The 138,986-nt window shown below is 40.9% G+C and overlaps 7 protein-coding genes across 12 annotated transcripts; 4 read left to right on the forward strand and 3 right to left on the reverse strand.

Moving 5' to 3' along the window:
- The first annotated feature begins 29,246 nt into the window (after positions 1-29,246).
- Positions 29,247-31,921, forward strand: insb (preproinsulin b). The gene is made up of 3 exons (XM_026179904.1): positions 29,247-29,528; positions 30,752-30,954; positions 31,637-31,921. The coding sequence occupies exons 2-3, from the start codon at positions 30,765-30,767 to the stop codon at positions 31,780-31,782; spliced, it is 336 nt and encodes a 111-aa protein (XP_026035689.1). The 5' UTR covers positions 29,247-29,528; positions 30,752-30,764; the 3' UTR covers positions 31,783-31,921.
- A 229-nt stretch (positions 31,922-32,150) lies between these two features.
- On the reverse strand, positions 32,151-41,996 carry hmmr (hyaluronan-mediated motility receptor (RHAMM)). Of its 4 annotated transcripts, XM_026188749.1 has the most exons (20): positions 41,628-41,995; positions 41,273-41,371; positions 41,092-41,183; positions 40,907-40,984; positions 40,568-40,756; positions 40,382-40,468; positions 40,188-40,299; positions 40,041-40,106; positions 39,816-39,889; positions 39,632-39,699; positions 39,193-39,551; positions 38,955-39,103; positions 38,615-38,829; positions 37,392-37,508; positions 37,087-37,266; positions 36,260-36,985; positions 36,098-36,170; positions 32,941-33,117; positions 32,647-32,809; positions 32,151-32,512 (listed from the first exon to the last, which is right to left on the reverse strand). In XM_026188749.1, coding segments are annotated over exons 1-20 (3,072 nt in total). In that variant the 5' UTR covers positions 41,674-41,995; the 3' UTR covers positions 32,151-32,510. The 4 variants fall into 4 exon arrangements, with proteins under 4 accessions (XP_026044534.1, XP_026044543.1, XP_026044525.1 ...); XM_026188758.1 differs by having other exon boundaries at positions 32,151-32,809; positions 41,273-41,275; positions 41,628-41,996; XM_026188740.1 differs by having other exon boundaries at positions 32,151-32,809; positions 41,628-41,996.
- Positions 41,997-47,211: 5,215 nt separating this feature from the next.
- cyfip2 (cytoplasmic FMR1 interacting protein 2) lies at positions 47,212-72,969 on the reverse strand. 2 transcript variants are annotated; one of them, XM_026188780.1, is made up of 30 exons: positions 72,774-72,969; positions 64,649-64,798; positions 64,449-64,538; positions 62,106-62,183; positions 60,710-60,811; positions 60,343-60,524; positions 60,144-60,240; positions 59,458-59,586; positions 59,240-59,344; positions 59,064-59,152; positions 58,669-58,906; positions 58,354-58,506; positions 58,017-58,156; positions 57,783-57,930; positions 56,062-56,215; positions 55,685-55,841; positions 55,507-55,603; positions 54,948-55,024; positions 54,731-54,839; positions 54,510-54,629; positions 54,218-54,417; positions 54,036-54,123; positions 53,784-53,927; positions 53,547-53,637; positions 51,473-51,603; positions 49,717-49,789; positions 49,480-49,574; positions 48,741-48,979; positions 47,876-48,023; positions 47,212-47,776 (listed from the first exon to the last, which is right to left on the reverse strand). In XM_026188780.1, the coding sequence occupies exons 2-30, from the start codon at positions 64,763-64,765 to the stop codon at positions 47,609-47,611; spliced, it is 3,759 nt and encodes a 1,252-aa protein (XP_026044565.1). In that variant the 5' UTR covers positions 64,766-64,798; positions 72,774-72,969; the 3' UTR covers positions 47,212-47,608. The 2 variants fall into 2 exon arrangements, with proteins under 2 accessions (XP_026044565.1, XP_026044567.1); XM_026188782.1 differs by lacking the exons at positions 47,212-47,776; positions 47,876-48,023; positions 48,741-48,979; positions 49,480-49,574 and having other exon boundaries at positions 49,762-51,042.
- Positions 72,970-75,930: 2,961 nt separating this feature from the next.
- On the reverse strand, positions 75,931-83,298 carry itk (IL2 inducible T cell kinase). The gene is made up of 17 exons (XM_026188796.1): positions 82,913-83,298; positions 82,718-82,822; positions 82,482-82,563; positions 82,216-82,341; positions 81,955-81,992; positions 81,128-81,279; positions 80,949-81,014; positions 80,776-80,830; positions 80,314-80,393; positions 79,881-80,023; positions 79,671-79,745; positions 79,178-79,346; positions 78,883-79,099; positions 78,732-78,796; positions 78,518-78,636; positions 76,393-76,550; positions 75,931-76,300 (listed from the first exon to the last, which is right to left on the reverse strand). Exons 1-17 carry the CDS (start codon positions 83,048-83,050, stop codon positions 76,235-76,237), a joined length of 1,854 nt encoding a protein of 617 aa, XP_026044581.1. The 5' UTR covers positions 83,051-83,298; the 3' UTR covers positions 75,931-76,234.
- A 2,233-nt stretch (positions 83,299-85,531) lies between these two features.
- Positions 85,532-88,780, forward strand: med7 (mediator complex subunit 7). Its single transcript, XM_026188807.1, has 2 exons — positions 85,532-85,773; positions 86,423-88,780. The coding sequence occupies exon 2, from the start codon at positions 86,432-86,434 to the stop codon at positions 87,191-87,193; it is 762 nt and encodes a 253-aa protein (XP_026044592.1). The 5' UTR covers positions 85,532-85,773; positions 86,423-86,431; the 3' UTR covers positions 87,194-88,780.
- A 590-nt stretch (positions 88,781-89,370) lies between these two features.
- On the forward strand, positions 89,371-100,796 carry lonrf4 (LON peptidase N-terminal domain and ring finger 4). The gene is made up of 12 exons (XM_026188816.1): positions 89,371-90,275; positions 91,744-91,862; positions 93,376-93,498; positions 94,581-94,769; positions 94,983-95,100; positions 95,330-95,411; positions 95,602-95,716; positions 96,988-97,109; positions 97,224-97,382; positions 98,276-98,438; positions 98,523-98,672; positions 99,898-100,796. The coding sequence occupies exons 1-12, from the start codon at positions 89,978-89,980 to the stop codon at positions 100,045-100,047; spliced, it is 1,788 nt and encodes a 595-aa protein (XP_026044601.1). The 5' UTR covers positions 89,371-89,977; the 3' UTR covers positions 100,048-100,796.
- An 8,817-nt stretch (positions 100,797-109,613) lies between these two features.
- On the forward strand, positions 109,614-117,744 carry LOC113034346 (uncharacterized). 2 transcript variants are annotated; one of them, XR_003274160.1, is made up of 2 exons: positions 109,614-117,430; positions 117,618-117,744. XR_003274160.1 is itself a non-coding variant. In XM_026188829.1 (2 exons), the coding sequence occupies exon 2, from the start codon at positions 110,970-110,972 to the stop codon at positions 117,006-117,008; it is 6,039 nt and encodes a 2,012-aa protein (XP_026044614.1). In that variant the 5' UTR covers positions 109,614-109,978; positions 110,166-110,969; the 3' UTR covers positions 117,009-117,744. The 2 variants fall into 2 exon arrangements, 1 of the variants encoding a protein (XP_026044614.1); XM_026188829.1 differs by having other exon boundaries at positions 109,614-109,978; positions 110,166-117,744.
- Positions 117,745-138,986: the final 21,242 nt, after the last annotated feature.

Genomic DNA, 138,986 nt, shown 5'->3' on the forward strand with positions numbered 1-138,986 from the left:
TTACATCTGCAGCTCAGTGCTTCAGCCTTTGTCCTTCTGTAATTCTGTCTGTCAGGTCTGGCGGTTTTCAGCAGCACAAAATCTGCCCGCAGGAAATAATGTGTGGCCATACGTGGAGACTCCCTAATCTGTTGCAGCAGAGCTACAGCAGAGGGGGCAGCAGAGGATATCCTTTATCAGAATGATTAGAGTGGAGGAGAGGAGCGATGGATGGGAAGGGGGGGAGACAAGAAGGACTGGATGGGGAAGGGAGTGGGGGGGATACAGCTTTCTCAGGTAAACACACCCCAGGCGCCGCTCGATTCCAGCATTTAAACACACACATGCTCAAAGCTGCAATCCAATTATTCACCACAAAATCCCACTTTCAACAAGCTCTAACCCCATTTAAAACGTCCACTCACCCAAAGGATTCTTTTTAATAAACAGTAGTAAACAAGTGTTCAACAAACCATCGCTCTGTGCTTTCACTTTTACCTACTTTAATTAATCAAGCGCCTTGGCAATAAGGACCTGAAGTCCATTCATCAAACTAACTATTTAGGAGGCAATGTGAAAAAAAAAAAATAAAACAAAAAAAGGAAAAAGAAGAAATGTGCAGATTATAAAGTATAAACCGAGATTTACTTTTATTTTATATGGGGACTTTTTTTGCCTTTATTTGATAGGACATGATCAGACATTTAGGAGACTAGACAAGAAGGGAGGGAGGGAGGGCACAAGCAGGAGGTGATCTGGGCTGCTGTGGTACCCATGGGCGCATGGGTTGACTGCTAAAAAAAAGGGTTATTTTTTGCAATAAATACACAATTAGTCCTTTGACATTGGGCCCACTCAATCTTAAATCTTCAAAATACAAGAGAAAGTCATGTATTACCTTTAAAAATGTATTCAAAGAATACAAACCACACAGGCTGTTGGCTATAAATTGCTAATGCTAGCAAGTCATATGTAAAGTGTTTAGGTGTGTGACCCAGCTGCCACTGAGACACCAACTTCAATAGAAGAGTAGTAAATTTAGGTCAGTGTAATGAATAATATCACAAACTAACCACCACATATCATACTTTTATTTATATAGCACTAAAACTGTTGCCTCAAGGCACTTTATATTATAAGTTAAGGCCCTACAATATTACAGAGAAACCCTCACAATCAGACGAACCCTCTATGACCAAACACTGGGCTCATAAACAACTATTAATCAAAATACAAGATAAAAGGATGTATTTCCTTGGAAATTTTATATTAAAAAATAAATCACAGACTGTTAGCTTGTTAGCTGCAAATCGCTAATGCCACCCAGTCAAGGCCAATGAGTGAAATAAATACATTTACATAAATATGTAACTGTACACTTGTGAGGCTAATTTCATTTATTACTGCTGTCCACCTGCAGTACCTTTGAGGCCCACGCTTTGGGAATCACTTTGATTAAGTCTGGGTAAATTCCACTAAGCTAACACCTAGCATGCTAGCACTGTACCTTAAAAAAGAAGGTTCATGTATCAAATCTGATTGAAAAACAATACTTTCTTAATCCTTTTCCTTTTGTCGAGTATATAAATAGTATCTGCTGAGGCCAGACAGAGGCAGAGTTGCGAGTCGGCTCTCATTTACATAAACACTTACTGTTCAATACACAGAGCAGGCAGGCGCAAGTAGATTGACTCTCATGTACCCATCCAATTAAACATTTATTAAACATAGTTAAAAGGGAGATGGGTTCATCGTGGGAAAGCAGAGTTAAAAAAGCCATACAGAGAAACTAGAACAGGCGCAAAAAAAGAAAAAGAAAAAAAAATGAATGTGAGTCTATTTTTCGAAAAGTGGAGAGAATTGAATTTCATCAACCTCTACTTGCATCACACTTGCTGATATGTTGACAAGTAGTAAATAGCAGACCTCTCCAATTTCTCTCGTCTTTTTTTTTTTCTTCCTTTTTATGCCCTTTGCTTGCCAACAGCTCTCCTGTAAACTATGGCATTGTCAAGCCAGGGCCAGAGGCCAGTCATCATCTTGTCATTATCTGATGGGAGCAACGATAACTTCCTTACTGCTTCCTTGTTGGGGTGAGGAGGGTCAAGAAGTCGGCCTGTGTCAGAAATGGAAGAGGAAACTGTAGAGCTCCAGCTGTGAGATACTGAAGGCACCGACATATGTAGCAGACTGTGATTTGAATTCACAAATCCTCATTATAGCCCGAGCCTGTCTGAGGACAGCATTATTAACATAGAGAGAGACACACGAGCCCCCATGAATACTAAAGTCCTGTTTGCCTTCAGTGGAGGATTTTCTCCCAAATCGATTAGGAAAATATGTACTCTGCATCAGTATGAGTTTGAGAACTTGACAGCAGTGTTTTTCACCTACTCAGCACATTAGCAAAAACGCTAAACTCAAGGTTAACATATTCATATAGGCGATCCTTTTACTTAGTCAATGATTTATCACCTTAATTTTTTATTTTTTATTTTTTTGATCAGTCTATTCTGACTTGAGGTCCATCAAAGATCATGATATTTTACACCAAATGATAATCCAAGAGTGACTTTGAGTCAGCAAAGTTTCACTCATCACTGTCTAATTTAGATTGATGTCATTATGCATGCGCACGCACCCGTTCACAGACACACTCAACCCTGTGATCTCCTGCTTTGGATTGCCCTTGCTTCTCTCAGTGTTTGCAAACAGAGCTGCCCTAGAAGCCTCTGGCTGGCCTCTCCACTGCTAATCAGAGCTCCCACACACTGGCCTCTCTAATTCTGCAGCTGCTGCAAACACGAGTGCAGTATCCGGTATTAAAACAGACAACAACCTTTCCAAAAAGCTTTTGTTTGTTGTTGTTTTTGGTCAGTTGTGCCATGTCCCGTCATTTCATATTGCATAGATGGCTGTTTTAATCAGTGCTGGAATATGTGTGCCTCATAGAGTAAAGGAATAGTGGGGGTTTTTCTTCTTATTTTGTCTAGAAGACATAAACCACCATGTGTACATATATATTAGGGGTGCAACGATACTCGTATCGGTATTGAACCGTTCAATACAGTGCTTTCGGTTTGGTACACATATGTATCGAACAATACAAATTTTTTTATTTATTTTATCAGCTTTTCTTCTGACGATGCTGTCTGTGTTGAGCACTCAGTGGATCTGCGTTCGACTACTCCGACTAGGCTGCACTGTCGAGCGCAGATCCACTGAGCGCAGCGCAAGCTAGCAAGACAGAAGCTAAGCTCGTTGCAACATGGCAACCCTCATTCAGATCTGGTGTTTGGAACTATCTTGGTTTTCATGTGAAGCATGACCCTGATGATAAGTGCGTCATGGACAAAAGTAAAACAGTATGTCGGATGTGCCACGCAATGCTCAATTGTTGGGAACTAGTGCGTTAGCGCAGTTTGCTCGTTAACGTGTTGACGCTGTCCAGCCCCACGCGCAGGGCGATTTGCGGTAACTCGTTAACGGAGATTTGCCGCGTTATGGTGTTAATGTCATTTTAACGAGATATATATACACTGAACAAAAATATAAACGCAACACTTTTGTTTTTGCTCCCATTCCCCATGGGATGGACGTAGAGACCTAAAATTCATTCCAGATACACAATATAACCATCCCTCCCAAACAGTGGTCACAAATCAGTCCAAATGTGTGGTAGTGGGCACATCTGCTATATTGAGATAATCCATCCCACCTCACAGGTGTGCCACATCAGGATGCTGATCTGACATCATGAGTAGTGCACAGGTGTACCTCAGACTGCCCACAACAAAAGGCCACCCTGGAATGTGCAGTTTTTTGCGCTATTGGGGATCTGGGGACCCAGAACCGGTCAGTATCTGGTGTGACCACCATTTGCCTCATGCAGTGCAACACATCGTCGCATCTAGTCTATCAGATTGTCAATTGTGGCCTGTGGAATGTTGGTCCACTCCACTTCAATGGCTGTGCGAGGTTGTTGGATATTCGTGGGAACTGGTACACGCTGTCGTATACGCCGGTCAAGCACATCCCGAACATGCTCAATGGGTGACATGTCCGGTGAGTATGCTGGCCATGCAAGAACTGGGACATTCTCAGCTGCCATCTGCCCTGAACAATGTGAACCATGATTCATCCGTGAAGCGCACACCTCTCCAACGTGCCAGACGCCATCAAATGTGAGCATTTTCCCACACAAGTCTGTTACGGCGAAGAGCTGGAGTCAGGTCAAGACCCCGATGAGGACGACGGGCATGCAGTTGAGCGTCCCTGAGACGGTTTCTGACAGTTTGTGCAGAAATTGTTTGGTTGTGCAAACCAATTGTTCCAGCAGCTGTCTGGGTGGCTGGTCTCAGACGATCTTGGAGGTGAACCTGCTGGATGTGGAGGTCCTGGGCTGGTGTGGTTACACGAGGTCTGCGGTTGTGAGGCCAGTTGGATGTGCTGCCATATTCTCTGAAACGCCTGTGGAGACGGCTTATGGTTGAGAAATGAACATTCAATGCATGGGCGACAGATCTGGTTGACATTCCTGCTGTCAGCATGCCAATTGCACGCTCCCTCATTGCTTGTGGCATCTGTGGCATTTTGCTGTGAGACAAAACTGCACATTCCAGGGTGGCCTTTTGTTGTGGGCAGTCTGAGGTACACCTGTGCACTACTCATGATGTCAGATCAGCATCCTGATGTGGCACACCTGTGAGGTGGGATGGATTATCTCAATATAGCAGATGTGCCCACTACCACACATTTGGACTGATTTGTGACCACTGTTTGGGAGGGATGGTTATATTGTGTATCTGGAATGAATTTTAGGTCTCTATGTCCATCCCATGGGGAATGGGAGCAAAAACAAAAGTGTTGCGTTTATATTTTTGTTCAGTGTATATATCTCGTTATATGATATATAAAATCAAAAATGAAGAAACTGTCCAGGCTCTGTCCAAAGGTCATGCACATCACCTGCAGAAAACCCAACCAAATCACACAGAAAGGCCACAGCAGACCCGTCGTGCTGGCCCACTGCCATCTTGGTGTGAGGCAACAGTGCTAGCCGCTGCACCATTTTGACACCCCCAAAGGTAATCCAAGGATACAATTTCCCTTTGTGCACGTGTGTTTTGCGAGTGTGTACACTTGCAGGTCTCTGTATGATCTGTTGCCCTCTGGGCTGTAATTAATTAGAGCTGCAACATAGTCTGATCAGGATTCCTCTGTGATTCACAACCTCAGCGACCTTTCCATTCAGCTTGCAGAAGTGATACTGACCTGATGCAATTGCTTCTATTTTATGTATTGAATATGTGTGAAACTCAGTTAGCTGCTTGTCAAACATGCACCGTACAACCTATGGCTATACAGTTGGCACAGAGACATTACTGGGAAAGCAGACTAGATGCTATTTAAAAGAGCACGACTTTCTAAAAATAAGTATAAAAGGAAAAACATGAGCATGACTCATTCAGGAGTGTTGCTGTGGTTTAATAGGTACTAGGTTTACTAATGTGATTTAGCAAAAAGCAGTAAATCACATTTTGGCGTAAAGCTGCCACTGGGAATATCTTGAACACCACAGCCTCTTGTCTTTGGTCACTAAGGATTACCACTACTAGCCTCCCATTAAAATAGTTTCTTTTGATGTCACTTTTCCAAATTAGGATCGTAATTCAGACAATGAAAAATTAATTACTAGTTTCCAGGGTTTCAAAGAGAACTGGGCGTGACTAGATTCACACACGAGTGGTGTTAAACACGTCACGGCTTTCTTTTCATTCTTTGGGAAGGTTTTGTTGGTTGGTCAGGGGTGCTGACTGTTGCATTTGCAGCTACCCTGTCTGTGTAAAAGTCTATCAAATGCCAACCCTATACTGTTACTGTTAGCTGTGTTTCACTCGTCCAGCTAAATCTGAACAATCTGCAGACTGGCCGGTCCTGCTGTTACATTGGAGCGTGGGATTTTTTTATGTGTAAAAATGTGTGTTGTTGGCAAAGAGGGAGAACACGGTCACAGTGTCTGTCATAATATTTTTTTTTCCTCCTTAGCATTGGAAGGATACACTCAGCAGTCCATGTTACTCACGGAATCTTAACATCTTCATATCAGCCTGCTCTGACGGGGAGGAAAGAGACACTCTTTTCATACAGAAACAGACTCGGATACGGCGCGACTCCTAACATCCGGTAAAGTGATGAAGAAATTATATGACAGGCTGATTAGCATTTACAACCACATGAGCACAGTGCACCTATCTGTGAGGCCATGTCTTTCAGACAGCTGCACAAGAACATATGAATGGGCCTAATTGTACAATTTTTATCCATTATTGATGGCGCTGTTAATTTAAGTGCTCTCGTTTGATCTGAAAGACCAAAGTTTTGCTCAGCTCAAAAGCTTTGATCACAAGCATATGCCTTTACCCTTCACTGTATCCTTCAGACAACTGCTCCTATTGTTCTTGCTAATTAATGATGTTTCATTCAGCATTTCATTTATATGACAAATGAAGTGTCTTTCTGTCTGGACTGATTGCCAAGTCTTTAACTTCTTTGTCTATTTCAATAAGCGATATTTAGGTATGTAATTAATTTCTTTTGCTGGAAACACAATTGATTCATTAAAAAGAGAGGATTCTCCTTATCATTTTCCCAGAAGGTTTGCACACGCAATTTCCTGTTTCATTTCAAGCATATAAACTGTTCAGTCGAGGCCAATCCCAATCAGGACACATTTAATGATAATGGTGGACTCTGGCTAAGCTATTCAAAGTTAGCTGACCTTACGAAATTGAAATGAAAGGAAATTAATTTTCATTGAAATTAACAATATGCTTAACCAATGGCAATTTAGCAAAGCTTGAAAGATTTTCCATCACCTTATGTATGAATATTTTGACACAATGGACTTATTCACACTGAGGTGTATATTCCTTGATTAATGCAGCCAGCGAAGAAGCCTGCATTTGATTGTGGGGTGTTTCAGTACACAGAACCTTATTATTTTAGATATGCAAGTGAATAAACATGCTTTGTCCTAGAAATGATCCATTGCTTGTTGTGTCAGAGTATGATAGCTTGAGGTTTTGAGGTTGGAGGGTTTGAAATAAAGGGAAAGAGAGAGATTCTTGTCTCTTTTCTGCAGCCATTACTGGACAATAGATATTGATCCCCGCTGCATCATTGGTGATCCATTTATCTGTTAATCTGTCTGCGACCAGAGGTGGAGAGCCAAAACGGACGAGAGCCAATACACCAAAGTCTACACAACATTTTATAAACTAATTAATCAACGTTGGGCCTCGGCAGAGGCCAGGAAACCCACAGGAGAACTGCAGAAGAGCAACACTGCCACCTACTGTGGCTCTGCTCCAGTTTATCAAAAAAAAAAGAAGTATGAGATCTCTGGCACCCACAGTGGCATTAAGATGAGGACGCGGGCTTTGCCAAATACTGTCATATTGTGTTTTCTGGTTAAAAGAGACGACCACTGATTCAGCTGCTGTGAAGCCTAGGGAGATGAGCATATGGCCGTATTAACGAATACAGGACTTGTCGGCAATGTTAATTATAATTTACAGATTTAATAGAGATGAAATGTTTGGCTCGAGCAACATTCAAGGTTAGAGCATGATTTATGCAGGAATGCATGGATTAAGTCCTGTGGACGGTAAGGCTGGAATCAATTGCCAGCAGCCTTTGCAGCAATCTGTTAGTAGAATTACTACAAGAGTTAGACATATTCTTTTTCCCAGGGGAAAAAAAAGACATTAAGCCAATTTAAACATATGGATATGCAACATATTGGACGGAGCTCATTAGTCAGTTTTCAGGTACAATTTTTAAAAGATCTCATTGTGTTGTTTTCTCTATGTAATTTCTATTAAGCTGCCATTATTTTGAGGTGCTTTTCTAATCTGCTGAAGCAGTTTCTGAATATTTTCCATTTGCCCTGGTTGGGCTCCCGGTGCACCGCACCTAGAATAAAAAGGGCTGAACTTTAAAGAAAAGTTTTCTTTTTACTGAAGCATTCCATTAAAGTTTTATTCAGTCCTCGTCTTGATCAAATTAAAACCGAGTTCCACCATTATCAAACAAAAGCTCGCTTTTAACAATGTGGTAACTACTCAGTATTCCCCGACATATTTCAGAGACTATACGCCAGGAAATCCCAATGAAGGAATCATTCAAAGAGGTCCATCTCCAAAGGTAAATATGTCAGACATTAAAAGCTTCTTTTGAAGTGAAATGAAAGTGAATTATAATGCAGCGCCATCCTCCACCTATTTCTGCGCCTTATTGCAGGATAAATTGATTAAAGATCAGTGGGAACTTTATGTGTACTTCATGTGCCTCTCGAGGCTCGAGGGAACTTCAGTAAAATGTCACACATCTTTATCAACAATAATGATATGATTACCCCCAAATCCTCAAAGCATTTGTTGATGTTTACAGCGGTGTGTCATCATAATACTAACAAACCAATAAAATATGTTCAGCTTATCCTCAGTCCTGGCAAAGGTTCACGTATCTCTATCATACCACCCAGGCCATTGGAAGGAGTTTATGTCCTAGAGCATCCAGCAGTGATTAAACGGTAAATCGCTCTAAATTAAAGGTCACTTAAGTTTACATATTTATGTGTAGATTAAAGATGTCTTATAAACTATAAGTTCAGGTTGTAAAGTTACTTTGCATTTCCATATGCCACACTTGCCCACACAGCCACTGTCGCTCATGCTAAATGGTGATAAAGCTGTTTATTCCAGGTTCTGGCTTTGCTTTATTCCAAACCTGTTATTATGCATGCACTGAAAGTGAATTACTTCTTTAGCACACCTTATAATGCCCACCTTTAAAAGGTACATTGGTATTCATTATTTGTAGACTGCACTAGTTCGGGGATCTGGCCACATGCTGATCCTGGAGCCTGTTGCATCTGCTGTTTTTCACATTATGGTCTCTTAAATACAAATGTATCTCCGTGTGCATTAAGTGTATATACGGAAGATGTGTTTCACATCTAGATTTAGAAAAGAATGACATTTAACAAGGTCGCTGCTTACTGCGAGAAAGCATACTTAGTGTGACTTCCCCTTATTACTTAAGACTTTCTGTGAGTTTTAATAGTTCATCCCTGATTCAATAAATCAACTTGTCTGAAGCTGGTATATACTTAAAGACTTCGCACACATAATCCACTGTGGATTTATAAGAAGCCGGTGCAACCCAATTCACGACTGGCTGGGCTACAATAACTGCCACACTTCCTGGCATAAGAGCAACTCTGGAACTTCTTCTGGCACATTTTTCTTATAGTACAGTAATGGCTTTGTTTTATAGATATCATTGTTACAATCCCCCGTAGGTGAGAAAGAAACCACACAGAATGATTCCAGACAGATCCCCGTGGCCCAGTCTACCCCGTTCATTTCCTCTGGCTTGAGGCACTAGTCTATAAGTGGTGTATAAATGTCCTGTCTAATAACTTTGCCCGGCAGAAAACTGAAGATACTGAAATGCTCACTGTGTCTTAAATGCTCTGCTTTTTGTTTTCCAATGGCTGTGGAGACGTGTGCACGGGAAGTGTCAACAAGGGTTAATTGGTTAATAGACACCTCACTTTGCTAGCTTTGCATAAGAGTGATTAATGAGTTTTTAATCATTATTTTCAAAACCAGTGGAGAGTGTTATCATAAAAAGGAAAGTAAGATATTAACGAGTTCTTGGTGGAGCTTTGTTGTGCCAGCTTAAATGAACGAAAGAACACAAATTAAACAGCTGAATATTTAAAGAGACTAAGCACTTGCTAAACTACAGAAATGGTCTCATTCTTGGGGATCAGGGAAAGGAATCAGGGGAGAAAAGGCTGATATGATATGTCAAATTAAACGAGAACAAGACTGAAATTTGATGGCAACTGGTCTTATTAAGTGCAAATCCAAAACTGAAATTTTATTGAGAAAAATCATCTGCATGGTTTGGAGTTCCATTTCAGACAGCAATGTTGGGGATTCTGACAAAAGTGGTGGAAGTATGAATGCAAAAATAGTACCAGAAGACTCTGATCCACCATGAAGTCGTATCTGGGAAGCATCTGACTGGCAACAGTTTATTTTTTCAGTCAATGCAGTAAAAGCACACCCCAATAGAAAAAACAAACACAATATAACACTATAAGTCATGGATTGGCCTCCGCAGAGCTCTGACATCAATATTATTGAAGCAGTGTGAGAGCAGGTGATCTAATAATGAGAAGGCTGATGGTTCAGTCCCTGAAGCCATTCTGCATGCTAAATATCCTTGGGAAAAGATACCCTCTGATGTATCCATTGGAGAGCAAATATGTGTGAATGTTCAACAGAAAGCACTTTAGTAGAAAAAGAATTGAAAAAAGTGCTTGTGTGAATGAGGCAAGTTGTATAAAGTGCTGTATAAGAACCAGTCCATTTTCCATTCATTAGAGGTGTACAAACTCAGCTTTCCATGCATGTTTGCAAGTTTTTTAAAAATCTCTTCGCCTATTTCACATTTTCCTAGCAAGACATAAACAAATAAGGTGTGGCTCAAGACTTTTTTTTTTTTTAACTTCATCTAAGCTTAAGGAAATAAATTATTGCAGTTTGCACCAGTCTTACACATCTGTTAACTGTGAAGCAGCTCCTCAAAGGAGGATGTAAAGTTGCTTTAAATCCCATGCCTACTTTTCAGACATTTCAGATCATCAAACAAGTTTAAATATTAGACAAAGATAACACAAAATTCAAGCCTACATGGGTCTGAGTGACAAAGTGATTGACCCCTAAACCTAATAAATGGTTGGGCCACCCTTAGCAGCATCAACTGCAATCAAGCTTTAAATGGCAATGAGTCTTTTACAGCAATGTGGAGGAATTCTGGCCCATTCATCTTTTCAGAATTGTTTAAATTCAGCCACATTGGAGGATTTTTGAGCATGAACAGCCTTTCTAAGGTCATATCACAGCATCGCAATCAGATTCAGGTCAGGACTTTGACTAGGCCACTCTAAAGTCTTAATTTTGTTTTTCTTAAGCTATATTGAGGTGGACTTGCTGGCGTGTTTTGGATCATTGTCCTGCTGTCCCAGCTTGGGATCACTAATAGATGGCTGGACCTTCTCCTTCAGCACATTTTGGCAGACAGCAGAATTCATGGTTCTATTGACCACAGCAAGTCTTCCAGGTCCTGAAAAACAGCCCCAAATGATCACACTACTACCACCATATTTTACTGTTAGTATGATATTTCTGTGTTACTTTTATGCCAGATATAATGGGACACACATGTTCCAAAAAGTTCAACTTTTGTCTCGTCAGTCCACAGAGTATTTTCCCAAAAGTCTTGGGGAATCATCAAGATGTGTTCTGGCAAAACTGAGATGAGATTTTATGTTCCTTTTGCTCAGCAGTGGTTTTCATCTTGGAACTCTGCCATGCAACCCATTTTTGCCCAGTTTCTCTTATGGTGGAGTCATGAACACTGACCTTAACTGAGGCAAGGGAGGCCTGCAGTTCTTTGGATGTTGTTCTGGGGTCTTTTGGATAAGTCGTCGCTGTGCTCTTGGGGTCATTTTTGTCAGTTGACCACTCCTGGGAAGGTTCATCACTGCATTTTTACACAGATGAGAAGTTATACACTTCTGCCCCATCCATTTTCTATTATTCTATTATTTGATCTTAGGCATTGCTTAGGCAATACTACACTGCACACGTGGTACACACTTTGACACTTTTATTTTACTTTCTATGGAGTGTTTAAAGTAAGGCTTCCCACAACTTCAAGCACATTTCATAGGAATTCTTTATTTGCACAGGGCAGGTTCTTTTTATATCCTGTCAGTGGAATTCAAACCATTTTCCACCATCACTGGACCTGTTGAAGTGAAAAATAAATGAAGCTTCTGTGTAAGTTTAAAAAGGAAGATCTGTAGTTACTCATCTGTGTACTTCCCAGGTGTTGGCGGATAATCTAAGCGTTACATCACTTCCACTTTCCCACGCTGTCAAGCTGATTGTGACATCATGCGTCTAGTCCAGTCAGCTTCTTCAGGCCAATCCGCCTTCACTCCGTGTATTTTAAATCTCCCTCCACATCTTTCATTCTTCCTTACGTTCGTCATTGTGGACTAAAGAGCCGCATCATGACCAAGCACCTACCTGCTTGCCCACTATTCAGTCCCCTCTAGGCCCCACTCCCAGTAAGTAACACTCTTGGTAGAGAGGGTTTGTCTTTTTCACTGAACAGTACTGAAACAAATGCTAACAAGAACTTTACTTCGAATGACCAGTTAACATCTGTTTTTAGTCTTTATCTGTTGAGTTCCGGGATTTATGATCAATTTTACTCATGAGCACAACTGCAACAGGAGGAACCAAATAACAAATAATCTCAGGTTATACAGACCTACTAAAGGTAAAGGCACGTTGATTTCCAGCCAGTTTACTTATCCATTTATCTGATGTCACAGGTTGGGCTTTTCTCATTTCTCAGTTGTGTGCCTTCTCTCTTTTCTGAGTCTTGAGACCCAGAAAATATGTCCGTTGGCATCTTACAGAATGTCTCTTTTCCTAAAATAAAACTGGTGGACAGAAGAGAAAGTGGTGTATGTTTCTGTTAGTAGTTTTACTTGTGCTGTATAGAAGAAAACAAAAAGTTGGAATACACAAATCATGAGGACTCAGCATTTGTAAATGTGGCAGAAATACAATGGTTACATGTATGTTGTTCAAACTGAAAAGCCCCGAGCGGCTGTAGCCGAAGAACATAAAGCCGACCTCCAGTTTCGCCCTGTTTTGGCTGAAATAGACTTCAGTTAGATGAGCTGACTTGTCTGGACTCTTAGTTATAGCAGCATCTGAAAGAATCCATGAAGTTTCAATGAATTGCCTTTGTTCCTGATTGCTCTTCCCTGTATAGGGTAAACTCCATGTACTATAGCTCAATATCATTGAATAGTAATACTATCAAGTTAATAAACTTAAATAGGATTGTGAGCAGAAGAAATATGTGCACTTTAATATTTTAAAGTGTTTTCTGTAAGCATCCACCAAATAGAATATGCTGCAGCCTGGGTACGTAGCAGCAAAAATGAAACATTAAAAGTCAGGCTGGTTGGAAAGGAAATTAAGCTTCAGATTTGGTAATGTACCAGAAACTGCTGTATGTGTGTGGGTTTGTATTCTCTCGTCTTTGTGTGGGGTGGGGTGTAATGAATCGGATGCCATTTTGAGAGATGCTGTTTATGAGTGTTGGCGGCGACAAGGGAATGCGGGGAATTAAGGAAGCAGTATGAGCTACACTTAACACAATGTGACAGGCACAAAATGACAGGTTTTGGCCCAGGAATCGGGATGCCATGTTGCTTGCGCACTCGCTCACTTACACGCATAATCCTCAAAACACACACATACACCATCCGGCATGGGAAAGTAGGTGAAGGCATGAGGGGACAATTTGATCTGTTCCACCAAACACAAATCAATGTCTGTGTGGCTCAATTTTCATCGCACACACAAATCGCTCTACTTCTATCTTTGTGAGGACCCTTGTAGCACTTTTTTCTTATATATTACAACGAAATGTAGAACACCATTTCAAGTCTAAGCCAAACCTGATGCATAAAAGATCTGTGACCAAAGGCAGGGCGGGGTGAAGGACAAAACATCGCATACTTTAAAAGTCAAACTGGTCTTCACTCAGACAGTCAAGTCATCTGAACCAGGAAAGTGACTATTTTACCCGGTTGTGACAGTGAGAATGGCTGCTATTAGACAGATTAACCTAAGATGAGTTCTGACCAGCCTCTACTACCAGGCAAGGACAAAGCTTTTTCAAGCTTTTTAATGGCACAGTGGCAGTTTAGTGTCATCACCTTTGGTCACAATAGCTATTTTTACCACGAACAAAAGAAAAAAGATGAAAAGTTTTTTCACAATAGTTTAATTTTTTTCTTATATTTGAAGTCACACATTACATTAAACATTAGATGACTGTAGAAGTCAGTAACCTCATGAACAAACACATTTAAATTGTCTTTGTTTTTGGACACCTGCTGATACCATTTCACGTGCACTATTATTAATTTTAGATACTTTTTTATATTGTTTATTTCTTCTGCTGCTGGAGCTATTTGGCTACAGTCCAAAATACTGGGAATGCCAATAAGGTCATAAGTGTCTCCCACATCTGGGGATTGGGAATACTCCCTCAGTCTGTTGGCAAGCATTGCATTAATTCAACACAACATAACTAACTGCTAGCAAGTCGTTTGTTTTGCAGTTAATACGTGTGGTAGAATCTGTGTTTTACGAAATATGTTAAGTTTTGTGTTGAGTTTGCTGCGATAGTTAGATTGTTGGTTAGTTATCAATATGAATTCACAGTGCCCTAATAATGTTGAGGTCCAGGCTCCGGGGAGGCTGATCCATGACTGAAAGTGCTCCATTGTGTGTTTTTCTATCCAGGTAAGCTTTAACTGCATTGGTAATGTGTTTGGGATCGTTTTCATGCTGAAAAATGAAAGACGTTGCCAATCAGACGCTTTTCAGATGACATTGCATGGTGGCTCAAAATCTGATGGCGCTTGTCTTGCAATCATAATTTAATAAATTTTGACAAGATCCCTGTTTTACAGATTCTTTCTTGTACCTTTTCCTGCTTTTGTCCTTCACTTTTGAAGGACACACTACACATTAAGCATGTGTGCGTGTATCTGTTTGTGTTTTACTTATAGGTCTTTGGGAATCACCTTGTTGGTGCAAAAATACTATTTTGTGCCTGTCAAACTGTGTTATCTTTGGCACTTTTTGTAGATTAAGCTCAAGAGATGGGAACAAATAAAGCTGTTTGGACAGCACATGGGTTCATTCCTTGAGTTAGGTGCCTATGAAGTGTTACCTACCAGTGTTAGAAAAAACGAAGAACTGTATAATAGCAAGGCTGTGCTGCATTAAGGGATCTGACTCACAGTTAAAAAGCACTGTATATGTAGGACAACCTAGGCCAGCCACTATTCTAATGCCAGAAGTAGAGTCATGGGTAAGATTTAAAGAACATCTCATACACAGCACCTATTTCTGGATATCTTAACAACAACCACCCGTAATCACAAAGCTAAAAATCCAGTAAAACTCGTTTCTTATATGAACACAGAAGAAAGTATTGGTTGGCACATAGCAACCACTCTGGTTCTTAAAAGAAAAAAGAGGAGATATTCATTCAGAGATAAGCCTCTGCTTCTTTCTACTGCCTGTCTGAGTCAGTCAAAATAATGGCTAGAGCTGAGTCATTTCCCACAAGCTGAACATGCCTGCTGTGACACATTGAATGTAAGGCAATGCATCTGAAGAACAGAACCAAAGGTAAGTAAATATCTCTTCACTGGGATTTTAAAAAGGGGTAAAAAGACTTGAAGAGACGAATGATGCTTCCCAACATAAATATGTAGTCGTGAATAAGTAATAAGGGTTCACAAAAAGGAGACAAGCAGAGAAAGACAAATAAGAAGAGAGGGAAAAGGTGAAGTGCAGCAGGATGACAGTGACATATGAGAGGCAGAGCTGACAGAGTGCTCAGTAATGGCAGTTTATCAGCATCTGGTCAGCGGGGTCACTTCAGCTCCTGGGCTCCAATTCTCATCTGTCTCCATCGCTCTCCTCCTGCATCTTCTCACTCTGCTTCCCCCTCCTTCCACGCTTCCTCCCTCACTTCCTCTGTCTTAAACTGACAGTTCTGACAGAAAACCAAAATGTGCAAGCAGTTTTTTCCCTTTCATACACCCACATATACAACCCAGACTGTAAGTTTTTGCACAGTTTCACATTCTGTTGTTCAGAGTCTGTCTCAGTACATTCAGTCCTAAATAAAACACAAAACTGCATTAAAGTGCCAAGTATGGTATGCAGTCAATGGAACTGGATCCCTAAACTATATCAGTTTCCTTTTCTCCATTTATGAAAGTTAATGTATCTTTCCTTCTCTGTATCTAAAGTTATGGGGCTTAATTGTGTTTTGGAACCTGACATTTAACTGACAAATTGCAAAACAAAAACAGTTACATCTTAAGAAATACCAGCCAGATTGCAAAACCCCTGAGCAGGAACGTGCCAGTGCTTTAACCTGCAGGATAAAATTGACATATACTCTGTCTACTTACTTTTGAACAATTGCAGTCAGGTCTACATGAGTAAAAAGGTCTTTATTTCACACACAGTATTTCAATATTGATGCAAGCTTACTAAATTAAAGCTGTGACTTGGCACTTTAATGCAATATCCATTATTTCATTTCAAAATGAATGTACAATTGAAGGCGTTAGTGGACTGGTTGGGACTTAACACACAGCAAGCACAGTGTCCACAAAGGCATATCCACACACCAATTAAGACAAAGAAATACCACTAACAATCTAATAATAGTTGTCAATAACCTCAGCAATAGATTAAGCAAGGACTTTATTGCTTTGGCATTAACATATTTAAAATGCCAGCCGCCTTGTGTGAGTCCAGTGGATTTATGCTGACATCCCCAGTCGGATTAAATGTGATGTTTCAGGGTAAAATACAGCCTTGGTGAAAGGAAGAGGAGAAAGTCAGGGGAGGCCAGGCTCACACTGCATGTGTACGACATCTTAATTGCATCAATGATTATCCCTCCACATTTACGCTTTCCCTACTCATATTTATAGTTGTGTCCAATTTTCATTATGCTCTTCATTATGGAGCATAAATAACCTGCGTAAATGTGCCGGCACACTACGACACACCCTATAACATTGCCAAGTGATATCCATCTTGTCCCCCAGTGATCCAACATTACCTGGCTGAATTATGTCTATTAGCTGCATGTAGCCCCTCCCACTCCATCAAGACAGCAGTCTGCAGATGACAGCATTAACTTTTAAGGCTTTATAGCATCTTCTTTACCCAACACATACCATTAATCCGCTTAATGGCCACCATGACCCCTTTCATCGTGTTTCATAAAATAAAAATATGAATAAAGCCCATTACAGTCTCTATTGTGGAGAGTTTCAGCAATAAATCATAGTGGTTCTATTAGAAGGATTGCTTCTGTGGCAAGTCAGGTTGCCATATTAAATCATCAGTGCTGTTTGCGTTATTATTTTTGCATGTTATAATGCCTAAATCGGAAAAGTGTAACTTTCTATTTAAATCTCTTTCCGGCCTTCAGTTGTTAGTCTGAGGACTAATACTGTATTTAGTGTTTTTTACCTCTCTCAACTTTCAGATTTTTTGCTTGCATAAGAAAGCTTTTTCTTTACATCCAATGAAGCAAACGATGTTAAATCTGAATTACACTGAAATTTTAATCATGTAAAAAAAAAAAAAAAAAAAAAAAACATGTTATGTGATATTTTTTTTACTACAAACTTTTGGCAAATTTCTGAATCTTCCATTAAATTTTGGATCAAATTAGGAAATTTTAAAAGCTGCTTTAATTAATTTTTTTTTACATAACAATACATGTAATGACTATGTCCTTATCAAAGAATACTTCCCAGTTCATCATTTTAAATCCATATATAACTACAGTGCATAACGCATTCATTAGACCACCACCCACTGTAAGCTGCACTAAATTAGCACGAGTAATTACCAGAATCTATTTCTGAATCAGTTTCTCTAATGGTTAATCCATCAGTATGTTTACGCTCTTTAACTGAAATTATTTTTAATGCTAAAGTACATTATTTCTGATATTTAGAAACAAATCATAAAGGACTTTAAAATTACACTTATTACACTTCTGACTTCTCAGGGAAGTCCAGTGTGCTGGCTCAAACTCTAGGTATAAATATGTGGACTGCGTCACTCCATGTGAAATGTAGAGAACTCAGTGAAAAGGAAAGAGTCTGCAATAAAGCACTTTGTGATGATGGATGATCTTTGAGACAATCTGGGCAAGACTAAAAGTGTTCTCACAGTGTGGTCATGCTTTGGAGTCAATTGCTGAGACTGGTACTTATAAAAAGTGCCAAGGAAGAGGCAGAATATGAAAGCTGATCACAAACACTGAGCTGTAGATAACTGGAAGACGGTACTCTGGGCAGACAAGTACAGATTTCAACTCTTCAGTCAGCAATATTGTGTTATGTCCACAGAAAAGCTGGAGAATGTTAGATGGATTGCAAAGACAGTGAAAAAGGGGCAAGATTCCATTATGGTATAGTTATTATAGAAGCAGCATGGACACATTAGTGAAGAAGAAGGTCTACTACAACATCTTGGATCCACCAAAACTTGGAATCCCTCTTGAACCACCCATCCGACCCCTCCATCCATCCATCTTCTTCCACTTATCCGGGGCCGGGTCAGCCTTAGTAGAGAAGCCCAAGTGGCTAGGGACCTCTCTAGCCACCTTTTCTGGGGGAACACCGAAGCATTCCCAGGGCAACAAAGATATGTAATTTCTCCAGCTTGTCCTGGGTCTGCCCGGGGTCTCCGTCCAGTGGGATATGCCCAGAACACCTCACCCAGGAGGTGCATGGACAAGTAGCGGCCCTACTCGGAGCCCTTCATGAACACCTCACCCTATCTCAAAGGAAGCGGCCAGCTATCCTCTTGCACTGAAACCGCTCTGACCAAAGTGTTCAATGACATATGTCTGAATACAGACAGTGGAAAAATGTCAGTCTTAGTTTTACTGGATCTCAGTGCAGCATTTGATACAGTTGACCACAACATATTACTCAAACGACTGGAGAACTGGACAGGTCTTTCAGGAACTGTACTAAACTGGTTCAAAACATACGTAGAAAACAGGAAATACTTTGTATCAATAGGTAACTTCACATCTGAGCAGACAAGTATCACATGTGGAGTTCCCCAAGGTTCCATCTTGGGACCCCTTCTGTTTAACATCTACATGCTCCCACTGGCACAGATTATAAACAACAACAAAATAAACTATCACAGCTATGCAGATGACACACAAATATATATCACAATGTCACCAGGAGACCGAGGCCCTGTACAGGCTCTTGGTAAATGCATTGAGGAAATCAATGACTGGTTGTGCCACAATTTTCTCCAGCTAAACAAAAACAAAACTGAGGTAATAGTCTTTGGCGCCAAAGAAAAACGATTACAGGTCACCAGAGAACTTCAATCTATACATCTAAAAACCACAAACCAGGCGAGAAATTTGGGTGTAGTGATGGATGCAGACCTAAACTTAGAAAAACACATTAAGACAATAACAAAGTCAGCTTACTATCACCTCAAGAATATATCAAGGATAGAAGATCTGATGTCTCAACAGGACCTAGAAAAACTAGTCCATGCATTCATCTTTAGTAGGCTTGATTACTGTAACAGCATCTTTACAGGTCTACCTAAAAAATCAGTCAGACAACTACAGCTCATTCAGAACTCTGCTGCTCGAGTCCTCACTAAGACCAAAAAAGTGGACCACATCAGTCCAGCTCTGAGGTCCTTACACTGGCTGCCTGTCCGTCAGAGGATAGACTTTAAAGTTCTGATGCTGGCCTATAAAGCTCTGAATAGGACCAAAATACATCAATGACCTCCTGACCCAGTATGAACCATCCAGATCCCTCAGGTCATCTGGATCCGGTCTTTTATCAGTTCCCAGAGTCAGAACCAGACACGGAGAAGCTGCATTCAGCTTTTATGCTCCTTATATCTGGAACAAACTCCCAGAAAGCCTCAGATCAGCTGAAACACTCAGTTTATTTAAATCCAGGTTGAAGACTCACCTGTTCTCAGCTGCATTTGAATAAAGCACCAAATCCACACTTTAAGCTTAAATTTCAAAACTTACATTTAACTACTGATTTTATCTACTGTTCTGATTTTATCTGTTTTGATTTTATATACTGTTGTTTGTTTGTTTGTTTGTTTGTTTGTTTGTTTGTTTGTTTGTTTGTTTGTTTGTTTGTTTGTTTGTTTGTTTGTTTGTTTGTTTGTTTGTTTGTTTGTTTGTTTGTTTGTTTGTTAATTAGTTAGTTAGTTAGTTTATTTGCTTGTTTTAATCAATTTTAAATCATGCTTTTTATTTGTTCTTGTTTCTAATGTCTCTGTAAAGCACTTTGAATCACCTTGTTGTTGAATTGTGCTATACAAATAAACTTGCCTTGCCTTGCCTTGCCTTGCCTTGAGGAAGCTCCTTTCCGTCACTTGTATCTGCAATCTTGTTCTTTCTTCACTTCACCCTTTTCAGCTGCGAACCATGGCCTCAGACTTGGAGGTGCTGATTCTCATTCCTGTCACTTCCCACTCACCTGCAAACCGCTCCAGTACAAACTGGAGGCCATCGTTTAATGAAGCCAACTGAACCACATCATTTGCGAAAAGCAGACATGAGATTCTGAGACTACCGAAGTGCAAGCCTCTACCACTTGGCTACACCTAGAAACTCTGTCCATAAAAACTATGAACATTCTGAAGTAAAACTGATTAATTGTGGGTTTAACAAGACAATGACCCCAAGCAAATTTCAACGCTGTGCAGAGACTGTTTGACCGAGAAAAGGGAATGTGGAGTACTAGAACTGATGGACTGGCCATGTCTGGGCTTAAATCAAAGTGATTTGGGATTTAGTGAAATCAAAGGCACAAGAATTTAATTCCAATCAGCTCTCTGGGAACAGCTAGAAGAGCATTAGTTATGCAGCCTAACTTTATATTTCAGTGGTGGTTTACGTGCTACAGAGAATACTGTGAAAAACTGTTGCTTTCCCCGTGGTGCACCTGAATGAAAGTTCCCTCTATAAATGCATTACCTCAAGTAACTGCCCCCTACAATCCAAATGTCTAAAAGTACAAACAAAAGGAGTAGATGTCTCTCCACCCACTTACTGTTAAAATAACAACTCTGACAAAAATAACAAGTAGTGAACATGTAGGTGGGTTGTTGTTTTTTTTGGGGTTTTTTGCTGTTCACTCACAAAGACTTTCAGAAGTGTTTCTGGAACTCTCTTTACTTTTACTAGACAATCTTGGCTGCTTTAAAGAAGTGCAGAGTGGGGGCCCTAAGGTTCAGTAATTGGTTTTTGATCTTGTCAATCACACAGAGGGAATTCTCTGATAGTGTATGTAACATTGCATTGTTGAATTATTTCTACAAAGTAGCACATTTCTTTGAAGTTAACCAATCAGTTTACAGACCTGTCGCTAGCTAATTACGCAGCCATCAATCATCCATTATCTTCTGCTTATCCAAAATTGTCTTCCAGTGGCAGTAGGCTAAGCAGGGCACTCCAGATGTCCTCCTCCCCAGCAGCAATTTCCAGCTGCTCCTGGAAGAAGCCCAAGGCATGCCCAAACCAGATAAGATATATAATCTCTCCAGTAGCTTCTGGAGATACCCGGAGGTCTCTTCCAAGTTGGACTTGCCTGGTAAACCTCCATAGGGAAGCGCCCAGGAGGCATCTTATCCAGATGCCCGAAACGCCTCAACTGGCTCCTTTCAACACAAAGGAGCAGCAGGTCTACTCCCAGCTCTCTCCAGATGTCACCCTATCTCTGTGGAAGAAAGTCATCTCAGCCACTTTGCAATCGAGGCTACAACACCCACATCACTGCTGACACCTCACCAACGAAGCAAGTTACTTAATTAGCTCATATATTACACCATGTATTTATGTTCACCCAATAAAAAGCTGCAATTAAAGAACCATACATTTTAGGCGATAGAGGACCTTAAAAAACAAAACAGAAAAACGGGCCTGCTATATCATTGGTTTTTTGTTATTTTACACCGGTGATGTGTTTTTATCTTTTAATCACATAGCCACAAAATGTGTTTAAAATTACATCAATAAAAAATAAAGTGTCAGCATTTAAGGTGTTCTGTGAAGTTTTTCTGTAGATAAAAGCTGTTTTGATTGTGTGTAGCACTCAGTGCATTTCTTTCCTCGTGAAACATTTCCAAAGCTAATTTCTCTTAAAGTTGAATCCCACTTTTTTTTCTTTATCACTTTGCTCTTTGGCTTGGTTTTCACATTACTGTGCAGCTGCTGTGCAATAGTGTGAAACCACTTGGTGTACTTTTCATCAGAATTCCACTGTATATTTATGTGCATGCATAAGACAAAAAAAGAAACACAAAGTAAATATTTGAGACTAAAACTGCTCTACAGCTCAACTGGAGATCAAACACTCTTTGAAGATCTTTCTGTTTGCATGTTTTTGGTTTTGGTTCTTGTTTTTGTAAATGTAACAATAGGTAAAATGATCATTTCATTTTCGCACTGGCTGAAAAGTTCTGCTTCTTGAAATTCGTACAATTAACTCTTGGTTTAATCACCAGAGACCCTTCAAATGTAGCGCTGAGTTAAAAAGGAAGCCCTTTAACCTCATCCAAAGGCATAACTGCCAGACTCTATTAGCAATGTCTATATTTTATTATATTTGCGGTCCAGCATGCAGAATCTGCATTCAGAACGGCTCACATCTCGAGGCAACCATCTTCTGAGCCAGGGCAAAGGCCAAGAAAGGTGATCATGCTTGTGCGTGTGTGTATAGTGGAAATATTGAGTGGATGAGAAACTAAGGTCCAGATAGTGTTGAATTTATGAGCAACCCCTGCCTGGATAAAATTAAGTATGCTTGTGTGCTTTCAACAAAACTAAAAACAGAGTCTTCTGCTTCACCTTTCTCCATTCCCACCCTGCCTTCTGTTTCTTGAAATTCTTCTTTGTGGAGACCTCTGCTTCCACTTCAAAGAATTATCTGTTTTCTTTCTTCTTCTTTAACCCTGGCTTTAAGAAGGGGAAAAAAAACAACTTCCATTAATGAGTAACAACCCTTGTGATTGAGCGTCACATATAATTTGTTGTTTGGGTAATACAAACCAGTTTGTGGTAGGACACAGTAATGATAAATGGAATTATCCTTAACAAAAACGCTATCACTGGCGGTGGTACAAAGGCCTTTCAGTAAATTCTCAATTTGAGGATCTAACACTGCCCTTGAATTGTTTAGGCACAACTGGGACTGGTGGAGGAATTAATTTCAGATATTACCAAACAGCAGGGTACACAGCTCCCAGGGCACCGCAGACAAAATCTTTCATCCCTGTTAAGAAAAAAAAATTGAATGGGGATTTAAGGAGAACACAGATAATTCAATCTTTATCAGCGGCAAGCCACAATGAAATGTTAAGTTTCCATGGGATCCTCTTACCTCAAAGGAGGACTCCGGAATGAAAGTACAACACATCTGAAGCATCTCCCTCCTGCTCTTGAGCAAAAGAGTAAAACACATGCACAGACACACACACACACACATTCTCTCTGAGACACAAACACAGAACATAAAAGGTTCTCATCAACATATCAAAGCTCGTACTTCCTGTTCAACATGCTATATGCGAACCCAGTGGATGCCAACGAGTCAACGTAGCAACACATCATTTTATATATATATAATATATATGTGTGTGTTGCACTGACAGCTCCTGCAAAAGCAGACAGTAACAGATCGAGATAACTCTCAAGTGTCAGATATACATGCACATACACACAAACGTGGACATGTTTGGCATTCTGCTATGTAAGCAACCACCTCTCTATCTCTTTCTCCCTCTCTTTCTTCCTATCTCTCTCAGCCACATATGTGAGAGAAGGTTTTAAAGGAAGAGATAGAGAAAGGAGTGAAACGAACAACTCTGGCTTAGTAATGTCAACTCAAACTCCACGAGATACCCAATAACGGCACATAGATACTCTTGCAGAAAAGCTCCACTCCAGCATTAAAGTTGTCAACACATACTAATCCACCAGTTTGGAGACTGTTACAATGGGTCAATATGCAATTTGAGGCAGGTTGACAGAGAACATTGGATTGATTGATTTTGACCTTTTCCTTGACAGTACCTGCTGTACACATTCTCTACAAAATAATGAAAAGTGTTGAAATCCTTATATCTTTAGCTTTTGCCTCTTTTCTTCTCCCAAATAAGCGCCTGTTGTTAATCCCACTCATACATCTGGCTGGAGGTCTGCTCTCTCTGCTTTATCTTTAAGAGCAGGGGGAGACAGACTCAGGGGGGTGATACCAACCGTATCGATTTGTGCAAACGTGCAGACACACATACACACTCTTAAACATTTTTTTAGAATCTGTGCACAACATGGCTATAATCAAAAAGCTATTCCTCCATCTAGTCTACTCCGCATAGTGATATTACTCTCAGCTACATACTAGTTCTAAACTTGGTCATTGTAAAGATTCAACAGACTCCAATGAATTTTAGTTAAAATGTGGTTAAAAGTGGAGTCCCACATGATGGACTCTACTGACTTTTGTTGATCTTTTTACTTCAAACTTGTGGCTTTGCTTCAAAACAACTCTCAAAACAGCTGTTTAATGGAACACCATGAAATCTGATGCAGACTTTTATGTTTGATCCTGACAGACGTTCTGTGAAGGCTTTATGGGATCGCTAAGCTAAAGGGTAGCACAAACAAGAGGAGCCACCTTACAGGATGTTCCCTGTCTTTTTGATATTGGTTGTAATGACACTAGATAATGGGCATTATATGGGGCTAATCAGCAAGCTAAACTGCAAAAGACAGACATATGCTAATGTCACTAGCCTCACACTAACATGGCCGTAAACATAAGACAGATGCGACCTCAAAACTGGTTCCGAATGCTGTATGCACCAAAAACATAGAAACTGCACCCCGCCAATCCCTAGCTGAAGTGACCCCCCTGTTTTGTTGAGAAATGTGAGAGATCAAACACATTTCAAGCTGATGCTACCTCTTATTGGGGCATTGAAGGGTATAATACCCGTTTGGGAGGGTCACAATTCAAAAAGTCACAACATCCTTTTCCCTTCAGATTGGATGAGGGGAGAAAAAATCCCTTCAGAGAAGAAGCAGAAGCTCCCATATCAATCCATCAAACCAAAAAGTAGTAAAATGGCACTCCTAAATGAAATTCTCTTGTCTTGCGCTGAGCTCAACTTGAAAAGGCCAGTCACATGAGGGTTTAAATAGATATCTATTTTCTGGGCTGAAAATCAAACTGGCCATCATTCTGTCCTGCATCACCTATCTCTTGGGGGCTTGTCACATTTATAACATGTAGCCATTTTCTCAGCTGTCAAACCATGCTCTTACCAAGCTCGGTCCCCCAACCCATGCTGTCAGCTCCTAAATCTAATCGACTCAAACGTCTGTGTGCGCACAAGTATAGTTTTTGAGAAATGTCTTTGGAATTAGAAGGGGATTCATTTCTTTTTTAAATTTTTTAATATTCCGTGTGAGTGTGTGCACTTAAATGTGTGTAATATAAGGATCTGGACAAAGGTGGCATAGCAAAGTAGGTCATGACAGAGGTTAGTACTGCATTAGCAACTGTCACCGGCACGACATGAGAGTTCAGACACCAGGGCAGCCCTCACCCTCTCACTCACAGTATAGACACACACACACACTCTAACCAAGGATTTTTGAAACTCTGTGGCGTTCTGTCATGGATCTGAGCCAGCAGGCCGTGACACACATGGAGGGCAGTGTCTGGAACAGGAGGACGTGTCCAGTCTGTCTTTTGTGTGTCTGCACACACATGCATGACACAGTGTTTGGATATGATGGGGGCTTTTGACCTGCCAGAATCCAAACTCTTTGCCCTTGCCAAACTATTTTTTTTTGGACACTTATTTGATGTTTTCCTTATTTGGCCTGGAGTCGTTTTAAATAGAAGTTGCTCAATATTCAAAGATTTGCTCCATTAAAGCACAGATGAATCCTCGCGAAAGGCTTTGCATCAGTATCTGCTTCTCAGGGTTGACTTATGGAAATCTCTCTCATTACTTCTGCCTTATATGGTTCAAAATCTCACATAAAAATATAATGATCCGAGCTGTTTCTGTTGTCTGCTGTGTCAGTCAACGATTTTTTAATGTTCTAAGTCTCTTCAGTTTCCATCCTCAGAAAGTCTGGGATAATTATGGGAGTAAAAAGGCTCCCTATCAGAGCAGATTAACAACATCTCACTAGCCTGAACTCCTCACTCCCTTTTATCTCCTCAAACACAGTAGAAGAGAAGAGGAGTTACGTAATTCCCACCTTAGGGACCCAGCCGACTTTCCACCCAACTTTTGTCTGTCTCTGCATGTCTAGGGCATCTGCTAGTTCTAAGCTGTTTGATGTGCATGTTTGAAGCAGCCATGCGATCGGGGAGGAAAGGATGTGTCTGTTGTTCGCAGCTCTTGCCGCTTTGCTCTGATCCCTCAAGGAACGAGTTTCAAAGCATGGCAAAGTTGGACCTTTCCTGGTTCTGCATTTAACACCTTCTCGATTCGCAGAGCTAAGGTGCTGTATAGCTTCCCTCCTTACCCACTGTTTAAGGATTCCTCAAAAGACCCTCCCTTGTCATTTAGTTATAACGTCTCTTTTGTCAAAATCTGTTTCAAATTATTTCTGAGGTCCCTAAAAGCCATGTTAGCACACAGAGCCCTTAATGTGAGGTTATTTTACTGATTAAAAGAATATTAGATCATGTCAGCCATGAAAAAAAATTAATTACATATTCAAAATGGTAAAAACCGACAAGATTTTTTCTGTCTACTCATTAGAAACAGCTTTCATTCCCCTTGTGGAAAATAAATGAACAACAAGTTGAACTTTGGGTTAATTAGTCTCTGGCAGTTGGTGAAAAACATGTAGAAGAATTTCAAGGCTGTAGCTGTCTTGCTTGTTTCTATTAAAACAAGTATAGGCCATATGAATCAGCGGTCAAATGTGAGCATAACCTGTGTTTGTGCAGTGTAAATTAAATTATAACATTTCTACCGCGCAAACAATTCTTAATCTTGCTTTTCCCTTGTTTGACAGTACAATAGCTAATAAGAGATCATTCCTGTTTTTATAATTTCCTTAAGGAGCTCCCGCTCCTTCTGCTATTCATAAGGGAAAAGCAGCACAGAACTCCTTTAAATAAAAATAACCAAAGCAAAAACGAAATCTTTGATTGAACACGTGTGCTTTCAGGATAAAAACTAATTACCAGCATCAGATTTACCTAACATGAATCAATTAGATATACACAGAGAAGAAATACTAAGACTTATGGATGCTCTCTTGAGTGAAATGAGAAATCACTGCACATTAAATAACATGATTAAGCATCTTTTGCAGGATTGATCTATGGAGAAACATTAATAGAGGACAAATTCTGCTTCGGTTGTCACTGTTGTATTTGTTGTGTTTGTGTATGCTTTTGGACTATAGCATTAATAACATAAGCATAAATGCCCATGGCCCATTAGAGCTGGAAACATAGTCTATAAATCTGTCTTTGGAACTGAAAAAGAATAGTTACAAAAGGCTTAAATAAGTAACAATGTTACAAAGAAAAATTGTACAGATATTGCTGTTAAGAATATTTATTTATTTTAACAAGACAAGACGTGAATGAAACAGTGTCGGAAGTGCTACCAGGTATCTTTTATTCATAAATCCCATTTTACATTGTACATTTAGGCACTTTGTTGCTAGCAGCCTATCACAAAAATACATAAATTGTTCCCATTTCTTTAAAATAAAAAAGGTATCGCGTAAAGCAGGCAAAGTGATTCCTAAAACTCGGCAATGCCAAGACTCTCAGTCATGGATTGGCTGCCCCAGAACCTGGACATCAACATAATTGAAGCAGTGTGGCTTCCTCTTGACAGAAAACGGAACAAAAGACAGCCAACATCCAAAGAAGAGCTTTGAATGTCCTTCAAGAAGCCTGGAGAACTATTCCCAAAGACTAATTAAAGAAATTATAATGTTTCCCTAAGAGTGTTCCGGCTGTGTTGAAGAATAAGGGTGGTCATACTAAATATTGACTCAATTTTTTTGTATAACCTCCTTTTCTATTTAAAAGTGTTAGATAAAAATATGAAACTACATTGTTGAAGAATGGGAGACCCCATTTTTAGATTCCTCCATTTCCAGATGCTTGTTAAAGTCCCCCACTGCTTACGCAATTGTTTCGTCAAGTTCAAAAAACACACGAAGCTTTGAAGCTGGCAGATTCCTCGGCTGCACAGAATAATTTCTGAAGGTTAATGCTCAAATAATGCTAATTCTTGAATAGAATCGGAAAACTGTATTTTAAATGTTAGGTTAACTGCAAGATAAGTAATGTAATAAAAAAAAGAAAAGATTTACATTTCACATCGCACATAGAAGAGTTCATATGATAGCATAGAAAAGCTATAAAAGAATGTAACTACCATGAATTGTAAATTGTAAATAGATTAACAGAACTAATGATGAATATATTTACTGGTTGCATGCAGTGAATGGTCAACATTTTACATTATGAGAATTATTTGTCTTTTTATGGGTCCAAGCAGTAAAGCTGTAGTAACACAAATGTAATTTGTTCATTTTGTGTTATCATTATTATTCTTCAATAAAAGCACAACAACACTGCAAAGACCTGGAAAGATAAAAGTTTGTGACATTGTGCCAAATTCCCTCCTCAACCTAGAAACCGTAACCATAGCAGGTACTATAATAACCAGGTTCATGCTTTTAGCAGTCATCTTATTAACATCTGCATCTCTTTGCAAGTTTTTCTAGTGTCCTTTTAAAAATACATTTTCTGAGTCCACATCATCTACAGCATTTGCTGAGTGTAAGTTGTTTAAGAAAATGTCAGCAAGCTATTAATCCACATGTCCACAACATCTAGAAATGTGACTACATTTCTAATTCATAATTAGTTTCAAAAAATAAATTTGTACAAAATTTGATAGGAGTATTTTATCATTTAGAGTATATATATATATATTATTATAAATGTCATACATTTATATTTGTAGTCAGTGTATATACACATGTATATGCATATATATATATATATATATATATATATATATATATATATATATATATATGTACACATAGAATTCAGTCATTTTTAGTTTTTAAGAGATTTCTATATTATTTGTGCGTGTGTGTGTCTTTTGTATTGTGATATGGGGATAAAGGCACGAATATAATACAATATAACTTTTTTCTCGACTAAATAAAAACGCCCATGTGAACTTGCATATGTACATCTGTAACTTGGACTTGAATGACGCAAACATTATTCACATGAGTCCTATGTGACAGTACCTAAAAACACCAGCAGTGGTCACTGGCAAACTTGGAAGTCCATGGCGCTTGTGATCAGAACATGGCATATGGTGTTTGTCAGTCATCCTGTTACCAGAGCAAGTCAGGACAACACACAGCAGGGGTTGAGTTGGGCATCGCTGGATGTCTGCCTTCTCAACTACATCCCGTTATTGCAGGTCCACACTCCGTTAAATGACGTAGTGCGACTGAAGAGCAGATCAGCATGCTTAGATCAGGGTTTTAATGAGAGGACCTTAGGGTTTTCCGCTGAGGCTGACAAAAGCCAGGTGGAGAGTTATTAAGGGGCAAAGGTAGCCAAGTAGAGATGTTCTCTACCAGTATAGCCCTATATGCCTAGGCCCTTTTCATCTTTAACCACCAGCTGCTCTGCTGCACTCAGGCCTCAAACACAGGTAAGGAAGTTTCTCTGTATTCCCTCAAGATTTTCACTGTTAAAATTTATGTGTATAATAACCAGGATGAAAATAAAGTGTGGGCAGAATCTATAATTCAACCCATCTACTGTGCCAAGGAGCCTGGCACAAGGCCGAGAGGGATAGAGGAGTGGCGGACCCGATAGAGTGTTCTGCCAATGCTGTAATGTCTGGCACAGGTGCATTGTTAAAGACACTGTTAAAATGATTTATTTTCAATCCAATAATCTGCAGTACATTATATGATGTCCACAAAAGGTCTATATAGTTTCTAAATGACTGCTAAATATGTTTTTCACCTTGAAACAGAAGCTGAACTTCAAACGTGCAAGAATATCCATCACAAATAGGATTTAACTAATATCACTTCTGTAATACTGGACAAATCATCTCCACTCTTGAGCACTGTAACTGCTAAGCTGGACAGCAAGGTGTGGGCTGACCTTGAGGATACACTGACAGTATCCACATTGGTGATTCTGGGGCATATTCTTTCTAGCTTTGATGGGGCCCATCATAAAATCTGGCTCAACTGGGGATAAAAGTAAAGCAAACGGACTGAGAACAAAATCAATTTTCAATCTACTTCAACAGAGGCTGTGCAGAAATAACATTAGGCTCAACTTTGGGTGACTGAAATCTAAAAAAAACTAAAAAGGAAAAAAAAATATACCTATGAAACTTAGAACATTACAAAAATATTACATTTTTGGGGATGATTTTCTATTTAGAAAAAGATTATCACTATATGTTGCATTAGCCTTGTGAAAAACAGAGTGAAGACCAAGTGCGTCATCAAGATGTAACATTTCAAATGATCCTCTTTTCTCAAACACTGAAAATTTGGAGAATACGACAACTCTTCCACAGATCTTGTTTTTCAAATGGCATTTCCATCAAAGAATGCAGTATTAGCTTTCCCCCCCCTCTCCCTCCTTTCTAAATTTTGAGTTGGGGTATTGCCACGTGCCTCATCTTTGCAGCTATTAGGTAGAATCTCACAAGAAGTTATTAACAGAAAATGCCAGGAAAAGTCATCATTCGGCATCACTTCATGCTCTTTCACTCCTCCAAACCTTCAGGCATTATGTATTAATAACTGAATTCACTTTTACACTTTTCTTTGAAACCCAACACAATAAAAATCTGAATAGCTTTCAAATGTTTGTGTATGAAGTCCTCTTTTTTGTCCTTTGTTCAAGCGGTCTCCCTCGTATGGCCAGGGTATCATGGGCAGTGTCCATGCTGTTACTGCTGATGCTCTGCTCTCCAGGGGGGTCTTCGGTCCCCCTCAAGCATCTGTGTGGTTCCCACCTGGTGGACGCCCTCTACTTTGTGTGTGGAGAAAGGGGCTTTTTCTACAATCCGAGCCGGACCCACAAGCGTGATGTGGAACATCTGCTCGGTAAGACCACCGTTCTGCTTCTCTTTTTTTTTGACTTGTGTAAAATAAGCTCTAATTGTCCCCTTGATGGTGGGAGTTCAGAAAGGAACAGCATGACATCACCCCAAGACCCCAGTGGTGCTTTGTGTGTCTAGTCTCTGAACACAGTGTTCAAAGTTCAGACTCAGTCTAATGAAAATGCCAAATTGGATGCTAGCTGGAAGAAAAATGTTTAGGGACAACATGCTGAAAACTTTACAGAACTATATCAATGTATTGAGTCATCATTAGTGTGCAAAGCCTAACTCCAGGCTCCTCTGAGTTCAGTGGTGTAGCCAGGCTTGTGGTTTGTAGCTTTCAACATCTATGCTGTGACAAAACCAGTTGATCAAAATTGTGAAATCGCTAAATTATTCATTATGTTATTTCTAGAAACTTTTTTGGATCTTCCGCATCAAACGCTCTATTGATGTTTCGACGTTAACATTAGGGGTGTAAGCTATGATATGCCTCCGTTAGCGCTCCATCATATCTCCTCTTGAAGTACAGACTAACAAGACTAAATGGATTGGGGAGATCAGATTAACTAGCCATTAAGTCTCCATTAAAGTGTGAACAGTAAATGGTATTTTGCGGAACTGGAGATTTGCACAGCAGCATCAGGACTTAACACAGGGCTGTGGAAACTTTCTCCACTTCAAAGGGTTCCTGTCTAAAAGGGCCAGACAGGACCAGCGACTGTGGAGGGCTTTGTCGGGCCGCGACGAGCCCAAAGTGAAGAGAGGGATCGTGGAACAGTGCTGCCACAAGCCGTGCAGCATTTACCACCTGGAGGGCTACTGCGACTGACTCGCCACTTCAGGAGCACCACTCATAGCCTGTAAAAAGGTCCCGAAGTCAATTTCTGGCCTGATACTTGCTGGCTATGTCTTATCAACTGAAGGAAATAAAGCTTCCTGACCCATAACCCAAGGCTCTTCTCTGCAAAGATGTGAATTTGTGTTTTTTTTGTCGCTCATATATAGTGCAGCTGAAACATGGGCTGTGGTAGCCTTTTGCTGTACTCCAACCTGTGGCTGCAGTCCTAGAGTGCTCTCTTCTGGCTAAGGATAGACATGGCCAAAATGATCCAAATGAGAGAAAAGAAAAAAGCTCCTTATAAAGCATTTCTACACCTAGCATGTGAATAGGTCTCAAGAACGATTGGGCACAAGAAGAGTATTAAAATTTGTCTTTATTTACAGAATAAGACAGAGCTTTTCCCCATGAGATAATTACTACAACCCTAAGATTAATGAAAAAGATTAAAATTCAGTTAGCAAAATGCACCTTGGATTTTTAGCCAGTTATACTTTTGATCTCCAATTGTTAGCATCTAAGACTTTATTCCATCTTTTACCTCATTAAGTTTAAACAGTTTTTGTTAAAAAAAAAAAAAAAAAAAATCCAAACAAAATGTACACACTAAAACAAAAGGCTGTAAAACCTCAGTTTACACTCTCATAACCCACAGATACTAGATCTCAGAAAAGTCTCTTGGCAGCACTGCTAGCAGAGTCCTAAAGCCCATAATGGTTTCCTAACAAAACAAACAGAGAATCAGAGTTTTAAAAACACTTTAGGAGTTACATAAAAATGAGACTCATCCACAAAAAAAATGTCATAGTTCATCTCATCATTCCTTCAAGGTTCTGGCCAGATGAAAGTGCTTACAGTCTTTAAGCGGCTCAGACGTTTCAGTTTGCCTGTTCTCCTTATCATGTTGGAAAGCTTTGCTGGGGTCAAACCTGCGGCGAGGCGCACCGGGGAGCTTTGACTTCACTTGCTCCAGATCAGTCTTTAGCCAGCTCACCTGAGAGCGAAGCTTAGACACCTCCTACACACACACGAAAAAAAAAGGGAAAATAAATAAATAAAAAGAAGGTGGGGAGGGTGTAGTGTAGAGGCATGTTAGCTTGAAATGATGTCTGCGTTTTGGAAGGCAGGCAATTCTGCATCACGTTTTACCTGTTTCAGAGAGATGTTCTCATCCTTCAGCTTCACCACGTGTTTGATCTTCTGCTTCTGGTTCTGGTGTCCCAAGAGGCGAGCGTAAGCGTCAGCCAGTTTGTTTAATTCCTCCTGGTTTGCCCCGTTCTCATTAAGTAGTGCATTTCGCTCTGCTGCAAAGGCATTGAGCTGTTCCTGCAGACACACATTAATTAGTTTTCACTATTATTCTGATAACTGTGTGTTCACAGAAATGTTATGACATCAACATTCATTTTGATTTGACCACTTGATGAATACACATCTCCACTCTTCAAATCTTCACCAACTTCTGGGGAAAAAAAAAAAAAAAGTCTTGCCTTTTAGTTGCTTAAAAGCACTTCAATCGGTAAGACTAGAAAAGTACTGTGCAAGTACTGCTCCATTCACTGCTAAAAACCTCCACTTTTTTCCTCTCAATCACCTTCTTCACCAACTGTGTCTGTGAGCCATTTGATGCTGGGTGAATAGAGTAAATTGGGATTATTAGAACTCTGGAGCTCCAAAGAGAGTGTGTAGAAGTACTGAAGCTGTTAATTGAGCTGAAGACAACTAAAAGACAGCCTGAACAGCAGAGGTGGGTGAGAAATATCTGCGGGTTCATATGTGGCAGTTTTATTTTGCTGGTAAGATAAACATAAAGTGCATGCACCCTGTCAACTAAACCAATTAAACAAGGAGGGGTTTTGCTGTTATTAGAGCTGGGCGATATGAGATTTTTTCATATCACGATATGTTTTTTTCATTTCAGGCGATAACGATATCTATCACGATATAAGCCAAATAACTATATTTGTAAGATTTAAATGTGCCGTTGCTCACAAGTAAAATGTGAAATAATCAGCAGCTTGTTTTGATTTAAATATTTATTTCTCATAATAAGTTCAACAGGGTAGATGTACCGTAATTGTCGGGCTATAAGCCGCTACTTTTTGCACAAGCTTTGAACCCTGCGGCTTTTAGTCAGGTGCGGCTTTTCTATGGATTTTCCATGATTTTTGTGATATCGTAAGACGATTTGTTTTGTTTGTTCCGCTGTTGTACGGCACTACGTTGCCTGGCGGAAGGATCGGGGTTCAAGAGTGGTATGTTAGTCACATGTCCGTCCGCCAGGCAACGTAGTGCCGTACGAAGTAGCGCGAAAAACAAACTTCAAAGTAGCGCTACGCATTCAGCGGGAGTCGTGGATGACGAGCGGCGATAAACTTGCGAAAAGCAAGTTATGCCCAACTCCACCGGTGGATTCTGACAGCGTGGAAAAGTGCGAAAACATCCACGATCACCAACGGATTTTGAAGGGCTGGACTGCTGCATGATGGAGAGGAGTACACCGCCACGGCCCTTCTGAGGGTGTTCGACTCTGACACTGACAACGAGGATTTCTTTGGTTTTGAAAGTGACAACGAAGGAGAGAAGCGGAGAGTGGATGACGAAGCCATCCTGAGCCTGTTCGTTTCCGACATTGGAGAAGAGGACTTTGGTGGTTTTAGAGCGCAGGAAGAAGAGAAAGATGGTGAATGACTGACTTTTCTTCTTGTTAAAGCCGTGTCACTGCACCTGAGCCTAAAAGGTAGTCCGAATCTATTTTCCTGGTGTGCTGTAGGTTACTGTTATGTACTACATGTGCAAATATGTACCCATAACTTGTTTTTCAAAATATTAATAAAAGGGGTGTGTCTCCAAACAGCCATCTCTTTCCTGACAATTCCCTTTGTGCATATTCTCTTACATATGATAAGTCAACATTGAAACACCTGCGGCTTTTAGTCAGGTGCGGCTAATGTATGTACAAAACAGGATTTTCCCCTGATTTTAGCTTGTGCGGCTAATATTCAGGTGCGCTTTGTAGTCCGGGAAATACGGTACTTAAGGAACATGAGACTTTTTCAGATAAATAAAGGCAAATATTGCAAACTACACAAAAGGCAGCCGCTAAAGCGTTTAAGTTTCAAAATAGAACAAACAAAACAGACTAAATTGTCAATTCCACTTAGAAACAAAATATTAATTCTAAAAATAAATCTTAGTTTGTTTTACAGAAGAACAGACAAAACTGACTAACTTTTGTCAATATCAAATAAACTGAGAACTAAAAGGAAATTCTCAATCTCTCCTTGTTGTATAGCTGAGCTTTTCAAACAGTTTTAACAGTTACTTTAGTCTGACAAAAGCCGAATGACGAATTAGCGCTTCCAGTCAGAGACTGAGGCTACGTCCACACGTACACGGGTATTTTTGAAAACGGAGATTTCCCGTTTTCGTTTTAAAAAATAATCCCGTCCACACATAAAGGCAGAAATGAAGGAAAACGCTGCTATGAACATGCCAAAGCAGCAGGTGGCGCTAGATTCCTAACCGTGCAGAAATGTTGGCCAATCAGAAGTCTAGAAGGTGGGAAAAAGTAAACAAAGCTGGGGCATAGAAGCAGAACAGAGTCGTATGTGTGGAGGGACAGTAACTGTGTGTATATGTAAGCATTTAAACACTGCAGAGAGTAGAATTAACAGTATTGTAGAAATTCATTTCACCGAAACAATAACGTGGCGCACAGTGTGACGCATGCTCCAGTTTATTGTATTTCCAGACTTGCTTTCGGCACAATTTACAGTGCACGCTACTCTGTTTTTTGTCAGACTTGAAATAGCCGAAACAGCTTCACACTACGGAACTTCTTTGGCTCTTCCGTTCGACAATCTCTCCGGCATTGGAACCATCATCTGTTTTCTCTTCGGTCACGCTCGGTTGATTTTTCTAGTCGGCACACTCATTTCCTCCATTACGCGCTGGCTCCATTACCCGCTGGCTGCTTCCCAAACAAACACACGTGCGTGCGGCTTGGCACTTGTGCTGTACGTAACAAGCCACGCGACGTGACGCTGCGGCTGTGATTGGTTCGGCTCTGCGCTACTTAATTTGGATTGGCTGACCTTTTTTTTTTTTTTCTTTGAGGACAAGAGCGGCGAGGTCTATCGCGATAGCTTAATTTCTCTATCGAGTAAAAGTTATATCGTGATACATATCGTTATCGTTCTATCGCCCAGCTCTAGCTGTTATTAATCTAAAAATACTAATTAGTCCAACTTTAATGAAAACGTGTGTGGGTTTCTATGAGTTGTCATAAAAATAAATCACAGACCTGGAAGGGCTTGACTTTGGCAAACAGCTCCTCATATTGTTTCTTCCAGTGCTCGGTCTCTGAACTTGAAGAACTTAAAAGAAAGTATATGATGAGTTAAAAAATGCACAAATTGTAACAGCAAAAACCTCCGGAGGACACACAAAGATCAACCTCTCTCACCTCTTCTCTTGTGCTTCAGTTATTTGTCTTTGCAGTTCCTGCCGCTGCTCCTCCAACTCCCACTGCAGCGTAACCTTCTCCTGAGTCAGTACTTTTACCTGCTCTCTTATAGCTCGTCCGTCTTGTCGCACCTCATCCAACACGAGCTGCAGAGCTTGTGTTTTCTCTTCTGCGAGGCCTAATTGGGCCCGGAAGCTCTCGGTTTCTTGTTCAACCTCATCCAGGTGAGACTGAAGCAGATTTCTGGCCTGCTCGGCCGTGCTAAGTTGATTTTCAAGATCCACCTTAGATTGGTCTCTGAGCTCTACCTGAGACAGTAGACCTTTCCTTTCCTCCTTTAATCTCTCGAGCTCAGTCTGTAGTATGATCACCTCTGACCTTAGCTGCTGGTGGTCTTTCCTTTCAACCTCACATGCTTCCTTCTCCTCCTGAAGGGCGATCTGAATTTTAACCTTCTCCTCTCTTTCTTGTTTGAGCTGTGTCGTCATTTCCTCCTTTTCCCCACTGATTTCCTCCAGCAGTTTCTGGGCTTTTTCCCTCTCTTTTTGGAACTGAGCTACACTCTGACCTCTCTCTTCCCCCAGTTGTCCCAGTGCGTCTTCTTTCTCCTTTTTCTGCAGCTGTACCTCCTGCTGTAGCTGACTGATCTGAACAGCGTGGCTCGCCTCCGCGGCCTTCATCTCATCATCTTTTTGTGCAAGGCAAGCCTGCACCTCCAGCAACATTCTACAAAGTCAAAGAGAAAGGTAGAAAAGTGACAACTTTAGCAAAGGTAGAAATTTTGTTTAAAAAAAAAAAAAAATAAAAAAATTTTTTTTTTAGGATACCTCAAAATCTGCTCGCTGGCTTTCACTCCAGCTAACTGTATCGCCTGCTGCTCTTTTAACCATTCCCTGACTCTCTTGATCTCCTCCTCCTTCTGTTGAAACCCTGTGAGGATCACCTCCTTAATTTCAAGTTCTAGCTCTCTCTGCCTTTCCTTTGCTTCCTTTAAAGCCTCTCTGGTACTGAAAATTAAAACGAGCATCCCGTGAAGCCCACGCTCTGGCAGAAATTCACATTTAAAGCAAGCACAAATCAAACTGGCTTTTCAAGAGACACATCCAAGAACTACAGACGCTTGAGCGCTCACCTTTCCAGCTCCGTGACAGTTTCTGCCATCTTGCTCAGGGACTTTGTGTGCGCCTCTTCAAGCACTCTCACAGCAGCTAAATGCTCCTCTTTCACAGCTGCCATGTCATTGCTTTTACTTAAAAAAAAAATAATAATAATAATAATAATAATAATAAGACACATTGTCAGTTTACGTTCCTAAAACACCCAATTCACTATAACAATTGACAGAAGTATCAAAAAATATACAAAATCAAATAGCAGTGGTCACATAATGCATCAAGTAACACTGCATTTAGAAAAACAGATGAGACAGTTTTTCAAACTTTTTCTTCCTCAACTTCCTAAAAACATTAATAAATTACTGTATCTTTGGGTTTGGATTTTTTTTAAAAACACATAAATAAATAAATAATAATATTGGAAGATATAGTGGAATAACTGTGCTCGCAACAACAGCAGGGGTTGTTGCGAGCACACATCTACGGTCTACGTAACGAGGTGATCTGGGGTGAATACTTCAACTTTCATAAACTATTCGCTTCATGTTGCCTTGTGAAAACCCGTCCACTGGGATTTCCTCCTGATGCCACTGACTATCACAACTGGAGGAAGAGCTTACTGATGCTATTTGAAGAAAACTGGAGCTCTATGGTTTAACTTCACTTTTATGTAGTGTTAACGGAGTGAACTTGTACAAATGTAAGTGGAATAATAGGACTTTCTGTTTTCTCATGAAACTGCTCCCTTAATTTCATTCCAATTACCTTGTCGGCTGCAGCGAATATTCTCGTGTTGCCAAACTTTTATTTGTGTTTGGTGCGAACAAACCATAAGAGAATTAGTCTATGGTATGGAATAACCTTGAGTCGTAATAAAATCTTCGCTTGCAGCCCTAGCTACAAGGTGCACATCATCAATATTAAAGTGACGTGGCCCTCCAAACCTCTTACATTTACCAGACTCTCAAAAAGAGAAAAGAAAGAAAACATGGTCACCAAGTGCCCTCCTTTCTTTATACACCAAGGATGAAGTCAGTACATTTGGAAACTTTAAATTGGTCTAAAACAGAGACAGTGACCCACTGACTCCGTCATGCTTGTGATGGACTGATGCACAGCAATTATTTTCTCCCCGCTTTATTTACAGTGCATGCCAGGACATGCTGCCAGTCTAGTGGGTCAAAAATAGTAACACATGGGCAGTGACACCCATCAGTTTGCTTGCCCTTTGGTTGCTCACCTCTCCAAAAGTGCTTCTGTATCACTCAGCTGTCTCTCCAGCTGCCTTTGGAGGGTCTCCCGACTCTCTGTCATTTCCTGATTATTCTGCTCCTGTTCTTCCATAAGGGCAAGCTCTCCCAGGACCTCCTCCATCTCTTCCTTTAGCTGTCTGAACCGATTCTCAGAATCCTCTCGCACCTGCTCCACTAGCACAGATAGGGAGTCCACTAATGACTGCAGGGAGAGGTGAAAAGACAAAAAAAAAGAAACAATAAGTTACATCTTAAAAGTTATTGCACTGAGTTTTGGTTAACAAAAAACAACAGCAAACCCAACAGACAAGAAAAAGTTTGTCTCACCCTTTCCTTTGCCAGTTCCTCAGTAAGCTTGGCATGTTCTTCCTGGAGCTCAGTGCATCTCTTTGTCTCCTCTTTTTTAGCCTCCTTTAGCAAGCCCAGCTCCTTCTTCAACTCTTCCACCCTCCTTAGTCCCTCCTCCTGAGTCTTGCCTAAGATATATAAAAACAAGAACTTCACAAACCTGGAATTATTTTCTGTACCTTGAATAGCCAAAGCCACTGGCTCAGGATGAACATACTTCTCTCTTCCTCAGAAAACAGACACCTCTGTTCAAGATGCGCCACTCGCTCATCCAGCTCCTTCTCCGTTCTCCGGAGCACCTCCCTCAGTCTAGAAAGCTCTGCTTCCTGCTGGCCTACTGTCACTTGAGATTCTTGAACATCTTGGTTGGCTAACTTTATTTGTTCCTCCATGGCACTCATAGAAGACTTCAGCTCCTGCTCTTGTTCCTCCAACTTCTTTTCCATTTCCCATAAAGCATCCTTTGTTGACTGCAGCTCTTGCTGGAGTTTGCGTACCACCTCCTCTTTTTGCCGCAGCGCATCTTGAGTGGTTTCAAGCTCAGAAACACACCGCTCTAGTTCGGACTCCAGCTGCCTGTGGAAAAATGACAAATGAACATATAAGACACGCAGGAAGGATAAATTTAATTAGATATACATTAAGCGTTTGCTCACTTTAGTTTCTCCACTTGGGAACCAGCAACAGTGTTCTGTGTCTTCTCTTGAATCTTCAAGCGGAGCTCCTATGGCCACAAAGATGGATTAAACATGACTTTCACAATTTATGAATAAAAGATGGGGGAAGACAAATTAATAAATACATATTTGCAGCATGTGGTAATGTAAATCTAGTTTATACCTGGTTTTCATCATTGGTTGCATCCAGGTATCCCTGCACTACACGGATCTCCTCCCTGAGCTCCCGTATCACAGCTGGCAGAGAATGCAACCATTAAAAAGAAACACAGTAAAGGTGATGCTACTTGCTTACTAATGTTATTCCCAAGTCAAAGATGGTGAAAATGTTCATTTGCCTTCCAGTTCAACTCAACAGACTTTGTGAAAAATCCAAAAGAAAACTCACCATGTAATCGAGCATTTTCGTTTTCCAGATCTTCATTCTGACTTTTTGTCACCTGATGGAGGTCCTCTAGAGAAAGATAGCATCCCTAATTAGTTCACCTACACATTCTGCATATGTAATAGATAGATATATAGTCTTAAATCTTACCCAAGTCTTTATTCCTGTCCTTTAAAGCTGCGAGTGTAGCCCTTGCAGCTTGTAGGTCAGTTTCTAAAACTTTTATTTGGCCTTCAGTGTTAATCTGAAGTACACTAAATTCCTGAATAAAAAAAAAAAAGACAATTTATTACTGCACATGGGTTAATATTAAGGTAGGATTTAACAAACTGAATGAATCATACCTGGTTTTTCACATCCAAAGTGTTCCTAGCTTCCATCAACTCCATGGTAAGGGAATTGATTCTCTTTTTTGTTGTATCAGCAGACACCTTGAAAAAAAATAAAAAATAAAAAACACCCACCATTCAAGTCCAAACACACTCATGACGGTATTTCTAAATACAAGTAGAGCCTAGATATCATCATACCTTGTTTTTTAGGAACTCGTTGACTTTCTTGAGTTCAGCTCGCTGTCTCTCAAGTGTGGTAACACTGGCAGTGAGCCCGGTCCTTTCCCTGATTGCAGCCAACAGCTTGGCCTCTACCTTCTTTAGCTCTTCTTCCAGGGCGAGTACCCGACGATCCTGCTCCCCACGCTGTTGCACCAGGGACCGGATCTGGGAAGAATCAAAGCTCAAACTATCTTTCTGGTACAGGCACCAACAGGATGAACAGCAGCTTGAACACTTACTGGTGCACCAGTTCCACAGTAATAACTAAGGACACAAGCTACTGATTACAGAGGACTATCAATCTTTGAGGTGTACCTCCTTCTCCAGTAGTTTCTGCTGCTTCCTCTCCGCAGTCATGCCATTCCTGTCTTTCTTTGCACTTGACCCTTCAGGCTAGTTTTTGACAAGGGAAAGACAAAGGAAACAAATATTGTATATCTCAAGCAACTCTATGATCAGCAGGCTCTGCAGAGTGGCGTTAACAATAACATTAAACTCACAAGGACATCAAGCGACAGAGTCCTGCGGACAGGAGAAACTAAGGGATTTCTGGAAGGCGATGGTGGTGGCGGCAGCATAGCAGCTCCATCAGCTGAAGACACAAAAGAAAAACAGTGGTACTAACGTTGTGTTACCAGTTACACCATTTCCTGTAGCATTACATGTAGCAGAGCCACTCACCCGCTTTAGGAGGTTTGAATCGATCAGATTTGTCAAAGGATGCCACTCCTCTCAGGTCCCCAGGTTTAACCTCATAGGACCCCGGAGGAGGGGCGCAACCTTCGAACAACAAGAAGACGTTAGCTGTAATGTCGATCACCGCAATCAACAGTGGTATCATAAACACCATCAGGCCTTTGTTATGTAAACAAATAACCACCCGTGGCTATGTTTTATTAATTTATATACGTTAAACAAGAAACCCCGCTAACCAAATGTGCCTTAACGCTTGCTTAGCTTTAGCCAGCGAACATAAGCCATTTAACGTTAAGTGGTTGAATTTGGCAGCATGCTACAGCCGTTAGCTTTTACTTACCTACGTGTTCGTTGAATCTCCTCAAAGGAGCTCGTGAAAAAGACATTTTATCCCACTGTATGTGACTAACTTTGAATTTCTAGAAGTGTCGCAAAGGCTGTAGTGCAACTCTCACTGACAAGCAACGCTTCGCCGCTGAAATTTCAAAATAACGTCATGCGTAGATTTATCTGCCCGTAGCCAATAGGAATCCAGTCCCCATGACGCAGTTCCGGATATCGCGAGCGTCTTCTTTTCACAACAAATTCAAATAGCCCTCAAGTTTACTTAGAAAGTGTAGTTTCGTATTTTGTTTAAATCCGTAACTGTAGAAATTATATATTTTACTTATTTTATACACCCATTGATGTACACCTGTACAGACTTAACATACTCGTTTTCGATTTGATTTGTTTTTTGGGGGAGGGGCTTCCCCAGGTCTTTTTAAATGGCTTACCATGGACGCTTTCTCCCATTGAAAAATAAAATACCATCCATAGCTCGATTTTTTTAAATAACTAAAAATCCAAAAATAATTAAAAACAGTTTAATTGGCATAAATTGCTAAGTAAAATAATTCTGTTTAATAGAATAGCAAAAGTCTACAAAGTCCAGTTTGGTCTTTGGTCGCTAACCCAGTTAATTTTTAAATACAATGCATTCAGAAAGCATTCCAACCTTTGTTATATTGCAGTTTATCTCAAAATGATTTTTTCCCTTTAATATGTACAGATGTGCTCCACAGTGAGACAAAAAATTTTTTAAATGCTTGGTATCTATTTTTACTATAGTTCTGCAATATGATAATAGTATTAGGCAAGGCAAGGCAAGTTTATTTGTATAGCACAATTCAACAACAAGGTGATTCAAAGTGCTTTACAGAGACATTAGAAACAAGAACAAATAAAAAGCATGATTTAAAATTGATTAAAACAAGCAAATAAACTAACTAACTAATTAACAAACAAACAACAAACAACAGTATATAAAATCAAAACAGATAAAATCAGAACAGTAGATAAAATCAGTAGTTAAATGTAAGTTTTGAAATTTAAGCTTAAAGTGTGGATTTGGTGCTTTATTCAAATGCAGCTGAGAACAGGTGAGTCTTCAACCTGGATTTAAATAAACTGAGTGTTTCAGCTGATCTGAGGCTTTCTGGGAGTTTGTTCCAGATATAAGGAGCATAAAAGCTGAATGCAGCTTCTCCGTGTCTGGTTCTGACTCTGGGAACTGATAAAAGACCGGATCCAGATGACCTGAGGGATCTGGATGGTTCATACTGGGTCAGGAGGTCATTGATGTATTTTGGTCCTAAACCATTCAGAGCTTTATAGGCCAGCATCAGAACTTTAAAGTCTATCCTCTGACGGACAGGCAGCCAGTGTAAGGACCTCAGAGCTGGACTGATGTGGTCTACTTTTTTGGTCTTAGTGAGGACTCGAGCAGCAGAGTTCTGAATGAGCTGTAGTTGTCTGACTGATTTTTTAGGTAGACCTGTAAAGATGCTGTTACAGTAATCAAGCCTACTAAAGATGAATGCATGGACTAGTTTTTCCAGGTCCTGTTGAGACATCAGATCTTTTATCCTTGATATATTCTTGATGTGATAGTAAGCTGACTTTGTTATTGTCTTAATGTGTTTTTCTAAGTTTAGGTCTGCATCCATCACTACACCCAAATTTCTCGCCTGGTTTGTGGTTTTTAGACGTATAGATTGAAGTTCTCTGGTGACCTGTAATCGTTTTTCTTTGGCGCCAAAGACTATTACCTCAGTTTTGTTTTTGTTTAGCTGGAGAAAATTGTGGCACAACCAGTCATTGATTTCCTCAATGCATTTACCAAGAGCCTGTACAGGGCCTCGGTCTCCTGGTGACATTGTGATATATATTTGTGTGTCATCTGCATAGCTGTGATAGTTTATTTTGTTGTTGTTTATAATCTGTGCCAGTGGGAGCATGTAGATGTTAAACAGAAGGGGTCCCAAGATGGAACCTTGGGGAACTCCACATGTGATACTTGTCTGCTCAGATGTGAAGTTACCTATTGATACAAAGTATTTCCTGTTTTCTACGTATGTTTTGAACCAGTTTAGTACAGTTCCTGAAAGACCTGTCCAGTTCTCCAGTCGTTTGAGTAATATGTTGTGGTCAACTGTATCAAATGCTGCACTGAGATCCAGTAAAACTAAGACTGACATTTTTCCACTGTCTGTATTCAGACATATGTCATTAAACACTTTGGTCAGAGCGGTTTCAGTGCTGTGATTCTGTCTAAAACCTGACTGGAAGGCATCGTAGCAATTATTCTGTTTTAAGAAGTAACTGAGCTGTTGAGAAACTGCTTTTTCAATGATCTTACTTAAAAACGGGAGATTTGAGATCGGCCTGTAGTTGTTCATTTGTGTCTTGTCAAGATTGTCCTTTTTCAGTATAGGTTTGATTACAGCAGTTTTTAGTGATTCTGGAAACACACCTGATAATAAAGAAAAGTTGACGATCTGTAACAGGTCTGACTCTAAAGTCTTTGAGACCTTTTTGAAAAAACTTGTTGGCAGGACATCTAAACAGCAGGAGGAGGAGTTCAGTTGACCTAAGATGTCCTCCAGGTCTTTGCTGTTAATAGGTTGAAACTGTTTCATGGTGTTTAAACAGTTTTTTGGTGGACACAGTAGACCTGGATCTGCTGTTGATGTACCAATTGCTTGTCTAATTTTTTGGATTTTTTCAGTGAAGAATTTGGCAAAGTCATTGCAGGCCATGGTCGAATGAAGTTCAGCTGCCACTGACACAGGAGGGTTTGTTAGCCTGTCAACTGTAGAAAATAAGACCCGAGCATTATGGCTGTTTTTAGTGATGATGTCAGAGAAGTAGGAACTCCTTGCATTCCTCAGTTGTAAATTATAATTGTGAAGTTTCTCTTTATAAATGTCATAATGAACCTGGAGGTTTGTTTTTCTCCATCTGCGCTCAGCTTTCCTACACTCTCTTTTTTCATTTTTCACCAGTGTGGAGTTTCTCCATGGAGACTTTTTCCTTCCAGAGATAACCTTCACCTTAATGGGAGCAATAGTGTCCATTACATTTAACATGTTAGCATTGAAGCTATTGACGAGCTCATTGACTGACCCTCTGGGCAGGTCAGGTGTTAATGGGAAGACCTGGTTAAAAATTGCACTACTGTGTTCAGTTATACACCGTTTTGTGATCACTGTTGTTGATATATTTATGTGGGCTGAGATTTTACTTTCAAAGAAAACACAGTAATGATCAGACAGGCCCACATCAGACACAGTAACCTTTGAAATGCTCAGGCCTTTGGAGATCAGTAGGTCAAGAGTGTGTCCTCTATTATGTGTGGCCTCTGTTACATGCTGAGTCAGCCCAAAGTTGCCCAGAGTGTTACTCAGGTCTTTAGTCCCTTTGTCCTGAGGGTTGTCCACATAAATGTTAAAATCCCCAGCAATAATTACACAGTCAAAATCAACACAGATCACAGACAGCAGTTCACTAAGGTCATTATTACATAAGTATTCAGAACCATTTACTTAATATTTTGTTCAATCGTCTTGTCTTATGCAGGGGTCTCGAACGCCAGGCATCCAGGGCCGGTGTCCTGCAGGTTTTAGATCTCACCCTGGGTCAACACACCTGAATCAAATGATTAGTTCATTACCAGGCCTCTGGAGAACTTCAAGTCATGTTGAGGAGGTAACTTAGCCATTTAAATCAGCTGTGTTGGATCAAGGACACATCTAAAACCTGCAGGACAGCGGCCCTCGAGGCCTGGAGTTCAAGACCCCTTATAGGTTATGGTCCTACAATATTGACAACATATTATTTTTTTAATTTTCTACCATTCTTGACAGAATCCAACCCAGATAGGGTTGGATGAGAAGAATGGGTGCAAAGACAATTTTTGTTTCATTTTTTTCCAAGATACATTAGGATAAATTCTGGCTAAGGCAGTGCAGCACATTTAATTTTTCAAGTCGCAAAGGTATGATATAACAACATGATTGAGATGCTACATTGATCCAGGTACAACACCAACACGAGGATATGAGAGACCCTTCCTATAGGCCACCTGGCATATGTAACAGATGTAGTATGTACACAAGCTTCATTCTACAAGATTCTCAAAACAAACAAATTTGGAAAACTAAAACCTGAAAACATCCTCAGGTGTAGGTTCAGGTGTAATACGGCATGCTGCAAGTAAATGGTAGAACCCATTGAAAAGCAAACATGCTAAATACAACTTCTTTTTTTTCAGTTAAACATTTTTTATTTCATGGAAATACAACATAATTTCAAATCCTTTGCAGGAACATTGTTGTACATTTTATATTCTTTTTCTCCACTTTTTTTTTTTGTACTTCAAAACATGGTCACTTGTACAACAATATCATAAACAAAGCCTCATGTCACAAATGGAGCCATTGATGACAATAAATTACATTTGCCATGCTAAGGTTTCGAGATGACACGCCGGTACCCTTCATTTTGACGAGATCAACCTTTAAATGAACCGCAAGTCAGACTTGAATAAATACGCTAAAAAGACACCGGAGTTACAAAAGAAACTTTCTTCATTCAAAACGGAGCAGAAAAAAGAAGGCTGCTTTGAAGAGGGTTACTTCATTTGTCTTTCTTCATAAGAAAAAAATAGGGACAAAGTTTTTGCATATTTTGATAACACTGCTAAATCTAAAGCAAAGAGTCCCACAATAGTAAATACTGACTATATTTAGGAAACTGCCCTTTAATCATAACTGACATTTTAGTTTATTACTTCTTCTTTTTTTAATTATTTGTTCCTTCGCTGTATGAGGAGAATATTTCATCTTCACCCATTCATACTCAAAACAGGTTAATCTAGTACAGCACTGTCTTTATACAACCTAGAGGTATTTTCTAATCTTTTTGTTCCTTTTTAACTCTTGAAAAAGCAAACACATTTACTCAGATGACTGTGTGTCTTTTTGCAAACTGTAAATAATATCACTGTATTCATATACAGAATATAAAAATCTTTCCAACAGGCAAAAGAGGAGGAGGGGACAAAACAAAATAAAAAATAAATAAATAAAAAAAAAACTACTGATGAGGTTTTCCAGTCAATAGAAGAGAGGCAAGTATGCAAAGGATGGTTAAATTAAAATATTAATAATTAAAAACAAAGAACAATTACGACACTCAACACTTCACTTTGTTCAACGGTGAAATTTACAGTGGAACTGGTTACCGAGTAAAAGCGTGTCAGGAGGCCGACGAAAAACCAGGTAAACTGAAGGCAAATCAAAGATGCAGTGTACCTCCGCTCCTCTGAAAAGCAGGCCGTGTGTGAGAGTAATGAAAAGTATATAAACGCGTCATGACAGACGCCTTGTATCATGGACAGTGGGTAGATTATTATACAGATGCATCACGATAAACAAGTTTGGGTCTTAATAGAGGACACGCGTAGAGATCGCACAGGTGTACTGGTGCCTGTGCGAGTACTGTTGGGAGACGTCGGATCACGTAAGAGCACCATGTTGGACTTAAATATATTTATATATATCTATATCTATATAATTTGGAAAATTTGTTATTTGTTGCGCCGTTTCATATCACATTTTTTAAAATCAGATAGTCTAATTTTTGTCTCTTTTGGCATTTGTATCAGTGGTCCAGCGAACAGGTAAGCAACTGAAGGAGTAAGAGAAGGCATGCACGAGTCTTGAGTGGAAGCCACACAAACGAGGAAATAAAAAGAAGAGACGTGACTATACACTTCTACCTCTGGGGTGCTCCGCTTCTCGTAAGAACCCAAAGACACTCATTTGTATTAAATAGAGGAACAGTTTGAGGAGACGTGTCTTTGGATTCTTACAGCCAATGGGGAGCTATTGTGGTACCTTACACCTCACAAAGAGCAGTAAGAGGCAGAAATTAGCATCACAGCTAAGGGGAATGTGTCTTCACTTGTGTGTGTGTGTACAATTTTCAAAGGTCTTTTCAGCAAGTGGTAGCCAGGGATTGGTGTATAGGAGGCTGGAAACAGCGAACATGCTCCACAGTGGAACTGTCCGTCTCCACTGCCTTCATGTACTTGTTCAGGATGGCAAATATCTCATTGTTGAGGATCTGGTACTTCCTGATGCGATCTGCCATCTTCTTCAGCGGCTACGGAAGAAAAGAAGGGATGTATTTTTTGGACTTATAATTGCAAGTCTTCAGCAACAAGGCAAAATTGAGGATACGCAGCAGATAACGTGTACCCACCACATTTTTGATGATCTCGTCCTTGCCATCCTGCCTTTGGACTTTGAGCAGGTGGTAGCAGAAGTCGAAGAGGTCAAAGCGACGCTGCTGTCCCAGCAGCACGATGATGGCACAGCCGGCCCAGTTCAGCCCATCCCCAAAGCACTGCCTGTAAGGACGAGCACAAACAACACGGGGAGGGGGCGGAGGGGTGCGCTTTCATTATGTGATGCACAACTCGAGATGTGACAAGTCTGCAAAACAATGATGCAACTCTGATGCAACAACGCTCTAATGTTTCCAGCTGCTCTGGCGACACAAGGGAGCAACGCGCCATGGAAAAATCCTCCCTCTGTCTGGGTCCAAACTGCTGTCACATATACACAGCCCGCCCCTTTCAACTTATTTTCAGCAATCTTATTCAAGGAGGGTGATGTAAAGGGTGTGTAGCACAGTGATAGAAAAAAAAGTTAATTAAGGGGAAGAAACTAAAGAAGTCACATAGTGTGTATTGAAAAAGTTTCTCCCAAAACTTTTCCACCCCTTTAACTTCTCTTCTGATTTGCCAACTTTAACCTTTTTATCAGAAGAGAAAAATACTGCTGGACCTGTCATATCAACATCTGCACCAAAATGGACCCAAAGAATAAAACAAAGCAGGTCAAATTTAGCTTAAAAAAGGAAAATACATCAACAGCCATCAGAAGCCATCAACACATGGCTGTGGGGAATTTAATTTTCACCATAAAGCAGCCGAGGTCAACAGACACTCTTGGAATCTACCATTAGTTTGCTGATAACTGCAGACTTCCCTTGAATGACTTTTCTACTGTCGCTTGCTGCTGTGCTTTGCAAGTAATGACTTTCTTTGCCAGGTGTCACTTACTCTGCCGTGAACTCGTGCGTGCCCACGGGGATGCAGTAGACGAACTGCATGGCGCTCCACAGGCGGTGGAACTCCATACATTCGTCGACATGCATCACACCGTTGGTGGGCGGAGGACCGCGCCACACCGGATCCTGCAGGAAGCTGCGGATTCGCGTTAGGATGACCTCGAACATGGAAAGGCCACAGCACAGGCGCTCTTTGGTCAGCAGGTCTCCCTCCCGCGCAATGGCAATTTGCTGGTAAAAAAGAAAACAGGCAGAATGCTCAAGGATGAAAATCTAAAAGAGAAATCAGACCATTCACTTCCTAGAGAATTTGCCAGGGGATTTTTGCCACTGCTATCCTCCTCTGTCGCTTGCTGCTAGAAACTTAAAGCTGATTACTCAGCTTTTTCTTTCCTCCTCTGAAAATCCGCAGGCTTCTAGTGTAAGTCAGTCAGCTTAAAGGATAATGCTAGGAGAGAGAAGAGAAACTTTCCCTCCAAAAGTCTAAAAAGTCTTTAGAGAATTTAGAAAATTGTGGGAAAGATTGGCAGCTTAAAGAGAAAATTTTTTGAAGACCAGCTATGAAAATTGTGCAAATTCCCTTGAATTATTTATTTATAATCAATAAATAGTTAACAATGAAACACGCCTGAGAAAAGCAGGAGGAAGGGGTCGCATGATTAAGCTGCAAGACTATAAATATGTCCTTTCAGGTCTGCTTTCATGCCCATCAGAGCGGATGTTGAACTCACTTGCGGGGTTCCCAGCCTCTCAATTAGAGGCACGAGGTGGAGAGGGGCGTACTTCGCCTCCAGCCGCTTCATCCTCACCTCCAGACGCTCTCCCTCTGTGCGGCACACAAATACCAACAGTTGCGGACGTATTTCAAAAGAAAAATGCTTCTCAGATCATCCCAAACTTCAAACTGTGAGTAATGTAATTTGCACCCGTCTGCTTTTTAATTCACCGCTTCCAAACTTGTTGTATACCTTTGATGTAGACTCTGGGAAGAATGTTCTGGAAGGGAGCGGCGTGAAGCAGGTCACACACTTCCTCCTGGGACTGAGATTTAAGCACAACACAGACAAACAGCTCATTTTAATCCAGGAAGTCGCCCGCTGTTATTCTCTACGGATGCCCTGACAAAGCATGCAGACAGCCATGAGGCGGCTTTTTGCTGAACTTCTTAATTTAAGTGTTTTAAAGACATATTTTTGAATGCCTAACACGAGCTCCGAACCACAGGTGTGTGCTGACAGATTAGTCAACACAATGTCAGGCTTAGGGAGAGTGGGGAGATAAGATAACTGAATTAGAGTTTGGCTGTGTGGATAATGATGCTACGATTATCAAGCAATGATGACAGGCCAATTTTAAAAGGATTATAATTTGTAACACTTTAAGCACAAAATCCCATCTAGTCGGGTTTAGCGGCTCGAGGTCAAGTTTACAAACATCTTAATGAATCGAAAATGTCACGTGGCTCAGTGCGTGGTTTTTTGTTTGTTTTTTTGCCATTAGAGACTAAGGAGCAATTTCAAGCGGTCAGAGCGATCGTGGTGGTGACTGTTTGTCAAGACGACAAGGTACAAATCAAAGAAAGAGCAGAGGAGCAGCACCTCGAGACCTCGGCTAAAAAAAACAAAAGAAAGAAAAGGGACCGGCTAGAAGAAAAAGCCATGCAACACGCACTCGAATGAACGCACACTTAAGAGACAAACAACACACAACTAGGCTTTTAGTAGACGCACAAGCAAGTGCAGCCAGACAGAAATGGTAAAAAAAAAAAAGAAGAAGAAAAAAAAAAAGAGTGAGATCTGGGCAGCGTACAGGCATTACAAGTGCCCAGAAGTAAAAGACAGTCATGGAGGCAAAAGTGCAGAGTTTAGCACAAGAATGTGCGATCACCTTCTAAAATAGTTATGATTCAATGTAAAAAACATTTCCTGTGACAAATGCAGCTTGATTGTCTGTCTCACTGATTTCCTGCAAGATTACTGAAAGCTTGCAATGTGAATATCGTGAAACGTGTCGGAGAGGTGAAGCAGAAGCAACAAATTGTTGCATACGTCTTAGGTGCACTCTTCAAACACTCTTTTAGTTTCACCTCATTCTTTTTAAAAAAATGAAAGATGTCTCAGTGCTTTTGCTTCCATGGCTAATTGAAGGTAAACTGCGTGTGTGTCAAACTAACACGGAAAAAAAGAGAAACAACAGAAAACAGCAGCCCAAACCAACAAGAGATAAAAGAGCAAACATATTTGGTCATGCTGTCATTTTCTGGTAGCCAATAGGAAGACCTGAATCCTTACCACCTGTGGTAGTTGCCAGCGTGTAATGAAAAACAGAATTGTATTTCAGAAACGTAAAAAACCCTCACACACAATCAGAGATTAAACACTTTGGGGCGTGTGGACTGGGAGCCTGATGGCTTCTGACCGTGGTGTTTGATTTAGCGAGTGAATCAACACCACAAATTGGGTGGAAACCTTCAGGCACCCAGGTTTGTTGGTCACCCACATTAAAACAAGGCAGTCAAGAGAACTTCATTTCAGTGGTCCTGTTTACTGAGCGTGCTCGGAGACCACAGACAGAGCTATCAGAGGAATCTTTGAGAAAGCAGTAGTAACAAAACAAAAAAAAAAAAAAAAAAGAGAGAGAGAGGGGGGGGGGGGGGGGGGGGGTGTGCAATAATCACATTAAAGCATTATGGGATTTTGACACTTGTAAAGAGAAAAGTCCTACCAGAGCTTGCTCGATGAGCAGGCAGAAGAGGATGGCGTTTCCCACCTCCCTTAAGCTCTGGAAGACATCCGTCTTTAGCTCAGCATACTCAATGATATCCTTAAGCTGGTGGTGGAAGAACTCCAGGATGCCTGGAATGGCAGATGGAGAAAAAGACAGGTGTGATACGGCGCTCCATCTGCATTTTTAAAGATACGCTGATAACATCTATACTCTCCTACAGTCTAGGAAGCAAGCGCCTGCTAATATCTCGTTATGTCATTGATAATCTCTTGCTAGCGGGATGAAATGCGGTGATGTCAGCGGGTCCACGCGGCCTCTCTGACCCACATTTGGTCTGAGCATCGGAGCCTCGCAGCAGAGGACAAGAGGATCATTAACTGCTGTCAGTGAGATCACAGGCAGTAAGCCAGGTACAGACCTCAGGGTACAGAACATCAGTAATCTACAGATTACTAAGCCCTCCTCTTAGGGATATTCCATCTGACTGCCTCTAATCTGCAACCACAGCTCTAGTCAAAATGCATTAAGGCAGGTCACGGAGTGCACAAAGACGTAAAAGAATTAGGCAGGTAGAGGATTTTTTGTGGTTTAATTGGACATTGTGCACAACCCAAATGGCTGAGAACAGTCGTGTTCCTAACTGTATTTTGTAGTGGTTCATATGTTGTTATCTAGAATTGTACTGCTTTCTCCAACTTATGGCTGAATATTATTCCAGTACTGTTGAATGTTTCCAAGATCTGACTGAAGCCAGAGAGGCAGTCTGTGCAGGACTTTCTCCAATAGTGAGCGGCGATATCTGAACCTGGAGGAAAATGTGACTTAAACTGCTGTGCTATGCATCAAATAAATAAAATATCTGTACCTATAACCAGCTATAAATAGTTAGTGCACATTTGTTACAGCACTTTTGTTTCATATTTCTTCATTATGTAAAGAATACTGTGCAAAAGCCTTGAGCCATGCATTGTTTATTTATATTTTGCTCGAAAAATAGGAAAATAAGTGCAGTGATTAACTGAAACATGTAAAAACATAAATGAAAATTTACTATGTGAGGCAAAAACACAGTGTATAGAACTCTAACAAGCTTGAAAGCCAATTTTTGGTTTGACCACCTTCTTCAACAGTAGATGACTCAACTGAAAGGCCAGACGCATGCTCTCAGCTGCAGTGTCAGGTCTGGTTGCTGGATTTTTCTCCACTTTTCTAGTTTCCTCATTTTTTTAACCACACACCATGTTAAGATATAACAAGTTTTTGGATAAGAGCTCTTTGGAAATCAGTTAATTTGTGCAAAAAACACTATTTTATGCCTGTCAAACTGTGTTCTCTTTGGCAACTTTCACAGACTCAGCTATGAAAGTGTCTTTTTGCCTTTTTGTGACAGGCAGGTAACAAAGCACCTAAAGATACAGTTTAAAATTGGTTCTCTGCTAAGTTCTCTGTTTTGCGCCTTTTATATTGTTGAAAGTGGCTCAAAAAACAAACAAAACATGTCCAACGTTCAAAGCAAAACTCTGATGCATCCTCAAAAAGCGTGCAGAACAATTGCTCAAGAAAGTAAAGCAAAGCATTTTTTTTTAAATGAGGGGCTTTTGCACAGTACTGTAAGTGCATTAAAGTAGTGTGAAGTTATTCTGACGCTGTGGTTTTCAGGCTAAATGATCTGCGATGATAAAAATCTCATATTGAATGTGCTAATCCGCAGCCCGTTTATCATACTTGACATATAAACTCGTGCTTGGTACACAGCTTGATGAGAATGACATTAATTTTGCAGATATATTTCAACTAAAATTGTGGTATGCTGGTGGTACAAAATTTCACAGCAATCAATCAGGTATTGCTCAAATTTCAAGTTTATGTCGGTCAAAGCACCAACCAATATGCAGACCATTTAGTTTCTTTTTCTCTGATTGCCCCCTTATTCAAAAACGGCTTAATTTGACTTACCTGAAGTCAAATAAAGAATCATATTTAAGCAAAGCGAACAAAGACAGCTCATGTGGAAATGTTAACGCAACAAAATGTGCTCCATTCATTGTAATTTTGGGGATTATAAACTCACCTGGGGAGCCGTACTCGTGGCGCGGTAGGCGGCAGATCTTGGGCATGACTTCTATCAGGGTTTTTACATACTGCAGTATGGTGCCCTGTAACTGTAAAGTGACAGAGAAGATGGATAGTTCACAGCAGGCGAAGGGAAGAGAGGGCACAAAAAGGAAGGAGAATAATAACTGTGAGGATCCAGCACACTGAGGGGGAGGACAGCATGCTTTTCAGGATGGAAAATGAAGATAAATACCAGGCTCTTGACAATCTTAAGCAGCTCCTCCATCACCACAGCGATGCCTTGGTAACCAAGGAGGTGGCAGATGGTCTTGAAGTGAGGCGGGCCAACAAAGTTTCTGTAGGAGCTGTATATGTGGGAGTATGCAATGTTGAGAGGCTGAGAGGGAAAGAAGAAACAGACACAATGTTATTCTGAAGCAAGAGGAAGTTTGCTTTACACAAAAAATTACAAGTCTTTACTATAATATCACAGATGGTACCGCACCTTAGACCCATACAGGTAGTAAGGCTGTACGTTGGCTGGCTTGTCTCTTTGAGGCTCCTGGGTGAAGGGAATAGCAGTCCGTACAAAGCTGAACAGAGGGAGGCGAAAAAAAGGTAAAGAAAAAACACAAAAGGTAAAAGCAAATAAAATATATTCCTGCAAAACAACAGCGTGAAACTGACCGGTTCGTGGACCCGTTGTAGCAGTAGTTGGGGAGGAAATCAAAGTTGAGTTCCCAGAAGACGTGGAGAGTGATTCGTCCATAGGGGGCGGAGACATTGTGGTTAGCCTCGCGGAACATGGCGTCAAAGCTGTCCAGCGTCATGTGCTTGGACAGGAGGCGGTGGGTTAGCCTGTTAACCTCCAGCAGCCATTCCAACTCCTGTCCAGACATGCAGTGTGAGAAGGATGATGCGCACAGGACACAAAAATAGATTGACGATTTTCACTAGTTTCCCTGATGTTTGAGCTCACCACTATAGAGGTAAGATCCTCGCTCTCAAAGCGGCTGATGGCGTGGTCCAGGGACTTGTACATTGCTGCAGAGATCCTCTGGGTAATCAGACGGTTCAGGTCAATCGAGCGACCCAACAGCTGCGTGAGACAACAGGGATTGATGAAAAATACAGTGTGAAAGTCAGACTGGTGGTTAAATAAATACAGATACAGCAGATGTGTTTTCATGTTTCTGCTACCTGCACGTGTCTCTGTTTGAGCAGCGTCTCGTAGCGGTTTGATGGAGGATACGGGATGATTACGCCGTAATTTTTACACTCAGCTCTGAAGCGCTTGTCTAGGAGGACACTGAAGAACACATGGCATATGAGTTTGTAAAGTCTGCAAAGAGCGCTTCAATATCTGCCAATAACTCTAAAATACTTTTTTTTTTAAAGTCACATTTTCTTTTTTTACCTTCCAGCCATTGCTTTGTAGTAGGCAAATATCTGATCTGCTAGCTTGTAGACAAACTGATCAAAGCAGAGGTTTACCTGAGAACAAAGCAAAGAAAATGGTTATTAGATTCAATTCAAAGTATTTATTGTCATGTGTCACGAGAGAAAAAGGCATTTCTCTGTGCAATGAACACCCACAGATGCTGATAAATATATACGATAGAAATAGAACATATAAATACAAATAATACAAATAAATGGAGACAGAAAAGGAGACAGAATATGGAGATTTGAAACAGAGATGTGTGCAAAAGAGCTATAGCTTAATATGCTGGCTTAATATGCAAGATGGCCTGATGTGCAAAAAAATATACATATTATTACTGTTCAAAAATGGGTCAGCAGTTCAAGAGTCTGATGGTAGTGGGGAAGGAGTTGTTGAGTCTGGATGTTCTGGATTTCACATTTCTGAACACAGTCCGTGTTGGGGGTGTGTGGGGTCTTTGAGGATTATTAGATTAGATTTATCCCTTTAAATTTCCATGGGAATACTCCTAATGGTGGCTATTAGAACTTACCTCAGCCTCGATTTCATCATAAAGGAACTGTTTCTTGAACTTGGTGAGAGCGTAGTAGCCACTGTCATTATACAAATCTAGAGGGTACAGCACATACCTGAGAAGAGATAGTGGGAGTTAAAATACTGCTCTTTTTTAAAGTCATAATCAATGAGTGTTTAACTGATCTACTTCTTACTCCATCATGGAAGGCTCCTTGGTCTCCAGGATGTGGTCAGTGAGGATCCACGGCATGGACATCTCAATGGGGAACTGGATTCTGCGGCCCATGGTGAGCTCCAGGAAGAATTCTCTGAACCAGAGCTGGGACAAGTCACAGCACTGCTGCAGGGCCTCTGTGTGACAGGACAGTGGCAGGAAGAAGGAAAGAAATGGCAGAAAAGATTGGCAAGCATTAGCAATGTTTGCTCTCATTGCTCTTCCTCTGCCTCACAAAGGAAGCAAGAGTAAAAGCTGTTAATAATGTTAGCTGATGCTGTGGAGTATTCATTCACTTCTCTTCTGGTTTTTCCTTTGACAACTTGGTCTGTTTGAACTTTCAGAATTCCAGCTTACCACTAAAGTTGAGCAAATGTGTGAAGAAGAAGGACTGCTTGTGGAAGTCTTCTATGGCTGTGACTATGGGTCCATCAAGGCTGCTCCGCAGAGTCTTCTTGGATCCACTCTTGTCTGCTATTAGGGATTCCAGCATGGTGCGTACCATGTACAGCTGTGGAGGAGAGAGACAAAGGTTAAAATATAAAAAAGTGGAAACCTCCTTTTTACCAAGCAGCAACCTGGGTGAAAAATGAAGCCAGTATAGAAGTGTAAAAAGGAGCCACTTCCACAGGCACTAATGTACAAACAGATGAAACAGAGATGCAGGCTTTAGAGCCGAGCGCTGATAACAAGCCAGATGGTGTCTCTCCTCTTTAGTCTGGAGGACGCGGTGTGCGTGTTTTCCAAAAAGAATTAAAAACTTCGATTAATCTGACCACAAAACCTTTATTCGGTGATTATGAATGACTTTTGGCCTAGAGAACATGCTTCTGGATCGTGCTCTTTTTTGCATGATTGCACTCTAACCTGCAGATAGCAGGTTGCAGATAGTAACTGTGCTCACAGACAGTCATTTCTGGAAGTGTTCCTGAGCCCATACGGTGATTTCCATGACAGAATCATTCCTGTTTTTAATGCAGTGCCACTCAGGGGCCCAAAGATCATGGGCACCCAAGAGCAGATGGTCTGCCATTTTTGAGACTGGTGATGGCATCACATTCAAAATATGCTAAATTTTTTTATGAAATAATAAAATGTTTCCATTTAAACAACTGATATGCTTAAACAGTAGTGTATATAACTTTTACACTCATTGCATCAGACGAATATGAGTGGACAAAAGCTCATGTGACAGACCATTATTACTCATTTGAAACCTTTATGAAACACGACTGTCAGCTGCAAGAGAATTCAATATTAATGAATCAATGGTACGGAAGTAGAGGAAGCAAGAAGAATGAGTTGAGTAAAGTTTGACTTATCTGACTGTCTTGTTTCACTTAATGCGCCTTATAATCCAAAAAATACAGTTACTTCTACCTTCCTTTAGCATGTCCAGAAGTATAACGTTTTGTGCGATGGTTAGCATCTTCCACTGCCTTTGACGTTGCAAAATGGTTTGTCAACATTTTTGCGTTTGTTGGGGATAAACTTACAAACATACAGTGCAGCACTTCAGAGTCACACTGCTAGCGATCAAAGATTTATGTAAATTTGACAAGCTGAACGCATTCTGTACTGTACAGGAGAGACGGCACGGAGGAGACTGATTGACAGTAGTCTAGAGCCAATCGGGAAACAGAACACAATGCACTGTTAAAAAAAAAAAAAGCATGCAAAATTGCACAAAGAAATTCCCGAAACAGCAAGGCCGCGAAAGGTGAACCTCGTTATAGCGAGGGACCACTGTAACTTGAGAGAAAGCTTCATTTCTAATTTAAAGATAACACCTTTACTCAAACCCACACCCCAAATCTATGTATTTTAAAAAGTCATAACCTTCATGAAAATGTATCAGACTCCAAACAGTGTCAGTTTCTTTTAAATGGGAACACCGTGCAGCATAACTCACGCAACTCTCACACCACATGTACATTTTCAGGTTTTGCAACTGCTAATAGGAAGTTAAGCTACTTTAAAAATCTCAGTAGTTTCAAAGATAATACATGCAGATCTAAATGCTTTCACTACAGACTGAACACCATTCTTTAAGCACCCTGGTCCGTTTCACGTCTCACCTGTGTGCTGGAGGGTCCGACGGCTCTACGAGGCACCTTGATATCAAAACCGCCTTTCGGGTCCTTCTCACCCCTCAGACAGGGGTCATTTGGAGGTTCCCTGGCTCCTTCCCAGTCACAGACAGTTTTTCGAATGGCCTGGAGAACGCTGCAGAAAAATGTAAAAATACTTCGTCTGTTGTTTAGTCTGAAACAAAAGAAACGGATGCATTTGTGATTGCATCATTTTTGTACCTGATGAGAACGTTCTTCTTTTTGCGTACAGCCTGGCGCAGAGGTTCTCTAAGGGTCATTTGGGCAAAATCCTGCAGAGCTGCGTAGATGGTATTCCTAATGGCCTGGTTAAACACAGACTCCATTCGGCCCATCAGAACCTTTGGGACACATAACATCGTTTATTGCATCACCTAATTTTAATGCCGCTTTAATGTCAATTGTGCAAGTTGCATTTTTGGAAATAAACTAGTGAAAACTATGCTTGTGTCAAACCATGCACTCAGCTGAAGTGCAAAAAAATATCCAGATAGTGAACATCAGTGAGAGTGCTACTCATATTTCAATAATCTTTTACCTGCAGCCCTTTGATCATGGCAATGACCTCCACCAGGGCAAACTTCTCTTCACTGGTGTAGTTGTAACGTGTGGCTCGCTCATACTCCTCCGCCGTGCCTGGACAGTCCTTATTACAGAATTTATCCGTGGGATGTACCAGTTTCCATGAGTACTGAAACAAAGGAGAGCTATAATTAGATCAAAGCCAGAACAATAAATAGCAAAAAAACAACCCACATCATACGTCCAAAACCCACTCATATTCACACTGACGGCCCCACAAAGCATTTTCCCTACCCACACAGGGATGCAATCAATCCCACGCTTTACTCACAACTTCCATGACATGCGTGCTCCACTTAGACAGCAGCTGCAGACCCCTCAGAGCCAGGTCGAACAGCTCCCTGTACTCCTCGTCTGACTTCTGGCTGTCCAGGCCCGAGCCGGTCACCACTTCGCTGTTGCTGTAGCGCGCTAGCTCGGAGATGAAACGGATGTGGTCATCCCTGATCTGCACCATCTGCTCGCACAGGTTGTACTGCGGAGAGATGCTGCTCTGAGTGCACGTCCACCTGGGCACAGATGGGAAAAGAGGGTTGGGAGGGAGTGTGTGGGAGTTTGGTCATCAAGGAATTTTACTTCGGCCTGTAGTTGTAGTGGTGGAAAAAAAAAAAAAGAAGAGTAACATCCAGATTTCTGTAAATTACACCGGTGGATGGGTTTGCTCACTTGGACTTGTTTTCTTCATAGTGTGCGCTCGTCTCAATGTAGCGTGACAACTCGATCTGCATGTCTCCAAACAGCGGCACCACTTGCAGCTGAGAAACAAGAGTGAATGCCTCACTTCGTGGGATAAACACAACAAAGCGTGTAATGGGAAAAAGAAAACGCTTAAAAGCCCTTACTTTGAAGAACTTGTCGATCTTGCTCAGGTTGATCCTCTTTTTGGCATCTAGTTTATAGATATTACTCACATTCCCATCCATCAGGTACAGACCAAAGCCCATAACCTGTCAAAAAGAAACGGAAGGGGAAAAGACAAATTGGCAAAAAGACGCCAGAAAGAGATAGTTTCGAAATGTTGCGAGCTGGCGGCAGATAACGATGTCAAACGCGCGCTTACCTTAAGCAGCATGTGTTTCTCGCTAGGCGTCAAATACATTTTGTTCTCATAATAGTCTACACAGATGTTGACAATGTCTGCCAAAAGCTCCTCGTAGCCGGGAATCACCTCCAACTGTTGATGCAGGCACTGCACGGAAAAAGCGCGACACAACAAGTCACCTTTAGATAAACAGTAATGCACTGACAACACAAGAAAGGAGGACTCACTGTACCCTGTGCGTACGTGGGATTAAGCATCAACAACAACACAAATAAAATAAGATCGAACACAATTCAAGAGGACCAAAAACCAGCAATACACTGAGCCGTAACCCCGGCAGCTGTTAAATCTTAATAAGCAGACTTTCAATGAGAAACTTCCTGTTGGGTCAGCGTTCAGCAAGTTAAAGGCTGATTTAGGTGAGAACAGCCACACTAATTACATAACAGCTCCTCTGCTCTGACTAACATTCAGGCAGCAGCTCTGTGACACCTTGAGTACAGCTGTGAGTCATTCATTCGCTCAAGTCATTATCCTGGAGCAATCCAAGTCACCTGCTGTACTATCACCAGGATATTTAATTGTATTTGCAATAAACCCCCAATTAAAATGTCTATTTTCACAAAGATGCACTAAAAAAAACAAAAGAAAGATGGAACCTAAGTCATAGTCTTTTATTAGCCACGCATAATCCCCGCACTGACCTGAGTGATCCTGTTGTGGTTCGCTAAAAACATGGAGAGATTCTGAGACTCCTGGATGGACTGGGGATCAGCCATCTTCCTCAAGAACTGAGCTGCCCTAGAGGTAGGAGAGGAGAGGAAAGTTAGTTTGGCTCTGCAGCGTGAGAAAAAAACAAAACAAAAAACGTACATTTGAATCTCTTTACTTAGGGTTCACTACCGTTTGTAGGCAGAGTGATCGTTTTTGACGCTACACTTCATATTCTTCAGTTCGTCCAGCACTGCGAACATGTTGATGAATTTGCCCAGAGTGAGCAGATAGGCCTCAGACACGAAGTCTTTCCTCCTCTCGGCGTGGCACAGACGCTTCACTTCGCTGCAGAAGCGTTCTATGGCTTTCCTCTGATAAAAAACAAACACAAAACCAACTGATTATCAACAGCTCTATTAATAATGAATACATATGCATAAAAAATGTTTAAAAACCCTCCTTTGTCTCTATAGACATAAACATACGTTGGTCTGTTTAGTGCTTTATCATAGAGTTTCATTGATCTAGTTTATGTAATCTTAAAGTAGGATCTTACCTGGAAGTACATGAACTTCATGAGCTTGGTCACTTCGGGCTCTAGCACTTCCACCGTTTTCTCGTAGATCTCCACTCGGTTGGGCTGCTCGTTGCATTTCACCTAGCAGACACAAGATGGTGCCATCACACAGCCTGATCTCACAGCAACAATGCACCACATATACTTTCCCCCAGGTAACATATTAGCTGCTCCGATCCCCCACGACCCCACCCCACTCCCATCTTTTTGCTCCGTTTTCCCAAAAATCGCGATTACTAAACATTTTCGTTTAAAACTGTAAACGTCAGTTTTGGGGAACTTTGTTACATGTAACAATAAAATCATTAAGGTCACACTGCAGACCTGCGGGGTGTACTAGGAAACAAGATTAGTGAGGTATGCTCAGTTCTTTCTCTCTCTCTTTTTAACCCGTCTACATCGCCATGGCAACTAACACTGAACGCTGAGCAGGTCCAGCTTGCGTGGTCCTAATTTGCTGCTCAGTCCAGCAGCTGACAGGACAAAGATGAGTGAATCGATCGGCCAATTTGTAGACTTTTAATGCTTAAGAATATCCAATGTGTGAAATTGATTTCACTCTCATCTGGCCACAATTTCCACATCTTCAGAATACAGGACAGAGTAAGTCCCGACTGTAGCGAGAGCGACTTAGCCATAAACAGCATCAATGAGGGCACACTGAGTAGGACAATATGAACATACAAGTTCGCTACATTTGAATGATTTTTTACAGCATCCTCCCACCTTGATTTATTTGCAGTGTTTGAAGTTTGACTTTCTTTTAATAGTCTTTATATTTCCTTTTCTCACATGTTCCTCTGGGAGTTAAGTGGGCAGCACTTGAGGGTCAGTTTATGTGAGCGTGCACAGAGAAAGTCTGAACAAACAGAAAAAGCCGACAACCACCCGCTGCAATGCCTCTGACTGGGGTTTAAGGTTTCGTTGAGCCAGCTAATGTAAAAAAGCCTGACTGTGTTGAACTTGTGACTGCACCCCTTTGTTAAGGCAAATGCTTTGCAGTCTAATTCGGTTTGAATTTTTTACGTAACAGGGTGGTTTCTGATTTTTTTTCCCCCCTTTTTATTTATAGCTAAAAATACAGCTGTCAGTGAACCAGAAGCTCAGCTGCAGGCGGCGTTGTTTCTGCTCTGTAGAATCACCACCGCCTGCAGCTGAGCTTCTGGTTCAGTGGCTAAAAGGTGCAAAGTTAGGCAACCCAACTACCAACCCACAACTCAAGCCTGGCAACATCTGCATTTCATACGGCCTTTTTTGGGTAATTGTTCCTTACAGTGAAAAGACAGTGTGACAGCTTGAATAAAACTCTGTTATGATGGTTTAGCATTAGATCTAAAGGTTAAGATGTGAGGACATGAAGGAAGTGATCATTAACCTGGGGAATGGCTCTGGAACAGCTTCTCCATGTGTAAAGCATCACAGCATATTCATGTCCTTCCTCCAGCATCTCATTCTGTAGAAATAAACAGAACAAAGACATTTAATTCCTCATGCACAGCTGAAGTCACGCCAGAACTAGATACCTCAACAAGCTCAAGATTATATCTACATTGCTGTGAAAAAGTATTTCCCATCTTCTTTTTTGCACATGCCACATTTTTTTTGTTTCAGATGATCAAACTAATTATTTTATTAGACAAAAACCTGAGTAAATGCAAAATACATTTTTTTAAATGATGATTTTATTCATTAAAACAGTAAAAATAAAAATGACCCAACCGTACCCGGCCCTCTGTGAAAACCTCCCCTCCCCCATTAACTGTTAACTCATTAATTAACTGTGAATTCAATTTCACATGCCACACCCAGGCCTGATTACTGCCAGCTCTTTCGAATCAACAAAACACTTAACTATAACCTCTCTAACAAACTGAAGCAGGCTACAAAAATCTCATCTAGCAACTCATCAAGCTTTGATCTCTAATAAAATGAAGAACAGATGTAAAACACTGAAGTCTGGACGGGTTACCACGTCATCTGTAAAGGTTTGGGACTCCAGTGAATCACAGTGAGAGCCATTATCCACAAATGGAGACAAAACTTTAAACCAGGCAACCAAAATTACTCCAAAAGCGCATCGATCACTCATCTAGGAGGTCACCAAAGAACCCAGAACAACACCTGAAGAACTGCAGGCCTCACTTGTCTTGGTTAAGGTCGGTGATCATGATTTAAAATTCAACAAGAGGAGACTGGGCAAGAATGTCACCTGTGAGAGAGTTCCAAGGTGAAAAGCACTGCTGACCACAAAGAACACAAAGGCTCGTCTTACATTTGCCAAAAAAAAAGCCTGGAGCACTGTACCCAAAATCATTTCCCCTAGGGATCAATAATGTATTCTGATTCTGATTGATGATCTCCGAGACTTTCGAGGCGAAAATCTTTTGTGGGCTGGCAAGAAGAGAGCTGAACTTTGTGGAATCTTTGAGTGCCGTTACATCTGGTGTAAAATCAAAGAGAGAATTTCATATAAAGAACATCACACCACCAGTCAAACGCAGTGGTGGAGGTAGTGTGATGGACTGAGGCTGCTTTCTTCTTCAGGATCTGGATGACTTCAACCCATGAATTCTTCTCTCTACCAGAAAATCCTGAAGGAGAATGTCCAGCCATCAATCTGTGCACATTTGGGATACACAGCAGGACAATGATCCAAAACACGCCGTAAGAGCACCTCTGGGTGGCTCAAAAAAACCAAAAACCAAATAAAGGTGTTGGAGTGGCCTAATCACTTAAACCCAATTGAAATGCTCTGGCATGGCCTTAAACAGGCCGTTCATGCTTGAAAACCCTCTGATGTGCCTGATTTAAAACAGCTCTCTAAAATTCCTCCACATTGAGGTGAAAGATTCACTGCCAGTTATTGCATACACTTGATTGCAGTTCTTGCTGTGGCACAGTTAGGGGAAGTTTAGGAGAACTGCTTCTAACACAGGGTCAGGTAGGTTTAGATAGCTTCTTCTTCCCTAAAAAAACTGCAGTTGGTATTGACTCAGGTTATCTTTGTCTAACATTAACATCTGTTTGAAGTGTGACAAATAAGCAAAAAAATAAAATAAAAGATATCTAAAAAGATATCTGGAAGGGGGTGAATACCTTTACACGGTACTATATCTTAGTAACAGACATTCTGCAAAGCTACTAAACACATCACACATCTCAGATTAAACCCACATTGCAGGACTTGATAAATATTTTAGCAGGGAAACATTTCATCCTCTCAGAAATAGGAAAGACAGATTCCTCCATCCCTGCGGCTAAAGGACGAGTGCCCCCAAATAGCCTGGCCTCAACCTGAATGTGACTTCCTCGTTGAACCGGTTAAATAAAGCTCTCACTTCCCCTCTTCGACAGTCACATCACATTCTCTGTTCATTCACAATCAGGGGAGGGATGTTTAGTGCTCGGCTGCCTCTCTGATTCACCAGCGTGTGAGTGGAATTTGTGTCTGCAAGAGTGTGCGTGCGTTATTTTTATGTGTGTCCCGCCACAGGCCGAGCCAAATGATAATCAATTCACATGAAACGAGGCTCTCTTTAAGGGCACGAGGCTGCTTCCCACAGTCTGCTTTGATTTTACTGAAAGAGGAACAAAAACTACTGAGTTGAGACCACAAAAGACTGAATTTCACTAGTTAGCTATTAAAGGAAAAAAAAAACAGTGGAATGGAGAGGAATCCCGTGATGTTTATTTTAGTAACCAGCGCCGCAGGTCTCACCATGCTGGAGTGGACTGTGGCTTGCTCGATGTAACGGGCGATGCCAGTCACAAAAGCATTCCTGTCTTCAAAGTTGGTGTCAAAATTTGCCTGCCGAAGGAGAGACAAAAAGGGGTCAAAAGACTGTACACTGAAAAGGACCAATCAGCTGGGGACGATGGTAGGTGGCAGCGGTGGCGGCACTGTGAACCAGTGCGTACCTGGTACATAATAGAGGAGGGAGGGGGTTCAATGCACGGCTGCTGGTCCGGGAGCGGCAGCTCCTCCAGCAGGTCCACGTTGGACAGAGCATCCTCCAGGGTCACGTGGGTCGTCATGGTAACGAGGTGTCACTCAAACAACGCCCCAGGCTGACATAGAAAGAGAAAACAGAAGGAAAGATAGGAGTTAAAGAGGCACCGCAAAAAGGAGGAAAAGTGCTTTTGTGATTCCCAAAACAGAAGGTCTCACACGAGTACTTCCTACTGCAGTTTTACACATATATGTCGGCAAACGGGTCAAAAAGTTACAGGTGAAAATGACTTGGTCAGTCACGACACAATACTCTTTGCAATCCGGTCGTTAAGTCTGACGTCACTAGCCGTGTCTGGGCCTAAACTCCGCTGCAGGTCCATATATCAAACGATCACTATGGCATTACTGAGAGTTGAAAAACTGTCTAAAGTCTTTCATCTTTAATAAAATGATCAGCGTTCTGCTCTACCAGGTGTAACAATTGAGTTTAACATCCAGGCATCCATGAAAACGGAATTTATGACATTTAACGGAGTTAGAAGTTAGCAGGAAGTTAGCTCGCTAGCTTCCATCTAAATACAATATAGCATGTCCTGACTGCGGGGTTTTGGAAACAAATTCAAACGTACAGCTCTGCTATCACTTCCAGCATAAATGAAGACAGAAAACTAAACAGCAGTGACGTTTGTAGGGTTACTGAAGTTTGGCTAGCTGGTATATAATGATGTGCTACGTGACCGCTAGTGACACAGCTATGTTAGCATAATATAAACAAGCTAACTTTTTTTCCACTCGATAAAAGTTACCGTGAGTGTTCTCGGTGGTCAGGAACAAATGTAATCGCATGGCAGGATGCTGTAAAAGGACCAAACTTCAGCCAGGAGAACAACTGAGATAATCCATCCACAATACGAGGTTAGTTATTCATATACTTCTGCATGGGCTGGGCTGCAGTTACATCCTAAGGTTTTAAAAACTGAGCTTAAATAAATGATTAGTGGTAATAAAAGCCGAGGGAGGTCAACAGTGATCACTGACTGTTTTAGGAGCTTTTTGAGATTAAATAGAAGAAAATACATAACATTAAACATGTTAACAACACAAAAGCCATATTAAACGCAGACTACTTTAGGTCCGGAAGTAGGATTCGTCACGTCATCACTTAACAATCGGATAGGCTCTGTATTGCACTGACATGTACTGCAATTTGGGGTGGCTGTAGCTCTCATCTACTGATGGGAAGGTTGGTGGTTCGATCTCCGATCTTTGCTCCGCCAGTCTGCATGCCAAATATCCTTGGGCACGATACTAACCCCAAGTTGCTCTCTGGCGCATCAAAGCACTTACATAGAAAGAGCTTAGAAAAAAGTGCTTGTATAAATGGGTGAATGAGGCATGTTGTATAAAACACTTTAAGCTCTCAGTCCATTTATTACCTTTTTCAATTGTAAATTACATCCTTAAAGTTATATTTTGTGAGTAACCGTTTTTTAAACTGTGAGTAAAACCTGCCATAACACAGAATCAAGTCTGCTATCAGTCTACGGTTGCATGGGGTCAATTATACACTCTGTCAAGCTAAATGTGTCTTTTCTGTTTGGCCTGATTTATTGTAATTTTGCTAAGGTAATATTATATCAGGAGGTGAGCCCTCTTGTTAGTAGAGTAGTATCTCCAGAGTATTTTCATGTATGTGTTTCTTTTCAAATAATAATAATAAAATATCAATATTTGGTGTCCTCGATACAAAAAACCCAAACTGACACGTGATACTGTGCAGCAAAATGAACCTGGGGTGCTTGTCTCAATCGGACAGAAAAGTCAGGGGACAACTGATCAAGAAATTACTGAATAAACAGATAAAAATGAATAAGCAGGTTACACTCTAGCAATTCAAATGCATTCTATAGTCAGATACTGCAGGGTTAAAGGACACATACACCAGACACTGTCTTAGTATGTCTAGACAACTTCATTTCCTCCCATGAAACCCTGTTTTGGTGCAGAAAGTGTGTGCATTCACCCTGCACCTGTATCACTTGGGGGGAAGAAAGGGGAAGAGGCCCCTTGCAGTTTCCTTTTTGGCTTTTTGCTTGACTAGAAGAATATCTGAAGAGCATAATTCATGAAATGCCAAGACCTGGAAAATGCCATTGATCTGGCAAAAAGCAGAAAACGCTTCGAAAAACAGTGAAAGTTCGACAGCAAACACAAAAACGTGTTATCTTGTAAATGCGGCATTGGCAAAATCTGCTTTCCTGTTAAACTCTCAAATTGCTGGCAGCTTTGTACTTTTTTATCAATTCAAATAAATATCAGGTGGTATATATGAATGCATGATTACGATTTCACACTGCAGGATAACGTTAAAAACTACACAGTCACAGCCAGCACAAGCAGAGAGGAAAGTGTGAACGCCAAAATACAAGAGAGGGGAAATTGAAAAATAAAATCCTCCAACAGTGGGAAATGGGAAGACGGGACAACTTTAAAGTAAATGCAGAATCTGCAAAACCGTCATTTTGTGACGAGAAGCCTACATAATGAGTTCGCCGGCTCTTGGTCATCGGTAATGGTCGCATATGCAGGCTTAACCAATGATCACAAATGATCTGAATAGAAAGTGGGTGGGGTTTCCTGTCATATCAGACTGTGACATTTTTTTCACATGGTAGGCCACCAGTCAAACAGCACCGAGTTCTCAGACCTCACCCAGCTTCCAAAATATATGCACACACAGTAAAGATACTTTATATGGGTGCTGCAGCTCTGTATACAGTTTACACTGCAACACAAAATAAAGAAGAAGAAGAAGAAGAGAAAAAAAAAAAGAATGTGGCACAAGTGGGTAAACGGCCACTTGGCCTCTTTAGTTAGCGCTTGTGGATCAGACCACACGGGCTTTCAAAACTCAACCTTTATTTTGATCTGAACTAAAGACCCATAAAGTTTCGTGAGTGTATGTTGTGGTGTTACAACACCACAAAAGGAAAAAAAAAAACAAAACAACAACTACCAACCTTCTGTCACTATTGCAGTACTTCCAGCTACAGCGGGTCTCATCAATATCAGATTTTACCATGATCAACACACGTAAACACGTACACAGATAAGTATAATGATTACTGGATGCTAAATGTAGGTTGTTCCACTTCCCGTTTCTGCTATTGTGTGAATAACCGCTTCTTTAGTTGATTATCGGTGACATCATTTTCCATTATGGTATAGAGTACCACTCATTTGCTGAGCGCTATCGCCCTTTAACTGCTCTTTTTGTTTCTGTTCCATAATTTTAAGTATGACGTTTAATGTGGACACGGTGGTTGTGAAACAGATAAAAGCCGGCAGTGTATCAAGGATGTTGTGTGTGTGAGAAACCCCTTTTTTTAAACGTCTGAGGATTTTGTCATCTTGAACAGAGTGTTTCCTGTATTCTTTACACTGCTGTGCTGCTTTACAACCTGGATGCGCACACTGCCTGATTCTTTTAAGACCTGGCTGGTTATTTATAACCATTCGGCATACAGAAAATGAAACACGCAGCTCGCTACAGGGGCTTTGTCGGGCAGACAAACGCGCTCAGTGCTGCTAAACTCCCATCTGTGCATGCAAATACAGACGCGCTCTAAAGCCTGGGTTGGCTGAACAAACTTTCCCACCCTATACAGGGCTCTGTTAAACAGTAGGTTTATCTGTCAGTCTCTGTGTGTATGTGCATCTTCGCCCAGCAAAAAGGGCCCCTTCATTCCCTTCTGGGCACTTGGAAACCTAGTAGAACAACCAAAGAGGGACAAATGAGGCAACGAGACAACAACTCGCTTCACAAAACTCACACAGTAATATTCCCTCCCCCCCGCCGAGTTCACGTTATAACTGCAGCCTCTATACATGAAGAGCTCTGGTCTGATGTCTTCGTGACAGCACTAAACAATGAGGTGGTGAGAAGATCCCAGAATATCATGAATAAAGCAGAGGAAAGGAATGAGATGCAGTCAGAACATGGAGCATGATGTAACAGGCAGAAAAAAATAATAATAAAAAAAAATATGACCACTCTGCGCTGCTAGGCCTTTGTGTAATACATCTTGCCCGAGAGGAAGACAAAGTGAGAGAAAGTGTGTCAACTCCAGCCTCGCACCACTCCATGGGATCTCCCACCCAAGGCTAGCTTTGTAATACACGCAATAAGACCATATGTGATCAGCATTGAAGGCAGGCACAATACGGATCTCGAGCATTTAGTCACGCATGCGATCATTTAGAAAACGTTCAGCGACACCAACTAACTCTGCGGCTAAATGTGCGTCCCAGCAGCGTCTGTGCAGAGCATCCTGTGCAGGGGACGGTGTGTGGCTGAGGTATTTCACAGGCTGGTTGTCATTTCTGAAAGCAGCACAAGAAGAAGAAGAAAAAAAAAAAAAAACTGCTTTCATCTTATGATTTCTGTGATGTCATGCTTGCAGAGATGAATATAGACTAGGGAAAGAACAAGAGCATGCCTCGCATAACCATCAGCAAGCTTGGAAAGTACAGACAGCAAACGAAAAGTAAACCAGGTGTATCTAGTTGTATTTATGTTGGCAACTTTATGAAAATACATTTGTAAGTGGTGATAATAATAACTTCATCTGACTGCTACAGTTCCACAACAGCTTGCGCTGCTTCCTTTTTCTTTGTCTAGTTCGTTATTTATATCTAGACTCATTGTCTCGCGGTGTTTCTCAAATCAGTCAACTGCAAAATAGTTGTACTTGTACCCTGAATCACTGAGCTGTTTCGGGCAAGTAACAGTTGTGAGGTGGGACCTGCACATATTGTTTTTTCCTCTTTGGATACATCCCACAGGATTTAGATCTCGGAAATCTGAAGGCCTAATCAACAAATCGGACTCTTGCAGAGCAAATTGTTCTGCTAAAGGAGAAAATGTGCTGAATGCTGTTGTCTGCCACAATGTTTAGGTAGGTGATAAGTGGAAAAATGAAACTCACATGAGTGATAATGACCCCGAGGTTTCCTAGCAGAATGCTTTCCTGATGATCACACTGACTTATTCCAATATTCTAGCTTATGGACCTATATAGCTTTCCCAGGTAAACACTGCACACATATAGCCGACCACATGATGATTAATCAGAGCAGCCCACCATTGGCCACTTTAATGCTCACATGCTTCCTGTGAGCACAAACAGGGGTCAGCATCATGGCCAGAATTAAGTTTCCAGCAATTTGTGTTTCAGCTCTTCACACAAGTAAGCCTTTCCTTCCAAAAAAAAGCATTAACGAGCCTTGTTACCTGACAAAGAAACTGCCGTTTCACCAAGTTTTTGGTTGGCACTAACTACTGCACACCAGGAATACCCCACAAAGCCCTCTGTTTAGGAGGTGCCCTTAATTAGTCTTCTAGCTATCACAATTTGTCATTTGCAAGTTCTTACTGTTGACCAGTTTCCTGCTTCCAACACATCTTTCACAACGGACTACTCAGTTGCTCCTTAATATACTGTTTTCTGAAGAACTCTGGAGATATAAGGATGTTTAAATATTAATTTTAACCAATTTAATAGAATGGAACTGGTATGAAAGCAGCACATTGGTATTGTGGTTTCCACTATTGCCTCACTGACAGAATGTCTGGTTTGAACTCCAATCTGGGGCTTTTCTGATTGGTTCTCTCCAGTTACTCCAGCTACCTAACCCTAACCCAAAGGCATGCTTGGGTTTAGGTTAATTGGTGATTCTAAAATGACTGTAGGTGTCTCATGTCAAGAATCAGCCTTAACCTGTTTCTTGCCCTATGACAGCTGGGATAGGCTCCAGCCCCCCTCACTACCCAAAAGCAAAATAGATAATAAGCTAAAGGATATAATTCAATCTTCCCTTTTACGTTAAAGGGAACTGCCTGGTTGCACTCACAGCATAGCTCTTAAAAGGAGAAACGGGGATGAGATGAGTTTATGAGTCAATTTTAACCACTCATGATTTATTCTCAGCAGATGGTTCAAACAGGGATGTTTTAGACAGCTCCATTTCTAGCTGTATACTGGTTTAGACCACATTAGCCTGGCATACAGCTGGTAACTAGCCTTAGCAGTTCAGACATCTCTCTGTGACAATAATAGCGGGATGCTGTGGTGGTGTTTAGATGTGTTTTTTCTTCTAATTTTAAAGCATGACAAACATGACCATGACCGACTTCACAGTAAATGATTTGATGGTTTTTCACTTCAGGTGGCAGTAAGCCAACTTTCGTAGAAACCAACCTTGAATTCACTTCAGTAATGTTAGCACTTGAGTTGCAACTAATTATTATCTTATATAATGATCGTAGCATATGTACGTATTAACCCTCTTAGACACAATTGAATCTGTAACTTACTATGTAAACTGTCTATGTTACCAGGATTATTAACATCTATGTAGCTTTTGGGAACTTTTTTTAATACCAGTCAAATCTTTACAAATTATAAATGTAGGTGAAGTACCTGACCTGAAAAATGAACAACATTATATGTATGTTGTTGACATTTCGTGTATGTTACGTGTATGTGGCTGACATTACGTGTACTTGTTAGTTGTTGACATTAGATGTACACTACATGTACGTTGTTGACATATGTGTATGTTACATGCATGTTGTAGTTTTTGTAAACACATTTTGCTTAACAGATTTTAGTGCCGTGGTACTCTGGGTTCATTGGAATGTATATCTGTAAATAAATGTCAATCAAGCAGTGATGCTACTAATGCCAGTAATTGATTACTTTATCTTATGCAATGAATATGGATTTTGCAAAGAAGACAAACAATAAACCTATGTATTTATCTATTTATATTTTAGTGTATATGAACAATACTTTTTGCCATTTGACTGAATACAGTGCAATCATGAAAATTAAAAAAAAAAACATCATAAATTAACATATGTGTGTGTTTGTTTTAACACATGAGCGAGGTTAGCAAGCTAATATTAACAATAATACCTGAATTGCAACAAATTATTCTTATTAATACTACTACTTCTACTACTACTGACAACAATGATTATTATTATTATCAATCTTAGCAAATTACACTTTCAGAGAAACAAGAAACACTCGTTTTAATCAGTCAAAAATGTGAAGTTTTCCCGTAAAACTATCACAAACCTAAAGAAGACTCTTTTTTAAAAAAAAAAAAAAACAATCCTAATTTTACCTGACTATTAATGGCACCGGGTTTCATTTTCATTGTGGTTTTAATTTTGCAATCCTTAGTGTTAGCAGAAGCAAAGCATCAAGATTCAAGCATTACATCACTGCTTGTGGGTGAGGGTCTGGCATACAGATTTACAGCTCAGAGAGTCTGCAGCAATGGCAGGCTTACATTTCTACCCAAACTGGCAGGTTCGTCTGTAGGAGAGAAATGGAAAGGAAAAACATCTGGGTTTAGACTAAGCCTGTCTGAGACGGAAGTGGGTGAACCTGTCATTTGAGCACAAGTAACGGCCCTGCCTGCCTGCTGGTGTGATAGCTGTGAAACAATCCTGTGCATCTGACCGTGCTGTGGCCTGTTAGTCGATTGGAAAGAGGGGAGAGGACCTTTAAGGGGGAAAAAAATTTAAAAGCCAGAGCATCGTCGTGAAATCGAGCAATCTGAAACACCAAAACGTTATTTTTCGACATCTTTCTGTGTCTGTGCAGCGAAACGGTTGTTATCAGCTCAGAAAACCGTGGAGCCTTACGTGCTCCATCATTCATCAGTGCACTTGCCACACAGGCACCCTCTCCTCACCCCACCCATCTCAGCGTGAGCTACGATGCCGATGTAAGCTAACGGGGATCCCATTCATGTGCCACAATTATCCACGATAAAGCGGGGCGCTCGATCCCAATCGAGTCCCTCCTATTTACAAGGATCCCCCTATTGTTACATTTGCGCACGGACAGATAAGTAAAGGGAAAGGATGTGAAATGCGAAAAGGAGGCAAAATAAAAAGAAGGGGGGGAAAAACAGCACTCCAGTCTCCAGCCATCATCACTACCCAAAGCACATCACCAGCCCCGTTCATCTTCTTCGCTGCGTCTGCATCCATCGCTACTTTTTGCCACATACCTGAAAATTGCATGTCCGTCCGGCGACAAACTAAATCGGGCGGACCGTGTCGCGGTCTGCGACGGCGAGCCAATGTTTCCTAGGTTTTTCTTTTCTTTTTTTCCACGTCTTCTATGTCGACTGATGCTCTAGTTTCGCCCAGTACCAACCCGGTGCTAATCCACCCCACACAAAGAGCAGAAAATGGCTGCAAGTGCATTTTCTTAAAGAGACAGTCACAGTGGAGCACAGGCGACGATGAGAGGAGCCCCGACATGTTGATTCGCTTCATTTGAGCTAGTTTTCTGCTTAAAAATACTTTGGGTACGGATAAATACACAATGCGTTTCAGGCTTTTAAATTGACAACATCAAAAGCTGTGGGTATATGTTGTATGTATAGGGAAACTGAGGGTAACCTCATTTAAAGGAGGCGGTGGTAAATTCTTAGTTCTCTGTATGAATTCTAATTACATGATAAATAGGATATAGAAAAAAGTAAAGGGCCCTACTTCACCCACCTTGTACCACTATTTATAATTATGAATTCAAGTTGCATGTAGTAGCATGTAGTTAAATATTATTGTTTATTATTTCAAACGTATGTGTTGAATACAGTACTTTATAATGACAACATGCTATAACCTTGATTCCAGAAAACTTGGAATGTTGTGTGAACTGCTTAAAGACCACAGAAATCCCATTTTCACTTGCAGATCTTATAAACCTATTTTTTATTCACACAACAACATAGAAAACATATAACATGCTTAATTTGAGAAAATTGCTCATTTTAAGCAAAGAAATCACAAAAAATGAACGATACAGGATTGTAGTTGCTCGACATTCCTGGGTTTGATTTGTAGTATTTTCCATTTCATTTGACGCCAGATGTTTTCATATGGAGAAACGTCTGTACTGGCCAGTTCTGCACCCGGACTCCTCTACCATATGTAGCCATATGTTGTAATTGAGTTGCCTTGTGTTGTGTTCAGTATTGGCTTGATGAAATATGCGAGGCCTTCTTTGAAAAAAAAATGCTGTGCAGAGTCTTTAGTCATTCTTGATTTCTTGACTTTCTTGTAACCTCTTAATGTGGTCTTGAGTGATAGTTCTTCAGGCTTTCTGAAGGTCTTTCAAAGTTTTTCTTTATACATTGGCTGCTTTAACACTTCAAGCATTTAAAAGCCACCAAGGCACTCAAACAATGAACCAACATTCATTCTATCTGCAAATAACACACAATTTAGCAACAAATCAGTTTTAAATTGTATCTTTAGAACCTGAGAGATGTGCCTGACCCTTCAGCTGATCCATCTACTTTGGTGTCAAGAAGACATCCTTAGGGAAGGGAAATGGAAAGAAAAGGCTGAGGTATGCCAAATTACACTGGATTTCCATTCTCTGCACCTTTTTTCCATTTTCCTATAATGGATATTAAAAAATGAGCGGTGGCTCAAGACTTTTGCACATTGCTCTATGTCCCAGCAGGAAACTGCAATTCCACGTCTTGCCACTATCGTCAGAAGAGAATGCATTGGCTGACATGGCACCAAGAGAAGATCGCATATCACTCCAGTCTTGGCCTCCCTTCACTGGTTGCCTGTAAATTTTAGGTTTCATTTTAAAATTTTAGTTCTAACCTTTAGGGCCCTACATGGTCAGGCTCCTCAATATTTATCTGACCTGCTGAAACCACATACATCTTCTCGGGCTTTAAGGTCATTAGATCAGAGACTGCTGGTGGCACCGCGCACTCGTTTTAAAACTCGTGGTGATCGGGCCTTTCAGACTGTGGCACCACGGTTGTGGAATTCTCTCCCACTGTCTCTTCGCTGCACGGACTCCATTGATTCTTTTAAGAAACAGCTGAAGACATTTTTATTTAGAAAAGCATTTAATTAATTTCTTCTTATGCTGTTTTTATAGTTTTATTGTTTTACATTGTTTTATTTACTGTTATATTGTTTTTATATTCCCATTTTCTGTGTTGTAAAGCACTTTGTGATTTTTATCTGTGAAAAGCACTATATAAATAAATTTTACTTACTTACTTACTTACATGATACAAGAGAATTATTGATCATTTGATATGGGAAAAAAGTTACTGTGCCTGTACCAGAAACTGCAGTTCTTTGACTGGCCACTGGAGTCTGGCTCCAAAAGTGAGTCATTCCAATAACGTATGGCTTATTTGACTGAAAAATTGACGCCACAACCCGGTTTAATGTCAGACAATATTTTAACTGACCAGCCTTTAAGGTGTTGCGGATAAATACAACAACAACAACAACAACAAAAAAAGATACGACCAAGACAAAAACTGTGGTATTTTGTAAATATAATAATAAACGTGAATTCACTGTGTAATTGTGTAAGTTAATTAGCAGCGTCCTCCTGAAATGCACCAACAACATTGAGAGTAACATCCTCCTCTCTGCCTCTTAATGCTCTCTGGTCGCTATGGTAATGTGTAAATATTTCTTTCAAAAAAAGACACGCAACTACAACACGGGAAAAGACCCAGGGAAACCGAGTTAACGATACAAACCCTGAAAACCATAAATTTCACACCCGAGGCTCAACTCTCGTGGCCCGGTACCAAATGACCGGTCCGTGGCCCGGGGGTGGGGGGCTGCTGGTATAGACAGCTGTAGAAGTTAGAGTCACACAGTTGAAATCGACCAACCTTGTTCATGGTGTGGGTGCGATATGGAGCATTTTTTTGTTAAATATAATTTCACAAAAACATGACTTCATCTCTGGATAATTGTAGTAATAGTCTAATCAAGAAGACTGTGCTCCACCTTTAGCACAGTTTCAATGACTCATATTACTTACCACATATTACGATGTATCCGAGCAATGAGTAATAAATCTATCTTGACCAAATGTGGTCACCTGTGACTCCAAAATTAATTCATAAAAAAAAAAAAAAAACATGACTCATGACTTTGTTGTAGCTATGTCCATCTTTTATATACAGTATATGGATGATCATCAAAAATATGACTGTTGTGGCTAATGTCAGTGAGCTCCATAAAACAGGAAAGCCTTTCTAATTTCTAAATATATATAACATCTGGCAACTTCAATAATTTCTTCATATAGAAACAAAAATATTTCTTATGCCAAGATTTCATTATTGTAGTGGAGGAAACTAAGACAGTGAGAAGTGACAAGATGTAAAACATTCAGTTTAATGACAGTCAGCTGACTGAAAAGCAAACATCTCACTTTTATATGGCTTATAGAATTACTCAGACCTTTACATGATTCTGCAGGAAGCACCAGTAGCTGTGTGAATGGACTGTGTGAGCCCTCTCAGGGGATACTTACAAAGCTACGAAAGAGATAAAGTGCAAAATCCAGGATATAAAATTGCTTTGGAATAATCTAACTTTACAAATGACAAGCAACTGGTTACAGTAAATAAATAAAATAAATATTATATATAAAAAAAATCACAAATCACATGTTGGTTCAGGCGTCTGAAAGGGAGGCCAGCTCGTGAAAGAGGAGCCCAAATGTTGGGCGATCGTCTGGTTTCTGGGAACAGAACAGAAAACAAACGACAGTTAATCGTTTGCTCATTTTATGATCAGCAGAAGTTCTGCTTGAAAAAAGGGTAATGTCCTCACCTCCTTCCAACACCACTCCATGAGTAGGTGGACAGAGTCCGGGGCCAAGCGTGGCTTCAGGAGCCTCAGGCCTGCGTTCAGGGAGTCCACCACTTCTGCATTAGTGCGGTTCTCATAGGGGAGTCGGCCTTCGTTGTACACCTCCCACATGAGCACACCTGAAGAGGGACACGGAGACAGCACTTGTTAAACAATATGGAAGCATTTTAGTCCATATTGTATCGTTCTTTTAACAGTGAGCTACTCTAGTCCAGTGCAGTGTGTTTTTATTTATTTATTTTTTTTATATAACTGAAACACATTTATTTTTAGCCTCATTTGAGAGTAATTTACTACAGATCAGAATTGGCCAAAATTGTTGCTACCCAATAAAAAAAATACACACACCTACACATGAGACACACACACACCTAAAATTTGCTCTGCTGTAAGTTCTTACTTTAAAAGTAATTCATCTCGCTTTCATTCAATACAACAAATATAGTCGTCTGCCTAAAGTATTTGATCCTTAATTGTAATATTGTGCAGCTGAGCAGTTTTTGTGATTCTTCACAAGAGGACGCCCACCTCCCTTTCACCCACTTACCTACCCCCACACACACCTACACACACACTCACACATCTCTGTAGGTTGTTTGACTCTTCATGTTCAAACCGCTGCGGTTCATTCAGGTTTGATGAACACGTTTTCCCCCCACTGTGAGTTTCAGCTTTTTCCACACTCGGCTCAAATGATTTTGTTTCAGTCCATCTTGTTGGAAGTATGTTTCAGATCTTTATACTGTTGGAAGAAGCAGCGTTGGCCTGTGACTGGCACAGAGCTCTGGCACAGGTACATAAATGTATTTCACTCCAGATTATCTTGATGAAATCCGTCGTCCCCAGCGTTCTTTTCTTCAAAAGCTTCTTTTTTTCGGCAAACTTGGAAACTAGTTTTAAATCCCAAACTTCATCCAACAAGAACCACTTTGACTTGTCTATTTGTATTTTATCAAACACAAGTTTAAGGGGTTTTTTTTTATAATCCTCTTTCAAAAGCGGGGTCTCTTTTTTCAACCTTCATTCAGAAACCAACGTATGGTGTCGACAGACGCTTTTGCACTTTGATCCTTTAAATCAGCTCTGTTTAGTCTGGAGTTAATGTTCCTCTGGTAGCCTCATCCACTGAAGCCGGCATGAAAGAATCCAATGAAAGAGTTTCCTAATATTCTTAGCAGCTGCAGTCTCAAGAACTTCACACAGCCTGTAGATGGTCCGACTGTCTCTTTTAGTTTTAAACCGTTATTTAACCAGGAAGTAAAAATCTTGACATAAAGAATCTTTTGAAAGACGCCTCAGACAAACTTTTCCCCTCTTTCTCCTGCCCATCATCAGTGTAACAATGATACTATACAGCTGAATTATTACTCTTTTACCATTTCAATGCATAGAATCATGATTGAAAACACTTGTGTTACCAATGAAACGCAATAGCCTGCTTAAACTGTCACTGCAGTTCATTTGTTTTTCACGATTTCTAAGGGACGTCAGTAATTGGATCCAGACCTTTTTAGAATAGGTCATAATTCAAATCTGTTTAGAAATAGAAATAATAACCCCTATTGTAGAAGTTATAATATGTTTTATTTTTACTTAGTTTTAGCACATCCGTTTTACACAAGAAAATCATAGATTCATAATACAGAATCTTTTTTTTCCCCCAAAGATGACGTCAAGCTAAAAGCTTTCTGTCTGTTTAATCTCCTTTCAAACCTCGGCAATTGTCTGAGCTTATTGTGCATCCACTAATTGTCACTGAATCATGAAAATGGCTAGCTTTTAGACTATTTTATATAAAAATGTACCAAAAAAAAATGGCTTTGTCACGGATAACTGCAGTAATAGTCTGCCCAAGAAAACTGTGCTCCAGTTTGAGCACAGTTTTTTTTTTTCACAGGATAAAAAGAATTGTTTAATATATAACGTCTAAACCACTGCAGTGTTATTTAACTACAGTTGAGCACATGTGCCATCAGGAAAACAAATATGATTTAATCTGCTCTCACCCAACCTGCAAAACTTGCCAGACGAGTGAATCAGAAATGCAAACCAAACAGCTGAATGGCAGACAAGCGCCCAAACTCACCGAATGACCAGACGTCAGACTTGGTGCTGAATTTGCAGTATCTGATGACCTCTGGGGCTGACCACTTGACAGGGAACTTGGAGCACTGTGAGCTCGTGTACTGATCATCAAGAACAAATCTAGGGTATGGAGAGTGGACACAGACCATAAGCTGTGACTCACTGTGACATTAATGTTATGTAATAATTTAAAAAACTGATCTTCACGAACATACCTGGTCATTCCAAAGTCCGATACCTTCACCTCGTTGTTCTTTGAGACGAGACAGTTCCTGGCAGCCTTTGGAAGGAAGAAAGGAAGGATAAAGTCCTCTAACAAAGCAGGGATATGAAAGTGTATCGTGAAAGAGCACTTTATTTATTTACCAGATCTCTGTGGATGAAGTTGGACATCTCTAGATAAGCCATCCCTTCGCTGACATCCAGACACATCCCCAACAATATATCCTGAGACAACGAGCCTTTCCTTTCTCGCAGGTAGTCCGTCAGGCAGCCGTTTTCCATGTACTCAAACACGAGGCAGATAGGAGAATGTTGTGTGCACACGCCATACAGCTGTACCAGCTTAGAGTGAGAGAGTCTCCTGTTAAAACACACATGCACAGATAAACTGAGTGGTTTCAAACTCGTTTTACAGATCTCCACCGTGAACTGTACTTACATCATAATCCGTGCCTCTTCTTTAAATTCGTCGTCTGACATGCACTCTTCTCTTACCATCTTCACCGCTACCTTGAGATCCCTCCAGCTGCCTTCCAGCACCAGTCCAAACTGGCCGCTGCCTATCTCCTGACCCAGTATCAGCTCCTCAGGGTCCACTTCCCACTGATCTGTTAACCAGCAAACCAGCAGTGAACCAAAGCATCCACACTATAGCTCAGTTATATAACCATAGAGTTAAACTTCTTCATGCAAGTTTCACAAATAAAAAAGGACTTTTTTTTTCTCATTTTCACTTGCTTTTTTTCAGCAAAGATTAATTTGTATTACATTGGTTTATATTAAAAGACAAAAGGGTGGAGTTACTTAACAGCCCTGAAGTGTAATTCTGTGCAACCCACCAGAGGTCAGCAAAAACAAGATTCACAGCAATAAATTAGGACTGCTTGGAGCTTTAGTTCAACAAACTTCAGGCATCACAAAAAGACTTAAACCTTTTGTGATATCAGTAGAATCCTGGGAACAGCATCGACCTTGAGAGACGGGGTGTCTCAGCCGTGTTATTAGCCCTGCACAAAGAGAAAGAGACAACGGGAAATTTAAAAAGCAGGACCAAGAATTTAGCCGTTTCATAAGATGAACTTCATTTATCCTTTGAACTTTTTGAAATAATGCTGTTGCATGAGAAAAGCTGGCACACTTACCTGCAGCATTGTGCTGGTGGTAATATATGAGCTCAGGAATGGTGCTAAACAGGTACTTCTCTGCCAGGTAAAAAGAAGCTGGGCTCGTTTCGGTTTGTCTGATTTGGTAATGCTTCACTCTCGGATTCTTCTCCCCATTAGACCTGATGAGAATATATGCTTAACTTAACAAACATTTTTAAAGCAAATGTTTGCCTGAGCAGATGATTACACATAAACATTGGAAGATCAGAAAAATATCACAAGATTACACTAATCTTATACTTAATTCTCATTGGTTACATCTTTAACGGTCACTTAAAATGATTGAAATCCTATGAGCCATCAATTTTTTTTCATGATATAAGTAACCATATATGACTGTTTTAATTATAGAGTTGTTTGATAGATATTTTTTAAGTAAATTCATAAGAACACTATAAATAACATTTACCCTGGTGCTTTGGTGAAAACAGACACTGTGTACACTCCCGCCTGTCTTGAGTCCCGCACAATGAATGCACCTTCCTTACCCTAAAGACAGAATAACGAGATCACATAAGATTTCTCACGTTCGGCGGTGCATTCTGTAACACGTCTGGCGGCCGTTTTAATTCAAAGACGACGATGGATAACCATTTTCCCTTCCTGCTTGCAAAACTTAGCAAAGCAGGAAATTCAACATTGGAGGAAACTTTGTGGTTGTGAGAAATTTTTTTTTCATGTTCTATGTCAAGTCGAATTGTCGTTGTGCAGGTGCATATGCAGCGATTTTGCAAATGCAACATTGCTGTTGGCGGCACAGTCGCATCAAAATGCACTGTGTCATACAGGGGCTAAATCTTGCCTGTCATCATCATATCAAAATCATTATTTGAAATTTTATTGCCAAACAGAACTGAGTTTTTGTTTTTACCTCTTTCATTAGCAATTCTTCTGCTTGCGCTCTGCTAATGTTTTTGTTGTACCATCTGTTGAGAACACATTAAACATTTAACACAACAATTAAATCAGTTTTGGAGGGAAAACATGGTAATTCATTAGCAGCAATAAACACTGCTCGAGTAAAAGAAATGAATTCAAACTCACTCAAATCTTTCAAAGTTGTTGATGGATTTTTCAGCTACGTATGTACTGGGCACAAAACCCGAGTTCCTAATGGGTGACAGGAAAAGGGATTTAGCTAATGGTTCTTCTTTTGAAATGTACTGCTATTTTTTAATGTAAACAGTTCAAATGAATTTGGCATTGGCTGTAATGCGCTTTACCCTCTCTCATCCTGTACAAGCCACCAGGTGGAATGGGAATTCTTAACCAGGAGATACTCCTGATCTTTCTGAAGAGGTAAGTCATTGTCTCCCTGTGGCGTGTAGTTTTGCAAAGCGATGACCTTCTGTTGCCCCGAATCTTCCAGCTCCATCTGGAAAGGGAGGAAAAAATCTGATTTAAAAACCATTTGTACAGGTATGTACAAAATTTTGGGTTATTACCTCTAAATTTCGACATACTATCATAAACTTCCGAGATGAGATGAGAAAATAACTCGAGATTTAGAATCATGAAGCTGAAGTTTTGCAATAAGAACCCCAAATTTTGAATTTAGCTCTGCCAATCAGGAAAATGTTTTTTAAGTGGTGGAAATAACCTGGTACAAATTATTGAGAGGTCTGAGTGAACTCTTCCCAAAAAGTTCATACACAAATACGAAATCCAGAGGTTTCAAATAAAATTACATTTTCATAGTGCCAAAGGAAAAAGTATCAACAAGGATTTTCATTTGACAAACTTTAATGTACTTCTATTTCTTCTACTATCTATCTATTTAAGTAAACACTCAAACACATGTGCGCTGAAACAACTACAGAGCTGCTGCCTAAACACACAAAATCAAACCACAGAAACAGTGGTTAAAAACCAATGCATGACCTAATTATTAAATATGTAGAGAGAAACTATGTTTAAAAGTATTGCAGACAAACATGACAGGCATTAAAACTGAAAAAGTGATTTGGTCTCCCTCGCTTCATTGGAATATCAGTAATAACCACAATAACATTTCAAAAGCTTGTGTCGTTTGTGTTTTAGATGGTGGTACCTCTGGCTCCGGGAGGCTGGGAAGTGGCTTTTTAGAGGCTGTAGGGGAAACAGAAATGTTAAATTGGAGAGCTATTTGGCCCATCTAAACTCACAAAGCAACAACGGTATGAACTGGATTAGGCAAAACGAAAGCATTTAGTTCAAGTTTACTCTAACCATATGTGCGAAAGCCATACAAATATCTTAATTCAAATGGAATCGCTACCACAAATCATTGGATTCACGAAGTAGAAGAGAAGGAAAAAGAAATGCTACAAACCATAGCCCACTGGGTCGTACACGTTGCACCCAGTCGCCAGTTTCTCTGTTTGCTGGCAGCATCTCCATTTTCCATCCATCCAGAAGTTTGGGTGGTATTTTGGAACTAAGTTGTTATTCTTTGTCTCTACATCAGACAGAACAAGGGAAATATTGTTTGAAATATCCATCCGTATGTGTTTGCAGTTCATACAATCAGTGGTTTATCATCGACTTGTCATAGTACTATTATTATTATTTGACTGGTGATATATGGTAATGGCTTACCCTCTTTAAGAGCTCTGACCCATTTCTGACGGCAGTCATTGTCTGGTGCAAATATGTAGAGGTAATAACTTTCATGAAAAACCTGCAGAAGAATTGAGATTTTAAAGAAAGGTTATATGCGTTGTCATTTTCAGTCATACTTCACCATACACTGTATATAGGGTGTATGTCGCAGTGTTTAGTAGATTTTAATGCGGTGACAATTGAGTTGGTCTCTAGGAAATGATGAATCTTACCTGAAAAGGGTACTTAAAGCTGCATGGTATGGGCACATCAGTACACACAATCTCCACGCACTTAATTCTGGACAGCTCGATGCAACCTTTCAGCAAAGGCTTTTTCTGCAACAAAACAGCTTAGATTACAGCAAACAGCCAAGAGTCTGCATTCCTGAAACAGCTCTACAGATTAACCGCACATACTGTACTTACCCCGGGACGACGTTCAGAATACTTCAGGTCTTGGGTATCCAACACAAAAAATCGCTCTTTATAGTTACAGGGTGACACTCGCTTCTTCTGTTGAGATTTTTTGATCAGAGTTCCCTTCAAAATCACCCTGGGGAACATTTTACCAGCTATGAGAAGCGCAATGAGAAATACTGCCTTGTTTTGTCATACCAAGAGAGGCGGCATTGCCTACAGCATGCAGAGACAGAGTAGCAGTGAGTGTACAAGAAAAAAAAATTGAGGATGATAAGTTGATAGATGTCGTAGAGTTTCCGGCATAGGGTTGTTGCACAGTAAACCACATCCTACGGCAACAAATGCGTTGTGCAAGCGAAATACACGCGTGCGCGCACATACACACCGTTCAGGGTGCTCGCAGGCACTTTCACTCACTTAGTGCACGTTGCAGTCAGCCACTATGAGTAGTGCGATCCCCAGAAAAAGGATGACTCGTTAACCTTTACATTTTTCAACGCTTTCCATCAACATTCACTTCAAAGGTCACGGATGTGTCCCACTACTACAGTGAGGTTGGGTTATAATGTCAGCATTGGGCAAAGGGGGGTTCAATCTAAGAGGGCAAAAAATGGCATAAATGATTTTAACTTGAAACAAGAAAGTAATAGGGGAAAAAACAAAAGTTTTTACTGAGATTGTGAGATTGCAAGAAACACACACACAAAAGAATCTGTTTTTTTCCCCTGCCATAATTAATACATTTAGAGTTTGGTGTTACGTGTTCATGATGTCTTTTAGGATTTGCCCTGTTTTTTCTCCATCACTGCTTTTTTCTCCCTTATATTTTACTTGGTTTTGGGGGGGTTTGTGCAGGAAAAGAAGGTTAATAATAATAATACAGGTTATAATATAGTAACAATAATATTGTAACAGTAATGATATGGTAATAAGAATATGGTTGGGCTCCATTAATGATTTTAAAGTGACCGAAAAATTTCAAACTGCTGAGGTAGTGCTGTCAACTTACAATGGAAGAAAATGTAGTTAAAGTTAAAATCTGAAAATATTTTTACAGTCACACCGAATGAAAGATTTAAAGGATACTACAGCACCACCACCAGGAAAGAGTTCCAACAGATTGGTGTGGATTGAATGAGTTGGGATTGCCATTTAATTTAATTTAATTTAATTTAATTTAATTTAATTTAATTTAATTTAATTTAATTTAATTATTGTCAAAAAACAACAACAACAAAACAGATCCAAAAAGCCAAAATTACAAAATCGGCTTTGACTGTATATTTTTATACAGTTTGAACTGTGTAAATGTCAAAATTCAAGGCTCTTTCTTCTTTTGTCAATTAAAAACATTTCCAGAAAATACCTGAATTTAACATTTTTAGGAGTTAACGTGCTGTTGAATGGGAAATGTTCAGCAATTTTGTTCCATATGAGTATTTAATAAAAGAGAACATTTGTCATGCTGTATGTGAATAAGTGCAAATAAGTATAAAATAAGTGTAAAAGTAGATGTGAAGGACCGTGTGACACTAAATAATTTATTTTCTAAATCTAAAGCTCCAAACTAAAAATGTGGAAAGTTTTCATTTGTTTTAAAGATGTGACAGAATCAGAAGGGTGAACTTAAGATGCTCAATACACTATAGTGTTTAAAAGCATTCAACTGTATTTTATTCTTCTTGTTGTTTTAAGCCATATATAAGTGATAAATTGGGGGAAAAGAAAAAAAACAAAGGAAAGTTTAGAAAATTGTCTTATACTGACACAACGTTAAGGATAGATCCTTGAATTTTTAAGCTTTTGTCTCTTGTATTCGTAATAGTTTATATCTATTGTAATTTTCTTCCACATTTTATTTACCTCTTACCTGCTGCTGACCTTCTACCGCTCGTCCATTGAGAGCCTGCTAACCTACTGCATCACGGTATGGTATGGCAGCTGCACCAAGGTGGATAGAGTGAGGCTCCAGAGTGTGGTCAAGACAGCACAAAAGATCATTGGCTGCCCTCTCCCCTCCCTGATGGACATTTATTCCTCCCGCTGCCTCAGCAGAGCAGCAAACATTATCAAGGACAGCTCCCATCCTGGTTTCAACATGTTCAGCCTGCTTCCCTCAGGGAAGCGCTACAGGTGCATCAGCACAAAAACCCACAGACTCAAATACAGTTTCTTCCCCAAAGCCATAACCACCCTGAACTCACACATGCACCGATAACACAGCCCCCCCCCCTCCCCCCAATTTTTTACATATTACTTTTTTTTAAAAAAACGTACATGTTTGTACAAAATGTATATATATATATATATATATATATATATATCTTTTTCCCTATGTTAATACTGTCTATATGTATATAGCGCTGCAGAACTGTACCCCCCCGAGCATGTTTACACTGAGTACGAGGTGCTCTGTATCTCATTGTACAACTGTATAGTGACAATAAAGGCATTCTATTCTATTCTTTTCTATTCTATTCTAAAAGTATTGGTGGCGTTGTAAACTGCTGGTTTGCTTTGACTAGAAAAATATTTGACATTACCAAATGATAACAGGTGCTGGAGATGGTCACTATTGTAAAAAGACATCAGTCCTGTACAAAATAAGCTTCAAATTAAGCACTTTCGTATCAAAAACTACAAGATCAAGCGTGGTATCCTCACACCCAATCGGTGTTTAGTTTGTTCCATTGCTATCGTCCAATCCGCGGGACAAAAACCAATGACGTCGAGCCTTAGGGACTGAAACGAAAATCTTGTTAGTGTGGAATGGAAGGAGCTAAACTAGCTACAAGCTAATGGTCGGAACTAACGGACGTCTATATCTAGCGTCTTATATCTTCAGCGACTAAAGAGTTATTTGAAAGGTGTGTATAAATATCATAAGTCTTCCCCCTTTTAACGGTATTGTGGGTTAGCATTATATTTGGTGTAGCGATTTAACTCGTTAGCGGAGGTTAGCAGTTAGTCAGTCAGCAGGTAAGCTAACGACTGCAGTTAGTTGGAGAGTAAAGGGCTAACATGTTGATAAAACAAACAAAGGTTTGCGACAGTAAATGGTAGTCTTCACTCAACTCTATTCCCATGCAGACAGCGTTTAACATAAGTTATATGCAGATATTTACCGTACAGACAACTGGCTGGGCAGTTTGTGTTAGCATAGGCCTCTTAGCACATCTTTCGAAGCGATGGTCTCAAACAAACACTGAATTTGTTTGGAGTTAGTGCAAGCAAACTATTTAGACACGGCTAACGTCTCTGCAATTAAAAAGCTATGCCGTCTTTTTGCGGCAAACATCCTGCTTCTTGTCTACCTGTGCCCCCAATAGTGAAGTGAGAGAGACACCTTTTCACTTCTGTTATATTTAGGCACATAGCCTAAATTAATGTGTTTATGTTCAACTACTGTGAACTGTAAACACTTTTTTTTATTTTAAATTAAGATACTAAATTGCAAAACCTAATGTATGTTGCTTTCCTTTTTATATATATTGACACGGATTCTTGTGCTTTCAGGTCGGTATCATGGGTGAACCACAGCAGGTCAGCGCCCTGCCTCCTCCACCGATGCAGTACATCAAAGAGTACACAGATGAAAACATCCGCAAGGGTCTGGCCCCTAAGCCACCTCCACCCATCAGAGATAATTACATGATGTTTGGCAACCATTTCCAGTGTGATGACCTCATCATCCGGCCTCTCGAAAGCCAAGGCATTGAGAGGCTTCACCCTATGCAGTTTGACCACAAACGGGAGCTCAAGAAACTGAACATGTCCATTCTTGTGAACTTTTTGGACCTTCTGGACATCCTTATCAAGAGCCCTGGTAGTATAAAGCGTGAAGAAAAGCTGGAAGACATAAAGCTTCTGTTTGTCCATATGCACCATCTGATAAATGAGTACAGACCGCATCAAGCCAGGGAGACGCTAAGGGTGATGATGGAGGTCCAGAAAAGACAGAGGCTAGAGACAGCAGAGAGGTTCCAGAAACATCTGGAGAGGGTGGTGGAGATGATCCAGGGGTGCCTTGCCTCCCTGCCTGATGACTTGCCTCAAGTGGAAGGTCAGGATGGTGCTTGTGATGGGACAAAGAGTGCGCCTCCTGCAGCTAGTGTTGGCTGTTCATCTGGGCAGGCCACCAGGCTGAAAACAGAACCTATGGATATAGAGGAAGCAGCTGCCAGCTGCATGGCAATGAGTCAGCAGGAGAAGAGCATCCCTACTTCAAGAAGTGACAAATGGGACAAGGATGCTGCCATGTGCAGCATTATTGATGAACTAGCATAGTTTAATATTATGTTCTTTCTTTTTTGTCGTTTCTTTGCTGAACTCTGTGTAAATATGGCACTTTCGTACATGGTATACACAGAATATTTTTGTTCTTTTTATTTTATAACTGGTTATGTCACTGGTCTTTGCTCCACAAGTCTTTAACATGACTGCATTCTGCTATTGAGTTATACGTATATGGTTGTAATACATCTCTGTTCTCATGGTTTCATGTACGAGAGTGATTTAGAGAGTGAACATGTTATACCTGTGGTTTTTGCCATACACATAAAAAATGTGTGCCTGGGGCCTCAAGAATTATCAGCATTAAATCAAGTGTAACCACACTGTACAACAGTGATGCTCGGTAACCTCTCTTCTGACTTGGGAACTTTCAAAACACATCATCGACGAATGTTTCTTACTGCTAGCTTGAAACAGCTGGTGAGATAAAATGTTGCGCCCAACATTTTATCTCATTTCATCTTTGCTGTTTATGGCTTTCTCAACTGCATCGGTTCTCAAAGTTTTTCTAGTACGTTTAATTTAAATCCCCAAACTCCACAGTTTTTATCCAACCACTAAGAAAAAAAGTTTTACTTAAAGGTCACATTAAGAAAAAATCCACTCAAGTTTCACTTCACCTTGTTGATTATACTGCACCAGTGTTTCCCGCCATGCAGGTAGTGTGAGAACTGCTGCTCTAATAAGATGAGCACTCCAGCAAGAGAAATGCACAGTCATGCTTTTGTCCATGTGTGTCAGTTAATGTGACTTTATCATTCACGTTTGTGTTGTTTTACTAGGTACCACACAGTAAGGCTGATGCCTAAACCTTTATTTAGAAGTGACCAGTGTACTCGTTCACCCACGAAACTTGAAACTATGACAATAAATGCTGTCACATTAACGGGAAGCTGTGAATGTCAGAAATGGACATTTGAGGGTGCTAGCTGTGTTTTCAAGGGCCCCATTGAATGTTGTTTTTATTTAAAATGTAGAAATTCTGACTAATTCCGGAAAACATATTCCCAGAATAGAAATTTTTAACATAGATCAGGTGGGGGTGCTAAGTTTGCATAATTGTAATAAACCCAATAAACAAATTTGCAGTCAGAGTGCAGTCATCTCACAGAAACATAGAGGGCTTTATTAGACCCGTCAGAGTAGAGTCGCATGAAAACTCATGTAAATGCTGGACTGCCTTTATGTTTGCAATGCATGATTCTTGTCACTGATTTGCAGATTGTGTAATCCATGGAGAGTCGTCACAAAAAAGTCGTCATGTATATTATGTAAAATGTCAAATAATTCTGACCCCCTTCCCTCTTTTATAGGTTTTCATAAGCATACCTAACAGTATAACCAATTTTGTGTTGCCTTGCAGCAGATTGCTCTTACACAACTGTTCAGGGAAAGAAATGTGAGCCTTTCAACTGGTTGCTTGTAAAGCAATTCAAGTGCACATGTTTGGTTGTTGAAACTGAAAATACACCTCAGGCTGGTGATTGCAGCGCAGATTTCACTACTTGCGTTTCTGTGATGTTAGCTGAGGTGTCTATGTAACTTGCATAAGTTCAATAAATCAGTGCGTGATACACAAGATGTGTTTTGGCCCAATTTTTCTTTTATTTGAAAAGACAACCCAAGGTTGTTTCTCTGAGAATTCATCAAGGATTTCTGTTCTAATGTCTGTGCAAAAAGTGTGCTGTTTTTGAAGCAGGCAGGAGTCATGATGTGTGTCGCTCTGAGACATAAAGAGTATGTGTATTTGGCCAGTTGCAAATTCCAGCTTTATTTCATTGACCTAGAGTAAATGCTCTGCAGCACACTGCATTTTATGTAATGATGTAATGGCACAAACTGTATGCACATTTTTAGCTGTGCATAGACGTTAAGCTGTGTTTGTGTTGACCTTTTGTTTTAAACGACAAACAGGATGGACAGAACCAGGTAATATGCACTGATCCTTTCACCGCACCCCCTCGGAAGTTATTACCCTTAGCTGGAATTCCCTGCTTTGAGGCAAGGTAGTTTCCATAATTTTCTCCACCCTTGGATTTATCATATCCACCATTTTTCCCCTACTCACGCTATACCATCAACTCGTGCCCTGGGGTAGTTTAAATGTACAGATGAAAATAATAGGAAGCGTAGTCGAAGGAATTATGTTATGAAACTCGGCATCGTTGGGTTTCACAACAGGGTGGAAAGCCATTCACTTCACCCAATCGGGTTGCTCGCTGCTGCGTCACGTGATCTTTATTTATGTAATGCAATGGTGTTACACAGTCACCTAGCTTCGTGGCCGCGGAGAAGTAGGCTACAGGGGTTAATAGCGGACTCGGATTACTAAAGAGAAATAACATTAATGTGCGGATTTACCGACCTCGATCGTGCGGCGTGTTTGGATTTTTGGAGCGTCGAGGAAACCGGCGCATTGGACTGGGAGCCGAGAGTCTTTTTTGAAAAGGGAACATGGCATTTGTCCCAATACAAAGACTAAGTTAGGGCTGAAAACGAACAATGTCACTGAATGTTTTGAACACGAAAAGAAAATTTGCCAGGTGAGCGTATGAGGACTCAGTTTTGCAGCCGGACGGAAAGCGGTCTGGTTTAGGCTGATGTGTGACACTATTATTAGTGCATCGCCAGCTGCCAGCATGTAATTTAAAGGGTCCTTGCAGTAACAATACCGCCAAACCGTCTATCTGCAGTGCTTTGACGAACAAAGCGACAGTTCTTCCCGTGGGACACTGTACTAGTGACATAACCAGTAAAAAAAAAAAAAAAAAAAATACAATGGAAATGCTGGAGTGCCCCCTTTGCCTCTGTCTGATGTGCGAGCCGGTGACCGTGTCGTGCGGCCACACGTTCTGCCGGAGGTGCGTCGGGGGCTACCTGCCTTCCAAATGTCCGCTGTGCAAAGAGAGGCTAAAACAAAAGGAGGTGAAAAACACGAGGAACAACGTCTTGCTCATCGGCGTCGTGGAAAAGTGCTGGCCCGAAGAGAAGGGGATGAAGTGCCAAATTCAGGAGAAACTCAAAGCCACCGAGTTCGCGGAAGCGTTACGCTTAGCGAACGAGGGGCTGAACTTAGGTAAGTGACACACGTGAGAGGTCTTGACAAGTGCAGGCACACATAAGTGTGCGTGTGTGTTTTCTTTCTTTCTTTTTAAGTGTTTGTTTGATTTATAAATACTATTATTATTTTCCGTGGAATCAAATTACTTTTTTCCTCCTTTTCTTCCACTTTTACGCACTGCACATACTCTTTGCTGGTGTCCAGTGATGGTGCAGCCCCCCTAAAAGCCAAGTACCCGGGTTATTAAGAAGGTTAATAGAGAATGCAAAATGATCAAACATATTAAACCATTTGATTGAAACAACAAAGTAATTTGTGATTTGTGCTGAATAAGCAAGATGCAGTGGAAGAAACATCTGTCTCATTCAGCTGTATTACGCAGTTAAGCATTATGACATAAGGTGAGATGTCGATTGGATAAACGTATCTGGCACAGACTCGGTCGGTGTGTGTGCTTCTTTTATGCACCTCTGCAGGAGGAGGGGAATTTAAAGATGTTTTGTAATATTTTAAAAACTAAACAACTGCAGCCTTGCAAGCTGTTATCTGTGCAACTGCTTACCTTCGGCGTCTTTTGCATGTGCGGTTGATTTTTTTTCTTTTTCTTTTCTTTTTTGGTTCATGCAGCCACAAGGAAGTAAAAGGGTCTGCTCCTGCCTTAGATGTGTCGATCAAGTCAGCAGGCGCCCAGGGGATCATGAGAGTGTTTGTGCTATGGGGAATCAGTTGAATTAACCTTCATGTTCGCCTCCTCTGCCAATCCAGTTAAATACTTCTACCTACCTTGCTCCAGCATTGCGGGCTCTTGTGTAACGAGCTCCCTGCAGATTTGTGAACTACTTTTTTCCCCTTCTTCTTCTTTGTCTTTTCTTTTGATGATTTCTCATGGCACCTGTTCACTTTCACTTGTTGTTTCAGAGGATCATTACCAAGAACTGACTTTGTGTTTGCAAATGCTTATGTGCATAACCTTGCAGGTTCTTTTGTAATGACTAGTCAAGCAGCTTTAGGTAACAATGTCACCAGGAACCTAGAATGCACACTAGTGTGTCAGCTGAAGCTAGAAAGTCTTGAATGGACTGGAATAGGAGATGACTGTGCACATATGTGAAGCAGAAGGTGCAGATGCTGTCGGCGCCAGGGGGGTGGAGGGGCTCGATCAAATATTAATTATCTTTATATAGCGTGCCCATGTGTGTGTTATGTCAGTGATTGAGGAGTGGCATTTAATTGCATTTTTTTGTTTTATATGGTCAGTAGTGGTGCCAAAAGCAATTATTTCCTTAAGGCGGCGCATCATAAGTTCTTGGGTCGATTTCCTCCATGCTCCAGAAAGCAGAATTACTTGTTATGTGGGCCTGTTACTACCTGATGCGTGTTTCCTCATTTGAATGTTTGGATTGTTTTAATTTTGGCCACTTCTCCTCAAAAGCTCCACACACCATCATCCCTCACCTATCTCACCTTTTCTCACTTCCTCTAGTCCCAGACGACCAGAGTTTGAAGGTGTTCAGGGCCGAAGCGAACTTGGGCCTGAGGCGTTTCTCCGACGCTCTGACGGACCTCGACTACCTCTGCTGCCTTCGCCCCAGCTGGACGGAGGTGAGAACGGAGCGGAGCCAGCCAGACGCAGTGTGCCTTTGCTGTCTGTGTGGTTCTTTTGTCCGGACAACAAAAGCTGATCTGTTGTAGGGAACATTAACAGTGCCACATTTATAGCATTTCACTGCACTCTGGTGTGGGAAAGCCGAATCTGAACCTGCACACCCTCCCACTGTCGGCTTGGTTTTGTAACATGCATGCTACGGCACAACCGTAACTGCAGGAAGAAGGTGTTACCTCATTTCATAATTTGCCTTACCATGTCGACCTGATACATTTGAAGCAATTCCCCTGCTTTTATTGATGTTATGTCATTCACAATGTTATGCAAACAGCTACTTATGTCATAATGTCATTTAATCACTCCATGCCAGTGGGTGACTCACTGCTAATGCAGAAAAACATACTGTACAGAGTCCATTATTGCATTGTTTCTGTTTTTATATCTAAATTTAGACAAAGCGGAGGTTATTGTACTCGGCCCTAGAAATCCTAGGAACATGGTTTCTAACAAGATGCTTACTCTGGGTGGCATCACCTTTGGCCTTTAGTAGCACCATGAGGAACCTTGGAATTGTTTATGACCAGGATATGTCCTTCAGCACACATACTAAACAAGGACTGTCTTCATTCATTTGCACGATATCTCTAAAATTAGAAACATCCTATCTCACCTCTGCTGAAAAACTAGTTCATGCATTTATTACTTCTAGGCTGCACTATTCATTATTAGTATCAGGTTGTTCTAAAAATTCCCTGAAAAGTTTTCAGTTGATTCAAAATTCTGAGTACTGACGGGGACTAGAAAGAGAGCATATTTCTCCCATATTAGGTTCTTTTCATTGCATCAATGTTAATTCATAATTAAATATAATTAATTAAATCCTTCTCCTCACTTACAAAACGTTGAATAATTAGGTCCCATCTTATCTTAACGACCTCCTAGTACCATATCAACCCATTAGAGCTCTTTGCTCTCAGACTGCTGGCTTTCTTGTACTTCCTAGGATTACTGGGAGGCAGAGCCTTCAGCTTTTAGACCCATCTTCTGTAGAACCAGCTCCCAGTTTGGATTTGAGAGACATACATGGTCTCTGCTTTTCACATTAGGCATAGAACTTTCCTTTTTGATAAAGCATATAGTTAGGGCTGGATCAGCTGACCCTGAACGCTCCCTTAGTTAAACTGTAATAGGCCTAAGCTGGTGCTTGTCTTATTGCTGGCGTTTCTTTCTAATATTAGGGTCGTTACCTTACAATAGAAAGCACCTTGTCATTGTGATAGTTATATTTATATAGTTAAAACTGAATTGAACTGAATATCCAGAGATGTTATTTTACAGGAAATGTTCCGTAACACCATCATTTTACAGTTTGACTGACTCTGCCTCTAGTGCAGAAAAAAAAATCTGTAATTCTGCAACATACTTCATGTAGAGTTTTTGTTTAAATGCTCTGGAGGTCTTTGCTTAAACAGACACCAATGTGCTGATTGCATCATTCTGTTTGTGCAGGGCTCCTTTCATAAAGGGAATGTACTGTTGGAAATGGGTCAGCAGAAAGAAGCCCTCATCCACTTCCACCGTTGCCTAAAACTTCAAGCTGATTTTGTTCCCGCAAAGAGCCAGATTAAGAAGGTCTGTTAAACCTCCCAAGAACTCATCAGTGAGAAATGTAATGTAATTCAAGTTGAAGAGCACATGCGATTCCTTATGTATAACAGGATGTAGCACAGACATAGACACTGCTAAATGAAAGGCTGGAGTCATAGAAGGTTAAAGCAGCACCTGCAATAGCATTCTGCGCAGAGTTGCGCAAATCATTTAAAGAACAGGTGATCTTAAGAGATGTTTTAGGATCTGACCTGAATTTTTGATATGTGTGAATGTATGATTTTTTTTTTTAATTATAGGTCACACCATGGGTCATATGTTCAGAAGGCAAACATACCTCTAATAACAGATGCAATCAGTTATTAGAGAGCTAATTTTAAAGTTTGAACTTCCAAATCAGTTTAGATTTAGTTTGTTTCTCTCTCTGTCTGTGTGTGTGTGTGTGTGTGTGTGTGTGTGTGTGTGTGTGTGTGTGTGTGTGTGTGTGTGTGTGTGTGTGTGTGTGTGTGTGTGTGTGTGTGTGTTTAAATCAAACAACTGAATGAATGAATAGATAAATAAATAAATAAATATAAATATACATGATATCACTGTATAATATAACCCATGATTACAGGCATAATTCCCTTGTAATTAAATGGAACTTTAATATTTTTTATTTGAAATTACAATATGGTTGTATTTACCTACAAATACTTAAAGTTATGCACGATAGAATAAATTTGTAGTCATTTTTTTACAAGAAAAAAAGAAATAATTATATTGTAAATACATGTTAAGCTGGGCATCATTTCATAGAAACTTTGTGAAATGTAAGGAATATGGCACTTGTACGGGCTGTATTATGGTGCAGGTGAAGTACTTAAATTTACTTAAAGAGTTATTATTTCTTTGAAAAAAAGCCTTTTTACCCCTTTATTCTAGTGTACCTACCATAAAATATTAAAATTAATACTTAAAATTAATGTTCACACCCCCATTTTAGCTTTATTTGCATTTCTTCACTTAGGTTTTAGTGCAAGAAGACTGAACTAACTTCACTGTGATGACAGTGAGGTATCATGGCACATTTTCTTTTTATATTGATTTTATTCTTACAATGGCAGATCCTGGAGGCAGAGGGAGTGGAAGTGCCAGAGGAGATGCCCTGCATTTTGCAGGCAGTGTCCGAGTACCTAAAAGAGCCCTGTCCCATCACAACCCTCGGCAGCTCGCAGGGGCCGGTTCATGCTGAAGGCTTCAAACATCCTCATGGAGATAAGGGAGAAGGAAAAGGGAGGAGAGATACACATCAGGTAAACATTTCATATGTAGTTAGAAAATGAGTTTTAAAGATTAAGAAAAACAGGAAAAAAAAAAAACATGAGGCGTGTCAGAATTTGCAAATAGATGGCCGTAGTCCTGGAATTTCCTCTGTTTTAAGGTCCTCCCATGAGGTGAGTGTGGGGAAGCTTATGCACTTAAAAATAAATCTTAACAGATAAAACCTAATATCTGCTTTCTCCAAGGTGAAGCATGACACGGGTACTGAATGCTGCCTCAGCCTCTGCCAAGCGGTTTCCTTCCTCCCCGCTGCTGATGAGGATGAAGAGATGATGACGAGGAAAGAAGACTTGCACGGCAAGTGTAAGTCAATATATCGGTGCTCGCATTCATTATGATTTGACTCTCATCTTTAACATCAGCGTACCCAGTAGGAGTCATTTTTGTCTTTTGCAACTGCAAACAGCTTTCTCCACCCCCGCCACCCAGCAGATGGTTTGAAACTACACGATGATCGGGACTTGTTTTCCGAAAGGTCAAACTCACTGCAAACGTTTCAAGGGAATCTGTTTTTGTGTCTTTTCTCTTTCAGTCTTAGGTGAAAGTTATCACGAGAGAGAGAACGGCATGGTTATTCTCACCGTGTCAGACTTTGAGTGCCCTCTCTGCATTAGGTGAGTGTGTTGGACTGCTCGCTGCAATCAATAATGCACCGCTGTTTGTAGCGGGGTCATATATCTGGCTGGTCTCGCTTTCCTTGCTTTGTCTGGTTAGTGTTTAGCACACATGCCAGCACTCACCAGATTTAACAGCTAAATCATACATAGCATAAACAGCCTAATGTGTTATGTCTGTCCTCTAAAGGTTATTTTTTGAGCCAGTCACAACTCCTTGTGGGCACACATTCTGCAAAAACTGCATCGAGAGGAGCCTAGACCACAACCTCCGCTGTCCACTCTGCAAACAGCCGCTGCAAGAGGTAACTAGACTGAGTGCATTTAAACCCAATGGGAAGAAGGCCAAACAGCTCCACTTTAAATAAAAAAGTACTTTTTTTTATTATATAAGCTTTGTTAATGCTACCACATTGCGGTCTTCAGGCGCCAGATTTAGCTCAGGCACTCTGACATGAATCTTTTCAATGCTCTACTTTTGTGACAATGTGTGCAAAGATACTGGGCCTCATTTTCTAATAGAAATGTTACTAAGCACACTCAAAATCAATGTTGGATTTATGTTGGCCAATTTAATTCTTAATACTGTCTGTGTGTCAGTCAATCTGAATCATTTTAAACCAGTGGGCTCTGGCTTGCTACCTGCAATCTGCAACATACAACATGCTATCACACTCTTTTATCCCCATTTCACTGTTTATAAGGAAACACATTTAAATCTGTACCATTCAAACAAAGGAAAGAGAAGGTCTGGCTGAAGACACTGAAACAATAGTATCTGAAGAGGAAGGAAGAAAAGGCACACTTTCCAAAGTTTTTCCACAGGGGTGATCATGCTTTAAAAGTGGGCTGAAATAAATAGCAGCTTTGCTGAATATATTTTAACCTAATAAAGCTAACTGTGGCTGAAGAAAAAAAGGAACGTTTTAGCATAAAAAATACTAACAGACCATAAGAATAAGACACTTAGAGGATATGGCGCAGCTGGTCTGTTAGCCCAAGATGAAAAACTTCAGGGAATTTTTGAACAACACTCATATCAGTCGCTATATGCGGGACTACAGAGGAATAACACTGAAACTGAAGACATCCAGCACGGATTCAAGTTGATTTTAGTAAATGGGATGATGGGATGATACCTATAGGACATGTAAAATAGCCAAAATGAAGTAATCACACAGTTATATCAGCACAGTTATATTTTTCGACAGTAGCTATATATACAGCTGAGACAAGACTTTAAAAATGTACTATATTTAAAAAAAAAAAATCAATATTTTAAGGGTGGCTTCAATAGAAATTACTTGTGCTGCTAATTTGCGTATTTGCATATTATATGCATACTTGCACCACTGCATTTCATGCTTCCATTGCTGGACTACTGCCACTGGAGTATCCGTAATCAAACACAGACAAATCAGTCACAGACAAATGTATATCTATGAGCACCCTGACACTCACATTAATGATGGAGCACAACAGTGCAAAGTATAATTTTGTTTAATGGTTGCAGGGTTTTTTTTTTTGTTTTTTTTTTTGCAGTACTGTAGTATCTTTTCTTTCTTCTCATTTCCAGTACTTCAGAAACAGGAAGTACAACCCCACAGTTCTGCTCCAGGACATCATGACCCGACTTTTTGCCCCCCAGTTGGCTGAGAGGAAACAGGTCCACGATGCTGAGATGGCTGAACTGTCAAAGTAGGCGCTTCACCGACACAGTCTACACCTAATTATTGTCGCGACTTTAATAGATTGTTTTGTCACAAAATAGCCCGTTGTCCTTACAGTTGTGGTCTTTTCTCTTTCTTCTAGTCTCACTAAGGACATCCCTATATTTATCTGCACCGTGGCCTACCCTGGAGTGCCCTGTCCACTGCATGTGTTTGAGCCTCGCTATCGGCTGATGATGCGCCGCTGCATGGAAACCGGCACCAAGAAGTTTGGCATGTGCAGCTACGAGCATGGCAGAGGGTATGCAACAGAATCTTCTACCTATTTCCACACGTAGCATACTGTACATCAAATTATGATGATGATGTTGGGATGAGAACAGTGGCCTATATGATTGCATGTGTATAGAAATTTAAAATAACTTTCTCTAGGCTGTCTGTGTGTGTAGAGAGATTTTGGGTTTGACATTTTCCCGACTGTGAAGCTCACAACAGGCTAGGTGGAACCTGATGGGAATGTCAGCAGGGCACCGCAAGTAGACAGCGCAGGGGCAAAGTTTAAATCACTGATCTGTGACCCTGAGGGGATGGGAAAATAACAACATGGTCACAGGTTTGCCATGAGATCTGCTGTGCATTTTCATCTGCTTCTGAATAGCGTGCCTTTAAAGATCACACTACAACCTCCAGGGCTGAAAAATAAAGCCAGCACAGACTGGAAAAAAAAATCTGTAGTTCCTTGAGTGGCCACTGGACTCTTGGCCCCAAAAAGCAAGTCAGTATCCAGAGACCATAGACACTAATGTTGAGGCTCTAAAATGTGGTCCAGAAACTAATCTAATCTAACTAATCTCATCCATCTGATATGTGTATATATACAGTCTGTGCTGGGTATACCATGTTCTTGTAGGGAGACAGCAGTCATGGTGGGACTTTGATGACCTTAATCATTTTTAAGTTATCCTCATCTTTGTGTCACAGGTTGACATGGTTTCCAGTTACGTTCTTGTGTTCCTTCAAGCTAATAATGCCTTGAAAACGCACAGAACAAAACTAGTTTATATTCATTACTATCGCAAAATAAGCTTTACTCCAACCCCCTCATATTCTTCCTGCATAATTTTCTAATTATTGCATTAAGATGTATTTTAATATGTTGAACCTAAAGACTGCTTTTTATCTCTTGTGCGTCAGATTCGCAGACTATGGCTGTATGCTGGAGATTCTCGATCTGGAGCTCTTGCCTGATGGACGTTCTTATGTGGAAACAATTGGTGGGAGCAGATTCAAGGTACTGAAAAGAGGCCAAAGGGATGGTTACCACACCGCTGATATAGAGTACCTAGAGGACATCAAGGTGAGGGTTTCTGAGATTACAAACAGCAGCATTTCTCTCTCTGTCTCTCTCTTTGTGATTGTTAATATCGTTGCGTCCTCTTAGGTTGATGGCAGTGAGTTGGAGCTTCTGCAGCGTCTGCACGACAGCGTGTACCAGCAGGCCCAGGACTGGTACCAGCGACTCGGCAGCCGCATCCGCGAACAGATCAACAGACAGTATGGTGCTATGCCGGATAAGGAGGACAACATTCAGGTTTGTGCTTTAAGTGTGACGTTTGCTCTGATAACCTTTGTAAAACTCATTTCCCTCACTCTGCTCAGTAGCCACTGCTTTTACCCTTTTAAATGTCAAATAGTGACCAGTGTTATCATGAGTGCAAAAAAAATCTAAAAGATTAATTTTTTTTCTTAAGTATTCTGATCGATGTTTTCATGCGTCGTATTAGTATGTAATAGTAATGTTTAAGTTATAATAGCAATAGCAAAAACACTGAGGTTTTGCCTCAGCACGTCATTGACCAGTGAGATTATGTAATTGCAGCTACGTCCAAATTTTATATTCAGATGTTGGTTTTGAGTAGTGTTTCTTTAAAGAATGGCTTTTCTTTTATCTTTCAGTCTCTTTAAATGATTTTGTGGTAGTGGAACAGAGAATTATCCAGAGTATTATTCAGTTACACTTAGGTTTGGGCGATTGGACGAATATATCGATCGTTTTTACAAGGGCGATTTATTCATTTATTTGCCAGTGGGTACGTTTGCTAATAATGATGCAGCTAATAGAAAAGTCAACAGAAAAAAAAAGTAATAGCGTTGTTTTAACAGCACCTTGTTTCATCTGCGAGCAAATGCACCCTCCTCAGAGTGCGCCCAAATGCTTGTTGATGGAGCTGCAGAAGCTGGTGATAGCCTAGCCTAGCATACTCAGCCGGATGGCGGACACGTACAAGTCGTGTTTGAGTACTTTGCTCGTACTATACGTCTGCACAAGTCACACACCGCTTTGGTTACATCCTTAGGTTTACCCTTTTTCGTCCCAAATGGGCTGTCAGCGTTAACGCGCCGTCATCACGACTAACATGATTAACAATTAACCCATCTGGAGCACAGACTGACTCAAAATCCCTGAAATGTCTGGATTTCGGGCAGTTTGTCCAAAGTTTGTTCATTCTGCGCTCCAAATGAGTTAATTGTGATGACCGCATTAACGCCGACAGCCCTAATTTTTTGGGGAAATTAGTTCGTTCATGTTTGGACTTCTGAGTTGTAGACGCGCAAATCCGTCTGTGCCTGATTACATTGCTGCGCCTGTCAAAAAGTCTGCACAGGCGCGAATGTATCGCCCATCCTCAATTATTGGATTGACGATTGTCGGTTGGTTGAGAGAATTTAAGTTTTCATTACCATCACAGGGTTATTGGACTGGTTTGGCACTTAATGTATTTTCATGATTACAGAGGCTAAACTTTCTCTTTTAGGCTTCGCCTAATGGTCCAGGATGGTGCTGGTGGCTGCTGTCTGTCCTCCAGCTGGACCCCGCCTATCAGACCACCGTCCTGTCCCTGAACTCTCTCAAAGATCGCCTGGGACACCTCCGCCTTGTCCTTGAGTACTTCTCTCAGAGCTAAACCCTCCAGCACAGTGGTACTGAGACCACGGCTAACTGACACCAATATTATGCACAGCACATTTAAAAAAAGAAGTGAAATCAAACAAATGCGCACACAACACATTTTGAGTTTCAGGGTTGGGTTTGTAACTATCCTGTATCGTTTCTATGGACTGTGCTCGAGTCACAACTGAAAGCCAGATCACCTGGCTGCTAGCTAAAAGCTTGTGATTTTTATCACACAATCCAGTTGGTCAGAGTCAGGTTTTTGCTCTTTTGAGTGCTTTATATATTTCTTACACCAGAATATTCTTCTGCGCACACACACTGTACATGCTGTACCAGTGAGAACTACAGGGTTGACCAAAGATTGATCATGAATTGTGGGGAAATCGATAACATTGCAGAAAACTAACACTGGGTGTCACTGTTTTACTCCAGTTGTTACATTTAGAAAATCATGCAATAGCATCAGCCCAACTGTTAAACGTGCATATATGATCTACTTCAGCTGCACTTGTTGCATTCAGAAGGAAGAGAGCTGAAATAAGCATAAACAGCAATCGGCACTTAATTTGTAGAGATATTTTTGCAAGACTATGAACCTCCAGAGGGTGAAAGTTCATGTGCCAAAATATTTTTTTGGGGAAAATTCACAGTGATTGTCTTGTGCTGCACAACACTATTTGTAATGCCTGCATGTTAACTGCATCTACGCTATTGACTATGACTAAGTTTGTACTATTAAAGAATATTCTAAGATCCCTATTTAGCACTGGCAAATAATCCAGTAATTTATACTATCACATGGCAGCAACTTGAGTATCACTTTTTAAAGAGTAAAAGCTGCTGTTTTTTTTTCTTTTTCAGTGAAATGATGGCATTGAGATAGCAGCAGGTTTGCATTATGCTACAAACCTGCGATTATGCATGCTGATGGTCAAGTAGCAGCACAGCACTGCATGTACGTGTGTCAGGTGTAAAATAACAAGTCACTCTTGACACAAGCCATTTTTTTCCACTTCTTTCTTTTTTCTTTTCTTTTTTTTTTTTTTCAAAAGTAGATATGGTGTGTTGTCTGCACTGATAACAGTTACTGTAAAGTTTGAGTCTGTGTAGGTGGTGACACCTAACTCTGGCCCATCTACCACCAAAGTCGTGGTGCCTTTGAGTGCCTGGGCTGACCCACCAGGAGACCTGCAAGTCTTAGTTTTTACATGGCGTTGATGATGAACTGGGTGATCTTTTGTGGATATAGTGCTACATTCCGTGGAATGTTGAAGCTGTAAAGTAACATAGAACTAATTTACTAAACACTATAGGCTTAACTGGGTGATTTTAAAAAAGAAAAATTGATACATGTGCCATTGATATTTCTATATTAATTGCTTTATATAAATAGCTGGCCAACTTGTCACTGTGTTTATGTCTGTCTATATCATGGATGCTGAAGCTAGCCTTGATTCCTTTTATGCCTTTTGTATGGTGGGCAGCAAACTTTTTTTTTTTTTTTTTTAACATTTCTTGGCCAACATATCACTTTAAATAATAAGAATTAGACCAGCAACACACTTAACAGATACAGTTTGTATGACAGCGAGTCAACACCCCGCTACAGAGACCGCTTAGATATAGCTTACGCTCAAAAGAAAAATTTCACATGCACGGTTGAGAGATTTGAGGTAATCTGAAGATGAGGGTAGAATCAGAGATGACAATGAATGTGCTACAAAAATAAAACACGAAAGTCAGTTTCCTGCTTCCAGACAATAAAGCTAACTCAAATCAGAAAAGGGATTTAATTCCATGTCCACAGAGGCGATTTTTTTTTCACCTCTCTGACTCAATTTCTAAGACAAATACTTTTGCACAGTAAAATCATTTTGGTGGGGCTTTGTTTTCTGATGCTCACCTACAGTCCCTCACACCTCTTGCATGTTTCCGTTTGTCAGTGTTATTGTTTGAAGAGATTTCCATGAATAGAATAATGATCTGTGTCGATCATAGTCAGCTATGTCACGTTAGTTTACCCTGCGCCGCTGTGAGATTACAATTCACAATGCTTTTGTTTTTTTTACAAAACAACTCATCCCAGTCTAACTCTTTGTCATCTTAGTGTTTAGCTGGTGTCCATTCATTGTGTAGGTTCAAACGTCTGCTAATGCATGCCCCCCCCCTTTACACCCTGGCAGCTGTTCATTGACATCGGTGCTACCGGACTGTCAAAAAAATGCCCACGAGCACAGTTAAACCAGTTTTCACTGAATCCACACCGTCTCCAATGCTGAACACGAGGCATAATCAGCGACCTGTTCTTGGCAGCGATTGCCCATGAGAATGAGCCGCACAGTTGTCTGCTCAGGAAAAAATAAAAAGGCTGTGAAAAGCACCATGGCGACTTGTTCCTGCTATGTGCTGCAGATCTTACAGGAAACGTTGGCCGCTGTGGTTGGACGGTCAGTGGTCTGTGGGCTGCGTGTGAACTGAAGACATGCCTGTTTTAGTACCACTCTGTCAGCAATGGGTGCATGCAAATCTGCCGAAAGCGAGAACAATGTGCGCCAGATGACGGATTTGCTTTTAAATCCCCCCACCCTTCAAGCCAAGAGCAGCGAATGATCTTGATCTGAATATTTCTTACCTGCTTGCCCACCCCACCCCCTCCCTCCCAGATTGAACTTTTTAAATGTTGTTATAAATAAAAAAAATTCTCACATTCTGCGTAATCTTCCTTTAATTTTGTGTCTGAGTGATTTGAATGTCACGCTGCCAGTTTTTCTGGCTACATTTCACGCCAAATGGGAGAGCCAGGGTCTATTACAATTCACAGCATGACAGAAACCGACACATAGGAAGAATTGATGGGAGCGAAACATGCCTCACATACTGATAATAACACACTTTGGCAGGGAAACTGTTATAATTACTGAGAGAACTGTGAAGTGCTGCAGCTGCGGCAGTGAGAAAGGAGTCCATGATTTCCTCTTGTGGATAGAAATTTAAATTAGAAGAGGTTGAATGGGTATTCCCTGTGAATATCCAATTGGAAGCTATTTCTAGATTAACTACACCAGCTCTAAAGAAATTGCAGGGGTTATGATGACTCACAACCTTCAGGCATTTCTTTTATTAATGGTGCATAATTCAAAGTTGGTTATTTTTAATCCAACCCAGACCTTATGTGTTAAATTGGAGGAAGTGACTGCAGCAGCACAATCAAAAATATGTTAATACATGTTTTTGTTGTTGTTGTTTTACATAAACTCTAAACCTGCAATAGCCTACATATACGTAATGAATCAAGGTTCCACCAGGGGGCAGTCTATACCCGCTAAAGACTAAGGCATGGCACTTCATAAACGAGGAAGGCTTCACAAGACTGTTATTATATTTTATTTTTCTCATTATAATCTCAGTCCCAAACTGATCACGTCCACGAAAATAGGGTCAGCGTGAGATTCTCCAATACAGAGGCGTTAATACAAGAAGATGAATGTAGATGTCTTTGAACAATAATAAGGGGGAAAAAAGCATCTGTGCAGCAGAAGTGAGGTATATTTCCTGCCGACGTCCTCTGCATAGGAAACAGACAGATAAAAAGAGGTTTCACTGGCTTCAGTGAGGTTCTGTAATGCAGCTCAGCGTCGACATCAAAGCCCATTACATTTGAAGAATGCCACAGCTTTTCTCTACTAAATTGATCCATCGGCTTGCGCTGACTCCCCGCTTGTGTATGACTGAGTAAGGATGACAGGCGTTTTGTAGGAGTTATCGCAAAGGGGAGAACTCGCTGTGACTCTGTGCGTGCTAGTATTTCTGCTGTTAAGAGAACCAACATTTCTTGACGGGGAAAAGAGAATCCCCTGGATATTTTGGTTAAATTATAATATATAAAAGTTGGAATTTTCTGTTAGGTAAGGGTCTCGGTGCAAGGCGACAGATAGAGGTAAAGTTAAGGCCCCGAGAAACAATATTGATACAAACAAGTTTGTATGCGCACGACTACTTAATAATTATCCCCCATGATTGTGGAACAACCCGCAGGGGCTTCTACTAAAATAGACATAGCCAGACAATATGGAACAAGAGCAGAAAAAGAGCATCAGAGAACGCATGCATGCTTTTGTTGTCCTGGGAACAAAACCCAGCCTGGAAAACCAACATGTCAAGAGCAGGATTATCAATTAGGAAGTAAAGAAACTTTCTCTTTGAAGAGAAAAGCATTTTTGTGTACCTTACACAGCATGAAAGACAACACGCAGGGAGCTAATTCCTTCAGATATAAGTGCAGTGAATTGAAGCAGCTTGAAGGGGAGTGGGAGATAGAGGAAAAAGAGCTCAAATTTGTGTGTGTTTGTGTTTTCTTGCTGTAAGATTAGTTTTTTAGTGTGTGTGTGTGTGTGTACTCATGCTCTCTTGTCGGGCTGAAGCTGATAAACCTAGCTTGTTTCTGTCTTTGTATAATCCTCTTGAGTGTCTACACGATGACAAACCCATGAGTACGCTGTTGTGTGTCAGTGGCTGCGAGAGCCAAGGTAAACATATTGGCTACCACCCTCCCCCAAGGCACATATTAAATACTTTGGTGGAGAGAAACACAAGATTTAAAAAATAAAAGAACAAGCGAGAGACAGCCTGGAAAGGAGCATCACGTCATAAGGTTAACCAGCCACACTCTGCTTTCTACGACACCTTATGAGTCAAGGCCTAAACTTGTGATTTGTGATAAGAACGAGAGAATTTGACTTTGGATGTTGTATGTGTGGATGCTAACATGTCAAAAAAATAAAGATGGATTAGGTACCCCTCGGTGCCACTACATCTCTAAGGAAACACTGGCTCAGATTGAGTTGGTTTTATTGTTACGTGTTCTTTACATACTGCACAGGGAAAAAAAATACAATCCAAATGAAGCAGATTGGGATCACCTGCTGGCAGATGAAGGACAGGAGAAACAGGAAATGGTTGGGGCACCACAGGAGATGTGATGTCATGGAACTGGCTCACTGATTTGTAGAGCTAATGCCCACAGAGTCACACACCTGGCTGTGGGGCTGCTTTTGTATGGTCTGCATGCACGGCGCGTTGCTGGTGTACGAGAACAAAGAAAAGGGAGAGCTGAATATAATAACAAGAGGTTGTTCTAGGAATTAGTAGGAATATGAATGTGTCCGTGGTTGAGTTTCCACCGGCATTATGTGAATAGATGTTCAGAATTGTATTTGAGGGTCAAAGGCCAGCTGCTTGCTCCAAGATAAGGTTAATGACTGTTTTTGTGGAAGCTACTGGGAAGCTGGGCTACACTGTGTTTTTACTATACCAGCATGAGCATGTCAGAGGAAGTTCAGCCCAGCTTGACTACTCTGCTGTGTGGATGTTTAAAATTCCTGGACTCTTTAAAGAATGCATTTGATGAACTGGCCACTAACATTTAAATATTAATTTTGACACCCAAGTATATATCAATAAACCTCTTTTTTGATGACCATTAGAATAGTTTAAAGAGGCACAGACCACCCTCGCTAACTGATGCACATCCAGTCATTTTATTTAATAAGCAGGCCTGAAATATGACAAAAACCGCAGAGAAAAGAGCTGCAGTGGTGACTCTTGGTCAGCTTTCAAGGGGTAAAGAGTTGAACCTTGCCTGTACAAACTTTCGATGTATAGCCAGACACTGTTCAAACCCTCATTACTTTATATTATAGATTAGATTAAAGAATAATATAGGAACAGATTCGAGATTCATGTGTCACAAGAGAAAAAGGCATTTCTCTGTGCAATGAAATTCTTTCTTTGCTGTCCACCCACAGATGGCGATTAATATATACAATAGAATGACGATTGGATTTAAAAATGATTCATAAGAAACATAATATTCCTATTTGATTGAAGGTTGTTGCTATAAACTCCATGCTTAAATTTTCTTCCATTATCTGGTTAACCTAAAATACACAAAACAGCCATGTGCATTATATCAAAATTGTTTATTGTGAGGACTTTGAAGGAATGTAATAGATGGACATCCAAGTGTCACTAAATAAGTGTGTGCTGAACATGCAAAGTTTCAGCCACTTCAATGATCTCAGTCTGGCATGCACTCAAGGCTGTGTTCAGTTCAAACAGATTGAAGTTGGATATATCCCTACCTTGATTATAGTACAGTAAAGACATTTGTGTTTGGTCGATTATTTCTTTGTTGCAACAATGCTTCTTGGCAATAAATCTTACACAGTTGGAAATCCCTTTTATGTCCCCTTAAATGGTGTCAGATCTATAAGGAAAATACATTTGTGGGTTGAACAGCAGAGTTTAGTGTGTGAGTTGTACCCATGAAAAACTTGCCAGATCTTCTCTGCCAGTGCCAAACAGCTTAGTCTGTTCTTGAATCTTATTGTGAGCTTCTGGTACACCAGGTGCTGATAATCAGGTGCCCAATTGGATTTTGATTAGCTGCACCTGTGAGCATGGACCCTGCTGCAGCGGTCAGTCGGTGTCTGCTCCAAGCATGACACGTTTGATTGATCTGGATAGTGCCCATGCCATAGAGCAACTTCACTACTTATTTGGGGTGAGGCCTAGTACAGTCTCCAAGTTGGAGTGCCAAGTTCCATATAACGGTGCAAATCAGAAACAGGCTACGAAGTGGGGATCTCAAGAAGATGACACCAGCAAAAGACTGTTTCCTTACCCTACCAGCACATGTAAAGCGTAGGTAGTCTTCTACAGATTTCTAAGTCAAGGTTTGCGGCATGATATGGCCGACGGCTCTCTACACAGACAATCCAGATTGACTGCACACAGCGAATCTCTGGTTTCATATGACTGCCAAGAGGCCTGCCATGACTTCCTTTATCATCAGAACTGATTGTGCTTCATGCACACTGGAATCTGAATGTGTGGGGTAACTTTATGTTCATAAAGTAGTCCTGATTTTGCCTACAGCAATATGAGTGTAGGGTCAAAGTGTGGAGAAGACGCGGAGAACACTATGCTGATTGCTGTACTGATAGGGTAATAGCCTTTGTTGGAGGCAGTATGATGGTGTGGGATGGCATAGCTCTCACTGGAAAAACAAGACTTGTCATCACTGGAGGCAATCTCAGTGCTGGCAGATATTGAGCTGAGATTCTGCAACCAATCCCATAATCTCCACAGTGAGGGGAAAAAACTCAGACACTACTTCCAGAATTTGGGACTTGAGAGGATAGAATGGCCTACCTGTAGTCCTGAACTAAACCCCACTGAACACTTGTGAGATCAGCTTGGTCGTGCTGTTCATTCCAGAGTGACCAACATAACCACACTGGCTGTCTTGCGACAAACGCTGGTTCAAGAATGGGATGCCATCGCCCGGCAGTGTGTGACCAAGGTGGTGACCAGCATGAGGAGGAGATGCCTGGCTGTTGTGAATGTGTATGATTCTTCCACATGTTACTGAGACCCCAGTTTGTTACATTAATAAACTGTTAAATTACCAGTATATCTGTATATTGTTTCTTCAGACTTCAATGATTCAATCCAATACATGACAACAAACAAGAGTCAATAGCAAAACAAGCTGTTTGGCATTGGGAGAGAAGATTTGGCAAGTTTTTCATGGGTACAACTCGCATACTAAACTCTGCTGCCCAACTGATAAATGTATTTCCCTTTAAATGTGACATCATTTAAAGAAAGAATCAACCAAACACAAATTTCTTTCATTTCTGTTCCAAATTTATTTGTGAAATTTATTTCATTCTGTTTATATTTTATTCTATTTAACATTTGTGTGAGGTTTTTAATCATAATTCTGATATGTGCTCAGGTGACAGCTAAATATTAGTACTGGGTTTTAAGCTATTGGAAACTTAAGCTAAATTATCCAGTTTTCCAGCTTAGTTAAAGCAGTCCAGTCTGCTACACCGCTGCCTTTTATTCATATATCGGCTCTCATATTACATTACATTATAATTAACATTCAGCTTTCAGCTGTCCTTCTTTGCTGCTAACCTAGTGCTAACAACTGAGCTAAAAGCTTTACGTAGCATCTCACATTCTGGTAAATGAGGGAGTTATTATTCATCTTTGATGGATTCAGCTTTATGTGGAGCGTTCACCGTTTGAATCCATATCCTCCATCTCATCTGTTTGGATTTTGACTTCAGAGAAGTGAAATATGACACCTACTATGAGGATATCTGCTGACAGACTTGCATGTTCCAGACAGCAATATTTTCTCCTGTCCTGAAAGCTCGACAGTGTTCTGGTTGTTCTGGTTGCTAATGTAGGATTAGGAGAAGCTTAGGTTCATTGCTCTCCAGTCTCTGTTCCCGGAACCACGACCCATTGCCTGTTTATCTGTTCTTAGTTGCAAGCACCGGATTCCAATCACGGCTTTCTCGTTATATTTAGTATCACTGAGTATTGAGTTCTGTGTAATAAAGTTTTCATGTCCAAGCCACGTTAACTCTGCATTTTGGGTCTACCCTCTCCCTCCGGCGTCTCCGCCATAACAGCCCATGCATTAACAGCACTTAAACCGTATTTAAAAAACAATCCTCTGAGAAACAAGTTCCAAAGGCACTATGAAGCAGAACAAAAGTCAGACTGGGATCACAAGGCTTAGCTTTCAGTGAAGGCAAAAGACAGATATTTCTGCTTAAAGAAGTGTCAGGATGGTAGGAGACTTATGGGAGAGATAACGTTTGACTAACGACCATCTGAATAATGAAAAACAGTGTGACAGATCATATCTACAACAAGGTCCAAGACAATGGAGGGGATAATGATCACCATAAAGATGAGGAAAGGAAGAAAGAAGTTGCTATACTTCTGACTTAGAAAAGACAGCCGTGGGGGGAAAAAGTGATTTGGCAACCACTTTGATATAACAGATACAGACATTGGTTTATATTATCAAAAAATACACGCATGATCGATTTGATTATTCTATTTGATCCCATCACCTCGTGGTCATAATTTAACCAGCTACAAGACGCCATGACGTGATCACAGGAAAGCATTCCCAACCCCCGCAGAATTTGGAAGTTAAGCTTGTTGCAAAGGAGAGATGTCTCTGGGAGATAAAGGAACGTCTAAACAGGAATGGCAAAAGGCAAAGCCCTCAGTCGATGTGAACGTATTTACTGTTGAGCCTTCAGGTCTTATCTTATCAGTAAGTCCCGTAACAAGTCTTGTGACAATATGCAACAGCACAACGAGGTGAAACGTCAGATGTGATGAAATGGAAATGAAGGGGAAAAACAGTAGTGTTTTAGTAAAGAGTTGGCACCTACAGGTTACCATGAAACAATGGCTAACTGCTCAGACAGTTAGGCAGGGAGTTTCTGAGAATTTTATGTTTAGTTGCCATGGAGGTAAAGCTGTTAACCATGGTTTGTGTTACACTGATAATATTCTCAGTGAGTATTTCTTAATTAGAAATCACTGCTGGAAGCAAACATCCTGTGTATTCAGGCACAATATTTAAAGTGTGTTCATACAAATATATTAGTGTCTCTAACTCTGCATCCTTCTATTAGTCTGTTTATTCAGCTGCTTATATCATCTCTGAGGCTTCTGGCAAAACATAGTGTAGCTGCCGTCATAGGCAACTCTCGCATTTAAGTTCATTTTATTAGATATGTAAGGTTGAAACAATTAGTAGTTGAAATATTAAGAAATAAATCAATAGTAATTCATGTTTTGTTCATTGGATTTATATGTTTAAATGTGTTATTTTTACTAATTGTGCAATTAGATAGGAACCTTTTCTATAGTTCCGTCTGTTGTTGCTAAGAGGGTATTTTTGGCTGGCACACTCAGCAAGCTAATTGAGACGAGCCACGAGGTTTGCACGTCCACAGTAAGATAGTAAATAGTAAGATAAATAAAAGAGTGCCTTTTTTGGACCTCCCCACGATGTAAGGATTAAAGTTTTATTCCCTTTGAGTGAGGCCAATGAGGTAAATGTTTTCTTTTGTTTATTTTCATTGTATGTAAATATGCTAGTGTTGCGTGATATTCTAGTGCAATTACCGCAGTGCGAGGTGTAATGTGTATTTTATTGATTGTTTTGTTGGAATGTTTCGCCATATATAATGCTTAGGGGCTTTATTAAGAATATTCATTTAAGTTTGTATTTCTTTTTAGTTCTGAGGGCATTGTATCGGCTGTGGTTGGACATCATTACAAGTTAAGGCATGTCGAAGAATCCTCCTGTCCGAAATAAATGTCAGTTAAAACACAAGGAACAAGTTGAGCTTTATTACGACTCGAGGGGAGTAACAGTCAGAACTCAGCCTGCTTCGTGCTGGAGGAGAGAGAAGGAGAAAGAGGTCTGCCGAGCGGGAGCGGAGCTGAGCCGAGCGGGAGCGGAGCTGAGCCGAGCCGAGCCGACAGCGCGCCGGGTCACGTGATTAAGCTCGCGTCTCTCTCAAGCATCAAAGACGCTCAAACACACACACAGACATCTCATAAAGCAACCAGAGTCCAGCGGTGCAGCTTGGTTAAGCTACAAAGAAGTAACACGTTTATACAAGTTAAATGTGGAGAGTAGATTTCTTTAGCTCATCTTAAAGGGACTCTGTCAAGCAATGAAAGTGGAAGTGTGGTGGTTTGGAGTAAAAGTTTAAGCTCATGTTATTGTTGTTTATGCTAAGTAACTGTAATTAAGGTACGTTTAAGTTGATTATAAGGGTTTGCTTATTTTAAGACTGCATTAGATATTTAAAGGTCACATTATAGTATTTTGTTTGACATTGAAGGTTATTTTCTGTTTTACTACAAGTGAAGAGCAATTTACTATTTTGGTTTAAGAGTTTGTGACATATGTTTAAGTTGACTCTTTAAAGTAAAGCAATTTAAGGTCCTAGGTGCTTCATAAGGTGACTATTCACGTATTTAAGTTGACCTAGGTGACTTGAGTGTAGTACAATACCTTTGACTGTCTGTGACATGGAGCAAGAAGGCTGTGACACTGAAGCTGTGGAGCAGCAAGAAGCTTTTGAAGAGCAAGAAAGTTTGCCAGAACCATGCACAAGTAAAGCTACTAAAGAAGGAAGTTTGAGGAAAAGTCAAAGAGTTAAGAAGTTCACTGAAAGGGGCCAAGCACTACATGATGAAAAGGTGAACAAGCTTCAAGCTCGCTTCAAAGTCAGTTATGAAATGTGGAAAGTTGTTGCAAAACAAGGCAAAAAGGCACTTGAAGAACCTGTTAGTGCAAAACTTAAAGAGCTTATCGGCCGAGTTGAACATACCTCGGCAGAAGTGAAACAAGTTTATGATGAACTGCGCAATCATGAAACTCCTGATGCAGACACTCGCCGCAGAGTGGACACCTGTGATGCGGTTTCTCAAAAGATGATAAAGCTAGCTCAAGAAAAATTAGCAGCAGAAGAAGACGAAGAACTTTCTGAGAGATTGGTTCACTGGAGTGATATAGGATCAGCATTCAATTCTGCCGCCTCTCAAAGATCCAAAGGTTCGAATAGCAGGCAATCAAGAAGCTCAAGTAAGTTGTCTGTAAAGAGGCAAGAAGCAGCTGCAGAGCTTGCGGCTACTGAAGCAACTCTGAAGATTATGGAGGAATTGGAAAGTGAAAGAAAGGCACTTGAAATCCTTGAAGCAGAGAATGCTGAGAAACAGAAGGCCTTAGAGCAAAAGCGAAGAGAGCTTGAAAGGCTAGAAACAGTAAAGAGAATGAATGCTGCTAAAGCACGTTTGAAAGTGTACAATGACGAAGGAAGCTCAGATGAAGAAATATCAGACCTTCTGCACGAAAGGAGCAAACGGAGAAATGTCACAGCTAAACCGATGAATCAGTTTGCACATTCGCAACTTAATGCAAATGCAGAGCCGTTTGATATGCCACAAGCCAACTTAAGGTCACAACCAAGAGAAAGCAAACAGGAAGATAGTACCACAACATTGGCCCAAGCTCTAGCTGAGTCCATTCACATAAGTCGCCTACCAGTACCAGAACCTACAGTCTTCAACGGAGATCCTCTCAAGTACAAGGATTGGAAAATGTCGTTTCAAATGCTGATAGACAGAAAGAACATCCCAGTGAATGAAAAGATTTACTATCTTCACAAGTATGTTGGAGGACCGGCGAGAAAGGCTGTTGAGAGTTATTTTCTGTTGGGAACAGAGCGTGCTTATTACTCAGCATGGAACATTTTGGAGGAAAGATATGGAAGTTCATTTGTAATCACCAAAGCTTTCAGAGATAAGTTGACATCATGGCCAAGGATTGGGAACAAGGATAGCATTGAACTTCGAGAATTTTCAGATTTTCTCAGAGGATGTGAAGCGGCCATGCTTCAGGTTAAAGGTCTTGAAGTTTTGAATGACTGCAATGAGAATCAGAGAATGCTAAGCAAGCTACCTGATTGGTTGTCAGCAAGATGGAATCGAAAGGTCATTGAAATTGAAGAACAAGATGGTTCCTTTCCAACATTTAGCCACTTTGTTGACTTCATTGCGAGAGAAGCCAAGATTGCGTGCAATCCAGTAACATCGCTTCATGCACTCAAAGCAGGTGACTCAGAGAAAATGAAATCTTTCAAGACAAGAAGTGTTGGAGCAAAGGTGCTAGTGAGTGCTGCAGAAGAGACGTCCAACACAAAAAAATGTGTGTTTTGTGAAAACTCAAATCATAGCATTCACACATGTAGGAAGTTTATGGACAAGGTCTTGAGTGAAAGAGTCAAATTTGTGCAAACTAAGGGACTGTGCTTTGGATGTCTAGGCTTTGGACACCAATCAAAGAAATGTGAAAGGAGAAAGATGTGTGACACATGTAAAGGGAAACACCCGACATGTTTGCATGAGGAACGAGACAAAACCTCAAAGAAAAGGAAAGAAAAGGAAAGTGACAAGGAACCACAAATGAAAGAGATGGAAGGCAATAAAGAGAGTAGAGAAACCAAACCCAAGGAAGCACCAAGTGAAGCAATATCAAACCGTGTGATTCAAAGTGACAGAAGTAATCTCACATCTACAATCATTCCAGTTTGGTTATCCACAACAAGCAATCCTGAACATGAGATTCTTCTCTATGCTCTTCTTGATAGCCAAAGTGACACGACATTCGTCTTGAAGGAAAAGGCAGATGCTCTGGATGCAGAGAAGGAATGTGTGCAGTTAAAGCTCTCGACAATGTCTTCTAAAGACACTTTAGTACCAAGTCAAAGGCTGTCTGGGTTACAGGTCAGAGGTTTCTCTTCTTCAAGGAGAATTCCTCTTCCTGTGACATACACAAGAGAGTTTATTCCTGCGAATTTGAGTCATATTCCCACACAAAGGACAGCAAGAGCGTGGCCACACTTAGAGCACCTGGCTGAAGAAATCGCTCCACTGATTGAATGTGACGTAGGCCTGCTCATTGGTTACAATTGTTCACAAGTGTTGGTACCCAGAGAAGTTGTGGCGGGAAAAGATAATGAACCTTTTGCCCAAAGAACAGACCTTGGCTGGACAATAGTTGGAGGAGCTAATCCATGTGTTGACTATGGGGATGCCATAGGATGTAGCCACAAGATCATTGTCAAGGAAGTGACACCCAATCAGTCAGCTGAGCAGTTGGTCAAAGAAGTGCAATACGTCTGTCGCACACAAGTCAAAGAGGTGGTCACATCTGCAGATGTAATTAAAGTGCTCGAGTCCGACTTCAATGAAAGAAAGGTGGAAGATTCACACTTCTCACAAGAAGATTTAAGGTTCATCTCCATAATGGAAGAAGGAGTGAAGATGAAAGCAGATGGACACTGTGAGTTACCTTTGCCATTTAAGGAAGACAGACCAAGTCTGGCAAACAACCGGAGCTGTGCAGAACACAGACTCAAAAATTTGAAGAGAAGATTTGAGAAGGACAAGCAATACCACAAAGACTACACAGAGTTCATGAGAGAGACTATAGAGCGTGGTGATGCAGAAAGAGTTCCCTCTGTAGACCTGGACAAAGGCCCTGCCTGGTACATTCCACACCATGGAGTGTATCATCCTCAAAAGCCTGGCAAAATAAGAGTGGTGTTTGATTGTTCAGCAAAGTACGGAGGGGTGTCCTTGAACGACTACCTGCTTACAGGGCCAGAGTTAACCAACTCTCTAGTGGGGGTCCTGTGCCGATTTCGAAAAGGTCCAGTTGCAGTGATGTGCGACATTGAGCGCATGTTTCATCAATTCAGAGTCAGAGAAGAAGATCAAAATTACTTTCGCTTCTTGTGGTGGGACAATGGAGACTTCAACTCTACTCCATCTGTCTATCGCATGCGCGTACACTTGTTTGGAGCTGCTTCTTCCCCTGCCTGTGCGAACTTTGGTCTCAAGTATATTGCTGCACAAGGTCAAGGCAAGTTCAGTGAAGCTACCATAAGATTCATTGAGCGAAATTTTTATGTGGACGATGGTCTTATCAGTTTCCACTCAGAAGAAGAGGCAATTCGTTTGGTGAAGGAAGCAAAGGAACTTTGCAGCACAGGAGGCTTGCGACTTCACAAGTTTGTTTCAAACAGTAAGCAAGTGCTTAATTCGCTACCGGAAGAAGATTGTGCAGAAACAGTAAGAAAGGACTTGTCACTGGGCGAGCAACAAATTGAAAGAGCCCTAGGTGTCAAATGGTGCATCGACTCGGATTATTTCCAGTTTCGAGTAGTTGTGAACGAGCAGCCACTTTCCAGAAGAGGAGTGTTGTCCACAGTAGCCTCTATTTACGATCCACTTGGCTTTGTGGCACCTTTTGTTCTACTTGGGAAGCAGATACTACAGCAAATGTGTCGAAAGAAAGCAGATTGGGACGAACCACTCACAAGCGATCTGAAGTCACGGTGGGAGTCCTGGTTGTTGGATCTAAAAAATCTAGCAGATGTCAAAATTGACAGATGTTACGTGCCAAAAGATTTTCAAACGGTTCAGAAGTACGAGCTTCACCATTTCTCAGACGCAAGTGTTTCAGGGTATGGTGTTTGTACGTACCTGAGAGCTGTCAGTGAAGCAGGACAAGTCCACTGCGCTCTTGTCTTTGCCAAGTCCAGAGTAGCACCCACGAAGGTTACTACGGTGCCACGATTGGAGCTGTCTGCAGCAGTTGTAGCAGTGCGGATTAGTGACATGCTCAAAGCAGAGTTGGAGCTAGAAGATGCTCAAGAATTCTTCTGGACAGATTCTCAAGTTGTCTTGGGATATATCAACAACGATGCGAGACGTTTCCATGTTTTCGTTGCAAATCGCATTCAGCGTATTAAGGAAAGCACTCAACCGATGCAATGGAAGTTTGTGGTATCAGATCTCAATCCAGCAGATCATGCCTCGCGTGGACTGAAGGCCAAAGACCTCATTACCTCCAACTGGTTTAGTGGTCCAAGTTTTCTTTGGCAAGAGAAACTTCCCCACGAAGAAGTCACGGTGGGGAAACTTGATGCAGAGGATCCAGAAGTACGCAAAGTTGTTGTACTCCATACAACTACAGAAACAAATTCTTTGGCAGAACGTTTTCTGAAATTCTCCAGTTGGTCAAGGTTGGTCAAAGCTATGGCAAGACTTCTCAGATTTGTGAAAGAGTTTAAGGGCTTGGAAAGGAGAAGCAATAAAGCCACTAACCTTGAAGAAAGGACAGAAGCCGAGCTTAAAGTCATATCCATTGTACAAAGATCAATCTTCTGCAAGGAAATCAAGGCACTTCAAACGCGAAAGGATCTACCCAAGGACAGAACAAATAGACTCTATCGACTCGATCCCTTCCTGGATGAGAAGGGTGTTCTTAGAGTGGGAGGTAGATTAGAGCGTTCTACATTGCAGCCACACGTCAAGCACCCGGTCATCTTACCAAAGACTTGCCATATCGCAAAGTTACTGATTGATCACTATCATCAGCGGGTGAAACATCAAGGACGGGGCATGACGATAAATGAGCTGAGATCGAACGGAATATGGATACTAGGATGCAGTCAAGCAGTATCATCCTTTATCTACAACTGTATTAAGTGCAGGAAATTCAGACGTCGAGGAGAAGAGCAAAAGATGGCAAACCTACCAAGTGAGAGAATGGAGACCACCCCTCCCTTCACGTATTGTGGGATGGATTGTTTCGGCCCATTCTACATTAAAGAAGGAAGAAAAGAACTGAAGCGTTACGGGCTTCTGTTTACCTGTCTATGCTCTCGTGCGGTGCACATAGAGCTGCTTGATGATATGTCAACCGACGCTTTTCTAAACTCACTGCGTTCTTTCATCGCTTTGCGTGGGAATGTACGTCAATTGCAATCAGATCAAGGCACCAATTTTGTTGGAGCCAGACGTGAGTTTCTGGAAGCAGTAAAGGAAATGGATCAGGAAAGTTTGAAACAGCTAGGCTGTGAGTTTGTGATGAATCCTCCCTCTGCCAGTCATATGGGTGGAGCCTGGGAAAGGCAAATTCGTACGATCCGAAGTGTATTGACAACCATTCTGGATCAGTCATCCAGATCATTAGACAGTTCATCTCTAAGAACCTATCTTTATGAAGTGATGGCGATAGTTAACAGCAGACCTATCACCCCACATTTACTCAACGATCCTACTGGACCTCAGCCACTTACACCTAATCTTCTGTTGACCATGAAGTCGTCAGTAATACTGCCACCACCAGGAGACTTTGTAAAGGAAGATTTGTATCTTCGCAAAAGATGGCGTAGAGTCCAGTACTTGGCCAATGACTTTTGGCACAGATGGAAGAAAGAGTACTTGTTGAGCCTACAACAAAGACAAAAGTGGCACAAAACAAACAGAAATGCAAAGATCAATGACATAGTGATCGTACAAGATGACCAAGCATCAAGAAACGACTGGAAGTTGGCCAAAGTTGTTGCCATACACCCGAGTGAAGATGGATGTATACGCAAAGTACAACTGTTAATGAGTGACTCATTGTTAGATGACCATGGAAAGAGACTGAGTAAACCAGTTCTACTTGACAGACCTATACACAAGACTGTGACACTATTAGAAGCAGATTAGTTTACATTTCATAAGTTCATAGGTGGAAATCACAAGTGATTTGGTGGGAGTGTAGCTGCCGTCATAGGCAACTCTCGCATTTAAGTTCATTTTATTAGATATGTAAGGTTGAAACAATTAGTAGTTGAAATATTAAGAAATAAATCAATAGTAATTCATGTTTTGTTCATTGGATTTATATGTTTAAATGTGTTATTTTTACTAATTGTGCAATTAGATAGGAACCTTTTCTATAGTTCCGTCTGTTGTTGCTAAGAGGGTATTTTTGGCTGGCACACTCAGCAAGCTAATTGAGACGAGCCACGAGGTTTGCACGTCCACAGTAAGATAGTAAATAGTAAGATAAATAAAAGAGTGCCTTTTTTGGACCTCCCCACGATGTAAGGATTAAAGTTTTATTCCCTTTGAGTGAGGCCAATGAGGTAAATGTTTTCTTTTGTTTATTTTCATTGTATGTAAATATGCTAGTGTTGCGTGATATTCTAGTGCAATTACCGCAGTGCGAGGTGTAATGTGTATTTTATTGATTGTTTTGTTGGAATGTTTCGCCATATATAATGCTTAGGGGCTTTATTAAGAATATTCATTTAAGTTTGTATTTCTTTTTAGTTCTGAGGGCATTGTATCGGCTGTGGTTGGACATCATTACAAGTTAAGGCATGTCGAAGAATCCTCCTGTCCGAAATAAATGTCAGTTAAAACACAAGGAACAAGTTGAGCTTTATTACGACTCGAGGGGAGTAACACATAGTGTAAGAACACAGAAGCGGTTTCTTTAATAGAATATGAAAGAAAAAGGTCCAATGTGACACCAAGACTGCTTTAAAAACCAAAGTGTCATCAGTCTAAGTAGTAATGCCTTAAAGATGAGACATGATCCATCTTAATGCTGAGGGACAGTAGCCTGGACCACTACGATCTACGGCTGCGTCTGTCTTGGTTTCAACAGTGTGGCCCACACTGTTAAAACCAAGACAGATTAAAAAAAACTGGCAACACGTTAAAGCTCTATTTCATTTGCTCACAAGATCATACAATTTAAAGAGAAAACTGCAGTGCAGTGTGAAAGATCATTCAAGGCTCATCATTGGTGCATCCTGCACCCTTTGTTTTTGATATTAAGACTTTTACCATGTTGGGGATGCTTGTGTTTCCACAATATACTCTTTGCAAGATCTGAGGGATGTTTGTCTTTTTTTTCTTAGTCTCCCACAAAGGGATGTAAAGTGCTGCAGAGCTACTTCTCACCAAGATGGGAAAGAACAAAGGAGCTCCTTCTTCATATGTGTTTGTGACGCTTGCATGTGCACATTTGTGCCTGGATTCATATTCCACAGTGCGTTTTGCATCTAATATGCATAATGCATCATTACAGAGACACAAGGCAACATTCACAAAGAGCACAAAGATGAAAAATGATTCTAAAGTTACTGAAATTCTCAAGAGGAGACACCCAAGCACACGTGTAGCCATATTTATCAGTACCAAGTGGGAGCCCACTAATATCTACATGTGCACATGCACCCTCATCAAAACACGCAGACGCGCATACACACGAAAGCATGTGCTGATGTTTTGCGAGTGTGGATGTCTACGGTGAGGGATTTGCAGAAGATAGCAGTGAACATAGCGCAGGATTTCTGTCATCATTGAACACATGAGGAGAGGAGTCTGCCTAGACAGCAGCATTGACAGATTGCATGAATAATTTAGGAGCAAAGTGAGAGGCCTCATAGACCTCTGAATCACTACCAATGACAGGTGCCTGCTCTGACTTTAGCTCCTCTCTCATCTTTTTTAATGCATATTATTTCCATAAATTCTTCCCCTTACATCTCTAAGCTGTGTCCAGATGCAAAGGACATAATGCCGAATCTGACATGCAAGCAGGGGCTATGGCCTGAGGGACAAGTCAGCAAAGTACTTGGAATTCGAAGGAAGCAGTGGCCTTAAGATTTCTTGAAGCACTTAAACTCCATAGCGGTTTACCTTTTGTCAAAATGTATCAGGAAGACGTGGGAGGGAGGTGGACTGGAAATAAATATCATAGCAGTGTTCATGTAGATGAAAGTGGAACATTACAGAAGAATCGGACTTAGATCACTAATACTCTGTTGAGAGTGGCAGACAGTCTCTTTCTGTTTTCCACTCAGATATAGCTAGTGGTGATCAGAATGTTTCAGAGGGAAGGTTTAGCGGAAAGGGTTGGAGGGGAGAAGGAAGGAAACAGAAACAAAAAGGTGGTGCATTGCAGAGGTCCAGGACGAGTCAGATAGGAGCAGCTGTGCACATAACCTTTAATAGAGAAGATATTATCCCAGCTACTGTGGCGTCTTCCTTTTCACAGTCATTGAGAAAAAAATATCTTTTTTTCTGTTCTCATGCTGGATCATTATTTCCATTTGCTTAATCATCACTAGTGGGAAACAATGCCCATTCTTTTCTTCATCCTGTCATCATTAAGCCAGCAGCAGTCCTTTACTAGGAGATGCTAAGCTAAGCAAAAGTTTTTCTATCCTTTCATGTGCCTCATTTTTTCCAGGGTTTACATTGTTGCAGTTACAACAGTGCACAGTAAAGATAAAATGAGACCACTTCTCAATATAGTGCCAAGAATTGGCCTTTGTTTGCCAGGTAATGCCTCCCTCCATGACGGCAATAAAGCCAAATATCTGAAGTTCCTGAAAGCTTTGCACAGTTTATAGAGTCACACAAATGAAATATGGCTTACTTTTGTTTATCTGAATGTGTTTGCTATATTGCCAGTTAAAAGCCTTTAGTTTTACTGAAAACTGTAAAAGTACATTTAGATCGGTTAGAGATTCTTATTGTCAGTAAATCTGATTTATTATCCAGTCCTACACACACATATTTTTATATATATACTTAAATACTGAAGCTGTTAAGCAGCTGACAAAACTGGCCCACTTCACTGCATCATGTCTGAATTAAAGCCAAGCTGCAGAGGTTGATATATTCACTTGAGCTGATGATTAAAGAGGGTTTAAAACCCTGTCTGGAGTGTGTGTTTGTGCATGTGTGTTTGTCACAGAGAGAGAAAAAGAGAGAGAGAGAGTGAAAGGGGGGATATGGTAGTCAAAATGGATTGTGGGCTGCAGCATCAATGCCTGGAAGTGTTTGGCTTGATTTTAACTTTGGACAACTCCAAGAGAACAGTGACTTGAAAAGTGTGCACCAAGTCACTTCTCTAAGGCAATCAAAAACAATCGAGGTACACGCCAGCCAAATCCCACTTGGCACTCCATAATCCTTATAGTCTTTATTAAAGAGTGACCTTTCTCATTGTGGATATAAAAAAAAAATATCACCAAATCCAATGATTTTTTTTAAAATAGCCTTTTTTGCACAAGAAGTGATTGGAAGCAGGATTCCTGTTCCACGTGTCACGTACAGAGGCGCTGGCAGACAGACCTACTGTAATCTGCACCCCCCACCACCCCACCCTTCCCTCTTTCAAAGAGGAAGTTGAAGGTTTATTAGAGTTGGTGGCCTGTGATTGTGTTTTAATGAGAGAATGACTGTGGAGGGCAGATAAGACACCCAGTTCTGGCTGAGAGGTCCTCGGTGGGATTAGAATAATCATTAAAAAACCGCCATGTCTTTAAAAAAACGCACAATAGAATGGGGCTGCTCCTGTCATCCTCCACTCCTCCGCCCATTCATCCAGCCGTCCCCCCACCACCGCTACCACCTCTTCCCTCCACCTCCAACACCACTTGGCCAATTGACATTCCAGTGTGATGGTCCGCTGCTTTGCGCTGGAATGTGACATTTCCTCTCATCGCTCTCTGTACCGAGCCAAATGTGCGGTTTTACAGATTACAGAGGGACAGTGAGAAAATGTGACGATGGGGTTGGGGTGGGGGGGGGACTGTGTGGAGAGACGATGTGATAGATGCCAGAGAGAGAGTGAGAGGGCACAGGGAAGAGATGGATGGAGAGAGGCAGAGGGAGCAATGGAAAGAGATAAAGAGGCATTCAAGTACTGAATTCATGCTAATGAATGATAATGAGGCATTCAGATACAAGCAACATCATTAGCTATCATGATTTCACAATCCCTTTCTTCCCGTGTACACTTTATTTGCATGCTCCCTATTTAACATCGACAATCAGCAACTGGCCTTGAGTTTCATTATAGAAAACAGCAGTGTGGGTGGGGTAAATATCATAAAACCTTTGATTTAGGTTTCCTAAAAATTGCTGTATGTTAATGCGACATTTAGGTTTGTACATCCACTTGCTGAACAATCGCATTAAGTGGTTTGTTTTTTCAGCCACTTGGGCTAGAAGTGGCTGGATCGATCCAAGTATCCAGTAACGATACTAACGCTGGTGTTAGTATTGGACCAATAGCCCGATAGAATCGATACTTTGTTTCTATTAACTTGAATATGTAGCCCACTGAATTGTGTTAAATATTGATAAATTTTTTTTGGAAATGAAAACATAGACCGCAGACATGCACTATAAATGTGTTGACTGTCATGTCTATTTTTTTTAAAGCACATTTAACAAAATAAATATGTCCTTTAAAGACAGGCACATTTACATTCCAGGTCGCCAACACCCCCCCCAAACAGTTTCAAAATACATGAAAAGTTGAAAGGTGTGCTTTTATGTATTAACTAATTATTGCACAATGTAAGAAAAAAAATGACACTGATTTAGTGGTCATTAAAATTTGTTCAGAATTTCAAAATTGATGATGCTTCAACTCATAAAGCATGACACACTGCTGTCCTCTACATCAGTGGTCCCCAACCCCCGGGCCTCGGACCGGTACCGGTCCGTGAGTCGTTTGGTACTGGGCCATGAGAGTTGAGGCTCAGGTGTGAAATGTATGGTTTTCAGGGTTTTTATCGGTTTTCAGCGTTATTTTGTTATCGTTTTTATCATTGACTCGGTTTTCCTGGGTCTTTTCACGTGTTTTATGAATAAATCTTCTTTTTTTCGGTACCGGTACTAGTTTTATTTTGTTGTATGGCTCAGCCCAGATCTCGACTTAAGACTAGAGGTGATCGATCGTTTGCTCTTGTTGCACCTGTGCTGTGGAACAATCTCCCGATTGGCATTCGGGCATCTGATTCTATTCATTCTTTTAAATCACAGCTTAAAACATATCTTTTTAAACTTGCCTTCTCCACCTTTTAATTGCTGGTTTGTTTGTTTGTTTGTTTGTTTGTTTGGTTGCTGTGGCCTATTGACCTCTTGTATTAATTCCCTCCTATCTTTCTATTGGTGTCTTTTATTATGGTGGTACAGCTTTTATCTTGCTATTACCCATGTGCTGTAGTCATTCTTATTGGTAGCTTTTATCTATGAACATAACTCGTTATTTTTATTTATCCTTTATCAATGTTTGAATCTTTTATTGTTTTATGTAAAGCACTTTGGTATGCCCAAGGCTTTTAAATGTGCTCTATAAATAAAGATTGTTGTTGTTGTATTTATCCGCGACACCTTGAAGGCTGGTCCGTGAAAATATTGTCAGGCATAAACCAGACCGTGGCACAAAAAAGGTTGGGGACCGCTGCTCTACATAACCTGACTAAAAGTATTGGCATAGGATCGATACCAAAATTTACAGTATCGCACAGCACTAACTTGGGCCAGTGGAAAGGGAACTGGAAGCACATCATTATCCTATAGACTTCAAGTCAAGCACACTTAAGGAAATAGATGCTTATTTACACATCCAGCAGACAGAGTAGCATTATCATTCATTAGGCATTGTTTCTGGCCAGCTAATAAGCCTAAAGCCCTTTTCTTTTCGCTTAACTCGAGATCTTAATGAAAATCTGAGAAGCATTTCAAAGTATCAGCTACTGTATCAACAAGTGGTGATTTCACAGCAGAAAAACCCCGCAAACAGAATGGGTCACATGAGCTGGAAACAGAAAAGAAGCCATGCGGGGCACTGTGTAACTTTAATTCTAATGATCAAACAGAGAGAACCTGAGTGTGATAAGGTGACAGAACTCTGCGGGGATGGGGATATGTGAACTCTGGTGAACTGGAACTCTCCCCTTATTTACTTCTCTTTAAATGCTGTTTAAATCACACCAGCTAATCTGAAAAAGGCTTTACCAACCTTGGTGTGTGTGTGTGTGTGTGTGTGTGTGTTTGTGTGTGTGTGTGTGTGCGGTGTGTGACAGAAAGAGAGAGAGAGTAGGGAAGGGGATAGAAAGAGAGAGAGAGAGAGGTAGAGTTCGTTTGGGCCTCTCTCTACAGGGAGAGGGGATTATGTTTCTCTGCTGTCATGTGTTCTGACATTCAGAATGTTATTAAACTTCAATAGGCTGAGCTCAGGGTTCACTGATTACTCTTACCGTGGCTGAATCCATTATTCAGGCTTTACTTCACACCATGTGTTTACCAAAATTACAATCCCACCTGCTTCACACGCCAATGTGCGCTAACCTGCACACGCACTCACATATGTGGGCTATACGTGTATACACACATGCTCTCTGCAGCTGTTTCATATAAGCAGTTATTTAAATAAGTGCATGAGAAGAAATTTGCCATTACCACGGTAATGCTTTTTAGATAATGTGACTGTTATGGTAAAATTTCATTTGTGCTCCTGCTAAATATGCATTGGGCTTGGAAGACGGGGGTGGGGGGAGACTGTAATTTAGAGTTAGCAATGTTTATAAGAGTGTCTTTAGAGTGAACTTTAACATTGAGAATGAAAAGAGAAAGAGATTGCCCACTTGCAACTCGAAGCAAGCAGCTACACCATGCACTGACTGGGAGAATGAAAAATACCTGGTATTTCAGGAGAGCAGTTCTTTTGCAAATAATGGAAACAGCAATCGAAGTGTTGCTTTGCAGTGCAGGGACTTAAGCAGGGAATTTTGCACTATGGAGTGAAATATTACATTTAAATGGGAGGGTTATTTCCTGCTTCTCTTCTTTTTTGACCCTATCCACCAAAGCGATTGGCTCGGACTATACCTGGTTGTAAAGGGAGGCCACCTAACTTTGATCACTGTGGAAAGTAGCCATGCTCCATAATCCTATCATCTGTCATTCTGTCTGAGGCGATGTGGGCTACCATACATCTCTCCCTCACTCCCTCCCCTTTGCACTCCTGTTCCTTCCATCTCCAGTGCCTGTTTACTACGGCCATCCATCTTCCCCACAAGGCCAGCGTCTACTTTTGTCCGTTAAAAATGGACAGTTGGGAAAGGCAGTACAAGAAACAAGGTCCAGGGTGTCAGTTTCCTCCTAACTTCAGTGGGTCCGGCAGCAGAGCAACTTTCCTGTTCCGACAACAATGAGAGACGACTCGAACAGGGACAGTTAATCTTAAGAGCATCAGACTAACAGGCTCTGTTGTGATTGACTGTCCCTTGCAGCCAGTCCCTGAGTGACCCTCAACACCACAGAGATGTGAGAGGACCAATAAAACTCCAACTGGATAATAACTCATCATAACCTCATACGTTTTCATTTGCAGAGCAATATAACCACATTACCAGTAATAAATCAAAGGCTAATAGGATAAGTGAAGCTTCAGACTGTTAGCCTTGATGTGCGTACTGACCACTGAAGTGCTTAAGTAATATTTAACGGTATCCTCCCTCAGGCCAGCACATTTGTTTGCTCATATGTTGCCATAAAAAAAACCCACTCCCTTTGTTGTTGCTGTTTTCCTGGCTCTAAAGTTTTGGCCTTATTCTTTTACTTGGAGTCCTTTCTTTCTTTATTGTAGTTTTCTTATAAAGTAAGTGTGCACATCTTAAGTTAACACATCTTAATCATTTGATTACCGAGCAAAATGCTGGTAGGAAATTAGGGCATCCAATCATAGCTGCAGAACTTAAAGCAGCAGCTTGAGCTCAACAGAGTGTAAAAAGTTTGGCACCTTTAAGAAAAACGGTTTGTCTGTTATTGGCAGATGGATTTGTTCATGCCTATGATTTTGGCCAAGATGTCAAATTCTTTGCTTTTGAAGAAAGGCAAAGATCCCCTGCTGTGTGGTTCATATCGTCCTATAATCCTCTTAAATGTTGATTTTAAATTATTGTTGAAGCTACTAGCCAAGAGTCCTGAAATCATCCTTCTATCTGTTATGTCCCTGGATCAAATGGGGTTTATTCATAGCAGGCACTTTTTTTTTTTTTTTTAAAATCTCAGGCGAGTATTTAACATCATTTACAGCTCCCATCAACATTTCCTGAGGCTTTGATATCTTTAGACTCTGACGAAGCATTTGATAGAGTGGAAAATCTTTTCTTCACTCTAGAGAAATTTGGCTTTGGGGGAAAAATATTTCTTGGAATAAAGTCGACTTTATTCCAAGAAATAATTAGCCTTTGTTAGGGCCAACAGCATACTTGTAGATCGTTTCCACTTTCATCATTCGGCTAGACAAGGATGTCCCGTGAGTCCAGGGTTATTTTATTCCGGCACAGTTGGTGTGGAGCACCTACATTTTCTTTGTATAACGACAATAACTATTCTATTTGCCACTCTGATGGAACACCCATCTTTTTCTTTTGACTTTTTTTTGCAGTCCTTTTGTATGTGACCCTTCTTATCTCCAGCTCATCTCTTTCACGGAGTCTGTTGAATATTTCTGCAAGATTTCTGGATATGACTTGAATCTTAATAAGAGTGAAATTATTGCTATCAGTAAGTCTGCCAAAGAATACCCACTGTATGATTTATCATCTTAAACTGCTGGTTCAGACTTTCTTCATCATATAGTAGTGTGTGTGAGAGTTTGTGTGTATAAGGTATGCTAGATAATTAAAAAAAGACTTCTCTCTCTATATAAAATTATATATATGTATGTATATATATATATATATATAGGCCTCTGCTAGAGGACCCGAGCTTGAAGGATAGACCACCTGCAGGGGTGAGAGGGAAATTTTTATACACATATACAGAGCTATCTATCTGTATCTATTTTTTCTTTTTTTCCTGCTTCTTTAAATTGAGATTGCTGAAACTGTATCTAATGAATGCAGCAAGAATCTTACTGCGGACCCAAATCAACTATTTCCTTACTTAATGTTCCATGCTTTTTGATTAATCTGTCTTCCTCCACAAAAGATATAAAAACATTCACCACTTTGGTGGCTGCAGAAATTGTAATGATCAATCAATCAATTACTGGCACAGTCTTTGATTTTGAGACATTATCTCAGGTAGGCATGCAGATAATGGTCTTCTAAATCTGTGCAGTAGCTGAAACCGTTTAAATTTTGCAGCTTCTTCTGATGCAAGTGAAAAGTAAAGTGTACCTAACCACTGAAGGATTTAATCAGAAAAAGGATCCAAAATGGCTAAAATATTGCATGTGTGATTGCAATGATAAAAAGAAAGCATGCACGTTTTTATGCGTTATACGTTCGTGTTAATCAAGGGAGAACTAAGTCTGCCCGAGGGCTGTTTCTTTGTATTGTCAACGTGTTATTAGATGTTTTCTTCAGATTTCCTTCAGATTCCGTCATGGTGTAAGTGTCAGTCACTCAAATGAAAGAAAGGGCCGGAGGGCTAGATGGATGAAAGACGAGAGGTGCTACATGCTATAACAGGGCTTCAGTCTTGCAGCATCTTTGTGGGTGTAGCGTGTGTGCATGTGCGCTTGCTCGGGTTTATATGCACCCGTGTCCGTGTCTGTGTGTCTTTGCTCATGGATAAAAGCAGAGAGAGAGAACTCCCACACAGAAATGTGTGCAGTCACTGCCCGCAGCTGCTTGTGGGTGTAGAAACAGCACACACGAAGAAACAATGGACAGGTCCAAGAGGGGCAAATAGAGAAACAGGTGAATTACAAGTGACATGAAAGGTAAAGACAATGTGGAAGAGGCAACAGGCGTGAAGCTGTGTGTGACGGTGCCCTTTTATTAGAGACAGAGTCAGTTTATTCAAGCTGCGCCAATGAGGAACAAGCGTTGCCTCCTCGATGGCTGCGAGACTTTACTCCGTCCCTCCAACATGGGCTGACAGCATCGTCTTCACCGCTATTGATTTCCTTTCTTTTTCTATTTGGAAAAACATGGCTCACACGCCAGGAGAAGACGCCCGAATAAAACCCGATTTAAAAAACAAAACACACACAGTATCAACATTACACACAAATGCAGCACATTCAACCAACATAAGTTATGATTGAATTAAAAATATTCTCATGAGCAGAAGAACAGGTAGCATCTACTAGGAGTATAGAGGGTGGTTATTGAAATGTTGATGCCTTTACGGTCATTGTAGCTGTACAGTCTATTATTTTTAGGCCATATACAAGACACAAGCCCACCTGTGTATTTTTAATCAAATCCCCCAAATGATTTTGACAAATAAAACAGAAAATATTTGATTGGCCCTTTGCTAAATCCATACCCCAAACAGTTATTATACAGCTATTTTGATGTGTCTATATCCTGGAAGAATGGAACGGCACAATTCCAAAAACCATAAATCTAAGAGCAAAAGTCAGTGGATTTGATATTTACTATCACAGGTATTGAACTCATGAACCCACCTATATTCCAATCTTCACTTTTAGTCTGAAGTCTGGATAATTAGCAAAAAAGTAAGGTCACAAATAGAAGCAGCTAAAAGGAGTTTTAGAGAGTTTTGGAGTTCTTAGACTAGACCTGCTGCTCTTTTATATCAAAAGGAGCCAATTGAGGTGTTTCAGGCATCTGGTTAGAATTCCTTCTGGGCACTTCTCTTTGGAGGTTTTCCAAGAACAAGTACTTGATAGTATTGATACCAACGCTGGTATTGGACTGATACTTTGCTTCTATCCTCCAAGTTTACTATGTAGACCATAGAACTGTGGTAAATACATTATTTATTTTAGAGATGAAAAAAGTATGTCATGATTACGAGTGCTGGACTCAAACGCAGGAATCACACTGAATGAAGAGTCAAAAGGTGGTTTATTTACACAAGTGTCACAAGGTGACAAAGGAAGGTCCAAACTCCTCTTCACACAGTTTGTGACTCACGACAATCCGCACACTAATCCAGTCCAAACTCGCTCTCACACATGCTCATGCACTCGGGATTCACGGGGAAGGGAAATAGGCCAGGGTCCAGGGAAATCTATACACAAGAAGAGAGGCTGACATTAGTGAGGAGCAATGTTCCCTCTAATTTTTCGTGTGTCTGAGCAAACGCACAAACTCCCTGAGCGGTCCCTTGGACCTCTGTGAGCAATATTAGACATGTGCACTGCGGTCACGCCAGCATCGAATCCATCCAAGTTACATGGTTTATTAAAATAATCAAATTACAGCATTTATGTTAGACTACTTTTAATTAAGTGCTTTAGCCCACTTACAAGGGAAATTTAAAAAAATCTTGTAAAAGTAAAAATAACTTGAACTCCAATTTTGAAAACACAACTTCTTTTCTTTTCTTTTTTTTTTTATAAAGCTCTGACTTGTATTATGAGTATGAGTCTTTGGTCTGGGGGAGAGTCCTGTAACTCTCTGTCTGCAAAATATAGTATGTAATGACCAGTGTTGGGCAATTAATTATATAGTTACTTCTTCAAAAAAGTAACTGAGTTTTGCAAACAAAGTTTTTTGCAGCTGTTTACCTAAAAATGCAGCTTAGGCGTTTTTTAAAATAAATATTTCAAACTATTAACAGAACAATCAGCTGTTCTGCATCAAATTTGATGCCACACAAATTATTTGTGCAACTCCAAAAAAATAATTTCTGTCCACTATGAGATAAAGGAGAACAACAGCCTGATACCTGCAGGCCCGACAGCAGAAGATGTATCACTCCTGTACAGAGATGGGCAGTAACGCGTTACTGTAATCTGATTACTTTTTTCAAGTAACAAGTAAAGTAAGTGATTACTGTTGCAAAACGGTAATTAGATTACCGTTACTTTCCCGTAGGAACGCTGCGTTACTGCGTTACTAAAACCGTGATTTTGTTTTGCAAGAATGTCTCATGACAGTGACGTAAGCAAGTGCGATGTTCGTGGCAACAGCTGTGTGCAGATCAACAATGGATCACATAACGATTGTGGGAGAGAGTATGAGCGTGCAGCGTTTAAAGCGTGGAAGTACTGACCTTACTTTGAGTTTGATTCCATAAAAAGTGACAAAAACATTAGTGTCCGTTGTACGTGGGAAGAAAACTTCTTTTTATAGCGAAAAAAAACCCCTAAACTTCCGAGCAAGCACCGAGAGCGCTACCACGTAATGGGAAATTCACAGAGAAACTCGCGGATTCTTCCACTGACCGCTGCGGTACACCTGTACCAGGGTAAACCTCCGCCTACCCCAGTCCTGCTTTACAGGTGAAAACAGAGCAACAGGACCGCTGAGTCTTTGATTTTATTTATTTTCTGCTGTGTTTTACTTGCATCTATTTGAAAGAGTGAGTGTAAACACACAAAAAAAATATTTTATGTGCTGGAATGTGTAGAAAATAGGTTTAAATGTTAAACTAATTTATTCAAGTCAGAGAATGTTGCATATAATTACATTTTTGCTTGATGCATAAAGTTAAAAGATTAAAACTAACAAAACAAGTTTTAAAAAGGGACTTTTCCATTTGATTACATTTTTTATGATGGATTATGCAGAAAAAGTAGAATTGGGCTGAAAGATCTATCACTTTATCACCTATTCAGGTTGTAAATCGTGTTTTTAAAAAGTAACTAAGTAACTAAGTAATTAATTACTTTTGAAAATAAGTAATCAGTAAAGTAACGGGATTACTTTTTGGGGGAAGTAATCAGTAATTAGTTACTGATTACTTTTTTCAAGTAACTTGACCAACACTGCTCCTGTAACACCTGTAACATTCAGTATTCGCCTCACTGTTCTGACACACACAACAAAACTATTGACTACATTACACACTAACAACACAAGGCAACGCACTAACTTTAGACTCCAAACACGCTAAATGTTGCAAATCTCTCACATCTCAAAACACCACCGTCACTGCTAAAACTTCCCCCCTTCCTAAACAACTAAATGCCATGTTGCCATATCATTTTTTGATTGGTCGACATGGTAGATTTTTCCACCAATAGGAAACAGTAGGGTCTTTTGGTTTTGGTTTTGCTCACAGGCGGAGAGTGCTTTCGAGCCCTTTCCTTATAAAACACTGTTTTTTACCGTTTCTTTCAGCAGTAAATATAAACAACGATAGTATTCAGAAAAAACAAACACTGCATATATTTTTTTATCATACCTCTGGTTTTATGTGGCCAATCAACACAATTTAAAAACTGGTACAAAGTCCACACTTTTTCCGTCAATTGTTCCGTCTGTCCTCACATCTCCAGTGGTTGTACACGTTGTCATTAACGTGGCTTCACTCCACATCATAGCCTGTCAACGACGTTGATTAGCTGCGTATATACGAATGTGAATCGCATCATTGGCTGGAGCAGCCAGTCACTTACTGACTCACACTGCAAAACAGAATTGTTAACGTATTTATTTAAATTTCAATTCAGGTTAGATTTTTCTTTTTTGTGTGCAACACAGATTCTTTCTGCGCAGAGACCGTGCCAGCAGTGCGCGATTGCGCTCGCGCGCAGCTTAGAGGGAACATTGGTGAGGAGCACTAGGAGAACACAAGGAAATCGCTAGGTGATTTCCAGTGAGTAATCAGCCTCCACTGAGGTCTTAAGTAGCATGGGAGCAGTCACTGATGATGGATGGCGGGTAAGTAATAATTCGTGATAAGTGGCAGGTGAGTAGGGTGCACAGGTGAGGAGCGAAGGAGAAACAATGACAAACAATCCAGAGGAACCAGGAACCATGAGAATATACCTCAAACATGCACCATGTGTTGTGCTGACTATGAGGTCTATTTTATTTATAGCCAATAGCACAATTACACAACAGAAGCGCCTTAGACACAAGTGCAATTACATTCCAGGTCTCCAAAAACCCGGTCTCAAAATACAGAAGCTGAAATGTGTGCTTTGTTGTGTTCACTAATTATTGTGGAAATTAAAACCCACAGTGATTTAGTTGGTCATTATAATGCATTTAGATTTTGCAAATTGATGATGATTCGTCTCATAAATCATGACACACTGAAGAAGAAAGAAAAACCTGCTGGAGAGATTACAGTATATATCTCATCTTGCCTGGCAGCATCTCAGGATTCCCCAAAAGGAACTAGAAAGTGTTGCTGGGAAGAAGGACATTTGGAGTACACTGCTTAGTCTGCTGCCACCAAGACTGGACTTCAGGGAAGTGTAAGGTAAAGGACTGAAGGATGCAGTCCTAAAGCAGGGATGTCAAACTCATTTTACAACATGGGCCACATACAGGTTACTTTTATAACTTAAGTTATAAAAAAATAAAATCCTTTTTCTGTAAACCCACAGTAAAAATCAAATGAATATAGTAGTGAAATTCTGACATTTAATTGTTTATTACTTCATTACTTTGATCTAGTCTGAACAGCTATTGAGGAGGGATTCTTTATCATCAGCTGTAAAACTAATGACTACACTGTTAAAAGTTCAAGACCTGGGCACTCTTTCACGTTTTCCAGAGCCATCCAGAGGGCTGGATTGGAGTCTTTTCTGGCTCGATCCTGGCCTCCCAGGCCTTATGTTTAACACACGTGCATTTAAAAAGCAGTAATGTGCAGGCTTACTACTCCCTTAACAAACCAGAACATCAGGCTGTTACTGGTACTTGAGGATCTTTGAAGCATCTGTTTCTCAAACTAGAGACTTTGTCCTCTGATCCCTTGTGAACTACTTCTTTGTGCTTTTCCAACCAGCTTGTGCCTTTTATTTGAGAGTTGTACACCCTGCTGTACTATATCCTCAGTTTTTTGGTCCTTTTTAACCTGGGACATTTCTTTAAAAAAGTAACCTCAGGCATTTGAGTGCTTCTGTAAATATTCTCTTACAAGGAAAAAAAATACTTTGAGTGACGTGTCAGACACATTCATCTACAAAGCTGAACTATTTCGCGAGCCTGTGTTTGTGTGTCCACATCTGTGTTTGCCTTGGTCTCTTGGCAAATGGCCCCACTGCTAATCAACCATCCCTATTAGAAAATCTGTGAATATGCTTATTAGTGTGAGTATGCGTGCGTGTGTGTCCACTTGTGTATGTTTGATTCAGCTGCTGCTCATCAACAGTTCTCTAATGAGGGATAGAAAGTGTGGGGAATCTGCACCTGGACACAATTAGCTAGCATTCACTTTCAATGACTCTCCAGGCTGGAACAAGATATTCTCCCTGCCCCCTACGTTCGAATGCCTACTTCTTTCTTATCAAACTTTTTTCTTTACCCGTACATAATACGACTGCTTTCTTTTATCTGCAAGTTTTCTCTGAGAACTTCATTAATTTGATGTTGAAGGGCATTGTTTTTTATAGTGCACTCATGAAGAAAGTAAAGTGAAGCTTTACAGGACAGCCTAAATTATGTTATTTACCCGTCCTCCAATATCCAGGACAGGTGGCACCTCCAGATTTAATTTTAGATAAAGTCTGACTGTTTGGGCTCTTGAAACCTAGGGATATGATTTCATTCTCCTTAGATAAAGTTAATTTGAGCTGTCAGACTCTTTATGCCTATTAGACATTAACAGTCACATATCAGACCTAGTGAATACAGGTGGTTAGTTCAGGCCCGTGGCGCAGAAAATCATACTGAGATGTCAGACACGTTTCTTCAAACAGCCCTATTTCAAAGTCACAACAAGAATTTAGAAAGTTGCCAGGTCAGAGGAGGTAAACCCAACTGCAAAAATCCTGTGACTGCTGAAAACACCTCACTCAGAAAAAAAAAGGAGACAGTGGCAGAAAGAGAGACAAAAGAGATGTTAATTATACAGTAGGCTGCTGGCTGTCAGAGTGAAAAAGAGTGGGGCCTCTCCGACGGTTGATGCCACTAATCATGGGGTGTGACACAGCATGACACCCTGCTATCTCTAATGTAACACACAAGTGCACACACACACAAACTCAAACGCACACACACTCAAAGGCGCGTGTGCTCGGCGCAGCGCACGCTGGTACATTCTATATTTGTATCTTCATTATAATAATAATAATTTCTTCTTCCAGGCTGAACAGTGATATGAGAAGCGGGTGTTGCATGAAATGTTTATCCCAAGAAATGAAAACTATTTCTTCTTCTTTTTTTGTTTTCACCCCTTATGCATCAAAAGGATGATGCATCAAGTCTAAATATATGCAACATACCCGGGGAAATAGATTAATTAGTGCGCTAAAAAGAATTTGAATCGTCAAGGGGTAAGATTTGTACCAAACCATCAGCAGCTTCACTGACACAGCATGAGGTCTGGTGACTGTAGAGGCCATTGGGGTACGGAGGACTCTCTGTGATGTTCAAGAAGCCCGTTTGAGATGATGGGAGTTTCGTGTCAATAAAATATAGGCAACACAGGATGTATTAGGGCGTTTTTCCTTTCGCACATTCAAAACTTTGCTAAAGTGTAGAAGTATTTGTTGTCAAGAGTACATAAACTTTCAAAAATGACACTTCTCAGTAAGAATTACGTGTTCTAATTGAAAGATAGTTCTAGTTGAACGATGAAATCATGCATACTTGGTCACTTGCTGCTAATTATAAAAGCACATAAGCCTGACTTGGCAGTTATCTGTCAGTTATTGTCACGGTATGGCATGGCACACCGTGGAAGGAGTGGGGAAGGAGGACCCAGGCGCGGTGCTCTATGTATGGACAGTGTTTATTTACAAAGTGAAACAACGTAACAATAAATCCCCGTGTTCTCCCAGACTCCCGTGTCGTGTCTCCCCGTGAATAGTCCGTGTTTCTGTGCTCTCTCCGCTCCCGTGTCAGCACCCCCCGGTGCTCGCTGCTCTCGTGTCTTCCACGCTGCTCCTGCGGGAAACAAAAGACGCAGCCGTCAGGACACATACAACTGCGGGCATGCACACACACTAACTCAATAACAGGACGACTAACGTGGAGTCTCATGCAATGATCCCGCGTCGGTGGGAGCTCCAAGACTCTCCTAAGTAGCTCCCCCGACGAGCCCTGATCAGCGGCAGGTGTGTGGCTTTGGGTGTGGCCAGTCCTTCCACAGGGCCACACCCCTCAGGCCTGCAGGTGGCTGAGCTCCATCCTCCAAGCATACCCGCAGACGTACACACACACACACACACACACACACACACACACACACACACACTCACATCTACAAGCATGGAGAAGAGCAGCAGCAACACCAAAATACATATAATAATAATAATAATAATAATAATAATACATAACTGCTCAGGGATCCTGGGTCGCCCAGTCCCAGGACCCTGACAGTTATTTTAGGTAATTAGGTAAAGTAGGTTCACCATGCTAGTCCCTCACATAAACGCTGTCCCATCCCTCTCCACCAGCCTGAACTGTTGATACAAGGCAGGATGGAACCATGCTTTTATCTGTTTTGGAATAAATTCTTGAGACTCTTAAGATCAAGCAACATTTTTCCAATCTTCTGTTGTCCAATTCCTTTTTTTTTTTTTTTTTTTTTTTTCTCGCCTGTCCCATTTGGTTCTTTAGCCATCAGAATTGTTGTCTGAAGACCAACAAGGATACCCAATGGACTTACTTTGCCAAATGGATCATCGTGGCATTGCCGTATTGGTCCATTTGGTCGATCTTTGTTTTTATTATTTATTATATTTTATTTTCAGATGTTACAGACGGGACAGACATGAGTGAGAGATAGGAAAGGGAGAAAGAAAGAGGAAGGAAAGGAAAAACAGAAGGGGAGAGGGACAGTGAGAAAGGGGGGGAGAAAAAAAATAAAAATCTCCTGGATCACCTGTTGAGAGAAGAATAGAAAACAAGCAAAAAAAGACAAAAAAACAAAACAAAGCAACATACTAAACACAACACCATCGCATTAATCTAGCTAAGTGTAAACAGCAGTAAATACTAAATATTCAATGTTGTTGTGCAGCACGCAGGACAGATGTGCTTCGAAGTAGCAGCCAAGAAAGGTGTAATTTGGGTCTACGAGCAGTGAACACCCGTGTGCATACCTGTGTGGATCAGCGCGCTTGTATTCCAAAGGTTTCTCCATTTAACGATCTGCTAGGGAGTGTGGGGGGGCCACAGCCCCGTCCTCCAGGGTGTGAAGCAGGTATGGAGGAGATCAAAACTCCAGACATCCAGAGGCCCCCAGAACACAAGAGACCAAGGAAGACCCACAGAGGGGCAGCCGCGCCACTGTTCCAGTAAGAGCTGAGGAGAGTCCCAGATGAGGGTTCACTCAGCAGCCGCGGAGCAGAAGCCAGGGGGAGTTGCAGTGACGCGCCCGTGAGCTCCGCCGGCCGCCAGCTGTGCCTGAGTGACCGAGCCCCAGGCCGAGAGGCCGGGGGCACCCCACCCCCGAAGGGGCCCGAGCGAGCCCCAGGCTCCAGGCCCCGATAAGCGGCCGCCAAGGAGTAAGCCGGTGTGTACCTGGACGCCCACCCCCAGACACAAAGAACCACCAACGCACCGACACCTGAGGGAGTCCGCCACCGGCAGGGGAAGTGGTGGTAGGTGGAGATAGGCCTCCAAACCTTGGAGGGCCTGAGGTGTCCCCAGAGAGGTGGCGTCTGATACCCAGCCTGACATATAGACACAGACATACAGGCACACACAGACACAAACATCCATTCCCCCCCTCATGCTCTCATATGCACTTACTCCACACTCAACCAACGTGGAGACAGACATAAAGAGACGCTGTACACACGATCACACTCCCCAAGCGTACTCTACAAACCGGGTCTAGGTACCCTTGCCCCTGGAGGGGAGAACTGCACCCAGACCCAGGTGGTGTTACCCTTTTCCCTGCGGTGGGGAGAGGCAGACCACCCCGACTCCGTAGCAGCAGGGAGGCCCCACACTCCAGACCGCAGTCGGACGGCCAACTCCACCTAGCCCTCCCGCTCCAGCAGGCCGCAGAGAGGGTGGGAGAAGACTCCAAACCTCCCTCCACCTGCTCATTGTAGTGTTGATGCATGTGTGTTCTAAGGTGCAATTAAAACCCAGGAGGGCATGGAGCTACCTGCCAAGGAGCAGCAGGTAAGCGCATAGTCCCTCCTGATAGCTCTCAATGTCTAAGTATATTTAAAATTGAGAGGTGGGCAACGACGTCAGGGGTGAGGTGTACACCCTGATGGTAATTTGGACTCCGTGATTGTGCCCACCCCCAAGATCCTATATGTATGTGTAATGAGAGTGTGAATAATGTGAATGTCTAAGTTGTGGGATAAAATTGAGGCAGAGGCAGCCAGAAGGGGACAGAGGGGGGGGGGGGGGGGTAGCCTCCTCTGCACCCTGGTGACATACCCCTACTCCAAGGCCCTGCATGTGTGGGTGGTTGTGGAGGAGCGGGAAGAGGGAGGCAGCTGGAGATGGGGAGGGAAGGAAGGGAGGGGCAGGTAACCCCTCCCTGGGGCCAGCTCCCCCGCTGACCCCAGTAGGAACTCCCACACTCCGCGACCCGCCAGGGACAGGGGGCCCAGGCCCATCCAGACCGGGGCCCAGTGCAGCAGCGCCTCCCGGCCCCACAGAGCCCGGGACAGTCCACCCAACCCCACCACAGAGAAAACTGCACCCACCCCACCATCCACTCATCTTCCAGACTACATAAGACAGTAAACGCCCAGGCTGAGATCTTCCTCCACCTCTCCTGTATCTCCCCCTCCTGCAGAGAGAGTTCCTGAAGAGAGGAAAGCTCCTGCAAGATGTGACCATCTCCCCCACCAGTTGAAGAGCCCCCCAGGCGGTTCGACGCACCGGCGGCACCCTGCTCCAGGGCCGGGCCCCCATGCACCCACCCGCCCACAACCCCGGCAACACACCAACCAGGATCCAAGCCCCCGAGGCCCGGCCCGGGCCCCAGCCCAGAGACGGAGCGCCCCCAGAACCTAACGCCCATCCCGGACCCACCCAGGGCCAGCCAGGCTACCAGGTCAGTAACCCACGTCCGTCAGCACAGACCCTCCCCTAGCCCCGCTGCACGCAGCCGCGAGGAAACAGTCACCTGAGAGCCAACAGAGCCCCCAACCGGACATGACCGCTACCCCGGGTTGAGCCCCCCAAGGAAGATGCCTCCGGGGAACCCCCCGACGCCCTAAGCCTGTCCCTACCCCCTCACCAATCACAACAGTGAAGGCGGGACCAAACTATGACCCCCCACCCCCACTAGGTGATGGAGCTGATAAAAGGAGTCCAGAGCAATTGATCTGATGTGGTGGCAGAGGCTGTGTCAAGACTAATGTAATCTAATAGATAATTTCTATATTGGTTAGAATTAAGATTATTTTTATTTTTCCAGTTCATGAGGACCATTTTCTTGGCTATGCATAGGGCAGTGAAGATCATATGGGCTATATTCTTTTCTGAAGTGACATTATCTAAGCTGCCCAGTAAACACACTAAGGGGGAGGTTGGAATGTTACATTTCAGACACTTTGATAAGTCTTCACATATCTCGCGCCAAAACTTCTAAACTCGTGGACAGAACCAAAGAGCGTGGATGTAATTGTCTGGTGTATTGCCTTGACAGTGTGAGCAGTTGTTGGAAGATGTAAAGCCCATCTTGAACATCCGATGACCTGTATAGTGCACTCTATGTAGTGTTTTGTATTGTATTAATTGCAGACTGGGATTTTTAATTAATTTAAAGGTTTTTAAGCAAATCTGAGACCAGAAGTTTTGGTCTAAGCTGACTGATAAATCTGCTTCCCACTTTGCAATAGGAAGGGATATTGATTCATCTAATTTAGAAAGTGTTCTGTATATTTTAGATAATAATTTGGGGGATTTAAGAGTAAGAAAATGTGCCGCACTTAGTGGTGTTTGTAATTCAACTTGACTGAGGTTAAATTTCTTTTTTACTATGGATTTAATTTGTTGATATTCTAAAAATCTTGTCTTGTTGATCCCATATTGTGCAACTAGTCTGTCAAATGGAATAAATTCTGTTCCCTCTAATATATGTTCTAAGTATTTAATTCCTTTACAACTCCATTCTGGGAAATTAATCATATTATTGTTTTGTAATATGTCAGGGTTATTCCAGATAGGTGTACGTTTGCATGGGATTAATGAAGACTCCGTTATTTTTAGAAACTCCCACCATGCTGTCAGAGAAAAGCTGATGTTGATACTTTTAAAGCATTCATGTCTTTTGATGTTTGAGCTAATAAATGGGAGGTCTGAAATCTATAGATCCTTGCATAGTGCCTGTTCAACATCTAGCCAGGGCTCAACTAAGAAGGTATGTTTTAACCATTCTGAGATGAACTGAAGCCTGTTGGCTAAGAAGTATTGGTGAAAATTAGGCAGATCTAATCCTCCTCTATCCTTGGTTCTTTGTAGTGTTTTTAAGCTGATACGCGGGGGTTTATCTTTCCAAAGGAATTTGGAAATATATGAATCCAGAGATCTGAACCAATCTTGTGATGGTTTGTTAGGGATCATCAAAAATAAGTAATTTATTTTTGGCAAGATCATCATTTTTATAGTGGCGACCCTTCCCATGAGTGATATGGGTAAAGATTTCCATCTAGTCAGATCGCCTTCTACTTTCTTTAGAAGTGGGATGTGGTTTAATTTAGTTAAGTCTGAAAGCTTAGGAGAGACATTAATACCTAAATATTTAATATTTCCGGATTGCAGTGGGGCAGAGGAAGAATTATGGAAGGAGCAGTTAATGGGGAGAACTGTAGATTTTGGCCAGTTAATTGAATAATCTGAAACTCTTGAAAACCAGTTTATTAAAGTAATTACCTCAGAGAGGTTGGTTTGTGTGTTTTGCAGAAAAAGCAACACATCATCCGCATAGAGACTGATTTTATGTTCTATGTTCTTACATTTTATGCCCTTAATTGTTGTAGCCTGTCTAAATGCTGCTGCTAGAGGTTCGATAAAAATTGCAAAAAGTGAAGGGGAGAGTGGGCATCCCTGTCTGGTGCCCCTCAGGAGA

Source organism: Astatotilapia calliptera, chromosome 2 (genome assembly GCF_900246225.1).
Source record: "Astatotilapia calliptera chromosome 2, fAstCal1.2, whole genome shotgun sequence".
In the NCBI taxonomy this organism is placed as follows: Eukaryota; Metazoa; Chordata; class Actinopteri; order Cichliformes; family Cichlidae; genus Astatotilapia; species Astatotilapia calliptera.

What these genes read in the sequence shown, in the direction of transcription:
- insb (XM_026179904.1), top strand. Translation starts at nt 30,765, where the DNA reads ATGGCCAGGGTATCATGGGCAGTGTCCATGCTGTTACTGCTGATGCTC. An exon ending in TGATGTGGAACATCTGCTCG is followed by an intron (nt 30,955 to 31,636) that starts GTAAGACCACCG and finishes TCCACTTCAAAG; the next exon opens with GGTTCCTGTCTAAAAGGGCC.
- hmmr (XM_026188740.1), bottom strand. Translation starts at nt 41,673, where the DNA reads ATGTCTTTTTCACGAGCTCCTTTGAGGAGATTCAACGAACACGTAG. An exon ending in ATTCAAACCTCCTAAAGCGG is followed by an intron (nt 41,184 to 41,272) that starts GTGAGTGGCTCT and finishes TTGTGTCTTCAG; the next exon opens with CTGATGGAGCTGCTATGCTG. An exon ending in CTCTGTCGCTTGATGTCCTT is followed by an intron (nt 40,985 to 41,091) that starts GTGAGTTTAATG and finishes GTCAAAAACTAG; the next exon opens with CCTGAAGGGTCAAGTGCAAA.
- LOC113034346 (XM_026188829.1), top strand. Translation starts at nt 110,970, where the DNA reads ATGGAGCAAGAAGGCTGTGACACTGAAGCTGTGGAGCAGCAAGAAGCT.
- itk (XM_026188796.1), bottom strand. Translation starts at nt 83,050, where the DNA reads ATGTTCCCCAGGGTGATTTTGAAGGGAACTCTGATCAAAAAATCTCAA. An exon ending in ATTCTGAACGTCGTCCCGGG is followed by an intron (nt 82,823 to 82,912) that starts GTAAGTACAGTA and finishes GTTTTGTTGCAG; the next exon opens with AAAAAGCCTTTGCTGAAAGG. An exon ending in TTCTACTGATATCACAAAAG is followed by an intron (nt 79,347 to 79,670) that starts GTTTAAGTCTTT and finishes GCTGGTTAACAG; the next exon opens with ATCAGTGGGAAGTGGACCCT.
- cyfip2 (XM_026188780.1), bottom strand. Translation starts at nt 64,765, where the DNA reads ATGACGACCCACGTGACCCTGGAGGATGCTCTGTCCAACGTGGACCTG. An exon ending in GCACGCATGTCATGGAAGTT is followed by an intron (nt 58,507 to 58,668) that starts GTGAGTAAAGCG and finishes CCTTTGTTTCAG; the next exon opens with TACTCATGGAAACTGGTACA. An exon ending in TACAAAGCAATGGCTGGAAG is followed by an intron (nt 54,840 to 54,947) that starts GTAAAAAAAGAA and finishes TGTGTTCTTCAG; the next exon opens with TGTCCTCCTAGACAAGCGCT.
- med7 (XM_026188807.1), top strand. Translation starts at nt 86,432, where the DNA reads ATGGGTGAACCACAGCAGGTCAGCGCCCTGCCTCCTCCACCGATGCAG.
- lonrf4 (XM_026188816.1), top strand. Translation starts at nt 89,978, where the DNA reads ATGGAAATGCTGGAGTGCCCCCTTTGCCTCTGTCTGATGTGCGAGCCG. An exon ending in GAACGAGGGGCTGAACTTAG is followed by an intron (nt 90,276 to 91,743) that starts GTAAGTGACACA and finishes CACTTCCTCTAG; the next exon opens with TCCCAGACGACCAGAGTTTG. An exon ending in GCAAACAGCCGCTGCAAGAG is followed by an intron (nt 95,717 to 96,987) that starts GTAACTAGACTG and finishes TCTCATTTCCAG; the next exon opens with TACTTCAGAAACAGGAAGTA.